Source organism: Danio aesculapii, chromosome 20 (genome assembly GCF_903798145.1).
Source record: "Danio aesculapii chromosome 20, fDanAes4.1, whole genome shotgun sequence".
Lineage (NCBI taxonomy): Eukaryota > Metazoa > Chordata > Actinopteri > Cypriniformes > Danionidae > Danio > Danio aesculapii.
Window position 1 is genome coordinate 17263656 of NC_079454.1, and position 144179 is coordinate 17407834.

Here is a 144179-nt window from a genome sequence, read left to right on the forward strand (position 1 = left end):
TCTCACTGGGCTCAGGCTTTGGATAAGTTTGGCCCATGATGAGAAGACTCACTGGTGATAATTTGTTTTGTCTAGTTTTTATTAGTCTATATTTGTAAGCGCTTTATCACACGGTTTTCAGCTACCGTGTGATCTTCCACATACTGTGCAACCCAAATTTAATCGGGTACAAGAACACAACTATGCAGGATAACCCATCATCTACACACTGTGCAACCCAAATTTAATCGGGTACAAGAACACAATTATGTAGGATAAACCATCATCTACACCGTCGTGGTGTAGGATAACACATCCACACAATCACTGTGTGGGATAACCTCTAAATCTACAAAATTCTACAGATAAAACAGGATATATCTAATCAGGCAGAGTGAATAAAATTCTCTTACCTGACCAGATATATCCCGGACGAGCCCCCAGAACTGTAGGAAAATCCGTTTTTTCCTTAGGTCCCTTCACTCTAGTATTTTGTATCACCAGTGAGTGTCTGCATCAAGACCGTCCAAGCTTGGAAAAGATGAGAAGAAAATCAGCTGAATGGTTCAGTATGACTTTATTCTGACACAAGGGAGGGAAGAGCAATCTTATATACACATTGAGGATCCTCCTGCAACTGAGCACTAACACAAAAGAATATTATCATAGAAGGAGGGAAACAACGATACAAAAACAGCTTACAGCAACCAGAATACGTGAGAATGTGTGCGTGTAGGTATGCGCGCATCTGTGAGCGACTCAGAAAGTTACTTTTGCTCAAGGACGAAAGGTTCCGGCCACACCGAGATAAGATGAACAGAATATGCATACCCACACACATTTCTGCAGTGAAAAGACACAGTAGAGAGAACAGAAAAACAGTCTGTAAAAACAGTAGAATACACACACATAATAATCAAATCCTTCAATTAGCATGATTCTAGCATGAATTAGCATGTTTCTAGCATGAATTAGCATGTAACTAGCATGATTCTAGCATTAATTAGCATGTAACTAGCATGTTACTAGCATGATTCTAGCATGAGTCAGCTTGTTTCTAGCATGAATTAGCATGTTGTTAGCATGATTCTAGCATGAATTATAATGTTACTAGCATGACTAGCATGTCACTATCGTGTTGCTAGCACCTTTCTAGCAAGATTAGCATGTCAGTAGGAAGTTTAAACTGTTAGCATGTGTTAGAATAGCTAGTCACAGTCTCTGGGACAGTTGCTAGGGTGCTGAAATTGGTTGCTAGGGAGTGGCTAGTAAGTTTTAAGGTAATCAGTGATTGGCTGCTGGCTAGACTGAGTTGAATGAGGCCAGACTCTAGTCTGTAGGACAGTCTGATGCAGAGTTATCAGCTCACATAGGTTGATCCAATGTTAAGTAAATGGGAGTCTTTTACAATGGAAGTCTATGGGACAGTTGCTAGGGTGCTGTAAGTGGTTGCTAGGGAGTGGCTAGTAAGTTAAAAAGTCATCAGTTATTGGCTGCTGGCTAGACTGAGTTAAATGAGTCCAGTTAGAAGTCTGTAGGACAGTCTGATGCAGAGTTATGAGCTCACAAAGTTTGACCCAATGTTAAGTCAATGGGACTTTTGGGTTTTTTCTGGGTCGTTTTTTGGAAAACCCAAGGTCGGATCAGTTAGAAAAGATATAGCAACCCGAGTCAGACCAGTTTGAAGGTTTGACGAAAGTTTGAAGTATGTAGCTTGAAAGGCCTAGGAGGAGATACACTTAGAAATTAGTCTCAGAAGAATAAGAAGAAGAAGAAGAAGAAGAATAACTAGATATTAAAGTTTGAAGACAAACTTTATGGTGGCTTGAAAAGCCGAGTCTGAATTAGCATGTTACTAGCATGAATTAGCAAGTAACTAGCATGATTCTAACATAAATTAGCATGTAACTAACATGATTCTAGCATGAATTAGCATGTTACTAGCATGTTTCTAGCATGAATTAGCATGATTCTAGCATGAATTAGCATGTTACTAGCATGTTTCTAGCATGAGTTAGCATGTAACTGGCATGTTTCTAGCATGAGTTAGCATGTTACTAGCATGATTCTAGCATGAATTAGCATGTTACTAGCATGTTTCTAGCATGAATTAGCATGTTACTAGCATGTTTCTAGCATGATTTAGCATGTTATTAGCATGATTCTAGCATGAATTAGCATGTTTCTAGCATGAATTAGCATGTTACTAGCATGTTTCTAGCATGAATTAGCATGTTACTAGCATGTTTCTAGCATGATTTAGCATGTTATTAGCATGATTCTAGCATGAATTAGCATGTTTCTAGCATGAATTAGCATGTTATTAGCATGATTCTAGCATGAATTAGCATGTTACTAGCATGATTCTAGCATGAATTAGCATGTTACTAGCATGTTTCTAGCATGAATTAGCATGTTACTAGCATGTTTCTAGCATGAATTAGCATGTTATTAGCATGATTCTAGCATGAATTAGCATGTTTCTAGCATGAATTAGCATGTTATTAGCATGATTCTAGCATGAATTAGCATGTTACTAGCATGATTCTAGCATGAATTAGCATGTTACTAGCATGTTTCTAGCATGAATTAGCATGTTACTAGCATGATTCTAGCATGAATTAGCATGTTACTAGCATGAATTAGCATGTTACTAGCATGATTCTAGCATGAATTAGCATGTTATTAGCATGATTCTAGCATGAATTAGCATGTTACTAGCATGATTCTAGCATGAATTAGCATGTTACTAGCATGATTCTAGCATGAATTAGCATGTTACTAGCATGTTTTTAGCATGAATTAGCATGTTATTAGCATGATTCTAGCATGAATTAGCATGTTTCTAGCATGAATTAACATGTTATTAGCATGATTCTAGCATGAATTAGCATGTTACTAGCATGATTCTAGCATGAATTAGCATGTTACTAGCATGTTTCTAGCATGAATTAGCATGTTACTAGCATGATTCTAGCATGAATTAGCATGTTACTAGCATGATTCTAGCATGAATTAGCATGTTATTAGCATGATTCTAGCATGAATTAGCATGTTACTAGCATGATTCTAGCATGGATTAGCATGTTACTAGCATGATTCTAGCATGAATTAGCATGTTACTAGCATGTTTCTAGCATGAATTAGCATGTTACTAGCATGATTCTAGCATGAATTAGCATGTTACTAGCATGATTCTAGCATGAATTAGCATGTAACTAGCATGATTCTAGCATGAATTAGCATGTTTCTAGCATGAATTAGCATGTTACTAGCATGATTCTAGCATGAATTAGCATGTTACTAGCATGTTTCTAGCAAAAATTAGCATGTTACTAGCATGTTTCTAGCATGAATTAGCGTGTTATTAGCATGATTCTAGCATGAATTAGCATGTTTCTAGCATGAATTAGCATGTTCCTAGCATGATTCTAGCATGAATTAGCATGTTACTAGCATGATTCTAGCATGAATTAGCATGTTACTAGCATGATTCTAGCATGGATTAGCATGTTACTAGCATGATTCTAGCATGAATTAGCATGTTTCTAGCATGAATTAGCATGTAACTAGCATGATTCTAGCATTAATTAGCATGTAACTAGCATGTTACTAGCATGATTCTAGCATTAATGAGCATGTAACTAGCATGTTACTAGCATGATTCTAGCATGAATCAGCTTGTTTCTAGCATGAATTAGCATGTTGTTAGCATGATTCTAGCATGAATTAGCATGTTACTAGCATGACTAGCATGTCACTATCGTGTTGCTAGCACCTTTCTAGGAAGATTAGCATGTCAGTAGGATGTTAAAACTGTTAGCGTGTGTTAGAATAGCTAGTCACAGTCTCTGGGACAGTTGCTAGGGTGCTGAAATTGGTTGCTAGGGAGTGGCTAGTAAGTTTAAAGGTAATCAGTGATTGGCTGCTGGCTAGACTGAGTTGAATGAGGCCAGACTCTAGTGTGTAGGACAGTCTGATGCAGAGTTATGAGCTCACAAAGGTTGATCCAATGTTAAGTAAATGGGAGTCTTTTACAATTGAAGTCTATGGGACAGTTGCTAGGGTGCTGTAAGTGGTTGCTAGGGAGTGGCTAGTAAGTTAAAAAGTCATCAGTTATTGGCTGCTGGCTAGACTGAGTTAAATGAGTCCAGTTAGAAGTCTGTAGGACAGTCTGATGCAGAGTTATGAGCTCACAAAGTTTGACCCAATGATAAGTCAATGGGACTTTTGGGATTTTTCTGGGTCGTTTTTCGGATAACCCAAGGTCGGATCAGTTAGAAAAGATATAGCAACTCGAGTCAGACCAGTTCGAAGGTTTGACGAAAGTTTGAAGTATGTAGCTTGAAAGGCCTAGGAGGAGATACACTTAGAAATTAGTCTCAGAAGAATAAGAAGAAGAAGAAGAAGAAGAAGAAGAAGAAGAAGAATAATAATAAGTTTAAGATAGATAACAATATGCTGGCTTTTCAAGCCACCATAACTAGATATTAAAGTTTGAGGACAAACTTTATGGTGGCTTGAAAAGCCGAGTCTGAATTAGCATGTTACTAGCATGAATTAGCAAGTAACTAGCATGATTCTAACATAAATTAGCATGTAACTAGCATGATTCTAGCATGAATTAGCATGTTACTAACATGTTTCTAGCATGAATTAGCATGTTACTAGCATGTTTCTAGCATGAATTAGCATGATTCTAGCATGAATTAGCATGTTACTAGCATGTTTCTAGCATGAATTAGCATGTTACTAGCATGATTCTAGCATGAATTAGCATGTTATTAGCATGATTCTAGCATGAATTAGCATGTTATTAGCATGATTCTAGCATGAATTAGCATGTTACTAGCATGATTCTAGCATGAATTAGCATGTTACTAGCATGTTTCTAGCATGAATTAGCATTGTTACTAACATGTTTCTAGCATGAATTAGCATGTTACTAGCATGTTTCTAGCATGAATTAGCATGTTATTAGCATGATTCTACCATGAATTAGCATGTTTCTAGCATGAATTAGCATGTTATTAGCATGATTCTAGCATGAATTAGCATGTTACTAGCATGATTCTAGCATGAATTAGCATGTTACTAGCATGTTTCTAGCATGAATTAGCATGTTACTAGCATGATTCTAGCATGAATTAGCATGTTACTAGCATGATTCTAGCATGGATTAGCATGTTACTAGCATGATTCTAGCATGAATTAGCATGTTACTAGCATGAATTAGCATGTTACTAGCATGATTCTAGCATGTTACTAGCATGTTTCTAGCATGAATTAGCATGTTACTAGCATGTTTCTAGCATGAATTAGCATGTTGTTAGCATGATTCTAGCATGAATTAGCATGTTTCTAGCATGAATTAGCATGTAACTAGCATGATTCTAGCATTAATTAGCATGTAACTAGCATGATTCTAGCATGGATTAGCATGTTACTAGCATGTTTCTAGCATAAATTAGCATGTTATTAGCATGATTCTAGCATGAATTAGCATGTTACTAGCATGATTCAAGCATGAATTAGCATGTTACTAGCATGTTTCTAGCATGAATTAGCATGTTACTAGCATGATTCTAGCATGAATTATCATTGTTAGTAACATGTTTCTAGCATTAATTAGCATGTTACTAGCATGTTTCTAGCATGAATTAGCATGTTATTAGCATGATTCTACCATGAATGAGCATGTTTCTAGCATGAATTAGCATGTTATTAGCATGATTCTAGCATGAATTAGCATGTTACTAGCATGTTTCTAGCATGAATTAGCATGTTACTAGCATGATTCTAGCATGAATTAGCATGTTACTAGCATGATTCTTGCATGAATTAGCATGTTACTAGCATGATTCTAGCATGAATTAGCATGTTACTAGCATGAATTAGCATGTTACTAGCATGAATTAGCATGTTACTAGCATGTTTCTAGCATGAATTAGCATGTTGTTAGCATGATTCTAGCATGAATTAGCATGTTTCTAGCATGAATTAGCATGTAACTAGCATGATTCTAGCATGAATCAGCTTGTTTCTAGCATGAATTAGCATGTTGTTAGCATGATTCTAGCATGAATTAGCATGTTACTAGCATGACTAGCATGTCACTATCGTGTTGCTAGCACCTTTCTAGCAAGATTAGCATGTCAGTAGGATGTTAAAACTGTTAGCGTGTGTTAGAATAGCTAGTCACAGTCTAAGGGACAGTTGCTAGGGTGCTGAAATTGGTTGCTAGGGAGTGGCTAGTAAGTTTAAAGGAAATCAGTGATTGGCTGCTGGCTAGACTGAGTTGAATGAGGCCAGACTCTAGTCTGTAGGACAGTCTGATGCAGAGTTATCAGCTCACAAAGGTTGATCCAATGTTAAGTAAATTGGAGTCTTTTACAATGGAAGTCTATGGGACAGTTGCTAGGGTGCTGTAAGTGGTTGCTAGGGAGTGGCTAGTAAGTTAAAAAGTCATCAGTTATTGGCTGCTGGCTATACTGAGTTAAATGAGTCCAGTTAGAAGTCTGTAGGACAGTCTGATGCAGAGTTATGAGCTCACAAAGTTTGACCCAATGTTAAGTCAATGGGACTATTGGGATTTTTCTGGGTCGTTTTTCGGAAAACCCAAGGTCGGATCAGTTAGAAAAGATATAGCAACCCGAGTCAGACCAGTTTGAAGGTTTGACGAAAGTTTGAAGTATGTAGCTTGAAAGGCCTAGGAGGAGATACACTTAGAAATTAGTCTCAGAAGAATAAGAAGAAGAAGAAGAATAATAACTAGATATTAAAGTTTGAGGACAAACTTTATGGTGGCTTGAAAAGCCGAGTCTGAATTAGCATGTTACTAGCATGAATTAGCAAGTAACTAGCATGATTCTAACATAAATTAGCATGTAACTAGCATGATTCTAGCATGAATTAGCATGATTCTAGCATGAATTAGCATGTTACTAGCATGTTTCTAGCATGAGTTAGCATGTTACTAGCATGTTTCTAGCATGAATTAGCATGTTACTAGCATGATTCTAGCATGAATTGGCATGTTTCTAGCATGAATTAGCATGTTACTAGCATGTTTCTAGCATGATTTAGCATGTTATTAGCATGATTCTAGCATGAATTAGCATGTTTCTAGCATGAATTAGCATGTTATTAGCATGATTCTAGCATGAATTAGCATGTTACTAGCATGATTCTAGCATGAATTAGCATGTTATTAGCATGATTCTAGCATGAATTAGCATGTTACTAGCATGATTCTAGCATGAATTAGCATGTTACTAGCATGTTTCTAGCATGAATTAGCATGTTACTAGCATGATTCTAGCATGAATTAGCATGTTACTAGCATGATTCTAGCATGAATTAGCATGTTACTAGCATGATTCTAGCATGAATTAGCATGTTTCTAGCATGAATTAGCATGTTACTAGCATGATTCTAGCATGAATTAGCATCTTACTAGCATGATTCTAGCATGAATTAGCATGTTACTAGCATGTATCTAGCATGAATTAGCATGTTACTAGCATGTTTCTAGCATGATTTAGCATGTTATTAGCATGATTCTAGCATGAATTATCATGTTTCTAGCATGAATTAGCATGTTACTAGCATGATTCTAGCATGAATTAGCAGGTTACTAGCATGTTTCTAGCATGAATTAGCATGTAACTAGCATGATTCTAGCATGAATTAACATGTTACTAGCATGATTCTAGCATGAATTAGCATGTTACTAGCATGTTTCTAGCATTAATTAGCATGTTACTAGCATGTTTCTAGCATGAATTAGCATGTTATTAGCATGATTCTAGCATGAATTAGCATGTTTCTAGCATGAATTAGCATGTTATTAGCATGATTCTAGCATGAATTAGCATGTTACTAGCATGATTCTAGCATGAATTAGCATGTTACTAGCATGTTTCTAGCATGAATTAGCATGTTACTAGCATGATTCTAGCATGAATTAGCATGTTACTAGCATGATTCTAGCATGAATTAGCATGTTATTAGCATGATTCTAGCATGAATTAGCATGTTTCTAGCATGAATTAGCATGTTACTAGCATGATTCTAGCATGGATTAGCATGTTACTAGCATGATTCTAGCATGAATTAGCATGTTACTAGCATGTTTCTAGCATGAATTAGCATGTTACTAGCATGATTCTAGCATGAATTAGCATGTTACTAGCATGATTCTAGCATGAATTAGCATGTTATTAGCATGATTCTAGCATGAATTAGCATGTTTCTAGCATGAATTAGCATGTTACTAGCATGATTCTAGCATGGATTAGCATGTTACTAGCATGATTCTAGCATGAATTAGCATGTTACTAGCATGATTCTAGCATGAATTAGCATGTTACTAGCATGTTTCTAGCATGAATTAGCATGTTACTAGCATGATTCTAGCATGTTACTAGCATGTTTCTAGCATGAATTAGCATGTTACTAGCATGATTCTAGCATGTTACTAGCATGTTTCTAGCATGAATTAGCATGTTACTAGCATGTTTCTAGCATGAATTAGCATGTTGTTAGCATGTTTCTAGCATGAATTAGCATGTAACTAGCATGATTCTAGCATGAATTAGCATGTTACTAGCATGATTCTAGCATGAATTAGCATGTTACTAGCATGTTTCTCGCATAAATTAGCATGTTGTTAGCATGATTCTAGCATGAATTAGCATGTTTCTAGCATGAATTAGCATGTAACTAGCATGATTCTAGCATTAATTAGCATGTAACTAGCATGTTACTAGCATGATTCTAGCATGAATCAGCTTGTTTCTAGCATGAATTAGCATGTTGTTAGCATGATTCTAGCATGAATTAGCATGTTACTAGCATGACTAGCATGTCACTATCGTGTTGCTAGCACCTTTCTAGCAAGATTAGCATGTCAGTAGGATGTTAAAACTGTTAGCGTGTGTTAGAATACCTAGTCACAGTCTCTGGGATAGTTGCTAGGGTGCTGAAATTGGTTGCTAGGGAGTGGCTAGTAAGTTTAAAGGTAATCAGTGATTGGCTGCTGGCTAGACTGAGTTGAATGAGGCCAGACTCTAGTCTGTAGGACAGTCTGATGTAGAGTTATGAGCTCACAAAGGTTGATCCAATGTTAAGTCAATGGGAGTCTTTTACAATGGAAGTCTATGGGACAGTTGCTAGGGTGCTGTAAGTGGTTGCTAGGAAGTGGCTAGTAAGTTAAAAAGTCATCAGTTATTGGCTGCTGGCTAGACTGAGTTAAATGTGTCCAGTAAGAAGTCTGTAGGACAGTCTGATGCAGAGTTATGAGCTCACAAAGTTTGACCCAATGTTAAGTCAATGGGACTTTTGGGATTTTTCTGGGTCGTTTTTCGGAAAACCCAAGGTCGGATCAGTTAGAAAAGATATAGCAACCCGAGTCAGACCAGTTCGAAGGTTTGACGAAAGTTTGAAGTATGTAGCTTGAAAGGCCTAGGAGGAGATACACTTAGAAATTAGTCTCAGAAGAATAAGAAGAAGAAGAAGAAGAAGAAGAAGAAGAAGAAGAAGAAGAAGAAGAATAAGTTTAAGATAGATAACAGTATGCTGGCTTTTCAAGCCACCATAATAAGTTTAAGATAGATAACAGTATGCTGGCTTTTCAAGCCACCATAATAATATCAAAACTTAAGAGACTATGTTTTTTTAAGATATTTCAGTAATGGTACAACTGAGGCTTTTTCTCTCTCTTGTGTAATGATTCCAACAGTGTTAAAGATAATTTACATGCCTGAGCCCAGCTCGTTATACTGTACAACAAATGTGGAACAATCATAATGTAGTATTTAAATGCATACCAGAGGCCTTATAAGTCATAGAATCTCTGATATGTTTAAAATTTCTTAGATTGAATCTCAGTGTGGTAGCAAGTTTTTTAAAATAAGTTTTAAAATTAAGGTTTGAGTCCAACAAGATGCCTAAACATTTGAATTCAGTGACATTTTTAATATTTTGCCCATTTATAAAAATGTCTAAAACATTTCCAACTTCATACCTATTTGAGAAACACATGGATACAGTTTTTTTCAACATTTAAGGCGAGATTTGAATTTTGCAACCATTTAAAAACATTTAGCATTTCATTTGTTAATTTAGTAGTAACTTCTGTTGGATTTATTTCATAAGTGTAAAGCACAGCATCATCAGTGTACATTAATAAATCAGCATTAATGCTTACAGCTGGTAAATCATTTATATAAATACTAAAAAGTAAAGGTCCTAAAATAGATCCCTGAGGCACTTCTAATTTAATTGGTTTAAAAGTAGGTTTAAAACTGGTAACCTGAACACATTGACTCCAATCACTCAAGTACAATTTTATCCAATTTAGTGTTTGCTTTGAAAGATTGTATGTTTTATTTGTTAATCAAAATATCATGGTTAACAGTATCAAATCCCTTACGTAAATCAAGAAAGACAGCTCCCCCCCCCCCCCCCTGTCCAATTTGTCTTTATCGTTTCTAAAAAGTAACAGCAAGCTGTCTCATTTGAATTTTTTTCTAAAACCAAACTGCATTGGATGTAAGTATTTCTATCTAAATGAGCCATAAGTTGCTCTGTTACAACTTTTTAAAGCACTTTGATACAACTGGTAGGATGCTTATAGGCCGATAACTGCTAGTTTGCTGTTTGTTACCTGATTTATATATTGGTGTTATTATTGCAGATTTTAAAGCAGCGGGTAAAGTACTATCATTTATGGATTTATTTATCATTTCTGAGAGGAAAACCTAAAATATCTTTATATCTCTTTAAAAAGCAGTATCAATGCCTTAAACAGCTTGTGCTTTACTGTTATTCAATGTGGAAATTATTTTTTGAACATTTATTTCATCTGGGGGAATATTGGCTGCCTTTTAGGCTAGAACATGGGTGAACAGCTGGAAAATGTTTGGCAAGTTTCTGAACAGAGTTTAAGAAATATTCATTAAAATTAGTTGCAATTTCTACAGAGTCATAAACAATTTGTCTATTTATTTTAAGCTGTGTATCCTCTACTTTTGACAGTTTTCCATATAGTTTTACTATTTCCTTTTGCATCTTCAATAATTCATTCATTCATTTTCTTTTCGGCTTAGTCTGTTTATTAATCTGGGATCGCCACAGCAGAATGAACCGCCAACTTATCCAGCATATGTGTGAAGCAATGAATGCCCTTCCAGCAACAACCCATCACTGGGAAAATCTTCAATAATTTTAAGAAAGAAATTTGCTTTATCTATTTTTCTTAAACTTGTATAAATTAGTCGATCCGTAGTTAATCCTGATTTAAAAAAACATTTTCAAAGGGGCTTATCACGGTTTTTCCTCATATTCCAAAGAGTACTTGTAAACCATGGTAAATTTTGTTTTCTTGTCTTTTTTGGATATTTCATATATATATATATATATATATATATATATATATATATATATATATATATATATATATATATATATATATATATATATAATACTATATATATAATACTGAGGTAAAATAAACTGTCATATTTTAAAGACATGGCAGAGGGAAATGGAATTTAATGCGGTGTTTAATTAGGATTATGCGGAGACCCACTTGATATCGTATATATAAAAGGCAGTGAAGATCGCTGATTTTTTAAGAAATTAAATCTTAAACGTGACTATTTTGTAATGGAAAGACAGCTGGAAGCCCTTGTGCTGCTTGGCTAAAAATTAAAAGTCTGTGTGCATATAGCAAATACTTGAAGTTAACGCAAAGATGAGCCCTTTTTCTTCTAAATGATTACATGAATGAATGAATGAATTTATTTATTTATTAATTTAACAGGGCCATGCAAAAAAAATAATGTAAATTTAAATGAATCATTTGGTACAGTGTAGGCTACTTTTTTCAAGTATAATTTAAGGAGTTTTACCATTTTTCAATCTATTCAGCCAATCTCCAAATCTGACAATCGCACTTTTAGCTTAGCTTAGGATAGATCATTGAATTGAATTGGACAATTGGTAAAAACAACTAGAAATTCAATTAGTCTCTTATTTAAAACTTGACTCTTCTGTGGTGACATCACATACTAAGACTGACAGAAAATTAAAAGTCATAGCAAGAAGCTAATGGTAAAATCTGATTCAATGATGCTAGGCTAAGCTAAGCTAAATCTGCTCCCGCCAGACTTGGATAGCGGCTGAATGGATTCCAAAATGGTAAAACTCAACAGTAACACACGACACAATTTAGCAAATGCACATTTTTTTTATTATCAGCCTAAAAGAATCAACAGTTAAACACAAACTAGTTAAGCACAGAGAGTCGCTCACCAATCAACTATAAACCAAACTAAGGCACATATGGGAAACTATGAAACCAACATGCCCAATCAATGCACCTGATCTCAGGTCAGTCAAAGATGCCAGAGATGCATCTGAATTACATACTGCTAAGGAAGATTTGTGGGACGTTTTCCCAATCTTGCTAAGGAAATAATAATAACAAGTCTGAAACAAACTAACTAAAAAGTAAGCCAGAGGAACACAAGACTGGGAAAATAACAAACGAACAAAAAACAAACACACTCTAAAGATAAGATAATACAGAATAAACCATATGTACAATGAAGAATTCATAATTCATTCATAGAAAGGTATTTGGAATGCAAGTGGTGATGCGAATGAATTTAAAGGGATGGTTCACCCAAAACTGAAAATGTCTGGTCTGTCATTTACTCACCCTTCACTTAACCGGGTAACCACTGACTTCCATAAGTAAGAGAAATAAATACTATGGAAGTACACAATTTCTAACATCATCTAAATAAATTATTTGGTGTTCAACAGAAGAAAGAAAATCATAGGGGTTTGGAAACACTCGAGAGAGTAAATAGTGACAATTTTATATGCACAGACAATAATTGTAAATAAAGCGGCACATGCTGTCACTATGCAAGCCTTACAAGTCTAACGACCAAAAAAATCTGAATCTTTACCTACTGTCAGATCTATTTATGCATCTACTTGTGCACTCTAATCCAAAAAAACATCCTAGTGTGAGAGCATTTAAAACTGAAAACATCTTAAATTTGATTCACATTGTCTGTGCTATTGTTAGACTTAAAGGGACAGTTCACCCACAAATTTAAATTAATCAACCCTTATGTTAAAAAAGTTACATTCATGGATGAACTGTCCCTTCAGCAGGAGGATGAGTAGATATACAAGACAATTTTTCATTTTAGTGATGAATTATCCTTTTAAATCAGATCAGTGGAGATGAAGTCTACAGATCGGTAAAACCCTGAACCCAAGTGGAAGCCTGTTGTATTTCATAGACTTCCTGACACTCCAATTTAAGCAGAAATGTCTCTACCTTCCTGTAAAACTAGCATCAGAATACATAGAAACCTGACGGTGTAGAGTTCAGATGCTAAAACCTCTAATTGGCATCTAAAATGATCATTTTTCTGAGCTTTCTCTGTTTATCTTCACTTATTTCACTTTCAATACAATAAAAGGAAACTCTTGATTACCATGAAAGTGAAATAATTGAACCAACAGACAGGAGGATGAGAAAAAAATGCTAATTTTAGAACATATCAGTCGGTTTTGGATGTGAACTCTTCGTGTATAGTACACAGGCACGTGTCTTATCTTCTCATCTCATCTCATCTCATCCATGCCCCTCTGTTCATTCCTGTGATGGCGTGGGGCGGCAGCTGAGGCTGGCCAGGCGGGACAGGAGGAGGAGGGTACCCAGCAGGCGGTAAACCCATTCCCGGTGGGGGCACGTTGTGCCCTGGTGGCATGCGCGGGGGTGGAGGTGGATAGCTGGGGTTGTAGCCTGGAGGAGGGTAAGCTGGGGTGGGCGGGGGTAGATTGGGAGGAGGGTAATTGGCAGGAGGCGGAGGACCTGGAGGTGGAGGGTTTGCATGCCCATAGACGTGTGGGTGATACGTTATCCCGTATGAAGGGGGCATGGGTGCATAGGAGGGCCCTTCGGTCTTCATCATAGACTGCAGACTCTGAAACCCCTCCCCCGACATGTAGGAACTAGATGTGGACATGCCCATGATGTAGCTGGAGGGTGGAGGGGGCGGTGGGCGGTGCGGTAGAGGGGGAGGGGCTCCGTGAGGCAGAGGAGGAGCAGGTCCTTGTGCTGGGTCCAGTTCTGATGACGTGGCTGGTTCGGCTTCAGCAGGAGGTGCTGGGATGGCAGATTGAGTCTTGCGTTCTGTGTAGACAGATGTCAAAGTTATTTTTCGATCATTAGCATTCATTACACTTTAAACTGCACAAACCAAAAATATGCCTTTGGACCCTTTTCACAAGATTGTTATGACGTGTTTAATGGTCATCAGCATCTTAAATCTTTGAAAGTTTTTTCTCATTTTAATTTTTAAATAAATGTGGGAACATTTAAATGTATTTATGTATGTATTATTTCATCTTTGCATCAAATTATAAAGACAAATCATCACCTGTTTAATTGTAATGCAGCGTCTATATACATTACAGTAAATTTAACGTTATTCTCTCCTGCCTACTGTTATGAGTCTCACACAATTTTTTTCTCTTTCTGAAAGTCCTGATAACACCATTGCTGAGTTGTTCTTTTATCATTTAAGCAAAAAGGACTGTAACTCTCTCATTCACTGTGCTCTAAGTTTACCCAACTATGAGCTACTGGTAAATCCGTAAATGTGAATAGGGTCCAAAGAAATGTGTGTTTTGCAAAAACACCCATATAACACATACATTTAATACACAAATAACTAGTGGTGTAACAGATCACAAATTTCACGGTTCAGATCACATTATGTTTCAGTCATGGACAGACCCTTTTTTGGATCAGCCAAAAAGGGGAGGAGACAAATGTAATTTGCATTTCGTTTATTACAAAAACAGCACTGCAAGACACTTTTGGTTTTAACAAACAGAACCTAGAACCTGTAATTTATTTACAGATAAAATGAAGAAATAGTCAGCTGAATAAAAATAAACACTGTTACTACTACTACTGCTGAATACGCTAAATGTAGAAATCTAACATTATAATTTGTACAAGCCATATTTATTTCTAGTCTCATTTTCAAAAAATGATTCAGATATTCACTCATTAAACTTCATGTTTTATTGCTAGATGGGTCGTTTTTGAAGAATTATTAAATTGTGTATTTTTGATGGCAGGTTGTCGCCACCTATTGATTAAAGAATGTAATTGCTGCCTACAACTTTCAGTTTGAGCGTCAAGTTACATGCATATGATGGTGATTGTACTCTTTACCATAAACATCAGTGGTTTTATCTAATCTATAAACTGTTATCGCAGAACTTCTGTGTTATTTGACTTTTTAAATACTCCATCTCTATCTTGATTTTTGCATTTTCAGACTTAAATGCAGTGATTCGAAGGATTAATAAACATGTAAATCACCATCCTTTGTAATTAATATTGCGTGGGTGTTGAGATCCTGATCTTTTAATGTTTAATCATGCAGCTTAAACTGATTGCATTCATGCAGGCTAAACAAGTAATGACAGAAAACACCTTTAATAATCTAAGAAAACCACCACACCCCTAATAAACTACCACAACTTCTGTCATCATTATATTTTACAGGATAGTTAAAATGCTTTCATACATATGATTTGTATGACGTGTCTCTGCGATTGTTACAAATTTAGGATTAATCTACCAGTAAAAAAGGAAGGAATTCATCCGCGGGCCACGTGTGTTCCGAACCATGGGTTGTGATCTGTATGAATTACGGATCAACTGTGATCCATTACACCCCTAGCAAATACACTTCATTGAACATCTACACATAGACATCACCTATATAATGTGTAACTTTATAAGTTACAGTTTTTTATAACTAATGAAGTGATTAGTAACTAATACATTTATGGTAACATAAACATAACTAATGATTTTGATTGTAATGTAATGACGTGCACATTTTGTGAAACTGCTTTGGAACAATAGTTATTGTGAGAAGCACTATAAAAGTAATATTTAATTTAACAAAAAAGGTTTTACATTCAGGGTTCATACACATTTTTACTATTAAAATTCCATGACTTTTCCAAGACTTTCAAGTAAATTTTCATGACCTAATGTTTCATGAAATGTCTACATATGCATGGTAATAGAAAAACAATGCATGTTTAAATTTATTATAGCATATCGTAAAACACCCAACAATCTATTCAGTTTCAATTTATATTTATATATATGTAAATTTGATTTAGATAATGCTTACAACGCACTAATTACAGTATGTGGCAGTATGTGATCGGCCAAGGACAGAAAAGAGGTAAATCACCTATATTCAAGTATACAGATATCTGTTTTCCATGACGTTTCCAAAACTTTTATGCAGACACTTAATGTTTAATGATATTAGATGAGCTAAGTGCATTTATAGGTTTTACTTTTAATTTTAAGTTCACATTAAGTTTGAAAAGCAATATAAAAGAAGGTTTTGCCAGCATTTTTGTTGCATAATTTAAATAGTTTTGACCACCAGGTGTCCCTAACAAATGGTGTTTTGAATGCTTCGAAAAAGTGAATCAATTTGTGAAGACATTTCAAATCTTTGTTCCTCCCACCACTTATTTGGGAAGCCAATATGAGATGAAGATCTTTTTAAAACTAATTATGCCAATATTAGACTCAAGGCAACATAAAAAATCTTACCTTATACTAACAATTAGAAGCAGACTTGAATGAGAGGGGGTTTTATCAAATGGAGTGTCTTGCAATTAAGACTAATATGATATGCATAGGCCTCCTGTGAAAAAATAATGAATTAATCTAATACCTGCGAGGACGCGTTTTCATCGTATAACACTAGTTAAGGCAAACATCATATTTTGACATGTTGATAAAAACACTACTTTGAAATAATCTATTTTTGTACATTTTTAATGGGGATGTGCAGGCGAAAAAAAATGGTACTAATATACATGCATAATGTACTGTTATAATATTCAAAGTCATGACTATAACGTTTATATCTAAAGTTAGATTCTATCTAATTTTAAATCATGTACATTTCCTGTACGCCATTTTAAATGTTAGTCATTTGGTCATTTTTTAAAAGTTTTACTTTTTTGTTTTGTTACTTTAGTTCTACTTAAAAATGAGAAATGTTGTGTTGATAACTTGCTAAATAAATGTACATTTTTTAAGTTATTTTTTCTTATCCTTTATTTTTGAAGCAATATTTTGTATGATGAGTAGTGATGTCAGCAAAGATTTATTGTGCTGCTTATTTTAAAACAAAGAAAGTCTCACCAGGGGGTTGAGAAACAGGAAGAGGTGGCATGGGACTCTCCAGACGTGGTATCTTAGAGCCAACTTGTTCTGAAACAATGACAGAGAGTAATTTACACTTAATACAATAGAAAATTCATAATCTCACAAATAGACATTCGTTCTTATGAAACAATAAAATGTCCTTTGCAAGCAAAATTATTTACCTGCTGGAGCTTTAGGTTCATCTTTAGGAGAGACCTACAAAACAACACAAAAAAAGATATGAGTTTTACGATACCTAACGCATACTGAAGCTACGTAACCAATTCTTTCATTTTCTTCTCAAAGAAGCAGTTTGCTTGTTACTTTGTTTTTAACAGTGACGCAAAAAAAAATTGATAAACAAACTGAAACTTAAGGTTTTATTTAGCTGAAATCTGAATCTGATCACATTTACTTCATTACCACTCAAATAAAACATAATACTATAGGTATACATTTGCATTTTAACATTTTGATCCGCTATATTATCATCAAATTATAATATTGTTTTTTTGTTTCTCCAATTCATTGTAGAAAATAAAAATAATAGGAATCAGTGGCTGTAAAAATAACAACAAAGATGACTTTACTTAAATTATTAACCTATTTATGATTATATTTATTCAAGCATGCAATTAATGAGATATTGGCAAAAAAAAAAAAAGAGAAAAAACATTAATTAAATAAAATTAAATTAAATAATTTCTTAACATTAGTTTATGCATTAACTAACATAAACCAGCAATACTACAGTATTTATTACTTTGGTTTATGTCAGTTAATATACATATTCTATTATTTATTAATAAGCTAGTTAACAAACTAATTATAAGACATATCATTTCATCCAAAAAATATATTAGCAAACACTGTTATTAACATTAACCAAGATTAATAACTGTTTGTTCATCGTTTTATTCATGTATTTAACTTATGATAACAAATGAACCATTATTGTGAACTGTTACCCATATATCCCAATTAAAATCTAAAAATCTGGAAATTTGCGGATTTCTGCGTGCGCAGATTATATGTGGGCCAAGGCATAACCTAGCAGAATGCACGCGTATAAGAGTTGCAACTTTATATTTATCTAGCCAACAAGCTATGAGCATTGCTGAACTGAATGCCACCTAAAAGAGCCAAAATTACCCTCATTGTTTGAATTAGGTATAAAACAGACTAAATTCAATAAAATACTTTTTTGTATCAAATATAAAAAACCGACAATTTGAGCTTGTGTCATGGAGGTGACTGCCGAGAATTTGGCTCCCCAAATCAGCCGAAGAAAAAATTATCCAGACATCAGGTACTAGGCATGGGATGATAACCGTTTTCAAGGTATACCATGGTTTGTAAAAGTCAAGGTTTTAAAACCGCCAAAATTTTCTTTAATACCGTTCCTAAGGTATGTAAAAAAATATTTTTATTAGTTTTTTAGGACAACAGTATCTCCAGCAGAAAAGATATCCAAAGATACCGTTTTAAATTGTAAAGAAATCAGTGTTTTTGACACTAATGAAGAGAATTGAAGTCAATGATTCATTTGAATTATGTAGCCTGACATGTTTACTGCTCCAAAATATTATACATTTTTCAAAAAATTAATTTTCAAAAGGGGGAAAAAGGTTTTGTTTTTTACCCAGACATTTAAGAAGAATATAATTTAGAGCAGCAATCATAATACCATGATATTTTTATCCAAGGTTATCATACCGTCAGAATCTTATACCGGCCCATGCCTAGCCATGCTTATGTTTTTACTATCAGGAGCAAAATTGAAGATAACTGTCGCATTATACCCAAAAAATATTCACACAGGAGACTTAAAACTAACAAAAAGTGAAAAAAGAGGCTGCATTGAGTCTGAAAAAATATTATAGATCAGGTTTGATTATGATCAGATTAACAACAGTGACTGCAGGATTTTATTGCAGCCCAACAAAAGTACCAACAGTTATTTCAACGCTGTCACACTAACATTTTTGGCAGATTGTAATCCATTACAAATAGCTCCTTTCTTTCAAAATTATCTGACAATTTCATTGAAAACAACAACACTTAAAAATGATTCTAAACTATAGTAAATATACTGTGATGATGTGAGAAATGTTGCTGGCGTCTAAATAATTTTTGGTTTAACTGGGTATCATAGCCCACAGTAAACACTTTACTTACATGTTGGCGTTTAATCTTGGCAGGAGGGCTGGCCTGGGGGGAGTTTTTCTTGGAGGGAGGTTGAGAGGGTGGGTTCTGCACCCCTGATTGGCTGGGTGGAGCAGCAGGAGGGGGTGGCGGTTTCTCTTTGTCCTGCATCTGAGGCTGCTGGGGGATCGGCTGCTTACCCTGAGAGTACAAATCCAGTATCTGGTGGCAGATATCTATGAACCGCAAGACCAATACCATGAAATACCAAGCAGTGAAATACGTCACAATAAATCATACTTAAGATTTCACCAAACTTCTGAGTTTAGACGTAGAATGTTTGAAATTATTGTTGAATAGTATTGGAAAATAATGGCATTGCAGAATGTTTTTTTTTTTTTTAAGTCTCCTCCACCATGTTGCCTTGTAAATAAAACCTTGTCATGCCAACATGCTACTGTAAACAGAAGCTCAACACTTGTCATGGCATAAGTTCTTATAATTAGTGGTGAGAAAAGGTTACGTGGTCTTGATTATAACTGTTTGAAGGGTCATGAAACACCAAAACATGTTTTTGAGCTGTTGACAGTCATATATGTGTCCCATGCTGCTAAAAACACTTTTAGGACACATATATTTCACAAAAAAAGCTAAAATTAGTTGTTTTTGCGTTACTTCAAGCAATTCCTTCTTCCGGTTTGAAACAAATTTTTGAAGCTGTGTCACGGCAACTAGATCCTTGCATTGTTCTGCCAAAACAAGTGGAAGAAGAATTGTTTGGAGACATGGGTTGTCAGTGTTGCGTTTTTAAATGTGCTGCAACGAAGGTTTTGTTTTCATTTCCCCACTATGAGAGCGCAGTTAGACTCATGTGTGAATTACAATGCACACGACACGCAGCAGAATTACATTTGTAAGGATCATTTTTACAAGAGAGCTTTTTGCATCTGGAAATGGTGAAATCCTGATTTGCGGCTCATCTTCTTTTAATAAAAGACGCTGATCCAGTTGGTGTTGATTGTCCTGTCTCTACAGATTCGGTAAGTAAGCGATCAATGTTCTTTGTTTATGTTTATTCAGATGGTAAAGTTAGTTTTTATCGTCAGCAGTACTCTTTCAGTTTCTAAAGACATACTTTAGTCAAAATGATTTAGTAACTCAGTTTACAGTACGTTAATATCACTACATTATGGACTGAAAGATCCGCTGTAGATGTTGCTCTCCGAGTGTAAACATGTAAACATCGCAATCAAACTAATACCGTCGTGTAGAATTTTTCCGCATTTTGTGACTGGATAGTCTATACGCACATGGCTTTCTGACACTACCTACCGAGTGCATCTAAGTTACAGAGAAATGCGGAGGCTTTTTTCTCTTATATGGTGTGCGGTATCAAACATTCCATTAAAACTTCAGTCTTCCAGCAGTTCCTCGTATTCAATATATTGTTTCTCACAGGGGGCAAGCACAAAATGTTCCTGAATGAAAGTGAAAGTGCCAAACTGCAGTTAAAGTCAATAAAAATAAGGATTTGGCAAATAATTCGATTACTATTATCCATGTAAACATAGTCACTGTTTTTCTCCCCTGCATCTGTGTGTTTGTTTTGCCTCTGTCAGCGCGTGCCCAAACGGCAACTCCCATTTTTATGCAAAACCTTCTCTCTTTCCCTCTCCTGACACTCCCACCTAAACAGAGCTAGACACACCCTCTTTCCTGACTTTTTCCAAACTACAGGTGTGAAAACACCCTGCTAAAACAGGGGGTTTCGTGGCCCTTTAAAATTACTGTTAGGCATGGGATGTTAACTGGTTTCAAGTTTTACCATGGTTTGGAAAAGTCATGGTGAAAAAAGTTGTTGTTTTTTCCCAGACATTTAAAAAGCACATATTTTAGAACAGTAATCACAATACCGTGAAATTTTTATCCAAGGTTATCATACCGTCAGAATCTTACACTGATAAATGCCCAATTACTGTATATGGTACATTTTAAAGCTATGTATTTTATGCTACTGTATGGTATTGTATCTTATTATATGCGCATGATGATGTCTGAAACTATATATTGTGTAGCCTTATAAAAATGCATCCTGTGTCAAACATATTCATGCAGTGTCTTACCTTCCAGTAACTCCACTGGGACGTCCTGTACAAACTGCTCCCACCAGCGGCGAGACGACTGCTTAGAAGTCCACTCCTGAATGTCAAACTTGCAAAGACGGCCAGCAAGGTACATCACCGCTACTGCTATGATCTCTGGCTCCCACTGAAGCGACAGCATTGTGCAGAGGCTGAAAATACACACAAACAAAATCAACACTGTGGTAGTGACGGCAGCTTTCCAAACACTGCTTCATGAAGCCTTGAAACCTTTATGAATCGTTTCAAATTGATGGTCAAGTGATTTCAGTAAACGAGGCTTTGTTACATCATCAGTGTTTCAAAATGTTGTTGTTTCATAACTGATGTTATTTTAAAGAAAGCTGTAACCACTGACTTCCATATAGTAGGAAAAACAAATTCTATGGAAGTCCATGTTACAAGTTTTCAACATTTTTCAAAATATCTTCTTTTGCGCTCCACAGAGAAAAGAAACAATTGAAGGGTGGGTAAATGAAGACAGAATTGTCATTTTGGGTAAAAGTTGTTATTTATGGTTATAGTTCTAGCTAACTACAATAACACAGATATTGATGCCTTATGGTTTATGATAACATATATTTTATGATAAAAAAATGTAAAAATGAATCCTACCTGTCATTGACAAATGTCCACGCCATCTGTACAAGCTTCTGAACTTTGTTCTTGTCACCTACAGAACAGACCATCAGAGTGTCAAACCAAGTAGAATTTTTTTCCAAATTTTCATCATGTTTTAAACTCAAACCTAGTACAGGGTTCCCACATTCCAACAGCAGATTCAAGAACTTTTTAATACACCATTTCATTTTCGTTTGTTAGTCATTTTTAAAAAATAGTTTTAAAAAGTCATGTTCAAAAAAATTTAATAAACTTTGTTGAATTCAATACTGGTGATATTCGAATGTGGTTTCTGAAATATTGATCAAATCTCCATTATTTGTCATTGGTACTGTACAAGATTTAAATTTTAGATTTTTTAATTAAGAATTTCTAAGTTTTTTCATTCTGTTTTTGACAATTGAGTACAATTGTTGAAATAAACATGAACAAATTTACCTAACTTAATTCAAGTACTTTTAATGACCTGTGTTTGTACTTTCCAGGTCTTGAATCCATATATATGAAATATATAAATAAAGTACAACCTAAATAAATTGTATTTTTAATAATACCTTTCAGCTGTTTAGCGTAGCGCAGCAGAAACTGGTAGGGGTGTTCAACTTGTAAATCAAACTTGATTGTCTGGAGTAAAATTCTCTCCAACACCATGACCTCCTCCTGTGATGACATTCCACAAAATCCATTATCTTCAATACAGCCAAAATTAAAAATTTTAAAAAGAAAAATTAATAAACTTAAAAAGAATGTGAATATGTTGAATGTCACAAACCTTTGGGTCATCTCCAAACTGTGCAAACTGCACATCGTTGAGCAGACTGCGAGCAGTTTTAATGATGTCTTTGCACTTCTTGGGGGTTTCTTCCACTTTACCAGCCAGAAAAAGACAACAAGCCCCGGTAACCTGCAGAGATAAAGGTGAGGGAGGAAATTCTAGTTTGCTATTTTTGAAACTAGTTTGTACAAAAAGAGTATTTGTGTATTTTTAACAGTGGAATGACAAAAATGCTTTGCCAGAATAGATCTGTATTTATTTAACACACAATTTATTAAAAATTGATGTGGAAATTTAATGCAGTGCCTTTTTAAAGGGGTAACGCACACAAAAATGATAACTTACTCTAATATTATACTAAATACTCACCCACATGTGGTTCTTTCTTCTGTTGAACCCAAAGTAAGATATTTTGAAGATTTTTAGAAACCTGTAACCACTGACAATGATTACCGGTTTCCGGTTTTATCTTCTTTAGTGTTAAACAGAAGAAAGAAACTCAGATTTGAAACAAGTGAAGTGCAATAATGACAATTTTTGAATGAACTATTAAGTGATTACAAATAAAATATTACATAGTACTTAATAAGCTCTTAGAAGTTTCATAGAAAAGCAACACACAAAATAATTGATTCTCGCACAAATTAATCAAACATTCTAATTTTCTCTACATTTTAGTAATTGATGTTTAGAAGGAGAAACAGAATAATACGGCACTAACCAAAAAACCATCTTGTCAAAAAATGTAATTTAATCTATAACCCATGTAACAAAGACAATAAAATATACTAGAACCTAAAGTTCGTTGATGAACTTTGATATTGGCTTGAGAACGCCAGCCTGACTGCATGCGCTGGGACTCAAAGGCAGTTGGCAGGAAACACAGAAGTTGTTTGATTCTCTGCTTTCAGATCATTTGAACGATAAAATAACTGAATATTTTACGCTATGCCTGTATAAGATTAACCGGAGTTGAAACGCGATCGAGAAAGAAAATATTTCTCCTCCAGAGATCGCGTTTGATCCGCTTCGGTTAACACATTTAGGATGGCATTTTGCCGTAATAAACCAGTCAAATGCGATCTGTGCCTCTAAAAACATGAGAGATTTACTGTCTATTGCGCTTTTCAAACACTGTGAAGTGTTTAAAGTGCATGCATTTGTTTGAAAAAATATATAGATTTAGGAAAAGTCATGGTGTGTGTGTTTTATTTCAACAAAGTTATTTAATTGATGCGCGAGTCTCGATGAAATCTGTATCTGATGAAAACTATCTCTCTAGAAATCATAAAAGACGATCTGTATGATGAAGTAAACATTTTACTGAACTTCTCCATGTAAGCATCAATTTTAGATTTAATTATTGCTTTCACATGCATTGATTAGGTTATTACATCGAGAATAACATAATATCAACACAACATTATGACACGCTGTTCAGTGTAACAGTCCATGACGTTAGTGAACAGTAAGATCAGCCCTTAGTGGTTTATAAAACTTGCCAGTGACAGCTCGTGTGTCTTTATTTCTGAGTGTTGGATACTCTCCTACTTTGTATCAGTCTCGTGTGGTCCTGTACTGCCCTCTCTTGGACACTCTCCCACTTTATATCACTCTCATTTGTGGTCCTGTACTGCCCTCTCTTGGACACTGTCACACATTATATCACTCTCCAGCAGGCAAATTTAATATGAAAAAAATTATTTATAGGAAAAACTGTTATTTATGATTACTCCAACTAAATATAGTAATAATCTGCTATGTTAAACACATCTTTGGCAAAATTTGGGGATTGTATAATTATTTTAAAATGCTAATTAAAAAATTTAGAAAATGCCATATTTACAATTTTTTAATCAAAAACTATAAATCTTATTGGGATGAAGAGTTATAGCAACAATCTTGCATATAGAAGGCACCGTTTGGCAAAATTTGGGCTTTATAGCATGAACGGCCTAAGAGGAGATGCGTTTATTACTTTGCGGAAACGTCATATACATTTTTTTTTAATCAAAAACTGTAAATCGTATCGGCATGAGGAGATACAACAACAATCTTGCATGCAGAAGGCACCTTTAGGCCAAATTTGGGCTTCATAGCATGAACAGCCTAGGAAAAAAAGCGATTTGTTTGTGGAATAATAATAATATGTTTAAGTAAGATAACAGTATGTTGGCTTTCTCAAGCCAACATAATTATTGTTATGAAACTAAAAAAAGTTAAATGAACAGCAGCAGAGTAGTAAAACACTGTTATGGTTAATAATTGCCATATCAGAACAAAAATAAATCTTAAAATTCTCAAAAGAATTTTGAGCCAAAAGAAATACTATGGAAGTCAATGTTATTGTTTTTTTTAAAGTTATTCCAAATATCTCTATTTGCGTTTTACAGAGGAGAGAAAATCTTAAACAAGTGGAGGGCAAGCAATTGCTTTAAAATGTAAACAGTGATGTAAATGTAAACCAAACCTTCAACATCAGCTACTACTTACATATCTGGGGAACTGTTTGAAAGAATGAAACATGTAAAACCGATGAAAGTATGTTATTCCAGTCGCCAGGGTGTCATAATGTCTTAAAAAACGTGATTAAGGACAAAATCTTCAAACTATATAGCCTAAATCAGTAAATAAATAATAAAAACACACAATATCTTAAGTTAAGTCTACAAATAGCAGCATTGAAGGATACAGTCCCAAACGTGTTCCGACATCAAAGATGAACCTGGCTCCCTCTCGTCTGTACCGAGCTTCTGTGGCTGGGTCAAGGCTGTCTGACTGGGACGGCGTATGGGCCAGATCCTTTTTGTCCCAGTACCAGCATGGCTTGGTGTGGTCCAGATTTGTGGTGAAGCTTCCAAAGGTGGCGTTGGAGTTCTCCTTGCCGTCCTTCATTTGGATGAAAGTGACGGCTGATGCCAAACTGCAATCAGTCTGTCGCAGGTCTGTACTGCAAAAGGCTAAAAACAACAGTTAGTTGTTGGATATTTGTTACAAGTGCACTGAGTGAATTTTGCCAAACGATATTGAAATTTTGGACTCTGTTCGACACTGTGGTACTATTTACTCACACTCGAGTGGTTATGAACGTTTATGAGTTTCTTTCGTAATTCTTTTGAACACAAAAGATGATTTTAAGAAAAAAGTTGAAAACAGGTAATCATTGACCTTCATAACAGGGAAAACAAATACTATGAAAGTCAATGGTTACCGGTTTCCAACATTTTTCAAAATATCTCTTTTTGTGTCCAACGAAATTAGAAATTCAAACAGGTTTGTGACACGTGAAGAGTGAGTTAATGATGACAGAATTTTTTTTTTTTTTTTGATGAAGTAGCCTTTTTAAGTCAATTATTTTTAGACAATATTATTGAACTGTTGTCTTTAATAGAATTGCTTTTAAAGTTGCTTTATAGACCATTTTGAGGGATGTGAACAAAAACAATGGTCCCATCGTATTTCCTGTTTTACATTTTTAATGTCTATAGCTTCCGAGAATCCAAAAAGAGCCACATATTGATAAATAATGTTATGATAGCTGTTTTAACATTAAGTTGAAATGAATTGCCTCATTACAGTTATTAAATAGTTTAATAACAAGCAGGAAATGTTTATAGGCCAATCACATGACCACATTGAAATGGTCTATAATTAAGCTACTTAAAAAAACTGATCCTGTTATCAGATGAACTGAACTGAGATGTTCCCCAAGTTGGTTTTATATTCACACATTCAGACTATTACCTTTACAATATAATTTCGGAAAAGTTTTCTTTGCAAATGATACAAAGCGAAATCATATTAGCAGCCAATGACTATCAAAGTACGACATTGTTCACAGTCAAATTAAATAGTGCTAATGTTGTTTTCAAGGCACACTTACATATGATTTCAGACAAAATATTCAAATTACCATGATAAACAATATAGGGAGCGTGTCACAAGTTGTCACTAAACAAATGTGCAATTATAAAACCAACTTTACCTCAATACCTGACACCACATCAAATCTCAATAAAAGTTACATAAGTAGCCTGTATTATTACTATTTCTTGGACAATGCTTCAAATAATGATGTGAAAAGATCAAAAAGTGATATTCATTCAGTACTATTAGGATGAATGGTAAGTATCACCTGCTTAACACTGCATTTCTCATGTCAACATTTTTTTACTTGTTTAGTTATAGCAAAATACATTTTGCAACTAAATCCTCATTTGTAGTGAAGCTTCTGGATTAGGGCTGCACAATATTGGAAAAATATGACATTGTAATATTTAGTTTTTCTGCAATACATATTGCGATATGAATACAATTTCACCAGATACAGGGCTCTAGACTGACTTTTCTAAACTAGTTTTTGCACTGGTGCACTTTTTGTTTAGGTGACAACCCATCAGCACAATCCATATAACCAGTCACAATGACTTTTTTTTTTTTTTTTTGCAGGTCGCACCGGTGTCACACCGTTGAGAAATTAGGGCGAACTCTAAAACCCTGAGAAAGCTTGAACAGCTCCATTTAAAAAAAAATAAAAATTTATTTAGACTGATTTCAGAATATTTTGGATGTGAATCGTGCTTAAAATATAATAAACGATTTTAAGGCATAGATAAATACAAAAGAGCAAAGATAAAAAGTTAAATATACAGTGCTTATAGCTACAAATGGTACAATTTTGTGTTCCTGTGAATGCACAATCATAGGCCTTAAAAACATAGGCGGATGATAAACTCACTATGGTTAAACTAAATAAAATTATGGCTCTTTATCAAACATAATCCCAACACAAACTCAACATTTCATATCCTGCGATGTAGGACTGTACAATTAATTGAAATCGAATCGCAATCGCAACAGGCTGCGATATGAAATATATATGAGCATTTCCAGCGTTATGGATATGACATTTGCAGTAAAATCTCAAAACATAAATTGAAAGAGGAAGTATATGCTAACATCATATTGAAACATCTCTTTATATTTTTCAAAACAACTAGCCACAGAGTTGTGGGAGCACAAAAAAAAAAAATCTGTAAACTTTTTTAATATTTTTGAATGAATGTGACAAAACAAGTCTTCAAGTTTACAGTATTTAACATACTTTGTAGAAATTCTGTGAATTAAACTGCACAACCCAAAAGAAACGATGCTAATCAAAAGGATTAGAGTTAGATCTCTATAGAATAATCATGATTGATTTTATTTGCTTTTTCATTTTTGCATTTATGAGGAAAAAGCTTCATTATGGATGTGACATCTTTCTGTTAAGGATGTGACGGATGCGAAAATGCCACTAGTGTGACTTTGGTAAAACACTGACAGAGACATTTTTGAGTATTTTTAAAGCACTGTAAAATATAAGCCTACACAAAAACGCAGAAATTGTTTTGCTATTTTGGTGAAAACTTAAATTTTTTTCATGGCAAGGTTAACATTTGCGTGGAATCGCTCATATGTATTATTTCATTTCTCCCGCCCAGAACGAATGCGTGACTGCCGGCTGTGTGTGATAGTCTTTCTAGCCAATTGAGTGAGCACACTTTTGTTCTGCCCAATCAGAATTGCGTAACCGAACTATGCAGGACGCCCACAATAAATCTTTAAAAAAAAAAAAAACAACCAAACAGGAAAAAGCAGATGAGTGGAATAATGGCACTTGCTGCTTCAGAAGCATTAATAGACAAATTAACATCAAAGAAAAACAGAACATCAGTAATGTGGGAATATTTTGGTTTCAAAGTCACGGACAGCAAACAAAACCAGGTAATTTTTAAGAACTGTAGAATTGTTGCCACAGCACAAGGAAGTACAGCAACCAGCACCTAAAAAAGCACCACAGGCAGCTATATGAGGAGTGTCTTGCTAAAAAGTCAACTAAAAGTGTTGTCAGTGACACTCAATGTAGTAGCAAGCAACAGCAAAGTAAAATTTTAGAGTTGTTTCAACCATGTTAGTTTGCTGAGTGTTCTGTATTTTTAGAATTATTATTTTTTTTTTGTTTTTATAATAAGCTACACTCCATAATTTGAGTTGTTTTCAACATGTTTACAGAAAGGTAAGGTCATTTTATTTGTGTTTACTGTTTGCTTTAGAGAAAAATGTGTTTCATTTCTGAATATTTAAAAATAAATTTGAATAAACGTTTAAGTAATTAATATCTTTTTAGATTCGTTTTTTAACTAACACTGCATTTTAGCAGTAAGAAGCTACAATACAGATTATTGAACTGAAGCTTGACTACAAAATTAAATCGCAAGTCAAAACGATGTCAAAAAAAAAAAAAAAACACAATTAGATATTTTCCCCAAATAGCACAGCCCTACTGCGATGTGACTATTGCAGATGCGCACATTGCGATATCGATGCTAAAACGATATATTGTTCAGCCCTATTCCCTATATTAAACTAATTACATTTTATTCCAAATCTCATGATTCTTAATAAACATTCCAGTTGGTAGATTCTTAAACATTCAGTAAAATGTGAGTAAAATGTTAATGCAGTAACATTAAAGTAAAACAGATATACAACAAACTTGCCTTATAATTAGTTCCAGGCAAAGATTAATTTTGATTAATCGCATGCAAAATAAAAGTTTGCTTTGGCATAATGTGTGTACCTTTTATGTTTATTAATTAAAGGGACTAATGAAAAGAAAATGAATGAAAAAAAATCATATATATATATACTTTTTTAGATATATATGATATACATATATATTTTATATCTAAATATAAATAAACATTTTCTCAAATATATGCATCCATATATATATATATATATATATATATATATATATATATATATATATATATATATATATATATATATATATATATATATATATATATATATATCCCATTTGTGTACTAATATATACTAATAAACAGTACACACACATATATAATATGTCAAAACAAACTTTTTTTAAACTTACTTGTACAGTCATCAACCGATTTAGTTATAGTCCAATTGTTATTGTTAGGGAATTCACAATAAATAAGAACAAATCGTAATTTGTGTATTAGCAGGGTTAAGGTCACACTCGTCTCTTATTACGTAAAACTATAATCTATTAAAAGTTTAAACATGTCCATCATTTGCTTCGTGAGACGACACAGACCATAAAATACCAAATATATCACAAATCTCAGATCACTCATAATATCACGTGACTAAAATAACCGAATTTTACAGTAAATGTGCTGTTAATGTAAAAGAAGCTGTTTGATCCTGCATTCACCAATTTATGATGACATTAATAAACTGAGAGGAAAGCGATTTCAAAACGATCGGTTTCGAACCAAATTATTACTTACCCTGCAAATTATAAAAAAATTTAACTATAAAGTAATCTTACCTTTGCGATATTTGGCACGTTTACGTCGTCAGTAATTTAGGGAGGCAAATAAAACGTTAATCTTTGTCGGTCTCACATTCATGACATGGAGGCAGCCATTTACGGCACGTCTTCTTCTCTTACTTCTAAGCGGCGCTCGGGCGTCATTCAAACCACTTGAAGCGCCAACTGCAGGCCTGGAGAAGAAACTTATCACCACATTGCGAAATTTTGTTGTTTTTACGATCACGAAGGCTTATTATTATTACATTATTAAAATGTTTATGTAAAATGTGTACATAATAGTTCGCCCAAATCTGAAATGTCTGTCATTTACTCATTCACTTGTCAACCCGTTTGAGTTTTTTTCTTCTGCTGAACACAAAAGCTATTTAGGAAAATGCTGTAACCATTGACTTCCATACAAGTAGTTTTTCCGACTATGGAAGTCAATGGTAGCAGGTTTCAAACATTTTTCAAAAAAAATGTTTTGTGTGTGTGTTCAACAGAAGAAAAACCGAAGAGTAACAGTGATTCATTTGTTATTTTTGGGTGAACATCCCTTAAAGTGATCTCACTATTCCTGCCACTCTATGAAAACTTGGAGAAGCCACGATAGCATAAATGTGAAGTCCTGCTAAACATGTTTCCATATATTTGTTTTACTGTGGGCGGTTCATTCCGATGTGGCGACCCCTGATTATTAATCCGAAAAGAAAATGAATGAATGAATGTTTTACCGTGATGCTGTTCAGTTTGGATAACCACCGAAACATGTTATCTTAGCTTGTAAGCATGATTATTGAACAAAAAAAGAAGATACAATTTTATAATGTAGTTTCGTCCATGATTGGGACATGAACCTGTTCCTGGAACAACATTTCAATCAGCCAATCAGATTTAATGGAACAAGTTGACAGTTTATGTTAAGTTTAGGCTTACTTAGGGTTATGTGCTTCTACATCATTAATCCCCTCAGATTTTAGGAATAATTTACAATTAGATTTAGTTTTAGGGGTAGGGATTAAGTGAGGATTACATGACATCTGACGTACAGATGCTCACTGACATTAGTGGCATTTAGGCCTACTGACATTGGTGGAATGTACTGACATTAGTGGCATGTATTGACATTAGTGGCATGTTCTGACATTAGTGGCATGTTCTGACATTAGTGGCATGTATTGACATCAATGGCATGTACTGACAATAGTGGCATGTATTGACATGGCATTTAGGCCTACTGACATTAGTGGCATGCACTGAAATTAGTGGCATGCACTGACATAAGTGGCATGTACTGACATTAGTGGCATGACATTAGTAGCATGTAGCTGCAGTGACATCAACACAGCTTAATGATGCTTATAAACAAATCATTACGATGCTGTCAAACATCTGATTTATTGCATTGTGAGTTTGTTTATAAGATATAAGGTCTTCTCTATGTCTCTCAAGTAACACTTTACAATAAGGCTGTATTATTTACCCTTAGTTAATGCACTAGTTTACATGAATTAACAACGAGCAACACATCTGTTAAAAGGCACCTATGGTTAAAAATTTACTTTTCAAGCTGTTTGGACAGAAATGTGTGTAAGTATAATGTATAAACTGTCATATTGGGGTGAAATAAACACACCCAGTCCTTTTTTTTTTTCAAATTTAACAACCGGTAGTCACGTGTATAATCATACAATCAAGACAGGACGAGCGCAAAGCAGCCGGGAATAAAAGGTGTGTTCAGTTCGCTAGGATCATCAATCATCTTCAAATGTGATCAAGAGTGAGTTTTACAAGTTTTAAATGTTTTAAAACAGAGCATGTGTGTAATGAATTACAGCGATTCACTTCAGATGCACTTAATTGTTGTGTCAGAACAATTATAAAGGAAGACGCTTCAATCCCGGTTTGTGGACGTTAAATCAGGTTTATTTCGTACATTAATATAAGAGATATCCATACAGCAGTGGAGATTACCAGTATCATGTCACATGCGTGCAAAACAAGTGCAAAGCTTAACGCTCTCTCTCTCTCTCTCTCTCTCTCTCTCTCTCTCTCTCTCTCTCTCTGTGTGTGTGTGTCTTCGTGTCTGAGCTGTGTGTGTGTGTGTGTGTGTGCGCTATGTGTTTGTGTCCTTGCTGTGTGTGTGCGTGAACTTTGTAATGGCATTGTGTGTGACTCATTGTTGCAAATCCACAAAAAAATGCATCAAATAGTGATTGTTAAAGTTCTTACTGTAGTATTTCTCACACACGTTGTGTGAGATCTGCTTCCTGAGGCAGCCGAGGGCGGCGATTGCTGACAGGCACGTGGGAACGGTGGGCGGGGAGGACTAGCCTTAAAGGGCCAGTACAAAAAAAACAGCAAAACCTTTTTTTCCAGCTATAATATAGACACTTCAAACAGCTATAATAAATAATCTGATGTGTGTTTTGAGCTGAAACTTTACAGACACATTCTGGGGACACAAACGACTTATATTAAATATGAAAAAAGGGGTAACCTATGTGCCCTTTAAGCGTTATTTAGTCTTTGTTAATATCTAACTAAACTTATAAAAAGTTAATTCAGTTACGTTATTGGTGAACAATAACTTTATTCATCATCATTACATAATATTTACCATTTTATATGCCTAAGATCTGAAGTAAAAATAAAAAGGAAGGCTTAAGTGTTAACCAGTTCAATGTGTATTTACATTTTTAAAAGTAAATTAAATAAAATACCTCAAAATAATACATGCTATGCAGTGACATGTATTGTACCAATGAAGATCTAAAGTGTCACTACAAATAAATTAAAAAATTATGTAGACCTACATGCCATTAATGTCAGTAGGCCTAAATGCCACTAATGTCAGTGACACATGCCACTAATGTCAGTGATCTTTTGACATGTGCCAGTAGGTGTCAGTATAAGCACGTTATAAGCACATTAATTTTATAAGTTTCTCTTGGCTTTAATATTTAAAAATGATTAGGCAAAATACACCTATTATCTGCATATATGTATTTACAACATGCATTTTATTATAACTTTATAAAGCATATTATTTCAAAAATACCGTAAAATGAAAATAAATCAATTAAATAACACAATAGATTAATGAATTAACAAACATAGAGAAGTCCATATTGTAGCCAACAAAGGAACCGCCGGTGACCTGTTATTGTAAGTTTTTTTTTCCATTTTATACAGTTCCTTTTACAGCATCGATGTTGTAATGTAATTCACATACAACCAGTTAAACAGACTTTGGCGTTTATTTAGTTGCTCAAGTGTAAAACGAGCCAAAAAGCCATTTACTTGCACGCGCCCGTCAGAATCGGCAGGCCAGCGCAGAAGCTCCATTGAATATACTGAGGTAAAATAAATGCTCATACTATAAAGACATGGCGGGGAAAATGTAATTTAATGCAGTGCTCTTGTACAATCTGAGACTCACTTTATATCGGATATCACTAAGCCAGTGGAGGTCACTGATTTTTAAAGAAAACAGACCTTAAACGCGCCGATTTTGCATTGGCATACAATTAACCGGAAACGATTAACCCAGGTTACTGGCAAATTAAAAGTCCCATTTGCATGCATATACCTCATTGACGAGGGGGAGGGCGAAATGACTGAGCCGGGAGGACTGAGGTGTGATCAGAGAGGGACAGGAAGTGAGGTGAATGCAGGAAGTGACATTGAGGTAGACGAGTTGGATGATGAAGATCGATGGGGTAACCATAGCGAGGGAAATTCAAATAATTAAGAATGGAAGACGGTAAATCGGAAAAGCAAGAAAAGAAAGCAGAGAGAATCTGACGAGGAAAAGGGAAAGGAAAAAATAAAAGTTATACTGCGATTTCAATCCCCATGCACACTGAATCCACTAAAGGTTAGTGAAGCTATTCATAAATTAGTTGGTGACGTACTGTTTGTTAAAACATTGAGAGACGGAAACTTAATGATAATATGTAGAGATAAAGATCAGCAACATGGACTAATGAAATGTAAATCACTGCTTGGGAAGGAGGTTAAGCCACAAGTCATATCAGGAGTATCAACAGAGATTAGTGAGGAACAAATCAGAGTAAATGTCAGAGGTGTGCGGGTAACCAAAGTCAAACGCTTACCATATACACGCGACGGAGTTAAGGGACCAAGTTTGTCTGTGCTGTTAACTTTAGATGAAGATAAATTACCCGAAAGAATTAGAATTGGATATGTCAGTTACATAGTTAAACCTTTTGTACCTCCACCAACGAGATGCTTTAAATGTCAGTGTTTTGGTCATATTGCAGCAGCGTGCAAGGGCAAACATCGCTGTGCTAAATGCGGAGGGAACAATGAGTATGGGAAATGTGAAAGTGGAGCAAAAATCAAATGTTGCAATTGCGGAGGAGAGCACAGTGCTGCTTACAAAGGCTGTGAAGCGCATAAAAGAGCAATTCAAATCCAAAATGTGAAGGTAAAAGAAAAGCTTACATACGCTGAAGCAATACAAAAGGTTAAAACTAAGGCTACGACTAACAGAGCAATATCTGTTATTCATCCCCCAGCTCACCCCCCAACTGTACAGACATGCTTTAATGTCACCAAAGACATGCTAGTAGTGGAAAAGTAGTGGTAAATTATTATATAATTAATATAATTATATTTAATATATATTGTAATAAAGTGTAATTTTAAATAACTATGGCCCATAGAGCCTCAAAGCCGCGAGTCACGTGACAACCCACTGAGTGGTCATATTTGAATCTTTGAGGCGACATCCATACCAAAGAGCTTAGAACTATGCTCTTTGTCCATACAGAGTAAAGCTATAGGTCGAAAAGATCTAGAGAGGCAGAAAAGGCAGGCAGCGGCATCATTATCGCAAAATATTGTACATATGTTCAAAAAGACAGGCAAGGCCAAACAGGGTAAGGCTAAAGTCGTACTTCTTAACAGATGAAAATCTGTCCCTATCTATGAGGTTCTAGGCTAACTGGCCGCATTAGCCGGGACTTCCTGTATGTTTATTGACTTGTCCAGTACATGACCTCCCTTTCCCTATTTTTGACACTATTTTTTTAAAATAACTATCCGACGAAGGCTTTAATGGCAAGCGGAGTCCTCAGCCGTCAAATGTCACTTCACAGCAAAAGGCGCTAATCCTGTCACGTCTGTGTTTATGAGGCTGTTTGCTCACTTCATTCGTTTTATTCTGATCAGATATCCAATCGCTCAAACCACTTCAGAAGGTGATCTGTAATGCATTCCAGATGAAACTGGACAGGTATGATCATTTTTTAGACAAAATTCCTATAAATAAATTGAATTATGACCTGGAGAAAGTCTGCCCTGCGCCTGAAACACCTGTAGGTGCGCTTTTACAGCCACAATTCTAATAAAAACATGTTTACTATAAGCATAAAACATGTTCTAACTTTTCAGACCTTTAGCCAGGGGGGGTTCGAAAGACCCACCCTCACTGACAAAGGTCCAAAATTTGTCCCATACATGAGCTTATTTGTCCTATTTTGACTACTATGCCATCATAAGTAATGAAAATAATCCATCGAAAAAGACCAAACGGAATCCTCTGTCGGCTGTTGCTTCAGTGGGACTATAATCTGATGTAAGAGAAGTCTTCTTTCACTACTTTATTGTTTTTAAACAGAGAAAACATTTTACAGGTAACTTTATTCTAAATCTTGGACCTTATTTCTGAAATAAAAATGAGCAATAAAAAGGTGTGAAGCACCAGAAGCTGACCTTATTAAATTAATTTGAATATATTTTGGCTGTTGTTGATATCCAGGAATTTTCAAATGTACTATTTTTTTACCATAGAGACTAAAAAAATTCTGAAGAATTTATTATTGTTTTATTTTATTATTATTATTATTATTATTCATATGTTTTAATTATTATTTTTTTATTGAAATGGCCAAATTGTGACTAAGGACAGTTGAATGTGCTGGCCAGTTTGTTTTTTGTCTAATAAATGATAGTATGCTACAGTTTTTTTTACTTTAAAACTTTAACAGATTGCTATTTTTTCCTAATGATATATGATGTAATAAATTTGTGTTTTGAAAATTAGTCTTGTTTAAATTTTTTTAATTGCCATTTTTTAGGAAATATTTTTAGTACATCAAAAAGTGTGGTCATGATAACATCCGACTAGTTAATCCAGCAAAAAAAATCACTAAAATGCAGTATTTAACTCTCATAGTTAACTAGAAACTGCCTAACTAGAACTGAGGCGTATAACTGCAAGAAGGTTCACTTTTTGAGAAAAAAAGAACCACCCCTTTCACCAGGCTGGCTACGGGCCTGCTGATGAACACTTAAAACACCGTACACAAACTGTTTCCATGCCCCTCACTGCATACCATCAGGATGTAGTATGCACTGCACTTTAACCAAATCCTTACCTAAAACAATATTGCCTACAATAACTTTCCACCAACAGTCAAAGTATGTGTACATCTTTTTGACTGTGTATCTGTGTGTAATGTGTGTTTTCTTAACGTATTTATCGTCTTTCACTTAATGTCTTTTACGTTGTCTACATTGCTAATAGTATATTGTTTTGCTTTTGGAGTATGTTGTTGTATTTTGCACTGTCTGGAGGCAGCACCTAAGCTTTTCACTCATCATAGTGCATGTGCTGCTGAGGATGTGACAATAAATGTGATTTAATTTGATTTGAAGGGTGTCCCAAAATCAACATTGGCAAAAATCAAACCAACCATATGGAAGAATTGCACTGCTATCACAGAAACTTCTTGCAGAAACACTGATAATGTGTGTAGATGACCTGTTTTCTATTTAGTCTGGGCATTGTAAGAAAAAGTTACATAAAATAATCAAAATATTGATTTACAATGTATTTTTACCTGATCATATGGGTGCAGAAAGCATTTCACTCACTTGGCTATTTGTTCCAAATGAAACTTCGTTGCTGATATACTGAATGACTGCTTTTTAAAAACCCATGAATGCTTTTGTGTATTCCAGATAACATTGCACGATTCAGAGGATTAATATCTCCTGGGCCCGTTTTTTCAAAAGGTTTAATCTGGAAAAAATGTATCTGGATCTTTTTTTGCAATCCGTGATCACGTAATCCATCTTACTTTTTAAGCCAGTTTTTCAAAGCAACATCGGATTGGATCAATCTGATCCGCATAGGAACTTTTCAGGATCACTAAATCTTGATAACTACTGCTCAAACAGGATAAAAAATAAATCCGTAAAATTTACGGTGTTTTACTGTTAAAAATACGGTACAAACCCATAAAAGTAATTCCTCATTTTTACAGTAAACTACCGTATTTCATTAATTTAAAGATGTAATATGTCTGTATTTTGAATTACCAACATTTTCACATCTTTTGCTACCCAGTTAGACACGTTAGCACAGCCATATGCAGATGGTGTTGAGAAAGTTACATAATGAGCCAGTGCTCATCACAAACAACTTTACCCACACACAGAAAAATGTATCAGTGTATAGAAGGTGCTCAGTGTCATTCCCACAGCTACTAAACACCAGTATGGTGTAAGGATGGCTATATCTCTCCATAATATTAAACCCTGAAAATGGTTATGGAACTCGACACGAGACAAGACCACGAGAATGGTCAAGCACTAAAACAATAAACTTTCTAATCTGAGAAGAAGATCAGCTAGACAACCAGTTGTTCAGGTTGTCTTGATCATGCATCCTGAGCCCCCCTCTTTGCCCTGGACTTTACCTTCTCTACCAGAACAGCTCACTCACATTCCACACAGAATGTTTAAGTGTTTAGTATGGTGTATCTTGTGGCTTTATATTCATGTTTGGTGTCATTTTAAATGTCTCTATGTGATTGGTAAAGTGGTCCTAATTTCACTGTAATATTTTACAATCTCCCTTATATCAGTTAATTTGGGTTTTGACATTTGATAAGATCTTTGCCAGATGCTCCACTCCAGGGAAAATGGTCTTCACATCAACTCATGATCAGGCAAGAGGCTTGGTGAAGCTTTTGTTGTCTTGAATTTATGATGATTTGAGTATTTAGGTAAAGGGTGCAGAAGTGTCTGTGGGATTCTGTAGACAGGATACCCCATTGCAGTTTGTAAGTCTCTGAGCTCTGCATCAGGACTCAAATGCTGCAATGTATTTCTACACGGTCAGATATTAATCCCTAACTCTTAAATGTATCTTTGAATAAGTGATGTTGTACAATCTTGATTGGCTTATTTTGCTTAGTTATGTGAATTGAAATAGAAAATCTTTGCCTGACAAATAAATGTAAAATTCTTGTTTAACTATAATAACTCCTGAAATCATTTAAATTAAAGATTGTTTAGGCTGATGTTTCTGCAGCCTACAACCAGGATTAGTCATACAATCAGGCTCAATGGATGGAGCATGGGCACAGCATTAGAGACCTGTTGATTTCTGACAATCACTGACTTAGTATGATATAATCTAGGAGCTAAATCAAACTTTCTTTAAGTATGTGCAAGCATGGGGTGGCCTATTATTACTTAAAGAAAATTAGCTTCCAGTTATATTCTCTGACTAAGCTAAATTAAACTTTCTTTAAGTATGAGCAAGCATGGGGTGGCCAATTTTTTATTTTTTAAGGAAATTAGATTATCTGCTAAGAATCAGAACTGGCGAGGATGTGTCCGTGAGCAGATGAAACTGGCCAACATATTGACTCTAAGCGACTTCAGCTAAACGATGAACCATTAATTGAAAATAAGGATTTATTAGGTTAACCAATCTAAATTAGACCTAATCATGAACTATGAAGTAATCAGCTTGAATTAGATGAATCTAAATCTAAAATTATTATTAATTGGAGTCAGATTAAAATTCGGAGTTGGAAACAAATTAAAATAAATTTTAACGAATAAAAATATTTCTTTTCACGTGTGCTAAAAGGCTTACACGCATTTAACCTTCACCCATGCTGTTAGTTCCGTCATAGGAAAAATAGATGGACCCTTACAATGGTAGCACGAGTAAAATTAAAGTTATGAAATACACATTGTTTATAAACATGAGATGTTTTTAATGTGCATAACTGATGGGGTAACAACTAAAAAGATCCATAGTAATGTCAACAAAAAGCATAAAAAGTGATGTGCCATGCAGGGAATTCTGGGAAAGTCAATTTACAATTTACTGAAAGTCGCTGTATATATTAAGGAAACATACTGTTAACCAGGTAACAGATTTTTACTGTAGCATTTTTACAGTTTTTTTACAGTTGAAATCACGGCCATTTTTACAGTATGTAAAGAGCAACAAGTAGAATACCCAGTGTGGGGTCAATATAATTTTATTTTTATTTGAAATAAAAACACACCTTAAAAAAAAACTAAAAACAAGAAAAACCCCACCTCATCCTCCTCCAGCAGTCTGCTCATCTGAGACCTACAACACAAAAACTGTACATTGAGGATATTTATAACAAGTTTCAAATTTAGATGTATTAAATAAAAAAAGACAATGTCAAAAACACCACAATAATTTCAGACTTCCTCATCTGATGTGGAGAGACCAGCTTGTCTGAGCGTAGCCTTTAGGAGGCAGATCTCAAGTCTGGCCTTGGTTTGCTGCAGTTTCGTCAGAGTCAGTTGTTCTTCTGCCAGATGAAGCTGTGCTTCTGCCCTTTGCAATTGTTGAAAGGGATTTCAAAAATCAGTGATTGCCATTCTTTGCATTTTTTTGGTTATTCTGTAATCATTGCATGCATCACTAATAAATATTCTAAATATTTTCCATTGTGATGAATATATATATATATATATATAAATATATATATATATATATATATATATATATATATATATATATATATATATATATATATATCAATTAGTGACAGAATAAAATTTATTGTTTTTGATCAATTTTGACAGCAGTTTGGGGGATTATTTTATGAGGCCAAACTCTTTCTACTTTGCTGTAGGCCTATACTGAAAGGCTGAATACGTTAACCTACCTACCTAATTACTGTAGCTTGACGGATGAACAAATAAAATTAAAACCTTATAAAGAAATAGGATATCTTGTAAGATACTGCATGATCCAAATATAGTATTATTTGATACATTTTTACATTTTTATTACATTTTGGCCATGAAATCCACACTGAATTCAGATTTTTTGTCTCAAAGTGATCCAAATCCTACAACAAAAGGTCTGAAAAACCCAAACTAAAGGTTTGATCCGGATCAAAACCAAGATTGGATTACGTGATCTAATCCAATTATGTAATCCATTTTTTCTTTTGAAAAACCCATTTTCAAGATTTGATCCAATCCATTATCCAAAATCCTAGTGTATTACTTTTGAAAAACCGGGCCCTGCTCTCGTTTGGCTGAGAGGGTGATCAGGCTGTTACGCTGAATGTGGAATGATAGATCCAAAGTGACATAAATCACAATCAACGGTTTGGATATTTTCAACATGTGGCACAATGTTTAGAGATTATTTAGCTATTAACTTTATTTTTCAAACACCAACATAATCCTTTCTGTAATGTAAACGTGTGAGATATACAGTTCTTCAGTCATGAAAAACAAAGTTCAGTAAATGACAGAACTGTTTGCACTGCAAACCAGTGTGTAAATATTTGTGTTCTGAAGATAAACAAAAGTCTTCTGGTTTTAAAATAACTTATGGGTGAGTAACGATAGAATTATTATTTTTGTGCAATAATCCTTCTAAAATAATGTGATCTAATGTATATAGAGTGAAGCCAGAATTATTAGCTCCCCTGAATTATTAGCCCCTGTTTTTTCCCCCAATTTCTGTTTAACAGAGAGAAGATTTTTTTCAACACATTACTAAACCTAATAGTTTTAATAACTAATTTCTAATAACTGATTTATTTTATCTTTGCCATGATGACAGTAAATAATATTTTACTGGATATTATTCAGGACACTTCTATACAACTTTAAGTGACATTTAAAAGCTTAACAAGGTTAATTAGGTTAACTAGGCAGGTTAGGGTAATTAGGCAAGTTATTGTATAACCATAGTTTGTTCTGTAGACTACCAAAAAATATATAGCTTAAAGGGACTAATAATTCTGACTTAAACTGTAGAGTGAACCCCGGACAAATTGATGTCATGGTAGTCACGAAGCCCAAACCAAGGTTTCTTATAATCAATGACTTCAGACCTTATTCATTTTGTAATTGAGGCGGCGAGAATCAAGGATGATTCCTTGTGAGTCATTAGTGAGGATCCACAGGTGTATCCTTTTTGCAGTGTAGACTTTGTAAATTCTCAAAATCAGTGGTGAATTCATAACTGACGACACTCTAAAGCGACCCTTAAGGAAGTGAGGATATAAAATGTCGCTTGATTCAGTTCCTCTGTCCTGTCATCTTTCCTTGCATCCTTCTCTCTCATCCTTAGGGGGTGGAGTTAAGATGCAAAGAACAGAAATGATGCTGCAAAACAAGAAACCGAGAAGCCACCCATAGGTGTTACTTCAGCAATTGGAATCAAAGTCTGTGTAAACAGGTTTGCTATACTAAGCTGTGTATTTACCACAAATGATTTGATTTCTTGATCCAGATCTGCGCTATACAAGGCCTACAATGGTGAGATGCCAGTCCCATTAAACCTCAAAACTATAATCAAAATAGACTTCAAATCAGACTTTCTTCCCCTTATGTGAATGAATATATCACCTGACAAGTCACTTGTGGACTCACTCTTTAGTAAAGTGCAAGTTGACAGTATATCCCGTCGTTTCAGCATCCACCAGCTACACCCGATGGCGTAATCAACCATATAATGATGCACCCCCGTTCCCAAAAAAGTAACAGCAGAGGGTTACAAGTTTAAGAAACACTCCGCTTTTTAAAAAAACAGGCTTAATTTACAACTGTCCTAGAGTTAAACTGTAGAGTTGTACCATTTTTGAATCCCATTTTGTAGCACTTTTAGCTTAGCTTAGCATAAATCATTGAACTGGATTAGACCATTAGCATCTCATTGAACATTCATTCATTCATTCATTTCCGGCTTAGTCCCTTTATTAATCTGGGGTCGCCACAGCCGAATGAACCGCCCTCATTGAACATTTTTAATAATTTTCCTGTTATTCCATCATGTTCTAAGAGTGACGGAAAATTAAAAGTTGCTAATATCTAGGCCAATATGACTATATGAACTATACTCTTAGTTCGGTATAAAAATCCAGGACTTTTTTATCATGAGAGACTGAAAATCTTGTAACCATGGAGACATTTGAGAGACGCTTCAGGCACTGCATAATATTATTGTGCCTGCTGCAGCTGTGGTACAGCAGCAAAGTTCTTTGATTATTAGGAGGTGTGTGTGAATTGTTTCTATACTAAACAAGCCTATTTTTCTTTTAAACTCAACTTCTTTTAAAACCAACCAATCAGGAACACCTCACATGAACAGATGACATGTATATAATGAAATAATAAAAAACAAATACTAAAATATAAAATGCTTTTCAATAGACTTAATCTGATCTCTGGGTCCGATGGAAGCAGCTTTAGCTTAGCTTAGCATTATTCATTGAATCGGATTAGACCATTAGCATCTCACAGAAAAATGTTTGATCAAAAATTTAGAAAGATGCAATAAATAATACTAAAACATAAAATGCTTTTAAAAAACTAATGATAGTAAAAATAAAATGCTAAATGTAAACATTGTGTTTTCAAGATTGCAACTTTCTCACAAGGGTCTTATTCAAGTTCTTGTCTTAGTGGCCATAATGGCATGTAATATTGTGGTCATAAAAATTATTAAGTTGAGTTTTAACATTTTTTAATTGATTCATCTGATCGCAGGGTCTGATGGAAACACTTTTAGCTTAGCATAAATCATTGAATCGGATTAGACCATTAGCATCTCACTGAAAAATGACCAATGAGTTTTGATAATTTTACTATTTAGAACTTGACTTGATATCACAATATAGTATGATTTCTGTAAATCCAATTAATTAATAAGTTTACATATACTGACCATATAAAGGACTATTTCTTTTTAAAATTTATACTTATTCATATGTGATCATATTTCTAACTTTATTTAGAATCTCAGAGCAAATGTTTCATCAAAAATATAGAAATATTAAATAAATAATACTAAAATATAAAACGCTTTTCAAAAAACTATTGATTAATAATAATATATAGCTAAATAAAATGCTAAATGTAAACATTGTGCTTTCAAGATTGCAACTTTCTCACAAAATTCTTATTTAAGTTTCTATTATTGAGTTTTTACCATTTTTGAAGCAGTTTTAGCTTATCTTAGCATAGATCATTGAATCGGATTAGACCATTAGCATCTCACAGAAAAATTTTAAAGTTTCAATAATTTTCCTATTTAAAACTTGACTTGATATCACAATATAGTATGATTTCTGTAAATCCAATTAATTATTAAGTTTACATATATTGACCACATATAAAGGACTATTTATTTACACTTAAAGTACATGTGAAATCAGAATTATTAAACCCCCTTTGAATTTTTTTTCTTTTTTTAAATATTTCCCAAATGAAGTTTAACAGAGCAAGGAAATTTTCACATCATGTCTGATAATATTTTTTTCTTTTGGAGAAAGTCTTATTTGTTTTTATTTCGGCTAGACTAAAAGCAGTTTTTAGTTTTTTAAAAACCATTTTAAGGTCAAAGTTATTAGCCCCTTTAAGCTATTTTTTTTTGATAGTCTACAGAACAAACCATCATTATGCAATAACTTGCCTAATTACCCTAACCTGCCTAGTTAACCTAATTAACATAGTTTAGCCTTTAAATGTCACTTTAAGCTGTATAGAAGTGTTTTGAAAAATATCTAGTAAAATATTATTTACTGTCATCATAGCAAAGATAAAATAAATCAGTTATTAGAAATGAGTTATGAAAACTATTATGTTTAGAAACGTGTTGAAAAAATCTTCTCTCCGTTAAACAGAAATTGGGGGAAAAATAAACGGGGCTAATAATTCAGGGGGTTTAATAAGGTGTTTAATTCTGACTTCAACTGTATATACTTATTCATATGTGATCATATTTCTCACTTTATTTAAAATCTCAGAGCAAATGTTTGATCAAAAATGTAAAAACATAAAATAAATATGAATAAAATTTCAAACATATCAAATAACATTTTATAAAACGTAAACATTGTGCTTTCAAGATCTCACAAGGGTCTTACTCAGGTTTTTGTCTGCGTCCCCTGAATCCCTTCATCTGATCTCCTGGTCTAATGGGAGCACTTTTAGCTTAGTTTAGCATAAGTCATTGAATCAGATTAGACCATTAGCATTTCACTGAAAAATGATCAGATCTCTTTTTTTTACATTTTATATACTCATTCATATGTGATAATATTTCTCACTTTATTTAGAATCTCAGGACAAATGTTTAATCAAAAATGTAGAAACGTAAAATAAATACAAATAAAATATAACATTTTATAAAAATGTAACAAGCTTTCAAGATTGCAGGCTCTTAATTCAAGTTTCTGCCTGCGTACCCATAATGGCCTGTAATATTGCGGACATATAAATTATGGCAAAGTATTATTGTGATCAATGTATTTTGAACGTTGTCCAGGAAATAATCGACAGAGCATAATATGAAACAACTGAGTTTTTTTTTATTTTGTCCATGCAATATCGTCATATTGCAAAGCCCTCACGAACGATGACACAAACATGGATTTTTAATTCAGGTCATCTAAATAAAGTCTTTTTTCAGAATTTTTACACAATTTATAAGTGAAAATTGTCAAATTATGTACAGTGAAAAATGAAAAAGGCTTTTTCTGAACTGAAAAAACAAAAACTGGTTAATTTCAAGTGATGAGAGTAGCTTAATACACTTATAGACCATCCATTTCTATAATTCATCTAGTCAGTGTCTGGCCAGTTCTTAACTAAGGATCCGTTTTGGTAGTTGACCAAATGACAGGCAACAGAGTACAGTTGATTGACGCTGCCAGTAAGTGAAAGAGGGATTACCGTGCTAAATATCTTGTTCTCCTTCACCCTTCCAATTAGATGTTCAACATGGCGTCTCAGTCTTGCAAGAGACTGCATTTTCCAGATCTCTGACCCAGATAATTGGGCTCTCTTTGACAGGACGCTAGGTATGTGGACTTTGCAGGACACACAGTTTTCAACCAGGAAACCTTCATCTACCATTATTGCCATTTTTGGTTTCACAAAAGCCTCGATACCTGAGTGCTTTAGAATCTCTCGATCGCTGATGGTGCCCTTGTAAAGGGATGAAACGAATGTTACAGCACCGTGAGGAGCCATCCCAATCAACCCTTTGAAAGTCCACTGAGGTTTGTAGGTAGAGAATGCATCACTCTGATAAGGGTTTGGTATCTGGCAACGCAGTTCAGCACAGTACAAAATCACCTGGGTATCAGAGTAATGCTGAAAAACCTCCGGCATGTGAGCTTTGACTGTCTTCTTGTCCAGCCAGATTTCCACAGCTCTGAGTACCATATCCAGAAATTTAGCCCATGTGTTGATGATGCGGCTTACAGCGGATTGGTGGATTCTGAATCTGTGGGCCAAATCCCTCTGCATCAGGCCCAATGACAGATATGTCATGAACAGGAAAAACTCATCAATGGGTTGAAGAGACTGTGAAAATAAGACAAATCAATTACAAAATCATAACTGGCACAATAGGTTTAACTGCAAAACAAAAATGCATTATCTTAATTAGGGCTCCAAGATATTGGGATAAAATTCATCAGATGGCTGAATCGCTCTATTTGGCATTTTTCCAGGGAGTCGAACAGTATTCAGGAACAATTAAAAAATAATCAAATGCAAAAGAATGCTGTATAGTAGAGCTGCACAACATATTGTTTCAGCATCAACATCGCAATGTGTGTGTCAGCAATAGTCACATCGCAAGACATGCAATGCTGAGGGATTATAGTTCAACCGCACAACAATTGAGAATCCATGAGATTTGTGAAGCCTTTGCAAAGTATAACCATAACTGAGTGAAACATTATCCTTTGCATGTTTGATAAAGGTGGGGTCCAGGGTGTATTTTCAAGGCTTGGTTGTGTTTATGGGGTGCAAAGCAATGTGTGCTCATGCTTCATTTGTAGAAAATCATGTTATTTTTTCATATATCTAACTTTGATTATATACAACTACTCTGCTAACATGAAAACGACTGTCATATTTCCTAGTTCCTCCGAAGACCCGCGCTCAAGAGGCTCTGATTGGTCAGCTAACATAATGTGCTATGATTCGCAGATCAGCTCCACATCAGTCTCTGTTATAACATTACATCGCCTCTGGCCACGCCCCTTCGCTGTGCGGGGTGTATGAGCGTACCCTAAAGAATTTATGACATCCTTAACCCGGATGTATTTTTTTATAGTGCCCAAACTTTGTTCGCTGTAGGCTTCGCTAAGCTAACTCTGTAAAAGCCAATGTCTCCCTTTGCATTGAACTTTGAGCGTCTTAGATTAAGAGATGTTGTTCATGTTCACACAGCTTAATTACACATCAACTAAAGTTTCAAATATGACATCGTAGTGGACCACCCCTTTAGATGCATTTCAAGAGAGTTTAAAGCATTTGGGTATAAAAAAGTTGAACATTTGTAACCTTAAAAGATAACTAAATGAATTATTACAATGACAACCATACAGTGTTTTTACATTTCATTATTTAATTTCTGTACCTGAATAATGTTTGACTCTCCAGAAAACCATAAAGCACTGTTTAATTGACTTTCTTTGCTTTATTGTAATTATTCTCACTTGCAATTTGTTTACTATGTTTTATACATGATTCACACTCTTACAAAATCAAACCTGTATGATGGCCGTGTAAACAGAAAAAAAAAACGCATGCATTCGGATATTCAGCGATCGGTTTCAGGTCTCCTTCATATGTGGAAATACATCAGATATAAATTGGATATGTGACAATGCGACTGTCATGTAAACAGGCAGATCGGATTTATTGAGGCGTTCTGTTCTGATCATCATTAAACAATATAATGTAGAAGAAATAATGTATAGAGAAAAAAATCTGGAAAATGTACTGGCAGCTGATTACAAGGTTTTTGTAGTGTAATATACACCAACCCATAAAATATATCACTTTAAACTATTACAACGTTCATAAAAGTCTCTTTTTCCAACTTTTTAAGGTTAAGAGTTGTCAGAGTCTTATAGTGGTCTTATAGTGCGAGTCTAAAGCATAAATAATAATTAAAAAAACATAAATCACAAAATATGGAAAATTGCTGATTTTTTGTGTAGTCAAAGGCCCTAAAACACATGCAAATAATTAACTTTCACTCTATTAAACTTTACAGTGACTGTACAAAAAATGTTGTTTCTTTTTCACTTAGGGTTTCTGTTATGTTTGTAGTGCAAATTTATTTAAAAAAATCTAAAATGAAGGGACAAGTAAAAAAAAGTTTTGTTTTTCAGAAAAAAAAAAAAGTTAACATTAAGTGAGTTTTTTTTAAACAAGCTAAATGTTCTGCCAGTAAGGCAAGCAAAATAATCTTTTTTTGGTTTGAAATAAGAACGTTTTATTTCTCCCACTGGCAGATTATTTAGCTTGATTTAAGAAAAAGATCTCTTAATTTTGCCTTTTTTTTTTTTTTTTTGAAAAAAGTAGCTCCTGATCAACTATAATTCAGACACTATCTGACAAAAAAGACTTATCATGGATCCCAGTTGTAAGAGCAACAAATAATAACTTGACTTCTAGTTGATCATTTGGAAAAGTGGCAGAAGGTAGATTTTGCTGATGAATCATCTGTTTAAAGTCATCCCAATCATCGCAAATACTGCAGAAGATCTATTGGAACCCACATTCACTCAAAGAAATCAGTCAAGCTTGGTGAAGGAAAAATCATGGTTTGGGGTTACATTCAGTATGGGTGCTTGTGAGAGATCTGCAAAGTGGATGGTAACATCAACAGCCTGAGGTATGATATGAGACATTTGTGCTGCCCATTACATTACAAACCACAGGAGAGGTCAAATTCTTCAGCGGGATGGCACTCCTTCTCATACTTCGGCCTCCACATCAAAGTTCCTGAAAGCAAAGGTGGTCAAGGTGCTCCAGGATTGGCCAGCCCAGTCACCAGACATGAACATTTTTGAGCATATCTGGGCTAAGATGAAGGAGGATGCATTGAAGATCCGAAAGAGTCTTGATGAACTCTGGAAGCCCTAGAATGTTTTCTTTGTAATTGTAGTTGACTTTATTGATAAGTTATTGGAGTCATTGCAGAGATGTATGGATGCAGTGCTTCAAGCTCATGGGTGTCATACACAATATTTATTCTTTTTCCACTGCACCATGACTTTATATTCGATACTGTACATTATTTCTGTTAAGTGACAAGACTTTTGCCTAAGAAAAGTCAGACCTTACTGTCCTAATGAAATAATTAAAAATGAAGGCATGATTATGTTTTAATTTGGTAAATTAAGCATAATCTAGATGCCTTTGCCTTTCATATAAGCCACTTCTGATACCAAATAATCAACTAGAAGTCAATTTATTATTTGTTGTTACTAAAACTTGGATAGGCGACAAGACTTTTGTCAGGTAATATACATTGCAGATCCTGCAATGTAACGTGGATGGGCACATAGCTATATCGATGCTGAAACGATAAATTGTGCAGCCCTAATATCAATTGATTTAAATGCAGATTAATAGATTTACCATTGCACCGGCAGTGTCAAAGAGATCATCTGTGTTGGCTGCAGCCTGTGCTCTGCTCATTGTCACAACCTTGCCAGCTGCTGGCTCTACCAACCTCCAAAAGGCCATGAGGTGGGCATGAGTCGCAAACCTGTGGAACATATTTATTTTGACAGTCTTGAGAAAGCTGAGTGAAATCTAAATTTACCATGTTTATTTGCTAGCGCACATTGTTATGGTAAACAGTTAATCCATACAAGTTAATCCACAAAAAAAGGTTTGATTTATTAATCTGCAATTGAAGTCTGACCATATGCATTTACATCTGGAGTGGCAGACCTTCTCTGTTGACTTCAGTTTGACAACTTCAACCACAATATTCTTAACCACGCCCCTCTTACTGTTAGTTTTGCTACAAGGGAATGATGCACAAAAAGAAAGTGGAATGAACCACAGTGGAATGAACTGCCAACTTATCCAGCATATGTTTTATGCAGCGCATGCCCATCACTGGGAAACATCCACACACACACACACACACACACACACACAACTATTTACAATTTAGCCTACCCAATTTACCTCTGGGGGAAACCAGAGCACCCGGAGGAAACCCACGCGAACACGGGGAGAACATGCAAACTCCACACAGAAACGCCAACTGACCCAGCCAAGGCTTAAACCAGTGACCTTCTTGCTGTGAGGCAAATGTGCTACCCACTGTACCACCTTGCATCCCCACTATACACTCTCAGAAATACAGGTACGTGGGTTGTCACTGGGGTGGTATCTTTTCAAAAGGTATACATTTTTACTTGAAGGTTCCATATTGGTACCTCAGAAGTATATTAGTACCTACAAATTTTAAGAACACTTTTGCACTTTTTAGGTACTAATATGTACCCTTGAGGTTTTTATGGAAACCCGTTCCCGCCACTGAATAAAAAATAATAATAATAATTGGAAAAAAATATATAACAACTAAAAAAAAAACGTAAAAAAAAATAAGTCAGAATTCTGAGTTATAAAGTTAGAATTGCGAGTTATTACGTCAGAATTCTGAGTTAAGTCATAATTCTGAGTTATAAAGTCACAATTCGGAGTTATAAAGTCAGAATTCTGAGTTATAAAGTCAGAATTGCGAGTTTTAAAGGAGTTTCCTGTTATGGCGATTGGCCATAAATAAAGTGTTAAAAACTCTTTTATTAGGTTCTCTGCTTGTGATGTGGTATGGATTCGCAGCCCAGTTTACCAATAAAGGTCAGGAATACACAGTATTTGGTTGACACTTTTACTGAACTGAAATATAAACTAATACAACTCTTTTAGTTTTAGCCAATTATAATGTCTATGTACGATATGTCTGCAGCACCCAAGTACACCACACGAGGGTACTCTTGCAATATGAAACAAATAACAGATGCGACAAAATGTAAATCATATAATTGTTACACATTTAATAGATAAATAATATAGAAATCCCAATTTTAGACTTTTGGAGGAATCACACAACCTATAGCTAGTTTCAGGCGCTCTGTCTAATGCTTTATAATTGCTATTTAGACCAAATGGTAATAATTAAAAAAGAACAAATCCATCCAAATAAATAGACATCCTAGTTCAACAATATATTTCTTTTTTGAAAGCGTGCTAAACAATAAAAAGTCAGATATAGGCTTTATGTTGTGATTATAAGCTAATGTGCATGCATCTTTAAACCTCCATTTATGGCCAGTCGGCATAACAGGAAACTCATTTGTAACTCGCAATTCTTAATAACTCAGAATTGCGACTTTATAACTCAGAATTGCAACTTTATAACTCAGAATTCTGACTTAACTCAGAATTCTGACTTAGTAACTCAGAAATCTGATTTAGTAACTCAGAATTGCGACTTTATAACTCAGAATTCTGACTTTATACATTTTTTTTTATTATACATTTTTTTATCATTCAGTGGTGGGAACGGGCTTCCATTGGTTTTAATATGGATCTTTTAGGTAAAAATTTGTACCTTTTGAAAATGTACCACCCCAGTGACCGCTTGCGTACCTTTATTTCTGAGAGGGTAGGAAATTACTTGGATTAAACTGTTGCATTAGTCGTTTGGTTGCATTTCTGTGGTACAATAGTAATAAACGTATTATCCAATAGGCTACTGTACTTTATGCACTATATAAAAATTACACACCTTCACAATACACTACAGTTTACACTACAGTATTTATTACAATTTGCTATAATCCTACAGTATGCTGTTGCATTCATTAACAAAGAGTTGCATTATACACTTTACCACAGTATGGTTCCCAAACACTGAAATTCGTATTATTAAATTACTATTGTATTTTTTCATACAAGTAACGTTGTTTTTCTAGGCATTCTTATACACAAAAACAGATGAAAGCATACAAAAGTGTGCATGTATAATTTATTCACGTTCTTCTGCTTTCCGTTCAAGTGTGGTGTTTGTAGTATTTGTTTTTATACACTACAGTAACATATTATAAATATTTATTATTTTTCAAATGAAAAGAATTTTAAAAATAAATAAATAAACAAATAAATAAAAAAATCGCACTTGTACATTGAGAAAATGTTTGTTACAAAGCTACATTTCCTGCCTTATTTCAGTCAGTTTCTTTAACTTTACCCCTTTATGAGCAAAATCTTTTGGAACTCTATCCGCTTGTTAAGTCATGATGTATCGCTGACGTATGGAATACTGTTTCCGGGTCTAAGCCGCTACTCATTTGAATTGAGAAAATATTCGTTTATGACCCCTTTGTAGTCATATCACACAAATAAAGTGAATTTTATATAAAATCATGGAGCACACAACAGTCTCTGGACTTGCTGCATCACAGACACCAATATTTTAATCTATTCAATCTGCTCAAATAAGGAATTCCAAAAAGTTTGCATTTAGGCATCAAATACTGTTGCAAATTCTTAAGTAGTTATTGGGATCTTGTAATAATTGAGAATTTCACAATAATTAAAAAGTTGTCCTTTACTTCTGAACAACCGTCTCACCAATATAATATTATTATTGTACCAATTTCTATAAAACAATTATTTACTTTTAAAGGTTATACATTTGTTGTTCCATATATAAATAAGCATCCATAGTAAATATACCCATTTATAAACCTTTATAAGAATTACTTGCTCTTCACTTGAATTTTCAGCACCAGCATTGCAGTCATGTCCAAACAACCTAATCTCATCCTAGTTTCAATAGGGTATATGCAGAAGCATGCAGAAGGACTTTTAATTTGTCAGTAACCTGGGTCAAATTTTTCCGGTGAAAAAAAGGCATGTTTAAGGGTTTGTTTGATTTAAAAATCAAAAATCTTCACTGACTAAATGATATACACTATAAAGTGTGTCTCGGAATGTACAAAAATCACTGCATTAAATTACATATTTCTGCGCCATGAAAATATTTACATTTAGGCACCGTTTACACTAGTACGTTTAGTTTTAAAACGGCGTTTTAGAATGAAAACGATCCGCGTCCACACTAGCATTTCACCAAGCGTTTCTGAACAACTCTCCATCTACACTAAACCGCTGAAAACGCACATCACGTGACCGCACACACACACACACACACACACACACACACACACACACACACAGAGGCATGTGCTGCAGCATATCTAGCCCGATGAGAGCTGTGCTCGTCGGACTGTTCATCAAGGATCTACCGCTGGATCCAATCTCACTATACTTGTTAAACGTGATATTTAATTCATTTTGTTGTCTAGATCTAACAACATATTCCCTGACTTTGGACTTTTGAATCTATTACTTGTTCTTACTGTGAACTATCCCTTTAAGATGTACTTAAAAGCACAACGCGTTGATAGCTCTGATGACTTTAGACTAGATTAATAGAAAAACAATGTTGACATATGTCAGCCTACCTTGTGTAAAACCTAATGTCATCATCGGATGCGGCGAACCTCTCCAAACAAAACCTGCTGCTCAGGGAAATCTCCTCAATCTGTTTTTGGAGACTGGCAATTTCCACAAGTAGATCCTCAGTGTGGTCCCGAGCAGCAGATGTGTGGATGTAATCATGGTGATAATGGTCAGCAATCGCATCCATAGAGGGGTCATCATCATGCAGTTGGTCTGTTTTTATCCCTTTCAAAACTCCAGGCTGTTCGGCTGGAACGGTAAAGTTGTTCCAGTGAAAAAGCACCGGGATGGCTTCTTTCTCCAAACGTCTGCGTCCGCCTAAATTTAGAGGCTCGATGAGGTCGCTGCATCGGAAATGTCGGCTACACACCCTTTTCTTTTGAGTAACTTTAAAATTGTCCCGTCGAATATTAACCACCCACTTCTTCTGTACATCTTTGTCTTTAGGAAACGCGTGGAAACTGAGGACGGAGTTGAACTTGGAAGATGCTGTACATTGCGGGACACAGCAGTGGAACCTAACAGAACTGTTCTCCCGTCTTTGAAACGTCACTTTCGAACGCTTACACGTCATAATTATGTAATCGATGCAAACCTAAACACGCTTTAACTATATAAAGCATTAACACATCCATCAGTATATGTACGATCGGCCGAAGTAAACTAGTGTTTTGATTTCCCCGGAAATACGTCTTGCGCATTCTTCTTCTTGTTTAATGGCGACTTAACCATTGGAAGCATTACCGCCATCTATTGTATCGGATTTCATTTTAAACTTGCATTAAAACAGACAGAAAGAGGGGTTTGGGAAGAAGGGTTAAATACGCTCCAATATGAGACACTCAGAGCACATGTGTATGTCAGTGCTGCATGATGCACAGGATTAAGTAGCGTACTTCCACCCGTAAATATTAAAGCCTAAACACCTGATTATTGCTTCGTATACTTGTTTGTCCATTAAATCTTTTCCTAAAATAGGCTAACATACAGTTGAAGTCAGAATTATTAGCCCCCCTGTTTATTTTTATTTTTTTTACCCAATGTCGGTGTAATGGATAAGTTTTTTTTAACACAATTCTAATAGTTTTATCAACTCATTTCTAGTAATTGATTCATTTTTATCTTTGCCATGATGACAGTAAATAATATTTTACTAGATGTTTTTCAAGACACTTCTATACAACTTAAAGTGACATTGAAATTAAGTAAGTTAATTAGATTAACTAGGCAGGTTATGGTAATTAGGAAAGTTACTGTGTAACGATGGTTTGTTCTGTAGACAGAAAAAAATAGCTTAAAGGAGCTAATAATTTTGACCATAAAATGGTTAATAAAAAACTTAAAACTGCTTTTATTCTAGCAGAAATAAAACAAATAAGACTTTCTCCAGAAGAAAACAATATTATCAGACAAACTGTTAAAATTTCCTTGCTCTGTTAAACATAATTTTGGAAATATTTAAAAAAGAAAAAAAAATTCAAAGGGGCGCTAATAATTCTGACTTCAACTGTATGTCATTGTATCCTCCCCACACTCCCACTACATAATCACAATATGTTTATTTATATTTATTTCATCTAAAAGTGGATGATCCACATTTTCAGCTACACCATAAACATCATAAAAACCCATTTTCAACCAGAGCCAGTGTTGCTTTAAATGGGTCAAGCATAAACCCTATTCATTCAGATTATAAGCAAACTAACTCATAACTGATTACGGAGCTCCTAGAACGGAGCTGTAAAATTAGTCAATTCACTGTATAATCGCTATTTTCAATTGTAAATGTTATGAGGGATATAATAAAATCCACTGAATACAACTTTCCCCTTCAACAGAACCTATTTCATCGTTAAATCAAATGTGTGGCACTCACCAAATCGTCCAGAGAGGGATCCAGTCATTATATGCAACTTCAATTTATTAATGAACATACTTTATAAAGATAACATATCTCATAAACCAAGGTTGTTTTTAATGACACGTGTGCCCATTTTATGCCAACACTGTCAGACTTTTAATAAATGTCCTAATAGCAGGGATAGCTGTCACTCTAAAGTGGCCCCTTAACACAGTCCCCCTCAGTGTGAAGTATATTTGATAGTTTTAGATTTTTTTTTACATACATCTAGTTTAAAAACAATCTTGATATGTGAATAACATCATCCATTTTTTTTTTGAAAATTATTATTATTATTATTATTTGTAAAGTGGTTCTTTCTCTGAACCAGGCTATTAGCATCAACAGAAAAAAACAAAATGGCTACAATACACAAACTTGAACATATAAACACCATCAATGTCAACACTGATATTGAGGTAAAGTTGGTTTTATGTTTGCACATTCATTCACTGATAACTTGTGACACGCTTCCTATATTGTTTACCATGGTTCTTTGAATATTTAGCCTGAAATCACATGCAAGTATGACTTCAAAACAACATTAGCACTATTTATTTGATTGTGAACAATGCCCTTGATAGTCATTATCTGCTAATATGATTTCAATATTTAGATTTTGCAAAGAATACTTTTCTGAAATTTTATTATAGGGAGAAAGTCAATATGTGTGAATATAAAACCCACTTTAGCTCAATAACACTATACCAGATCTCTCAGACTCTTGAAAAAAAAAACTTAAATGTGAATCTTTTGAAACAACAACATGTTCACTGTTTGTTTTGATTATTTTAATACAGTAACTGATGGATTCGGAATATTTGATAGTTAAAATTATTACAAATTCAGGTTTTGTCATCACTGTCAGATGTTTTCAGATGTAGCATTCAGTAGTACACTCTCAGAACCAAAGGTACGTGATTTGTCACTGGTGTGGTACCTTTTCGAAAGGTACAGATTTGTACCTAAAAGGTCCATATTAATACCTTAAGGGTACATATTAGTACCTAAAAAATACAAAAGTGTTCCTCTGAAAATTTGTAGGTATATACTTTTGAGGTACGTATATGGACCCTTCAAGTACAAATGTGTACCTTTTGAAAAGGTTCCACTCCAGTGACAGCTCGTGTACCTTTATTTCTCAAGGTGCACAATACAAATATATAGTTGCATTTGTCTCAGTACAAGTTTTATTTTTCAAAATCTACACCTTGTTTTGTCCTACTTCTCAACAATCGGGGTAATACAGTTTCATCAGTTACAGTCACAGTGGTCACCTGAATATAATCCATAAATTATATGATAAAAATTTCTGATGGTTCAGCTAATGTCTTAAAGAGTCCAGATTAGTTCAGTATAACACTCATCATGCATCTTCAGAGCTGTACGTTGCCTTGAGTTTAGGGGTCAATATTTTTACACCATGATACTAAATTTAAATAAGACATTAAACCAAAAATATATTAGCATATGAATAAACAAATCAACAGCTTCATTTATTAAGTTAAAATGGCAAAATGCCTTTTATACATCAGCAGAAAAGTATCAGGAAATAATAATATATATAATTGATTGCAAAATTTTGAACATTTACAACTTTTATTAAAGCTTAATGTAGATTAAGAAGTAATTTATGTATTAAACATTTTAAATTAGCATATAATAAACCAAGCAAAAATAGGAAAAGCGAGCTTACAAGCAACATTAATGCTTCCAATTTCATAATATAAATATGTACTAAATCAAATAGTGGCATAATATTGCAGTATAATAAGGGCACATAATTCAGAAGACAACAGTGTCAATCTAAATTGCCTTCATAATGAACTGTTTTTTACATTTGAAAATTATTGGGGTGGAAGGCAATCAGCAAATGAAACTATCGGGAAATTGAAGGATTTGACCCATGAACCAGGACGTAACTCCAATGACTGTTTTCCTTTATGTTTAATTTCTCTGCATGTTGAGAAATTTTAGTGTCACAGATGAAGGTTGCTGTGCTCTGCACGCCTCGGCTCTGACATCAACCCCCTCACACATGAGAGAACTAGATCTGTCATTTATTAAACTAAAGGATTCAGGAGTGAAGCTGCTCTCTGGTCTATCGGAAATTCCTCATTGTAAATAAAGGTAATGTGATAAGACCTCTCCTGTCTGATGGTTTTTCTAATTAAACTCATATTGATGAAAGGCATTCAAGTAAATTCAAAGTAATTTCAAGTAAATTCAAAGTAAACACGTTAAATAAATTCTACATATAAAAATAAACATGTAAATACACTAAATCTTGTTTTGGCAGTTCTTCTTTCATTCCTCCACCACATTTACATCTCTATTTATTTTATTGTACTACATTCAAAGAATCTTTATCACAGCCTACATCATGTAAATCTACATCACAGTAATCATGCAATAACAAAACCATTAAAAATAATTAAATAATTAAAAAAAATATTATTGCACAGTCGTTACTATTGACTTAAGTCGTGACTTCTGATGTCCAAACATTAGTCTTTCTGTGGTTTGCCACTAGAGGGCATTAATACCAAGTTAACGCATAAAAATGGGTCGTTGACGTAATGTTGCATTTCACTGTCACACGGCGAAAAAATTAATATTAGTATTTTTTACTTAAAATGCAATAAACGGTCTTTCAGGGACCACTTGTTATAAGACCACAGAACAATCACATTTTGAGCCAAATCTCAAAACAAGTAAAGTGATAAATAACGCATCATTCATTCATTTTCTTTTCAGCAGCTTAGTCCCTTTATTAATCTTGGTTCACCACAGCGGAAAGAACCACCAAATTATCCAGCATATGCTTTACGCAGCGGATGCCCTTCCAGCTGCAACCCATCACTGGGAAAAATCCATACACACTCATTCACTATGGACAAAAATTTTTATGGAAAAATAATAAACACTTTATTAGAAAATCTGTAGTTTTGAATAATTATGAAAACAGCGATCTTAATAATCAGTTTTGCTAATCTTATACATTCAAAATAAATCTTAAAAATTCAAACCAAATTTATTTTTCCCTAAATTAGGGGGTTTAAATTTTTTGCTCTTGTGTAATTATAATCCTGAGAAAATTCCTTCCAAATGATCTTCTGTTATCATGGTCTTTAATCTACAAACACATAACTTTTCCTCACACAATTATATAATTTGGCACAACATAGATTTACTGTACAAAAATAAGTCCATTTACTTTGCTAATTGGGCAAAAATAATATCATTTATGATAGACAATTAACAGAGGAGTGCCTTTTAAATATGAGGAATTATTGTCCCATTATAAACATCCAATTACAGCTAAAGAATTTGCTATTGTTTTTGGAGGAATCCCCTCTGGGATTATTATGCTTATAAAGGGATGGGATAATCAGTCTCCCCCAGGTTGTGCCACATCTAAATGTGCTAAAAACATCACTTTACTATTAACCACAAAGCCAAATAACAAAAATATCCGCTCACTATTTCAGCGTGAGATAACCTCTTGTCCTATTGCTGTCTATTATTGGAACAGACAGGTAATACTAACTGGAAAAGAGTATGGACTTTATCTCAGAAATTCCTAATGTACAATAAAATCTGTGAAGTGTCTTATAAAATAATACATATGTGCGTGTTATCCTAAAAAAAAAAATGTTCTTTTTTTTTTATTTATTTATTTTTTACAAAGGTTTATTTCTGAAGATTTTGATGCAAATTGTTCCTTCTGTGATCAGCAAACAGAAGATCTGTTTCACCTTTTTTGGAATTGTGAGTATACCAAAATGTTTTGGAAAAATGTATTAGGTATAATTAGTGGTATAATCCCTGATTTAAAATTTAAAAATGTTATTTTAGGATATATAACCATTAGAATAAACATCCAGATGTTTTTTTTCATTTATTTATTCTTATTATATTTTTGGCCAAATATTTTATACACAAGTGTAAATTTTTTAAGCATAACCCTTTCTTTCAGATTTTTCTTAAAGATCTAAATCTTTATGTCTTTGATTTCTGAATCTACTAATAAGAAACATGTAAAAACAGTGAATCTGTTACAGATACATTTCTGTTTTGCTCCCTGGCATGTAAATGTGATATAATGTAATGTAAATGTTTTATTTTGGTATAATATTTTTTTTTTATAAAAAAAAAAAAAAACTAGGGACAATTTAGCCTACCCATTTCACCTATACCACGTCTTTGAACTTGTGGGGGCAAGCAGAGCGCCTGGAAGAAAACCACGCAAACACGGGGAGAACATGCAAACTTCACACAGAAATGGCAACTGACCCAGCCGAGGCTCGAACCAGTGACCTTCTTGCTGTGAGGCGATCGTGCTATTACTGCCCTAAATAACATTTATAAACTATAAAAGAAAAATTGTAGGAGTAATTTTAGACTATAGATCATGGTCAATGTCTGTGGTGCATTAAAAGGAAGTCAGTAATAGTAATATTTTTTATATCAAAGCATTGTTCATTGTTCATATTATCATGTTAATAATATTACTGTACCCTGACCATGAGGGTGAAAACATTTATGAAAAATTCATTCACATCAAATGTCGAGCAGAAGTTTCACCTTGATTTTTTAAAGGGACTGGTCTAAAAATGGACCCTCAATAGGATGTATCCTAACATTTAAGAAGAACTATACTTTTACAAACCTTTATTATACTTTTGGCTCAGAAGGAATTTTCATAAATTTTCATTCATCATTTTGATTTCATATGTCATGGAGAATACAAATTCAAATAAATAAATATATTACATTATTGTAAAGTGACCAAAACCATTAGTTGCATCTAAGTCAATAAGAAACTTCATCCAAGTGTCTGTCAGACATGCAGAAATCCCACCAGCTATAGACCATTTCAATGTGGTGATCTCATTGGCCCATGAATATTTCCTGCTTGTTATCAAGCTATTTCATAACTGTAATAAGAGGTAATTCAGTCATAACTTAAAGTTAACAGCTTATAACATTGATTAACAATATGTGGGTCTTTTTGGATTCTCTGAAGCTATTGAAATTAAAAATTAAAAACAGGAAATACATACGGACCACTGATTTTGTTTACATCCTTCAAAATGGTCTATTGTTGGATCATTCGATTAGATTGACTATAGAAGTGATATAAAAGCCATAGCCATATAGGTAGTGAAAAAAAGTCGTCCGAGAACTGAAACCTGAAGCACCCCTGTATTGACATTTTGCAACATAGGCTGTTGTCCTGCAGGGTTTAGCTCAAACTTGCCTCAACACCTACCTGGAAGTTTCTAGTACACTGTACCAAAGTACCTTTAAGGCGAGTAATTTCACTCGGCAGCCATCTTTGAAACGCCTCTCGGGCAGTATGCTCGGGCATTCTGTTTGAATGGGGAAACATCAAATTCTCCAAAACTACTTGCCAAGCTTACAATTACATTTCATATTACGAATAACCAATAAAATTAAAAAACATCTGTCTATTTAGTTCCATTTCTAAATGTTCGAAACACACAAAATCTGTAACTAATGTCTGGTTATTGTCATTCTATAGCAATCACTGATTTTCTCCTGTACTAGTAGGCGGGCTTTGTTCACCATATAGCAATCGATGATTGGCTCCTGTACTAGAAGGCGGGGCTTCAATCTGCATATTGACACTTTTCCCTATTGAAAAGTGTACGAGTGACAGGTCTTGTGTATTCTACCCATATAGCATATGAATGTGGGCCACTTTAGGCAGTTTTGCGGCACTGGTGGTATACCTTCGGCCCAGACAAAATGAATGTGAGCCTGAAGTGGCCCACCTGTACAATGGCAAAGGGAGCCCAAAGATTCAAATTCATATATGGGCCATTTAAGGCAAAGATTGGGCACTTATGGAAAAATGTAATCTGAAGGTGAACCTAATGTGGTCGGCAAAAATGTGGCATAGTCATTTAAGGGTAATCTGGGTCTAAACCTAAAGTGGCTCACACGTGTAAGTGCAAATGTGGCCCAGTTATCTTAAAACATGTGTGGGCCACTTTTGGTAAATACTCGGCACAGTAAACTCTGGCTAATGCAGCCGTTAGCCTATAGTGGCCCAGAGAAGACATGGCAAATGGGGCCCAGTTATCCTAAAACAAATGTGGGCCACTTTTAGGAAATAATTGGCACAGTTAGCTCTGGCTAATGTGGCTGTGAGCCTAAAGCGGCCCAGAGAACATATGGCAAATGTGGCCCAGTTATCTTAAAACATCATAGCCCTGAACCTCTTAATATAATTTTTCTTTTGAGCTGCTGTAACTTTGCTTGAAAAGTTTATTCATTACAGCAAACAAGCCAGGTAAAAAAACACAATAAAACTAAATGAGGAACAACCTCTGATGAAATAATATAATTCACTGATGTTAACCAATGTTTAATCCATTATTAGAAGTAACATAATAACACGCTTGCACATGCCACAGAATTATGAAGGTTTATAAGCTAAAATAATTTTATGGTTCCACATGTGCTCACAGAGACATCAATAATCAGTGTATGAACCTCAACAACGGTGACATTTAACAAAATTAACAAAACTCACAAACATCACAAACGGGATACTAAAAGTGACAAAATCAACCACGTCAACATAAACAGCAGAATCAAAAGCAAATAATGAAAACTGTAGCATCAACAAGCTATATAATGTATTCATACTGCAATGCATGCTGGGATTTTTGTACTTTGCCACACCTAGCAAGTGTAAGGTGTAGGCCAGATCTGGGCCAGAATAAAAGCAAACTGTGGCCCAGAATAGGGTCAGTTCTGGTTCATTTGGTTGAATTCTGGCTGCCATGTGGCATGGCTATGGCTTAATTGTAGCCCATATCTGGCAAACAGGAGTGGCTCGCCCAATTGCCATCATTCCATGTGGTATGTGGGTTGGATTTAAGTGTCTGGTGTGGGCCACGTGAATTTTGCTAGCTGAGTATAGTTTTTGACTGTACTTAAATTCAGGTGTTAACGGAATTGGAGCTAAACTCTGCAGGACATTGGCCCTTCAGGACCACTCCTTTGGGCACTCCTGAGGGTTAACATATTTGTAACTGGTTCAAAACATGACCGATCCAGGAGGATGAAAAATGCTTTAGCAAACAAGAGCAGTGCAGTCCCTGTGTGTGTTATTGATTTGTGGGAGTGTAGGTAAATGAACATTGAAACTAACTGGACATACATACATTTATAGATCATGCATATATGCACTCTAAAAAATGTTGGGTTATTTATTTCACCCAATGGTTGAGCTAATAATATTTGGTGCTTTGTTGGGTTATTTTTAACCTTTATAGGGTTATTTATTAATAATTCAACCAGTTGGGTTAAATATTTGGTGCTTTGTTGGGTTATTTATTTAACTCAACCAGTTGGGTTAAAATGTTGTAATTTTAACAGTCAACTGATTTAGCTGACAGAGAACAGCTGTATTAATATGTGTGCGTAATGTTGTTTTTGCATTATAAAGTTTCATTCATATTCAAGCTCTAATGCAATAATATTGTTTTTTTATTAGATTACCTCTCCTTGTCTTGTTTTTATATCTATTTCACCAGCACTCTTAATTTTATGATACAAACATACGCTTCATAGGAGATCTATATACAGATAAAAACGCTTTCTACCTCAGTGTTCATTTCCACAGTTTTATTTGAGATATTCAGCAGTCTCATTCTCGCCTTTAGCACCCAGCAGAGACATCAACCCAATAATAATAATAATTTATTGTTATATAGTGGTTAAGCCACTTGTAGGCAAAATAACCCAACACATTTGTTATTTTTGTAACCCAAATTGTTGGGTTAACCTTAACAACTCAATGGATTGGGTTTTTAATAGACCAAGAATTCTTTTGAGATTTGAGTCAAATTTGGCAACAGCATCAACAAAACCACAATTGAGATTTTTTTTTTCACAATTGGTTAATTTGAGAGATTTTACTGTGCCCTGTTCACATTATTCTGCAATGTGGTGGTAAGCTATAAAAAATTTAAGTTAGGAGGTAAGTTTTAGGACTGCTGATTAATTTGCCTATGGGGGAAATAGGCAATAAAGGGTCAGATTACTTACTCTACAAATAAGTGTGTTTAAGACTAACATAAAAAATTATATAATAAAAAAATATCAGTTGGAAAAATCAATCAGCAAACCAAGCTGCTTTTTTGTGGCTAAAAATCAATGAAAGTGATTGTAAATGAGTAAATGAGCTATTACATCAAAGATTAGAAGGTCAACAGGCAATCTACCAGCAAACAAAATAACGTTCCTAGCACATTCCTATTTGGTTTCTTCCAAGTAATCAACCAAACAAACCTTACACTAACCGGCCACTTTATTAGGTACACCTTACTAGTACCGGGTTGGACCCCCTTTTGCCTTCAGATCTGCCTTAATCTTTTATGGTATAGATTCAACAAGGTACTGTAATATTCCTCAGAGATTTTTGCCATATTAGCATCACGATAGCATCACGCAGTTGCTGCAGATTTCTCGGCTGCACATCCATGATGCAAATCTCCCGTTCCACAACATCCCAAAGGTGCTCTATTTGACTGAGCTCTGGTGACTGGGAGGCCATTTGAGTACAGTGAACTCATTGTCATGTTCAAGAAACCAGTCTGAGATGATTCATGCTTTATGATATTTTTATAACATTTTCCTGCAGGAAGTAGCCATCAGAAGATAGCATACGAAAGTGGGCCACTTTAGGCAGTTATGAGGCACTGGTGGTTTTCCTTCGGCCCAGACAAAATGAATGTGAGCTGTGAAAAATGGTAAATTTGGCCCAAATGATGAAGGTCAAATGTGGGTCACAGTTGGTAAAAATGTGGCATAGTCATTTAAGGGTAATTTGGGTCTAAACCTAAAGTGCCTCACATGTGTAGGTGCAAATGCTATCTTAAAACATAGGCTGGGTTATCTTTAAAATTCTGCAGCGAAACGCCACAAGATGGCAGTACTGCTATAAAAGTTTGCATTGTGTTGGTCTGCGTTACACAAAAACAGCAGGCTGATTTTCACCAATATCTCTAACCGTTTTTGAACAGCAAAGAAAAGAAAATTGTCAAGTCATGTTTATTTCCGTAGCACGTGTGTCTAGCAGTTGTGTCAAAGCAGCTTTGGAGAGATAGGCAGAAAAAATTGTACAATAAGCAAGACAATGGAGACAGTGGCAACGAACTCGAAAACAGAAAATAAAACATGGAAGAAACCGGGTTCATTCGGGAGACCAGTTCTCCTCTGCCCTGCTCAAATGTTACATTGTTCAAGTATCGGGTCCGTATTATATTTTCAACTTTCTTTAATGTTCCACAATTTATGTCGGTCAAATTAAGTATTTTTGTAGTAATTTATACAGTACATATTGCGTCAAAGCAGCTTTACAAAGAAAATAGGCTATAATAATAAAAAAAAAAAATCAGGTATGAAAATTCATCTTAATGAACAGGTTCAGTTTATTAGACACATTCAGTGCCACAGAATGCTGGTTTTGTTCTAGTTAGTTCAATGATGATTCAGTCAAATCAGAGAATGTCAAAGAATGCGATTCACTGTATGGCAGCTTTACCAACACCAGCTAAGCAAGTCAGGTCTGAATTGCTTTTTTCTTGATTTTGTTTTCTTGAAACGTAGTCAATCAATCTGCCTATGCATTCATAGTTTAATTAATTTATTTTTTTTAGTAATAAGGGTCATAAAACAAGCAAAAATAAGGGGGGAAAAGGGAAAGAAAAAAAAAAAACAGCCCTCAAGATGAATTACATTTGAGACCATCCTCACAGAATCAAGATTCATTTTAATGGGAAATTAACAGATAATTTCCAGAACAGTACATGTTTTTGATGGACTTTTTTTAAACAGTGCACCAATAATATACACAAACATTAATAAACGTCTTGTTACCATTCACAATGAACTTAATATGTTGTTGTAGTTATGCTTTTGTAATCTAAAATATGTCTGGTTATAGAATAAGGCATTAAAGAAACAGTCCACCCTGAAATAAAAATCTTGTCTTTGTTTACTCACCCTCAAAAATTATTTTGTTGCTACAATGGATGTCAATGGCAGATTTTTCCAACCTTCATCAAGATATCATGTTTTGTGTCGACAGCAGAAAAAACCAACTGAGTGTGAGTAAATGGCCCATTAATAACTACCAAGCAGGCACAGGACGTCAATATAACAGATTAATGTTGTACCCAAACGTCACGGGGACGTTGCATTTTATTTGGAAATAAAAATCTGGTTGACGTCAGAACCCAACATCAGGCCGACATCAATGTCCAACCTAAAATCCACCAAATATTAATATCCATGATGTTACAGGTTAACATTATGTGGACGTTACCACTATGACATCAATCAGACACTGGATTTTGGTTGCCGTACCTGACGAACAAATGTCAGTATTTTACGTTAAAATGATGTTGGTTTAAGACGTTGGCTCGACGTTGGATTTTGGTCACTTTCCAACACAAAGTAAAATCAACCAAATATCTACGTCATTTGATGTCGTTATTGGACATCAAAATAACATTGTCCATAGATACTGATTAGACGTGATTATGGTCACCTGATGTTGCAACCTTAATCTAACCTAATATTAACGTCTTATGATGTTGTTGTGTGTCTGCTGAGTATTCACCCACCTTATGTAGTCCTTTTTTGTTTTGTTTTTTTACTGATGAACACAATTCAGTCATTTTGAAAATTGTTCCAAATCAGTAACCAATATCTTTCTTTTTTGTTCAGGAAAAAAAAAGAAACTCCAACAGGTTTGTAATAAATAAAGTGTGAGTAAATGATGACAGAATTGTCAGATTAGGGTGAACTGTCACTTTAAAGACAGTATGAAATTGTGAGCAGTTTTCAGTTAATACATTTCACATTTAAAAACAAGGATGGGCTGGACAAATTTAAGAGCTCTTTTAAAATTGTCAATAATTATGTCACAAGCTTGAACTGTGACTTGATGTTTACAAGCAGATCTAGGTGCTATTGGTGGGAGAAATATATTACATAAAAACTTATTTCTGTGTATATACTTTCATTTTTTAATTTGCTCTGAGTGAAAATATCATCAAAGGGACATTTGCCTGTTTTTTTCCTGATGTGCATTTTATTAGACTTTTGGGATATCCCATAAAAAGATACAAATAATGAGACTAGATTTACATAAATTACTGCATGCTAACCACAAGATCATGATAATATTTCTAAAATTATAAACATTCACTTTAGATGTATACATTTGTACTTATATAGAATAATCCACACATAATCTCCACAAATAAAAATGTTTTACAGTTTTTCCTCAATGGGCTAAATGCACAGCTAGTGTTTTTTTTTTTTTTTGCCAGTGATGAACTTCCGGTGAAGGCTTTATGAGACTATTTTCTATTTCATAAGGTTCCTTTTACAGCATAGATGTTGTAAAAGTAATTAAAATATAATCAGTTAAATAGACTTAAGCTTCCATTTCGTTGTTAAAGAGTAAAAAGAGACTAAAGACATTTAAACGCAGGCGCCGTCATTAGCTGCAGGCAAGTGCTGAAACTCCATTGAAAATACTGGGGTAAAATTAATTTCCATATTTTAAAGACATGGTGTGGAAAAATAAAATTTAATGCATTAAATTAAGGTTTTATTTAAAAAACAATTTGGTCATTTGACAATTTAGCAGACATCACATATGTCAGTGATATTTATGGACTATAAATGCATGTATATTGATTTTTCATAACTGGATTGATTGTTTTGGTGTCATATCTTACACAATGAAAAATTATTGAGAAGTTGTGAAAAGTGAAGAGTTTGGCAGTTTATTTGAGAATCAACTCATCATTTCTTTCATTTTATTTTCATCTTAGTCCCTTTATTAATCTGGGGTCGCCACAGCAGAATGAACCGCCAACTTATCCAGCATATGTTTTACGCAACGAATGCCCATTAACTTGTGCAATTTGTTTTTGTCCAAACTATACCCAGCTAGCAAAATTCATGTGGCTCAAATCCGGCCCACACCAGACACTTACATCCGGCCCACACACCGCATGGAATGATGGCACTTGGTGGTCCGCACTTGTTTGCCAGATCTGGGTCACAAATAAACCATTGCAATATCACATATCAGCCAGAATTCAACCAAATGAACCAGAACTGACCCTATTCTGGGCCACAGTTTGCTTTAATTCTGGCCCAGATCTGGCCTACACCAGACACTTACATCTGGATCACATACTTAATGGAATGATAGCTCTAGGGCGGTCCACTCCTGTTTGTCAGATCTGGGCCACAAATAAGCCAAAGCAATACCACATATTAGCCAGAATTCCACCAAATGAACCAGAACTGACCCTATTCTGGGCCACAACTTCTGGCCCAGATCTGGCCTACACCTTACACTTGCTGGGTGTGGCAAAGTACAAAAATCCCAGCATGCATTGCAGTATGAATACATTATATAGCTTGTTGTTGCTACAGTTTTCATTATTTGCTTTTGATTCTGCTGTTTATGTTGACGTTGTTGATTTTGTCACTTTTAGTCCCCTGTTTGTGATGTTTGTGAGTTTTGTTCGTTTTGTTAATTGTCACCATTGTTGAGGTTCATACACTGATTATTGATGTCTGTGAGCAGAAGGTTAATATAGAATTTTTTTTTAGCTTATAAACCTTCATAATTCTGTGGGATGTGCAAGTATGTTACTATGTTACTTCTTATAATGGAGTAAAACATTGGTTACCATCAGTAAATTATATTATTTTATCACAGGTTGTGCCTCACTTAATTTTATTGATTTTTTGTTTGTTTGTTTTTTCTTTCTTGGCTTGTTTGCTGTAGTGAATAAACTTTTCAAGTAAAGTTCTTACAAGTTACAGCAGCCCAAAAGAAAATTTATATCAAGAGGTTCAGGGCTATGAGCCCAACTAAAGCAAACACTTTTCTCCATGATGGTGACTTTAGTCTATGTGGTCCACAATTGCCATATCTTCTCTGGGCCGCTTTAGGCTCACAACCACATTAGCCAGAGATAACTGTGCCAAAAATTTGCCAAAAGTGGCCCACATTTGTTTTAGGATGACTGGGCCACATTTGCCATATGTTCTCTGGGCCACTATAGGCTCAAATCCACATTAGCCAAAGCTTACTGTGCATATTCGCCAAAAGTGGCCCACATACGTTTTAAGATAACTGGGCCACTATAGGCTAACGGCTGCATTAGCCAGAGTTTACTGTGCCGAATATTTGCCAAACTGGCCCACATACGTTTTAAAATATCTGGGCCACATTAGGCTCGCAGCTGCAATAGCCAGAGCTTACTTTGCCAAATATTTGACTAAAGTGGCACACGTATGTCTTAAGATAACTGGGCCACATTTGCACTTACACATGTGAGAAACTTTAGGTTTAGACCCAGATTACCCTTAAATTACTATGCCACATTTTTACCAACTGTGGCCCACATTTGTCCTCCATCATTTGGGCCAAATTTATCATTTTCCACATGGGTCACATTAGGCTCATATTCAGATTACATTTTGCCGTAAGTGCCAAATCTTTGTCTTAAATGGCCCATATATGGATTTGAATCTTTGGCCCCCCCTTTGCCATTATACAGATGGGTCACTTCAGTCTCTCATTCATTTTGTCTGGGCCGAAGGAAGACCACCAGTGCCACATAACTGCCTAAAGTGGCCCACATTCGTATGCTATCTGGGTAGACTTACTGTTTGCACACATGTGCCAAAGGATTTGCAATATGCTCAAATCAATAAGAAATTTCAATCTGATGTGAATAATAAACTAACTTTGATACTAACAGAAATCTTAACTTGTTGTCTCAAAAGAAAAAGCATTTTCATCTGAGAATTAAGCCAAAGCAATGAGAAAACCTGAAATATGTACATTTATTCACACATATTAAAGCAAATGTCTTGCAAATTTCATGTTCAGAATTTTAAACACCAAATACAGTAAATAAAACTTCCATTTTATTTCTACAGAAATAGTTTCCCCGAAAGTGACGTTTTTAAATAAAATGGTAAAAAGTTTTAACCTCTTTGTGAAATTCTTCATGTTTGCATATATTCATACCATGAGAGGTAGCAGGCGTTATTACTGTAGACAATCTTGTATACACACCTGAGAATGGCAACATTCATTAAGATTTTTAAGTGTTCTGAAAGACTGTACATTTATAATAGAGTTAAAAGTGTTAGCCTAAAATATTTCCCAAGTGATGTTTTTTCCACAGTATTTCCAATTATGTTTTTCTTTTGGAGAAAGTCTTGTTTTATAATGTTTGGGTGAAACTCTGGCTTCAAAAAACAAAACATGTCCAGTGACTTGACTAACTAATCTAACTTAGTTAACCTGTAGTTAAACCTTTAAATTGCACTTTAAAGGGCACCTATGATGAAAAGCAACTTTTGTAAGCTGTTTGGACAGAACTGTATGAAGTTACTGTATAATCTGTCCACTGACATATTGGAGTGATAGAAACACAAGTCTCTTTTAAAATTTCCTGACGTTAAAATAAGACACAAATCCCAGGGATTTTGAGGCCCAACATGACGTAGGAGCGCAGTTTTTCTCACCCACCGAATTGATTGACAGGCACCATGTTTCTATAATAACATGTATAAACGTCTATTCCAACTCAGATTGATTTTTATAAGTTGTGTAAGTTTAAAACGTTTTAAAAACAGAGCATGTTTGTAATAAAGAAAGTAAAATCTCTATGTAAATATTAACCGCTATAATCACCACGGCCACATGGTGTCAGTAAACGCTAAAATGTATGTGTGTACTGTAAACGGCATTTGTGTGAGACTCATCATTTCAGAAAGGCTTGAATAAACTCCAGCACAAGTGTATATCACATAAACTTACTTGGTATTTTTGACTAATGAGCTGTATTTCAGCTTCATCCAACAGTGGGCAGGGAGAAGCAGCTTACATTACATTTACATTTAAAGCCATAGGCTACAAAAACAGTTACACCGTACTAAGCCACCAAAATGGGCATATTCTTGAGGCTATAATAAAGTATCTGTAGTTTGAGCTTAAATGTTACAGACACATTCTGGAAACACCAATCTTGTCTTACATCTTGTAAAAGGGGTAAAATAGGTGCCCTTTAAGCTAAATATCTTGCAAAATAACTAGTAAAATATTATGTCATCGTGGGAAAGCTAAAGTAAATGACTTATTAAACCTATAATGTTTTAAAAAGTGTTGGAAAAATCTTCTATCTGTTGAAAAGCACTTGGGAAATATTTGAAAAAGAATGTAAGTTTCACTGGAGGGCTAAACATTTTATCTTCGTCTTAACAGCTGCTATATAAAAACTTCAGAAGAACTCTTTTTACATACAGTATGTTCAGAATAAATCAGTCGTAAATATTCTGAACGGTTATGCAATTTGAAAAATGCAATACTTTCAAACACTCCGGTTTTAGCTCCACGCAGATCTTGATTCTATAATTAAACAACTCTCCTCTTCTGTGTGAATTTCCGCAATGTCAGAAAACAGTTTCAGATTTGCTTTTCAATTAAGGTTAAAACAGATCCTTGCCTTGAATAGTTGCTTGCATGGGTAACATTGGCTGCTAGGCAACCACTCATTAGCACAACTAAGGAAAATCAAGTTATTACCAAATTAATAATGATCAGGTAATTCCATGATTATGCTATCGTTATTCGCCATCCTATGCAGAAACCGGACAACATACATCTGAAAAACAAATGCTTATGGAAAAATTACAGTCAAAGCATTTCTGTTCTGCTAACATACACTGTGGGCCTAAATTAGAGAGTCATTTATGCCATCATATCCACCAACACAATTACTTACGCTTGCTATAACGTCGAGTCCTTCTTGTAAACAAGAAAATTAAGAAGAGCTTAAAGACTGCTCCAGTGCCGTCAGAGACCCAGTGGAATATAACCGCTGCGGTGTGATTATTAAAATGAGAATCTAATGATTTGCCTCTGCCAAGGTCAGACGAGGCTTAATTAGGAAAAATGCAATCAGCGACACCGTGCCTTGTTCTAAATGCAGTTTGGGCCTGTGCCAGCTTCAGCTCGAGACACGTTTTGTTATTAAAGGATGGCTGCCATCTTGAGCTGCTGTTTGAAATGTGGCCATGATGGGGAAACTCCTGGGGTTAACAAGAAGTTGAATATTATACAAATCAACAGAAAATACATCACAAAACGTTACAGGAAATACATCAACAGATTGGAAAAAATATATATATATTGCACAAAGCTCAATCAACACTCTCCCCTCCAATGTGTATAATGCAGTGTGGCTATCAGACTTTGAGAATCTAGTTAGGCTATATGCAGTACCTATATTACAAATGCGCCACAAAATTTTCAAACTATAAATAAATTTTATGGTAAAAAAAGTGGTATGCGGTAAGGAGAGTAATTTGTAGTGGCAAGTAGCGTAATGTGAGGATCTAGCAGAAGCTGTGTTTATTTGAGCAGACTAGCAAAACTAAACGAGTGACAGTAAGGGCATTAAATACACTGAGACAACAAGAAACTAAACAAGGAACAGGTGAACATAATAATCAAATGTTTAATTCTTTTTTCCTTACAGAAATTAATAACAATGAGGGATGCAGACATCATTATTATAGATAAACACACATACACACACACCTGTGAATTACGGGATCCTTCATCAAATTTTCCAACGTCATTCTGAAAACATATCCCTATATACATTTTTGGAGATTGCAAATTATGTAGCCAGAGGAATGTATGGCTGCATTTTATCTTTAAAGCGAATGCTACGGGGTGGTATGATGCCATTCCTTTTTGCTCTTAACAGCTGACAGTTTACCTCAGTGTGGACGACTTTTCGGCTGTTACCAGGTACCATACATCGGAGGATTTGATGCGCAGAGCGGAGTTGACCGTGACGACGGGGTTTAAGTCTGGCAAAGAATGGTTCCAGAAAGCAGGTAAGAAAAAACAAAAGTCAAAAAATTTAATTAACAAGTAAACAATAGGGTGAGAATGTGGTAAAATCTGAAAATGTGGTAAAAACCAGGCTTTTCATTTTCTGGATTGCTTTTCAAAACACTGTCGGTTGGGTTTAGGGAAGTGGGTGGCTGCTGGTCAATCGGTCATTCAGTCAGTCAGTCAGTCAGTCGACAGCAGCCTCTGGTGGATTTACACAAGAAGAGCAGGCACGAATGGCACTCGATCTGAAAAAGCGCACACAGCGGCCTCCGGTGGATTTGCGAAATCAAAAACTGCACAAAAAAAACTTATTTGCCGCTCTCCAGAAATGTATACAGGGGTACGTAATCAGAATAAACCTGGGTTGAGATACAATCAACAATTGTAACTCAGGACATTAAATAGACTGAGTAAGGTGAACGTAATTAATAAATCAGTGAATAGCAAAAGTAACTAAGGTTCTGTTTACACTAATGCATTTTTGCTTTAAAAAATATGTGTACAGTTATACACCTGGAGAAAGCAGGGTAAGTCAAGCCTGTTTCTGAAAGAGAGGTAACTTTAGCTCAGAGTCAGTTACTGTGGTAACTTGCTCTGGAACCTAACCTGAGATCCTAACCTAAACTCTAAGTTTCTGTCGGTCTCCTCCCCTTTTTTAAAGACGAAGGGGTATTTCACGCCTTAGCCTTATGTTTCCACCCACCTATTTTAATGCTCATTTTGGAGATGCGCATAAAAATGATTAATTGAATCATCATGATGCACATAACTTTTTAAAAATATGCATAAAAAACACGCGCATACATAACTGAGTAGGATAAATTTTTATTCGATAGAAAAGATGCCCATAAACTACGATGGAAACACTTTTACTGAACAAATTACAGTATGTGCAAAAGGTTTGTTATAAGAGATGATGATGTAAATATGTGTGAATGGATAAACCAGCAGGCTGAGCACACTGTAACACATCTTAAATGTTGTTTTGGTCATTCTTTCTAAAACGCCTTAACCATTTCAGTATTAATATTATATTATTAATGACCTCCAGAGCGTCTGGAGCGTGTTAAGAGCGTCTGTTCTCCGCGTCTCATGGCATTAAACGCCCCCACGTGTTCATTGTGTGTCAGCATTGTCTTCTGAGCTGCAAGTAGCCTACATTTATTAAATAAAGATAAGATTGACGCAGCTTCTTCTACCACAGTAAATTCTGTTTTTACTATTGATATTTGGCGCCTGTTTAATCAGGAAGTGATGATTTTGTTCTCTTTGACTCGCTGGATGGAAACGCTGCTTTATTCGTACATCTTTTATGCGATATTCCAGTATTGCACATAAATTTAATTAATATATTTGGATGGAAACATAGCTATTACCTACATTTCAGTCACACAAAGAACAAAGTCACATATGAGAATGGCTTGTCCTTTTTTAATAAATAATTTGCTTAAATTCACTGACCTTCGACAGGGCCATGTACTGTAACTAGATTAATTGGATTATTACTTGTTCTAATAACTATTGTTCTGCTTACATTCTAAATGTCATATCAACCTCTATTACTTGATCAATAAAAAAGGCAGACACACACAAAGGCACTTTTAAATCTATTAAAACATGTATAAAAGTGGGAACGTCTGTAAAAAAATTATAAACGTCACACATAACATTCATTCATTCATTTATTTATTTGTCGTCTTAGTACCTTTATTAAGCCGGGGTCGCCACAGCGGAATGGTCCGCCAACTTATCCAGCATTTGTTTTATGCAGCGGATGCCCTTCCAGCCGCAACCCATCTCTGGGAAGCATCCACACACACTCATACACTACGAACAATTTAGCCTACCCAATTCATTGTACCACATGTCATTGGACTGTGGGGGAAACCGGAGCACCCGGAGGAAACCCACGCGAATGCAGGGAGAACATACAAACTCCACACAGAAACGCCAACTGACCCAGCCGAGGCTCGAACCAGTGCCCTTCTTGCTGTGAGGCGACAGCACTACCTACTGCACCACTGCGTCGCCCAAAGTTTTTTATACTTAAATATTTTAATACTTTAAATGTAAAAATACGCATTAACTTGAGCAGCTGTTTTCCCACACTGTCTCTGTTTCCCTGATGCAGTGGTGTTGCTTTTTAAAATATATGGTCATATTTGCTATAACTCTGCACGAGCACATCAAGTTCAGCTGGAGAAAGAAATGCTGATCTCTTTTTTAAGATGCCAGTGACTCGTAATATCTGCGCTCCATTGATAATGCCTTTTATAGTTGCGGTGTGCACGCTTAACTCTGAGTTGGTCTACTCAAAGTTGATTGACTTAATTCAGATCTGCTATTCTGAAACCGAAAACTCACAGTTTTAATCTCTCAGTAAATCAACTCAGAGTTCATTTTTAAACTCCGAGTTGGTTAAACCTCCTTACTGAAACAGGCCCCTGGTGTCCACACTACTCTGGCATTTTAGACTTGCATAATTGGTGCATTTTGAAAACGCTAAAGACCCCAGATTAGTTTGGAAGTGCTAGTGTTGTGTTTCAGTACACAGAAAACAGAGGTACAACTATCTACAACAGCTCTATGATTGGTCTTCTGGAATATTGTGTACATTCCTTAATTTGTCAAGTACCTTTCATATGACCATTATACAACAGGTAAAAGGCAAGTACGAATGCTAGCAAATATGAGTGTGAATGGACACGTATTATGCATTTTAGGGTGTATAAGAGGGAGACACCCTTTTTTCTGGACAGGAAGTGTTCTAGTGTAAACACAGCCTAAGGGCTTAGTTGGACAGTACTATGTTTTCAAGACGGAATTTAAAATTTTTATATATTTCTTTAACTGATATAATAATAATGTTAATACCCTAACCAAGTGAAGTACTAAAGTCGGTACCTTAATACAATGTCAATCACCAAAAAACATAGCTGTTAAAGAGAAAGCACATGTCAAGTGAAGTATGTTTTCCACATGTGATGTAATATACAGAGCCTGCACATCAGGCACAAAAATACAGAATAAATAAAAGCTAATTTATTACAGTTAGCTGTAAACAAATGTCAATTTGTTTACAGCTAACTGGTTCCATTTAGGTTTGTTGAACTCTTGTCTAGAATAAAGCCTGAAGCCATTCTGTGAGTATCAAACCTAAAAAATCAATGATGGCTGCAACAGATGCAGTGATATCCCCTTGTTAAGTCATGACGTATGGAATACTGTTTCTAGTCCGAGTTTTCTGAGATTTCTGTTTTCTGAGTCCAAGCCGCAACTCATTTGAGTTGGAAAAATATTTGTTTATGACATTAAAATGTATTTAATATAAAATCATGGTGTACACAACAGTATATATATATATATATATATATATATATATATATATATATATATATATATATATATATATATATATATATATATATATATATATATATATTGCGATTGTGATTTTCGAAAATTTTACATCGCTTTGTAAATGTTTATTATTATCATTTGTTAAGTCTCACCATACAGTCTGATAGAGCGTGTGGACTCAGATGCCGCTTCGCATGACGTCACACTTAACAAGCGGACTACGCTGCGCTGTTACTATTTTCAGGTGCTGCATAACATTATCATATCATTGTGCATGCTGCAGCCATGGTACTGCAGAAAACTTTCTTGATTATTACGCCAGAATGAGAATATAGTTCTAGTTATATAAGCCTAGAATATAGCAACATCAGTCTTAGTATACGATGTAACTACAGAGAGTCAAGCTTTAAATAGCAAAATGATCAAAACTCTTAAAAACAACAACAAAAAAATTTATGCTAATGGTCTAATCCAATTCAATGAATTATGCTAAGCTAAGCTAAAGGTGCTCCTGCCAGACCGTACACTATAAAAAATTATATGATCAAATAGTCCTGACAGCATATGTTTTAGGTCATTGTAACTTATTAAACTAAGTGTAAGATTGACTGAATGGTTTCAAAAATGGTAAAAACCAACTGCATAACTCTTGGAAAGTTGTCAAAAAACTGATTTCCTAATAAAAGTGGAGTGTTTCTTTAAGTTTCATGGGTATATATAAAAAAAAAAAACTTTGCATGAGCTGGCTGGTACGGACCCTATGACAACATTCTGTATGTCCAAAATATTTACATGCATTGACCCAGAGACTATTTAGAAGCGTGTCACTGATGAGAAGATGACGAATGTTTACTGTATGATGACCAAAATGGCCTTAAACACCCAGCAGGTACAAGACGTCAACATGACGTTAGATTGACGTTGAAAAATAAACATTTAAATTTAGATTTCAAGCAGACTTTAAATAGCAACTAATTGGTAGAGGATGGCTGTCTTCAGAATTTCATTCCATCAAACGTGTGTCCTTGAAATGGTAAGACTTTCCATCACTTACTTTTTGTATTAGAATGTGTTGCCTTTCTATTGTGAAGAAAACCCAGCAGTGTCACAGCATCACTCTGGAGCTCAGCCTGACTGCCTGAATATGTGTGTGTGTTTTTTCCTCGTCTGACCCAGTTTCTGAGCTTGAGCTGCTGCCACTGGTGCTGGGGGAGGTCCTTTCACATCCTGCTCATGCTGAACAGGCCGATCCATCCCCAGAGTCGATCTGCCTCTCCGGCATGCACATATCACACTATTAACAGCTGTCATTTCACAAATATAACAGTTTAAGCAACATTCCGGGAATATACTGCTTGAGGGCAAAGCTGTAGGTTTGTAATGTTGACGGTGAGATTCAAACCTGCAAGTGACAGGGTTTGGTGTTGCATATATATTCGCTGTTGGTGTTGTTGAACTAAAATACTGTAAAAGTTCATTACCAAATGCATAATAAAGTGATCTTACACAGTGTAAGATCTGTCTAGAGGACAGAATTATTTATCCTGTGATTCAGTCCGTATCTGTGTGATGTGCTGGGTTGCAGAGAAATGGATTGAGACCAATTCTGCGGCGCTTGGGAAAATCCGGCATGGATCTGCTGTTATCTGAGATGGGTAGATGTTTTAAAAAATTAGAAATGTGAAAAAAATTCATGAATACTGTTGAAAGATAAGCAATCCTGAAAGAAAAAAATGGACTTTAAATGCATAGTTTATCAAAAAATGTAAATTAACTAATCATTTACTCTCCTTTGTGTGATTTTAAACCTTGATGAGTTTCTTTCTTCTGTCGAACAAAGAAGGATATATTTTGAAGAATGCTGGCTGATGGAACTCAATAATACACACTCAGAAATAAATGTATGAGATCTGTCACTGTGGCAGAACCTTTTCAAAAGGTACACATTGGTACCCAAAGGATATTGAAATTTTCAAGGAAATTTTCACAGTATGTCTAATAATATTTTTTCTTTTGGAGAAAGTCTTATTTGTTTTATTTCAGCTAAAATAAAAGCAGTTTTTAATTTTTAAAAGCCATTTTTAGGTAAAAATTATTAGTCCCTTTAAGCTGTCAATTTTTCCGATAATCTACAGAACAAACCATTGTTATACAATAACTTGCCTAATTACCCTATCCTGACTAATTAACCTAATTAACCTAGTTAAGCCTTTACATGTCAATTTAAGCTTTAGTGTCTTGAAAAATATTAAATAAAATATTATTTACGGTCATCATGGCAAAAATAAAATAAATCAGTTATTACAAATGAGTTATTAAAACTTTTATGTTTAGAAATGTGTTGAAAATAATCTTCTCTCCGTTAAACAGAAATTGGGGAAAAATAAATAGGGGGGCTAATAATTCTGACTTCAACTGTACACTGTAAAACCCAACAGTTAACTTTATCAAATGAAATGAGTGTAGTTAACTCAAAATTTACTGAAAGTTAATTCTACTCATTTGAAAATAGTTTTGAACTCAGCATTGAAAGTAATGAGTTAATTAAATACCTCATTACTATACAACTTAAATGGAGTAAGTTCACAGTACTAGTATAGATTAGTTTTTTAACTCAAATGGTTTGTAGCAATCGATTTCCTCAAATGGTTTGAGTTGCCTTAACTTATTGGGTTTTACAGTGTAGCTATTTAAATAAACACCATTTTATTACTGTAATTGCAACTATTAAATTTTATATAGCCATAAATGACTTGAATTAATGGCAATAACCATGGTTTAATGGTTTTATTTAATGAAACCGCAGTGTAGGAAGCAATTAGTTAACCTTACTTAATAAAAGGTGAGTAAACATGTTGCTTTTAAAACAATTAGTTGACTTTATTTTAAAAAGTGAATAAACCTCTTGCCATACAATTAAATTAAGTCAACTGAAAGCCTATTAAAATGGGTTTAATCTCTCTCTTTTTTTTTTAAGTAAAATAATGCTTTTTACTGTGCATTTACCAGGTAACATTCATCAGGGAACCTTATTTGATCAAGACAGAATTTTAATTTTTAAATTCCATAAATATATTTGCACTTTATTCATGATTCTGTATTCATAATTTAATAACATTAAACATTTCTGAAGAATATGTGTTAGGGCTAAGCCACATCAGATTCTGTTTCTGTGCTGCAGTTTCAGTGTAAAGGACACAATTTTGAGCCTGGATGATAAAACATTTTAAATCTTATGCTGCGTGCAAACTGTGAATATGGGTATTCAACTACAGCAGCCTCCACATAATGGAATTTTTCTGGAGAATCCAGAATTAATCAAAACTCTAAATTGAATTATGAATGACAAATGTGATCTCTCCCTAATTAGAAATACAGTCTAGATTTGATGCTCACTTAAAATTGGAGTCAGATTAAACAGAGCTGGAGACAAATTTACAGTGCTCAGCATATACAAGTACACCCCTCACAGTCTATCTTTCACATTCATATTTTAGTTCGGAAGCTATACAATATTATATTTGTGCATATACATTAGTTTAGTCAGTACTGAAGCCAAATCTGGAGCTCATCTGACAAAATAACTTACGATAACAGTCCAAAAACTAGTACACCCAAATCTATGTAAAATATAAAAAAATTTAATGTAATTTCATTTTCAAAATAGGGTGCATTCCATTATGCTGAGCACTGTAAATACATTCTCATAAATATGACTTTCTTTTCAGAATTCTTTTCAGAAGCATTAGAAAAAGCTTACATCCATTTAACCTTTGACCAAGGAGGTGGTTCGAGCCCCGGCTGGGCCAAGAGGTGTTTGCCTGTTCTCCCTGTGTTTGTGTGGGTTTTCTCAGGGTGCTCTGGTTTCTGGTTTCAAGCGGTAATTAGTTTTTTTTGTAATTTGAAGCAAAGATGATATACTACATACATGAATACATATAAATATTCATAAGGTTTTTTTAATCTAAATATTAAAAACTTTCAAGGATTTAATCCTTAATCCTATGAAAAGGGTCCATAACTTTGTGACTTTTCAGAACTAAGTTAAAGACTTATTCAGTCAGTAAATTTACTACAGCAGTTATAAACGATCATTCATTCATTTTCCTTCGGCTTAGTCCCTTATCTATCAGGGGTCACCACAGCAGAATAAACCACCAACTATATTTATAAACTAAAGAACAATTTTCTTAGTGTCGTCCTAACCCAAGGTAAACATAAGAATTCTCAATGCATCATGCAGTGATCTGTTAAATGAAACTCCTCCACAAGAGCGAGCGGCACATGAGAAATTTTAATTAAAAAATAAAAATAACATTTTTTAAAACAAAAATAAACCAATTTTGACGAGTTTATTACAAAATTGGGGCAAATAAAGCACACAATTGTGGTGTAGTGCTGCTTTGTTGAAGCGGCACCATAATATCTCTCCTAGTTTTAATAAAAAACTGGAGGACCTCCCCATATGATTATTTTTTTCCACTTTATGGGGAGTCCCTTATGTCCAAACACTGGTCCACAGTCACATGATTTCCGGCTATACAGTTTAATAGAGCTAAGATTGAAATGTGCAAATGAGAAATTCCAAAATTGTGAACCACAAGTGCCGTGTTTTCCAGCAGACTCTGCGCAGAGCGCTAGAGGAGATGCTTGATAATGCCATGCTGGAGCAAAGGGGCTCCGGCAGGGGTCTTAAATGGACATTTGTACACGCTCACATTTGCCTCTGTGGGAATGGTGAAGTTTGATAGTGGAAATAAACTTTCCAGCTTGCGAAAATGCGTTGTCTCCGGTCGCCTCAAAGCATTACCAGTTAAACGCATATTGGTGTTATTTGTCTTCGTCTCAAATGCACCAGTAATTGTTTTCACAGCTCGTGCCCAGCACACATTCACCCACTGACAGGACAGCGGTGGCGAACGCTCCATCCTCGTCCGCAAGCCCACATATATAGATCTAACAGCGTGAATGAGGAGAAAACTGTGATATGGGGCAGACGATGGTACAGCGCTACCTCAATGAATAATGTAGATGGGCATCAGCAGCGTGCGCCTATAGAGTCTGCGAAAACACAGACGCTGGAAGAACTATACCTACAGACTTTAATACTCATTTAAACGCGACTTCGAGTATGGAAACGGGTCTGGTCGCGAATCATCAAGTGAAAAATGTTGGAAGCGGAGATCCCCCTCCTTCGCCTCATCATCGCACACCTCCACAGCAACAGTCGCGAGCATTCCATCAGCAGCCACAGCACCAGCAGCGAGCCGCGCACAACAACAACATCACCATCCACAATAGCAGCAGCAACCGCACAGATCCGCAGCATGGAGGAAAAGAAGACGCTCTGGAGGCGCAGGTCGATCGCCATCCGCGTTTGCTGAACACAGGCGACGAGGAGGATCGCTCGTCTAAAACCGGTGGGGATCGAATGGGCAGCAGGTACGAGCACTCCAACTTTGGACCAGCGAGCAACAATAACAACAACAACAACAGCGGCGGAGGCAGCGCGTCCCAAAGCGGGAGCAGCTCAGTTTCTGAGTTTAATAATTATTACGGGAATGGAAGAGGAGGGCCTTGCTTTGATCAACATGGCGGACAACAAAGCCCTAGGACGGCTTTAATACATCAGGCACCGGGCAACATGGATCAAGTGCAGAACTCCCACGAAGGGTACCATAATAATCCGTACAACCACTATCCCAACTACCGGCCGGGGTACGGCGGCGCTGGATACGGTATGATGAGCCCGTCGCGGCAGGGGAACATGATGGGCCCAGGTACCAATTCGCCTACTGCTGCTGCTGCTAGCCATGGCAAGGCTGCTATGGCCTCGACCACCCCGGCTCCTGGTGCCAATGTTGGGGGCTTTCAGAGGTTTCCCGGACAAAACCAACAGCACCCTTCTGGAGCTACACCCACCCTGAACCAGCTCCTGACATCCCCGAGTCCGATGATGCGGGGATACGGTGGCGGCTATCAAGATTACAGCAACCAGCCGTCGCAGCAGCAGCAGTCCGGTATGGGTTTGGGCAAAGACATGAGCTCCCCGTACAGCCCAGCTGCCAGCCACAGCTGGGCGGCACAACAAAGAAACCACCCGGCAATGAGCCCCGGGAATAACGGCAACAGCAGAGCCCAGGTGAACACTTTAGCTTTCCGTATGTGTGTGTGTGTTCAAGTTTCGCATGCAGGTCTAGCTGTGGCCTGATGCTGCCCATAATATCAGTTTAGAATGTACTAGTTTGCATTCATTGAATGCACGTAATGTGCAAGAACAGTTAAATGACATGCCGATGTTGATTGGGCTTCAGGTTATTCCCCAGTCATGGGCTTGTCTGTGGATTGACAGGCAGCAGAACATGTCAAGTTCTGCCCAAGGTGACTGTGCTAACGGTGTTAGCATGAGTTAGCCTGCATCGAGACTTCATTTATGCTCAGAAAGATTCCTATTTCAACAACCGGATACGCTGTGCTGTCTATAGTCGTACACAGTAAAATAGTAAAGCATAATTACTATTAAATCGATGTCATGTTATTTAACAAATTATCGGCTGCGGTTCCGCTAAAGACCTCGATCGGTGCAGTTCAATGATGGAACATTCTAGCATTGCGTTGCTACTATGTGAAAACCTATTGCCAGCGCGTTTTATTAACTCGATTGAAGCGATTATGCTAATTAACGATTCTTTCCATATAAATATTAGTTTTCGTTTTTGACGTATGATTATCGGTTAGCACTGTCTGTCTGAAACCATGGGCTAGACGGCGTTTCAGAGCACAGGGCTATTGATTAGCATTGCTAGCTTGTATTAGCGCCATTGCGCCCGTCTGGCTTCACTTCATTATGCAGTAATTAATGTTTTCACATTCACCTCACACTCACTTGCTGCTATTTTTTAAGGTTATCTGTAGATGGTTTCCATATACGAAAAGCTTTTAATTTATAAGACATCATAAGGCGGGATGGTGACTAATGTTGTATTCCAAAACCTAGGCAGCTCACTAGGTTTTGTGACAGTATTAAACAAATATTTGTTTAGGTAGGTGACTCACTAGACTTCAGCATTCTGAAGCTAAAAATGCTGTATAATGTATAATGTCTTAACACCCTATCTTTGTTTTGAGTCAAATATGTAAACAAGCATAAGCAACTTCAATAGTTTATCACATACAACCTGGGATTATACATTCAAGCTATTCAGGTTACATGTTTTCAGGTTCGATTTTAGTGATAAATTGATTTCGCTGCTTAAATGTTTTTATGCATATCTAGAGGAAAAGCTGATGAATCTATTGGAATAGTTTAGCATAAATTAATATTTATTCAGTTAAATGCTGTAGGCACTTTCTTTGTGAAACAATAAATGCTGGCAATGTTTGGTTTGCTTTAACTATTAATGGAGTCATTCAGTGCTTTAAAATCTTATATTTCGTATATTCCTAATCATATGTATTTTCTATTTTGAGTTATTCCATAATTCAAAATCTGTGTTGCCAAGTACTCAAGTGATTCTGATTTCCTCAAATAGTTTTTCCACAAGAGGTTAAAGCGGCCTGCTTTCAGTTCTTCAGTTCTGCATCTTATGCGATCAGATGCTGTTTGGCCGCAGGCGCTTCTCTGTATGGATGAGCAGTTCTAACCTTCACACATGCAGATTAGCCATGCTTTCATAGTGGCACATGAAGAACATTTGCGCTGGATTGCCCAGGGTAATCCCAAAGTCTGCCCAGACTGGAAGAGATGCCAAGAAACATGATAGCCTTTAAGCCTTCCATTCATTATTGACAGATTTTGTATGACACTTTAAGCGCCTTGACACCTTGGCAAGTTATACAGTTTGAAATAAAGGTTAATAAAGTAAACATATATTTGCCTGTTTATACATACAAATAATTTTTGTCAAGAAAAAAATGGTCCTGTGGGCTTCTCTTTTCACTTTTGTTCTGTTATTTTCTTTCCTAACAGATACGTTTCCTCCGATTCTCACTTATAAATGCGTTTAATTTGAGTTAAAATATAAAATATAATAACATTATAATGACATAAATATATTGCACCAAGGGCTAGTTATTGATTCAGATGCCCAGATTAGATTCAGATTTACAAGCTGTCATTTCGATTTAGAAATCTTGATCCGAGTCGCTTCAGTGACTATAGATTAATACTGATATTTCTAAAAAGTAAACAATGAGCATTACTGTATTATGGTGGCAGAGAAAGCTCAGATGCACTAAGTTAAAAAACACATCCATATAGATAAACACTAACACACTGACATAACATTTTCATCAAGTTGACAGCGCACATTTTCACAACACATGCAAATACAGAAATGCACTACAAGCGCAGACCACAACAAAAATGTGCCAGGAGACTCCAAAAAGTGAAGTGACCTGGCCTCTTCCTGTTTACATTTAACAGTTAATTAAAGTTAATTGTGCTATTTTTCAGATTAAAATATACAAACAAGAAAGTACCGCATGACCAGGATATCAAAATAAACATTATTATTATTCTTTTTTTAACAGATATTGCGATTTCGGTTTGATTTGCGATTTCATTTTGTAGTCAAGCTTCAGCTCAATATTCTGTATCGTAGCATCTTACTTGTAAAATAAGTGTTAGTTAAAATAAGGAACTGAAAAGATTAACTAATTCCAACTTTTATTCAAATTTGCTCATAAATATCCAAAAATCAAACACAATTTTTTTTCTAGAGCAAACAGTAGTGATTAATGGCGTTAGTTATCTCCCGGTGCCTTCATGATGTTATTTCATATGGTGTAACAGCTGCAAACAACTCTGAAATTGTACTTTGCTGTTGCTAGCTACTAGGTTGAGTGTCACTGACAGTACGTTCAGTTGACTTTTTAGCAAGATACACCTCATATAGCCTGTGGTGCTTTTTAAGGTGCTGGTGGTTGTTTTTCTTCATGTGTGGCAACTATTCTGCAACAGCTTTTACAAATTATCTGTTTTTATTCGGTGTCTGTGACTTTGAAACCAAAATATTCCAATATAACCGATATGCTGTTTTTCTTTGATATGAATTCGTCTGTTAATGCTTCTGAAGCAGCAAATGCCATCATCCCACTTGTCCACCCTTGCCTGTTTGTTTGTTTTATTGTGGTCTTTCCACATTGTTCAGTTGCGCAATTCTGATTGGGCAGAACGAAAGTGTCAATTGGCTAGTAAGACTATCACACACAGACGATTGTCACACATTTGCTCTTGGTGGGGGAAATTATATAAAGTATATAATATATATTTCATATCGCAGCCTCTTGTGATTAGCTAATTGCAATGTTTCAAATCACGATAATAGCACAGGCCTACGACACACCACTTACTCTAATCAGAGTACTCTAAACAAACTCTAACGTACTCTAAACAAAGTTAAAAGCTATTTCTTTGCCACATATTTTATTTAATGTGTCAAAAATAACGTCTGTCAATCTACAATTTAAATATTTATTTATTTTTTAAATATTTAGCAGTAAAATATAAAGCAGTTTAGAAAATATGCAGGTATTTTATTGCAAAAAAAAGGTAACTGACTTGCCAAACTGATGGTTAACTACAAAACATCACTTCATTTTTTTCGTTGTGTTGTGCTAGGGCTGGGTGATATTGCTAAATAAATTATCACGATATCATAAAAACGTAAAAAGCACTGCAATGCTTGAATGCACTGTGTTTGTCTGAGGAAATTAGTTTGCCGTTATTACAGAAATGTGTATATTCCATACAAAGTGTGAAGCAGATTGGTTAGTTCTACTTGCATGAATTGTGGTGCCCTCGCAACATTCAAAAAAGATGAGATGTTTTCAATTAGGTGCACCTGGAAAATGCACGCATCAGTCCCATATGCTTCCATTGGAAGTTACAAACTTACACCCTAAGCTTATTGGCATTGCTTCCAAGACGAGCACTCAGCAGCCTCATTTTAAAAAAACTATAGTGCTACATACTGAATCTTTTTTCTAATCGATATTGACAATGGTGTTCGGTCAATAAATATCGATACTGATTTTATCGCTCAGCCCACGTTGTACATGTTGTACCCATGTAAATGTCTGTTTCCAAGGCGTTAGAAACAGACGTAATCTTATAGCTCCCTAATTTGATGTTGCCGTCATGTTGCTATCTTTTTGATTTACTGGTTTTTACCAGGTTACAGAAAAAATTCACATCCTCACAATTAGGGCTGCACGATTAATCGAAAAAAGATTTCGATCTCTATTCTGCCCTACACGCGATCTTAATTCAGCTTTTGTACGATTCAGCCAATTATATTCACGGTCAGGAGAGAAGCGTGTGGCAGACGCACAAGTCTTCACAGCAACATTGACACGACACCTCCAGATGTCGTTAAAAGTGTCACATACTGTATTTATATGGTATAATTCACCAAAAAATGTAATTTCTGTCTTAATGTAATGATGTATTTGTGGCCGCAAAATCACACACATCAGCTGACCGCAAGCTGTTTGTTTACTAGCGAGAGCACGTGCGCGTGCCTGCCAATGATGCCTAGTAAACAGAACCTGCATAGGATGTGAATACCATCTGATAAAGTTGTGAATAACGTTCAGTTTGAGGAACCGAAAAGCATTATGGTGTTTATGACTTCACAAGGTAGCGTACATAGGCTTAAAAGCACAAACCGTTTCTCGATTCTAAGACTGTATTTGCACACAATTGACAAATAGTCGCAGACAATTTAAAATTTAGTGACAAAGCATCCAGATTGGGGCAGTAACGATTCTGTCTACTGTCCTGAGCGTCTCTCAAGCTGGCCCCGGATAATTGGGCAGTCCTTATTGTTGACTCCTGATGTGCTTTCTTAACATTTGAGCTCTCGTCCATTAGTTTCAAAAATGTAAATGAATGAAAATTAATTAAGAGCCACAGATTTGTAATTGAAACACTCTTTATTTTAGGTACACTTGGGTACAATAAAATATAACCCTTTTCTGTGTTAAAAGGCATATGTGTAATGATATTATGGAAGATATAGGATATTGAAAACGATTAACAGGCTAGCACTTAATCTAGAATGGACCATGTTAAAAGATGATCTATCCCAAGATACACAATTTTTTTCAGATGAAACTCCACTTTAATTACTTATTTTTCTGAAATGTCTTTAATCAGGAATAATGATGAAATACTAAAATAGTCTGGTGGAAATGCGAGTGTGTGTTTTATGTGACAGATTTCAATTCTTCAGACATGCATCAGGAGGATGATGGTGGCATTTATGCTCATTTGCATTTTAAGAGAAAGGGCATTATGAGAATAACTTGACTTGTTAATGGCTTATCTTCAGCATGAAGCCCATTTAAGCAGTGCACTTTCCCCAGGCCTCCAAGTGTGCGTTGCTCTGCCACAGGATTCATGCAAAATGTAATTAGTGACAGAAATGAACCAATCCACGCTTTATTTTTATATTAGCTAGCTAGTGTAAACCTGATTTCACCATAAATTTTTTTTTAATAGAATTTTTATTCCAGCTATTTAGTGCATTTGATTTATTTTACATATTTATCCAAATAAATTTTGGATTAATATTAATAATTTGTAATTAAATTAAATTTATATGTAATTTTATATTAGTTTTATATTGAGTTTTATATTGATTTTAGATTAGATTTAGATTACTATAACATTATTATAATGTTGCAAACATTATGAACATAATAAAGGTCTTTGCTTTCACTTTTGATCTAATATATTCTTTTTAATACATTTAGAATAAAAGTTAAAAAAATTACTGACCCTAATAACATGAATAGGATTTGACATATTTAACAGGTCTACTTTATGATAATTTACAGTATATTGTGTATTTACACCGAGTGAATATTTTGTATACTAAAACAATAGCAAAAAATAATTTTAGATTTTAAATAATTTAATACCAGATGTTCAAATAAAAGGTGCAAAATGCTCAATTTTAAATTGTTAACCATAAGGAGAACCTAACAGTTTTAGCAAATAGTTTATATACCAATAGTTTCATAGCTTAAAGTCTGAGTTGAGAAAAATTGTGCAACAAATGTTCTCAATTAGTTACAAATTAAGTAGAAATTAAGCACCTAGTCTGAGCATTACATCACAATTAATGTGCAGCTTTATGAATCGAGAAACCTTGCAGTAATCACCTACCTGTGTAATAAAAACACCAGATAATTGGCTGTTTTTTTTCCCCCATCGGAATGATGAAATAACTTCATAAAATATCTTTCTGAAAATTGTGTCCTTAATATTTGTATTCTCATTTTGTAAAGCAAGAATGTACTCTTCTAATTCACGAATAACATCCCTCCTCTGCACATTATGTCAACAAAATCATTTACCGGTGACTTATTGTTTTTTACAGTATAGCATGACCTCGCATAGCTAATTGCTAATTGAATTATGGACTTTAGCATAGTGCAAGACAGAAGTGTGTTAGAAATACATTAGGGGTGAAAATAGCTTATGGTTATAATATATTAGGCGCATCATTGATGACGAAAATGTCTTCCGTATCATGAGTAAGAACCTGGAGACTTCTTACAATGTTTACTACAGATTCACCATGTATGATCTAATGGTGCACATGGTGGAATGCTATTGTTGTGATTGCCAGTGTAGTCTTCATGAAATCGCTGGAGAACACTCCCTGTCATTCACTTGAACTACATATCCCAACACGCCCTGCAGTCACACACCTGCTTCTGTTTACTTTCTGATTACACACAACCAGAGATGTATAGTAACGAAGTAGAACTACTTCACTACTGTACTTAGTTACTAAAAGGTTGTATCTGTACTCTACTGGAGTATTGTTTTTTTCTCCTACTTCCACTTTTACTTCAGTACATGTTTTCGATGAGTTTAGTACTTCTACTCCGATAGATTTGTGAATGTGCTGCATCGTTACCCGTTACTAGGGGTGTTTATTGTTACTAGGGAAATTATTGATATCGGTTCAGTAATAGATCACAACCTGTTATTACGTACTGACATCATTTATGTCCTATGCGCGGTCACAGCAGAATACTATGGCGAAGGAGGCGAGGGCGAGTAAATAACGCTCTTACTACAATGAAGGCAGCACAGCACACAAGCCCCTATTTCACTACTTCGGAGAAATGCTGTAAAATACCATCTCTGTCTCTCTCTCTCTCTCTCTCACTTTGGACGTTTGACCCGCTGGCGTTTGTGAAGTAACTTTTCCTCTCCTCTTGGCTGTTAAAGCGATAATTGTGGATCCTGACACGAGCGCACCTGAGGTGCAAGTTTTCTTTACTGTGTCTATTATGGATTACCTGTGATAATCGTGTATTATGCGCATATAGACTGTAACCCTTAGAAATTCCAGTATCATCCACTCATGACTCAACACTATCGAAACTAACTATTAAGATAGCACTATACTGTAGAGATAGCACCATATAAACAATAATCAGCACTGTATATGTGTGTGAGGGGTGTATATATCGAAAATGGTATCGGATATTGATATTCTTAAATGGTATCATAACACAGTTAGAAATTCCAGTGTTGTCGACTTGTGAAAACACTATTTGAAACTAACTTAATAGTTAATATTATAGAGATAGCTCTATAGAGATGGCACTACACTATAGTGATAGCACCATATAAATAATACTCAGCACTGGGTGTGTGTGTGTGTGTGTGTGTGTGTGTGTGTGTGTGTGTGAGAGGTGTATATATCAAAAATGGCATCGGATATCGATATTTTTCAAAGTATCATTATCAAAGTTAGAAATTCCAGTATCGTTGTTGACTCGTGACAACACTTGAAACTAATTACCATAGAAACAATACTCAGCACTGGATGTGTGTGTGTTAGGGGTGTATATATTGAAAATTGTATCGGATATCAATATTTTTCAAGGTATCATATCAAAGTTAGTATCAAGTGTTGTCGACTTGTGACAACACTATAGAAACAATCTATTTAAATAACACTTTAGAGATAGCACCATATAAACAATACTCAGCACTGGATGTGTGTATGTGAGGGGTGTATATATATATCAAAAATGGTAACAGATATCGATATTTTTCAAGATATCATATCAAAGTTAGAAATTCCAGTATCCTGTGTATGTGTATGACAACACTGTAGAACTATATAGATAGCACTGTATAGACAACACTATATAGATAAACATTCAGCGATTAATAACCATTAACCATATCTTTTGAGACTGACAGAAACCTCCTTTTCTTTTAACTAGAGCATTTTGACAATATAGTTGTTTAGTCAGAGTAAATGTGTGTGTGTGTGTGTGTGTGTGTGTGTGTGTGTGTGTGCGTTACTGCAGAGCACTCTGGCATGACTGCTGACGCTTAAAATGTTCATTTATAGTGGCCTCCCAGGCTTTCTCAAATTGGTCACATTTTCTGTAAGTGCTGCTTCAATTGGCCTGAATTTGGCAGTGACATGAGAAGATTAGCTTGGATGGCTCTCAGTCTTTTCTGGCAAAGATGAGACACTTGAGAGAAAACCTGAACCCACTCCCCACTCACCCCCCCAATATCAGTCGATGGCACATTGCCCTGAATCTCTCCATTTACCGAAGCGCTCAACCTTATGATTACTATTTGTATTCCAGTCTGCTCAGCCATAATAGTCATATAAATGCGTTCACACAGACTGCCTTACATTGGAAATCACTGTCGATGTTACTCATGCTAAAGTGTTGACATCACTCTTAACAGGTGGCAACTATGGACCCTATGACCATGAAGCGTTCTCAGATGTATGGTATGGGGAACAGTCCCTACTCTCAGCAAGGTGGAACTTATGCCGGACAGCCATACGGATCACCCACTGCTCACCGATATCCAATGGGAATGCAGGGCCGTGGGCAAGTTGGCATCGGAGGAATGCAGTACCCTCAGCAACAGGTAGAACTAATGATTGTTATTGAAGATTACTATGAAAACAAAGCTCTTTTCAAAGTTTTACAGTAGGGCTGCATGAAACTGGGAGGTTTCATCAGTTAATTTTGAGCACTTTTTGGAAACAATTCATAATTTTATATTGATTGGGATGATTTTGTAGGGGAGCGTATCTGTATAAATTAAAATAAACAAAATGCAAGCATAGATAAACACAATAGAGCAAAGATACAAATAAAATAAAGCACTTTATTGTTTTCTAGATATTAATCATGTTTAGACTGAAATTGAAAAATCAAATGTAAAATAAAACTGTATCATCATTGTGTAGATAATTATATTAACTAATCTTTAAGCTACAAATAGGGCTGTGCGCTTAATCAAAATCAAATCGCAATTGCAATTTGAACTGTTGTGATTAGCTAATCGCAAGAGGCTGCGATATAAAGTGTATATGTATTATATAATTTCCCCTACCCAGAGCAAATGCGTGACAGCCATCTGTGTATGATAGTCTTACTATCCAATTGAGTGAGCAGACTTTTGTTCTGCCCAATTAGAATTGCGCGACCGAACTATGCGGAAAGCCCACAATAAAACAAACAAACAGGAAAGCGCGAACAAATAGGATGGTGGCGTCTACCGCTTCAGAAGCATTAATAGATCAATTAATATCAAAGAAATATTATATATTATATGGGAATATTTTGGTTTGTTTATATGGGAATATATGAGGAGCATCTTGCTAAAAAGTAAACTAAAAGTATTGCCAGTGACACTAAATCTAGTAGCTAGCAACAGCAAAGTACAATTTCAGAGTTGTTTGCAGCTGTTACACCATATGAAAAAACATTACGAAGGCACCAGGAGATAACTAACGCCAAAAATAACTACTGTTTGCTCTAGAGAAAAATTTTTTAAATTTCTGAATATTTATAAACAAATTTGAATAAAAGTTTAAGTAAGTTAATGTTTTTTCACTTCGTTTTTAACTAACACTCACTACATTTCAACAGTAAGAAGCTACGACACAGAATATTGAGCTGAAGCTTGACTACAAAATGAAATCGCAAATCAAATCGAAATCGCAATTTCTGTTAAAAAAATCGCAATTAGATATTTTCCCCAAATCGCACAGCCCTAGCTACAAACATTACAAGCTTCAACAATTAAACTGCAGAGACTCCACAATGCTGTTGTAAGTATGTGGTCAACTATAATTCCAACTTTACAGATATAACACCGTGCAATATAACTAAATGCAATATGGTGCCGCTGCATGTGATAAAAGGTATCTTTTTCATGTTAAAACAACTTTTTGTCCTAAACATATGTGACAGCGATGCATGAAGTTTCTATTTCCGCGATGTCGTTGCAAAACAACAGCATAAACCAATATAGTCCTGTTCCCAATGAGTGGTACAGTAAAGTTCGTTACTATAGCCGTTTCCATTGTCAAAAGGTACCAAAAAGTGAACCGTACCATACCACTTTTTGTGTACCCTTTCCAAAGGGTACCTAGCACAACAAAAGGGAACCAAAAGGCGGAGCCAGATGCGCATTTGAACACTGATGGTTTACAGAGGAATGTGACTAGTGCGTGCACAAGCCAGGAGAATAAAAAAAACAAAGGAAGTGTCATTTTTAAATATGCAGCGGAGACATTACACCGTAATAATATATACACATAATAGCGAGTCATGGTCGACCTGAGCTCAAACAAACCTTGTCACAAGTGGTAACAAACTTCTTAAGCTTATAGTAATAACATGCTGCTGATTATTAAAGCGCTTTTGACGTCCGATACTTTCAGAAACGAACAAATGCGAGAGTAAAGCGCGAAAAAACAAAGGAGCAAATGATTCTTTCAGCAACCTAAAACATAAACTGCCATGCTTAATTATTAGCATCGCCTTTTGGACTATTATGAACTCAGAAAGATGGAATTACTTTCTAACAATATGTTAACGTTACATGTGCTGGTGAAGATTAAAGATACAGACGAAAGGTGTATGTTTGACTGTACTGTATGTTTTATGTTGTTTTAGAACTCAAATAAGGACTAAATGTATGCTGTGTGTAGTTTTTCTGTAATTGGTAACATTTCGGAGACTGTAAGGGTCTGTATGTGTTGATTTGTTGCATTTATTTATTTTTTTTATATAATTGCAGATGTTACAGTAAGCTATTTCACAATGTTTTCATTGATCTGCAGTTGCAATCAAAACCTGTTCATAGAAAGGTTAGTAATGGACATTTATACAGAAGTATTTATGTGTATAAAGCATCTGCTTTGTGAGAAGTGCTTCCCATATGATGTGTGAACGACATGTACTGCTTAAATTTACATTTTCTTGACTGCAATTTTCTGTCACAAACCACGCCTACCAAAAGGGAACTGTATCGAACTGCACCGTACCGTACTGTACCACTCAGTGAAAACAAGGCATATGACAATTATCACCTCAGGTACATATTATGTGCTTTATTCAGTGTTAAATGCTTTGAATATCTTTTTACGTGGCAGCGGCAGATGGTTTACCTCAGATCTTGAAAATAAAGTAGCTAGCAAACGGTTTGAAAATCAAAGTCAGAACTGAGGGAAACCAATAACAGCCAATGTATTCTTAATAATGTTAAAAATAGGCTTTAATTGTTAGTAATTACATTATAACCCTTACCATGTCGCTGGTATTTAAATGTTTCTGTCATGTCATGTATATAGTGCAAACAGCCAAATTGCTTGTTGCTGGAATCTTGTCACATCGCGTGTAGCTAGATACTATCATGAAAAGGCAATTTCACATGGTTGATAATTAGCAGGAAAGCAGCATGTTTTGGTTCTCGGGCTGACATCGTTTAGGTAATATCATGTGATTGGTGCTTTGGTCCCTAGAGAAAAGTATTAGGAAATGTTGACAAATCATGTGAAAGGGTCTTTGTTATTATTTTTAAAGAAAACCTCTGGCCTCTCAGATTCGACTGAAAGAGTTGTGAATTTCACAGAAAAACACTTGTAATGTGCAAGTTGGATAATCATTTATTAAAGACCTTAAATTGCTTGACGGGTGCAGTTTTTATTCAGCTCTGTGTTGATAGCTTTCTGTTGAAACAGTACTTGAAGTATCTTTTACTTTTATTTAAATAGCCAGTAGGTTTTTTAGTTTATGTCACAGTCTTGATATTGTGATTTTCTGTTTCTAGTCAGAGATGTTTGGTATCAGTGGGATGGATGTTCTTATTATAGACTACAACAGTCTTGATCTGAGGAATATGTGACATTCATTTTATCTGTAGGGGAACTGATTTTTGAAGGTAACTTATAAATGTTTAAAGACAGTCCTACTGTGTGCTAAATGGTTGTAAATCAGTAGTATATCTGCTTTTCTTAAAACCTTCAGCTTATTCCAGTTTATTTATTTTCAAGTTATCATTGTTTACATTATAATTCTTGGGAAATCTACCTTACCCATTCATTCATTCATTTTCCTTCAGCTTAGTCTCTATTTCAGAGGTTACCACAGCAGAATGAAACGCCAACTATTCCAGCATATGTTTTACACAGCAGATGCCATTCCAGTCGCAATCCAGGATTGAGAAACACCCATACATACTCATTTACACACATACACTACGGCCTCTTTATTGGACTGCATATCTTTGAACTGTAGGGGAAACCCACGCAAACACAGGGAGAACATGCAAACTCATAGAACTGCCAACTGGCCCAGTCGGGACTTGAACCAGTGACCTTTTTGCTGTGAGGCGACAGAGCTAACCACTGAGCCACTGTGCCATCCTTATCTTACTCATAATTCAACAAATAATTCTCCATCAGAGATTTGAAACAAATTATCTCATAAGAACTCTTTAGCTTTTCTATTAATAGAATAATTTTCCTTTAAATTACTTCTAAATTACCAGTAAAATATAAGAAATACACTATATTTACATGATAAATATGCTCATAGTTTCTGTTACATAAAATAAATCTTTAAATCAGTAGTTTTATATTCATATGCCCTTTTATTTTAAATTAGGGCTCCATGGTATTGGAAAAATCTGACTGTGATATTTAGTTTGTCTGCTAAATATTTGTTGTTTTCACATGACGTCATTGATGATAATAATTCAGATGGAGGGCAGGAAGTGATTCTTCTACATAAAAATCGCTATCAGAACATCAAAATGTTTCTGTTTTATGTTGTTTATAATTGTTTAAATCGACCAAAATAAGAAATGCCGAACAGCTTTTGTGGACTTATAAAAGGTTTTGCTCATAAGGGGGAAAAAGTTCAAGAAACTGGCTGAAAACTGGAAGAAAAGGCAGCATGTAACAAACATTTATTCAATACATCCACGTGTAAAAACTGTTTTTGAACACGATAATGCATTTGACAACACCAATAAAAAGTATATACAGCAGGCCTAGCTATGTGTATAAATATGTTAAAATGTTAAAATATAAAAATCAGATACAAACACCACCTCACTTATACAAAATCCAGGAGAACAGAAATAACATACCCTGCCATGTAATCGCTGCAATGAAATATCCGTCTTGTTTTGCAATAATTCATGTCTTTACTGGCGTTTTGGTGGAATAAACACGCGTAACATTAACATCAAGATGCGTAGCCTTGAATGTTTGTTGATGGTAAGTTCACTGACCAAACAAACAAAAAATGCAACCCTTGCGACCAAACTAGACAGTTATTATTGTGGAGCACTTTTCCTCATCACAAAAATAAATAAATAATAATAATGTACACCATGCGTCCATGCTTCTGTATGCTTTTGTGATGTCTGGAAGATATCCAAGTGTGGACACAACTATAGTAATTTATAATAAACATGTTTTGAAGCACGTAGTAAAATGTAAAACGTGTACAACTCATTGTTAATGAATGCTACAGAATACTGTTGCATAGTAAACTGATAAACTGTAATAAATACTGTGACGTTGGTGTTGTGATGGTGTGTTGTGATGGTGTGTAATTATAGTGTAGAAAACTGAAGCCCATTGATTAATTTGTTTGTTTTACTACAGTTGTGTTGTACCGCAGCAACAATATAATTACTGCGGCAGTTCAATTCAAGTAATTATCTATAGTTTACTTCCAAACACTATAGTATTAACTATGGTATTTTTCATGTAACGTAATAGCTTATACAGTATCTACCGCTTCGATGACAGGCAAATATATTTGAGTTCAGTAGAAAACTAGGCCCTCTTCATCATATAAGGATCCTGCCCAACATATGTGGTTATTTTCTATTTACATTTCCTTTGAAATATGGTATAAATTGTGAAAATACAGACTTTCCTCTATGTCTTCCATTTAGTTTTTTACTTATTACTCTCCATTTGAATTTTGCATGCCACCAGAACCACGTGATTGAAAACAACCTATACTGTACATACAGTTTTACCAGATGACTTGAATAGCTTTATTTGGAAAGAATTGACTCATTTAGATTGATTTGGATGGCTCTTTAGGGGAGTAAATCAAGCATAAAATATAATAAGTAAATTACAAGCAAAAATAATCAGTGTCGATTGCAGATGCAATATCAATGCTGAAGCGATATATTGCACAGCCATCATTCAAATACAGTTAAAGTCAGAATTATTAGCCCCCTTTTAATTTTTGTTTCCTTTTTTAAATATTTCCCAAATTATATTTAACAGAGCAAGGAATTTTTACAGTATGTCTGATAATATTTTTTCTTCTGGAGAAAGTCTTATTTGTTTTATTTTGGCTAGAATAAAAGCAGTTTTAAATTTTTTATGAACCATTTAAGGTTAAAATTATTAGCCTCTTTAAGCTATATATTTTTTCAATAGTCTACAGAACAAACCATCGATATACAATAACTTGCCTAATGACACTATCCTGCCCAGTTAACCTAATTAACCTAGTTAAGCCTTTAAATGTTACTTTAAGCTTTATAGAAGTGTCTTGAAAAATATCTAGTAAAATACTATTTACTGTCATTATAGCAAAGATAAAATAAATCAGTTATTAGAAATGAGTTATTAAAACTGTTGTTTAGAAATGTGTTGAAAAATCTTCTCTCCGTTAAACAGAAATTGGGGAAAAAATAAACAGGGGGGCTAATAATTCAGGGAGGCTAATAATTCCGTTTTCAACTGTATGTAATATGTAGTGTCATTGGATTGCATTTGTTTTGCTTATTAAACTTCATCACTGTCATTAGTGTTCATATCATACTTTGATATAATGAGCTCTATAATTATAATTTATGTATAATTTGTACTAGGCTTGCACGATGTTGGAAATATCTAACGTTGCGATATTTATTTATTTTGCGATAATTATTGCGATATGAATACAATTTCACCAGATGACTTAATATCTCTATTTGGAAAGAAATTATAATTCAGATTGAATGGGATGATTCTGCAGTGGTAGTGCATCTCTATAAAATCTAATAAACAATCTATAATACTTTTGGGGTCTCCCCGACACATTTTTATTGTGGTCTGTGCTATGTGCACTGCATTTCTGTATTTGCATGTGAGTTGTGAGTATTTTCATACTCTTGTTTAGTCAGAGATTGATGAATTAATGTTTACTTTTAGCATGTCCATACAATATAATAAACAATCTATAAATGTTTTGGGGTCCCCCGACACATTTTCATTGTGGTCTGTGCTATTTGCAGTGCATTTCTGTATTTGCATGTGTTGTGAGTATTTTCATGCATAACGATCTATAAGTACAATTAAAAATATTGAAATAAAGTGTTTTATGATGTCCCAAGTCTAACAGTTTTCAGGTACAGTAACTTAATGATGAAAATATAAATAATTAAATAAAATTAATCATAGTTAACGTCACAAATGGTACAAATTCTTGTACTTGAATGTTTTTAAAGTCATTATTCAATACAGGTACTAAAAAGCGCATGCAAATGATAAATTATAATACTTTAATACTAATATAAGACTATTACAAATGATCACACCGCGATATCAATGCTGAAACGATATATTGTGCAGCCCTAATTTGTACATTGAGATATTTTTAAAATAGTTATACTCCAACTTCCATTTTACACCTTTCAACACGTTTAAATCCATTTATCAAATTTCCACACAATCTACAAAAGGATCAGGGGAAAAAGTGTGTGGATCTAGTTTCTTTTCTGATGGCAGCACTTCACTTTTTTTTCTTAACCATAGCAGAGTTTTTACCCACCCCAGCTGGCTGCCACATGGGGGACTATCCTTCTACGATATTCGCTTTCTATGCACAGCCACCTTAGACTTTCAGAATTAGCAACACTGACTCATAGCTCTCAAACAGAGACAGCAACGGTGCTCTTCATGCTGTTGAGTCCACAGGAAACTGAAATGTCCCACAGGCCGGCGGTCTGAACAGTGACAGCCCAAGGGGAAACACAGAGTGTGGTGCAGAAGGAACGACTCTGTTGTGCCTGTCAGCGTGGAGCGACAGTACTCCCAGTGTACCAGAGATGTTGACAGTCTAATGCGCCGTGAGTCTGTCAGAAAAGCTTGGCAGGCAGTCTGGTTGGGCTGGGCCGTCCTATTCTGGGTACAGACTGCCCTACTAAATTTAGACTGGAAAACTGGACTGTGTTAAGTTTGACACCACTGCCTCTAAAATGTTCTGCTGAGGTAACCAAGGCAAGATGGGTGGAGCAATTCAAATTAAACCTCTAGTTTTGTAACTGAAAATATTTGACTCACTTCGTTATTATGATTAAAGAATCTCTGTGAATGTCTGTTTCACATTTTGTTGAACTGTAAGAAAACACAATAGAAAAACAAATAAACAAAAACAAATAGAAAAAAAATGTTTTTGTCCAGCTGAGCGTTTGTTTTCTGTTGTTGTCAGTGGTAGCACTGCATTTTTTGAGCACTTGCATTGTAGTGAGACACTAAGCGGGTGTTTTTTATGGTCAGCGCTAGTTTTGGGCGATGTCGATTGTTGTGAATTTCTCTATCTGGCTCACGGCACCGAAACTGTTGTGAAATTCTAAGACGAGCCAAAAACCAGGGAGAACTTTCGGGTATCTTCAAAGCAGAATCCTTTAATAAGAAGAACTTGGCGTCACTGTGGCGTCATCGAAATAACTCTGAACTAATACAGCAGACACTAAGTTTTTATACATTTTACAGAGAGGTGGGGACAGACCTAAGCAAAGCATGCAAATGAATTGTTGTTTGTCAGCAGGGTAAATTGCCTTTTCAGCCCCGATTTCATCAGCATACAAGAAATTCACGATACATTTTAGAATGAAAACAAAGTGTGCAAATGATGTTCTGGTGACAGAACCCATCCGGCCAGTTGACCAGCCTGAAAGTGTTACTTTGCTATTTGTTAGACAATAGACACAGCTGTGTAGTGAAACTGACAATTTGCATTACTTGGAGACTGTCAGTGCTCAGGAAACCAAGAGATTTTAAGGTCTGTCACACCCTAGTTAGAATTTTGAATGACTTGAGCTAATTAAAAACCAAAGAATATAACTTTTCAGTTTCGGTTCAGTTCAGTTTTTCTGCTCAAAGCACCCGCTGACTGCCTGGAGCTCAGACGAGCACATGAAAATGTGTGTTTCTGTGTTTGTGTGTGTGGTCATGTGATGTGCATTTTTAGCGTATTGTGTGTGTAGTTCACATAGTACAGTGTGGACGAAGGCTGTTCAGAAATGCTAGATGAAACGCCAGTGTGGTTGCAGATTGTTTTCGTTCTAAAAAAAATAGCATTTTAAAAATAAGACATATTAGTGTAGTGTGTATTTTTCGTGAACGAGATCGCAACAGGGTTGAGCGGAGGATCGCGATGCTGGCTCAGCATCATGATGTCTATCGGCCATCAGCGATAGGCATTGTCTATCGACCCAACTCAAGGTCAAGACCACTCTAGTAAAGACAATATGATTAAGAGTCTTCCATGTAAACAGCGATTTTGATGACCTTAAACCGACTAAAGTCATAATCGAACTAAACTGAAATCGAATGAGGACATGTGAAGTATTTCTATTTTAGACCCCGTTTACACTAATACATTTTTGTTTTAAAACGGTGTTTTAGTACGAAACGATCCACGTCCACACTGGCGTTTCAATTAACGTTTCTGATAAGCTCTCCATCGACACTACACCATTGAAAATGCACATAACGTGACCATACAAACACTCTGGTATGCGCTGAAAGCTGCTTCCGTGTATTCTCGCGTCTGAGCTTAAGGCAGTCAGGGAGAGCTCTCACCACACCTGCCCAACTGTGAACAGTTGAATGTCGCCCAGTCCATCCTGAATCTGCCGCTGGTGATCTATAATTCATCTTGTGTAGACCTATATCTAATGACTCAATCTTTTGAATCTAGTAGCTTACTTGTTCTCAGGTAACGTGTTTTGACTGAGTACAAAGATTTATGTAATCATGTACACTTATTCCTCACATTTAAACGATTACTTGCCTTTATTTCCTGTGTTGTATAATATTTTTTCTTTTGGAGAAAGTCTTATTTATTTTATTTCCGGTAGAATTAAAGCAGTTTTTAATTTTTATGAACCGTTTTAAGGTCAAAAGTATCAGCCCCTTTAAGCTAATTTTTTTAATAGTCTACAGAACAAACCATCGTTATACAATGACTTGCCTAATTACCCTAACCTGCCTAGTTAACCTAATTAACCTAGTTAAGGTTAAGGTTTAAATGTCACTTTAAGCTGTATAGAAGTGTCTTGAAAAACTTAGAGATGAGTTATTAAAACTATTATGTTTAGAAATGTGTTGAAAAAATCTCTCTATTAAACAGAAATTGGGGAAAAAGGGATGGGCAAAAATACATTGAAATGTATTTTTAAAATAAAATACAAAATACCTCAGTTTTATGAATATCAAAATAAATGACAAAATACTGCAACCACAAATGTATCAAAATAAAATACTGTATTTTGAAAATACTACAAAATACTTTTGCAAAGGAGCATGACATTTCTTTGCAAACCTTCTATCGACAGGCCTATTGGATCAATCACTTCACCATTAAACTGACTTACTCTTTCATTTTAGCATAGATTTTGCATAAATTTCATACAAAAAGAATCCTGTCTTGAAGATGATCTCTTTAATCACTGTAAAAACCATGTGATGCAGATAATAAATGGAATAAAAAATTGGAATAAAGTACAATATCTCTTTATTGTGTTTCCAACTATTGCGTAGCCAGTGAAACTGCACCAATCTCTTAACAGTCTTATATTTTAAAGGGTGATATATGAAGAGGTTATTTAACTTTTTTGTTCAATAAATGTACATTTTTTGCAATTGAAATCTTGAGTACTAATTTCTGAAAACGACTCAAATCTCCAGTTTTAGTCATTTCCTTAAATCATGTTTTTACAATTGTACTCTTCAATACACAACATAAAACATGATATCTCTATAAAATGAAGTTATCTTTTATTTTGCAAATAAATTCTTCATATACAGTTGAAGTCAGAATTATTAGCCCCCCTGAATTATTAGCCCCCCTGTTTATTCCCCCCCAATTCCTGTTTAACGGAGAGATTTTTTTTCAACTCATTTTTTAAACATAATAGTTTTAATAACTCATTTCTAATAACTGATTTCTTTTATCTTTGCCATGATGACAGTAAATAATATTTGACTAGATATTTTTCAAGACACTTTTATACAGCTTAAAGTGACATTTAAAGGCTTAACTAGGTTCATTAGGTTAACTAGGCAGGTTAGGGTAATTAGGCAAGTTACTGTAAAATGATGTTCTGTAGACTATTGAAAAAAAACATAGCTTAAAGGGGCTAATATTTTGACCTTTAATTAATCCTTAAAAAATTAAAACTGCTTTTATTCCAGCCGAAATAAAACAAACATGACTTTATCCTGAAGAAAAAATATTATCAGACATACTGTGGTAATTTCCTTGCTCTATTAAACATAATTTGGGAAATACTTAAAAAAAATAAAATAAATACAATTCAAACGGGGGCTAATAATTCTAATTTCAACTGTACACCCTGCTGCTGCCGTATAGATTGGAGTGTTATTAAATATTTGTGTCTCATTTGACATCTCTTCATTAACTGTACACTGCACCTGCAGCTACTGGCATTTGAAACAGCCTATGAAGTATTGTAGGTATCGCCACAGTAGGACTTATTTGTATGTTGTTTGTCTTAAACTGGAAAAGTCTTGGTTAACCCCCATAGTGTACACCAGTAAACCGTCTTTAGGTGTTTTATTATTCTAAAGTTCCTCTGCATTTCCACCTGCAGCACTGACGCTGAGAATGATTATGTGCTGAAGGCTCAACATCCTGTTTGTAAAGACTAATATTTTATTCCATCTCATTTCTTAAGCAAAGATGCTGATGCCAAATTGTACACTAAACTACCATTACATATTACTGGTCTTAACACTGTGCAGTATACTATTTTCAGTGATTGTTGACTTGCTCTCAAATCTAACCATGCCATTTGTCAGTTATTTTCTTTGGGCCCTATCATACACCCGGGGCAATAAGGCGCAAGATGTGTTTGGCGCGATTTTCAGACCAATGCAACCCTAATTTTCCCATTTTGTGCCACGTTGTGTAAATAGTAAATCCATTTGCGCCACTTTGTGGACTCATGGGTGTTTCAGTCTAGACAGGAGGTGTTCATTTTTGGAGCGTTGCTGTTTTGAGGAACTAAAATAGACTGCGACAGTCAAGTGCAGAGCGCGTTAGTTATGCGCCTTAAAAGCACACACATTGCTTAATACACACAGGATGTACAGCAATACGGAAATATCTTTACAAATAAAAAAGAATTAAAGGATTAAAATATGACGAAAATGATTATTGTCTACATAAATATAAAACCATTGCCTCCATGCCTTCATCTCGGGGGGCTTTTTTCAGTTTATTCATGACAATTTGTTTTTGTATAATGTTATTAATAATATCGATATTATTTGTTACATGCATATTTATGTTTGCTTTAATAAAAAAAAGTTTAGATTTGTCCACCTGTTGGATTTTGGAGATGTCTGCATCACCTATAAAAACAGGACATGTGTTTGGATAAAACTCGCTTATATATCATATAACACACTTCATTATTATTGTTCATTTATTTGTTTGCTGGAAATTAGAACTGAATTTAGAAATAGTTTTGAAACAAATCTAACAAACTTAACAAACGAAATATATAGGCTAATGGATGTCTTCAGTGGAGTGTGTTATGAACACCGTTTCCTTATTCACAAAAGTAAAGAAGTAAAGAGAAAGTAAAGAGGCTGAATAAAGGAGGCTCATTCTTTATTCTCACTACTGATGGTCTCTTCAACTGTTTTCTCGCTAGTGAAGCATTCAGTTTTTCCGTTCAGTTAATCCACTTACAAAGTCACCATATAAATAGCAAATGCGCCATGGTGCCACACAACTGACTCTTAAAGGGAATGGGAGATGACACTCTGATTGGTTTAATGCATGTTATGCTCAAAACACACCCATAACTCATTAAGAGAATAAGTACAACCCTGTTAGACCATGCACTGGGGCACAGAGCGTATTTTTCCATACTTAAAATAGCAAAAGTTATTCAGACACGCCCTTAATGCTTTAGACTCTGCACCTAGATCGTTAAAATAGAGCCTGTGTTGCATAATTTCCATCCATACTCCAAGCATTGATGACCTTCTTAATCAGTTTTCTGTTCAGATTTCAAACCTGAGAAAGCATCTGAAGCCCCATTTTGATGAACGTATTTTACAAAGTATTTTGCAGTATTTTAAAATACAAAAATGCAAGACACAAGATATTTTAATACAAAACCCATTTTCATAAACCCCATAAAATACAAATGACAAAATACTATTTTGTATTTCAAATACGTATTTCAAATACATGTATCATAAATACTGCTCAGTGCCCATCCCTGAGCACAAGCAATGTCCTTGAATTGGGTCACGTTCAGAGGCCGTCATCCTTGAACCAATCATCCTTGAGCGGCCGTCATCCTTGAACCAATCATCCTTGAGCGGCCGTCATCCATCCATTGTAAGCTGCTTGCTGTTCTGTTTGTTCCATTGCTCCCATTGTTAGATGTTTGCTCCAATTTTCTTCAACCGTCTAAAGCGCGTCAAACGCACAAAACACCCAGTTCACGCCATGCTATTCACTCGATTTGCGCCACAGGATGTCTAATCGCATCTTTGCATTGGCTTCACATGTAAATCACTCACGCTTCATCCGCGTCTGCTTACTGAACAGGCTTCCATGTAGTGTTAATTGTGAGGGTGCAGGTGAGATGTCATTTTTCGAGAGACACTCAAATACATCACGTACGCTGCATATGCAATGTCTATAAGTCATGTAAAACAATTCATTGCAAACTGAAATAAATATAATTTGATTATATGGTTTGGAATTAGGTGTTTTATGAGATTATTAACGTTTTTTGCGATTATTTTGCATTTAAATTAAGAATTTGCAGGATCGCAAAAATGTTCGACTTTATTCACATAAAAACTCATGCATTCCCACAAACAAATCAATGTAAGGAAAACACTGTCACTGTTTTGAAGGAGAATATAATGAGTGAATTGCTGCTAATTCTAGTACTCACTAGCCTGCAGAAATTGTTTTATTTTCTCCTGGTAGACTTTCGATGACACATTATAAAGGCAAACATACTGACCTTCTTTCTTCACGTCTGTTTTACGTCCACCTAGCAGCACAGCCCTCACATTTTGGCTATTTAAAATCTGTGTACGTAAGAAATTCTGTTCTTTTATTGGTCAAAGTCTCTCATATAACAAAAAGTTGTGCTGGATGACAGGGAAAAAATTAAACATACCAGACTTTCTGTGTTAACTTGCAATGAATCTTCATTCCCAATACCTATCAGTCTTTTATACATTCTCATATCATTCCTACGTCAAGCAAATAGTGCCAAAATTGGGTGAAAAAAAACAAGTAGTCTGATCAGGGCTTTTGGGGAAGATCTTTGAATAATTAGTCCAAAAATGATTATTGTGGTGGACAATAGGCAGTCATATCTATACAATTGACACAATCTAGTAGTTTGTGTGAAAGTAAAAGATTTCACAATGCAAATTTCGCAACATAGTGTGGTCATCCTGATTTGACCAACAGTAAAGCTGCTTGGTTGAAAGATTCCTTCTGTATAAGCTGTGCATCATATGTTTCTGTGTAATTGACAACAGGCAACGGTTGTGAAATTTCACTGGAATTTCTTAATCTTACAGAAAAAGTAACAAATCATTTTCTGAATCACTCACAATTGTGAGCGAAATGGACATGGTGTGATTATTACTTCTGATATTCTGAATTGTGGCTTAAATCAGTTGTCAGTATTGCTCAATATTAGTTATAGTAATTACATATACACAAAGTTTTTCATTAATCAATATTATTTAAATATGAAAGAAAACAATGTACTTTTATGCACGTAACTAGGGCTAGGCGCTAAGTAATCTCATAATCTGATAACAATAAATAACACGATATCAATTAATAGTTTATATTGACCACATGTAAAGGACTTATTACTTTTTACATTCTAAAGTATACACTCAGAAATGTACTCATTCATACAGTGCGTCCGGAAAGTATTCATAGCTTCTTTTTCCACATTTTTTTTGTTACAGCCTTATTTATTTATTTCCTCAAAATTCAACACACAATACCCCATAATGACAATGTGAAAAAGATTTTTTTAAATTGTTGCAATTTTTTTTTTAAATAAAAAACTTAAAAAATTACATGTACAGAAGTATTCACAGCCTTTTGCCATGAAGCTCTAAATTGAACTCAGGTACACTCTGTTTCCACTGATCATTCTTGAGATGTTTCAGCAGCTTAATTGGATTTCATATCTGGTAAATTCAGTTGATTGGACATGATTTGAAAAGGCATACACCTGTCTATATAAGGTGCCAAGGTTGACAGTGCATGTCAAAGCACAAATCAAGCATAAAGTCAAATGAATTGTCTGTAAAACTTTTAGACAGGATTGTCTAAAGGCACAAGGCTGGGGAAGGTTACAGAAAAATTTCTGCTGCTCTGAAAGTTCCAATGAGCACAGTGACCGATACATCCATTAGTGGAAGATGTTTGTAACCACCAGGACTCTTCCTAGAGCTGGCCAGCCATCTAAGCTGAGTAATCGGGGGAGAAGGGCCTTAGTCAGGGAGGTGATCAATAACCTGATGGTCACTCTGTCTGAGCTCCAGCGTTCTTCTGTGGAGAGAGGAGAACCTTACAGAAGGACAACCATCTGTGCAGCAATCCACCAATCAGGCTTGTATGGTAGAGTGGCCAGACGGAAGCCATTCTCCGCCTGGAATTTGCCAAAAGGCATGTGAAGGACTCTCAGACCATAAGAAACTAAACTCTCTGGTCTGATGAGACTAAAATTTAACTCTTTGGAGTGAATGCCAGGCATTATGTTTGGAGAAAACCAGGCACCGCTCATCACCTAATACCATCCCTACAGTGAAGCATGGTGATGGCAGCATCATGCTGTGAGGATGGTTTTTAGCAGCAGGAACTAGAAGACTAGTCAGGATAGAGGGAAAGATGAATGCAGCAATGTACAGAGACATCCTGAATGAAAACCTGTTTCAGGGTGCTCTTGACCTCAGACTGGGGCGACGGTTCATTTTCCAGCAGGACAATGACCCAAAGCACACCGCCAAAATATCAATGGCCTGACTTCACAACAACTCTGCGAATGGCCTTGAGTGGCCCAGCCACTATTGAACACCTCTGGAGAGAGACCTGAAAATGGCTGTACACCGTCGCACCCCATCCAACCTGATAGAGCTTGAGAGGTATGCCAAGTGTGCCAAGCTTGTGGCATCATATTCAAAAAGACTTGAGGCTGTAATTGCTGCCAAAGGTGCATCAACAAAGTATTGAGCAAAGGATGTGAATACTTATGTACATGTGATTTTTCAGGTTTTTTATTTTAAAAATGTTTTCTGCAATTTCCAAAAATCTTCTTTCACATTGTCATTATGGGGTGTGTAGAGTTTTGAGGAATTTAATTAATTTAATCCATTTTGGAATAAGGCTATAACATAAAATGTGGAAAAAGTGAAGCGCTATGAATACTTTCCGGATGCACTGTATATGATCATATTTCTCACATTATTTAGGTCTTCAGTGAAAATGTCTTATTAAAAATGTACAATCATGAAATAAATATTACTAAAAAATGAAATACTTTCAAACTAAAGATTACAGGTTTGCATTATAAAAATAAAAAACATACCTAAATAAAATACAAAATGTGAACACCGTACACTGTAAAAAAAACTACACGGTTCGACACAATTCATTCAGGTTGTTTCAACACAAATTGATTAAGTTAACTTAATATGTTTAATTAGATTGAACATAAAACAATTAAGTTGTCCCAGAAAATCTGAAGAGTTCTTTTGTTTCAGCTCATTTTACATAAGTAGTTTGAACAAGCAGCAAAATCATTTTTTGTGTACTTTCAAGATTACAACTTTCTCACCAGGGTGTTTTTTCATGTTTCCCCATAATGGCAAATACATTTCAAAATGTATTACCGTAAACAGTGTATTTTGTGACTCTACAAATGAAACTATAGAGCTAAACTTGAAACATTAGATTTTTTATTTTGTCCATAAGATATATATAGTCATATCAGCTAGGGCTGTGTGATAGGGGCAAAAAATGAAGATTTTCTTGAACAATATTGCGATTTTGATTTTAATCATGATTTTGTTACAGACAGACAGAATCTGTGTTTACAGTGTGAATCTGAAACATATTTCAAAAGAAAAAACAATTAGATCTTTATCAAAGACCTGCAAGATGTCTCTAAAACAGACAAAAAATAAAATAAAAATCACCTAGTAAAGCTGTAACAAATTGTCTCTAGAACAGACCTATGGCAAAACAAATGTGTGTGTGTATGTGTGTGTATGTTCTGCTTGACCAAATATCAGAAGTTGTTGCGTGTGTGTTCACAGATTTGTTTTGTCATGCATAGGTCATGGACCTCTTTGTGACGCTGTCGTGAAATTGGCCATTCACATATCTTATCTTTTGCGTGCACAAGTGAGAGCAGCCCGCACACGTAGGCCAGGTGCGCCCAGCTGAAAACATCTACTTTCAGACAAACTTTAAATTTTACTTTTCAGAATGCCTCATCGCAAGTCACGTAACAAGACCTGAATGATTAGCTTCATACTTTGAATGGAATATACATATTTCGGTTACCTCAGACAAACACAAGACACCTAAACACCAAGTGCTTCTTAACATACAAAACATACATAAAACTTGTATCAGAACTGCAGCAATGTTTTGTTGGGTTGTTGTCCTCTGAGAAAACGGTTGATGGTTACCGAGCAACGACAAAGGAGCGACTGCAAAGCACGTTGAAAATGTTGAGGGAAGTGACATGCTCGCGCTTTCCATGCGCTTTTAGACGTAATATATGACTGGCTTACAAATCACCTGGTTCTGCTATACATCAGCCTTCCTGTATTCAAAGTAACTTAATCACATACCACAGATGTTAACTTTTTTGGCACCAAGTCCTGTGCTGAACTCACCATCCCTGTATACGCAGACTATTCAGTCTCCTGTTCTCGTGCTCTGTTTAGGTGCGCTGTGTTACAATTGGTTCAGACAGCATACTGTGGGAAAATCAAGCTGTAAGGCAATTTGGAAATCGCGCATCTTCAGATCACAATTTCGATATGATTTCAATTAATCACACAGCCATAGCTATTAACTAGCTATTAGCATGTTGTAGGGCTGCACGATTTTGGAAAAATTGAACATTGCGCTATTTTTTATTCTGCGATTGATATATTATGATATGAATACAATTTCACTAGATGTGTCGAATAACTATTTGGTAAACATTTTTAATTTTAGATTGATTGGGATGATTCTATAGGGGAGTGCATATGCATGAAATATAAGAAACAATCTACAAGCATAGATAAATTCAAAAATAGAATATAGAAAATATATAAACAGTGTTTGATTGTTTTTCGCGGAGTGGGACTGGATTCATGTATACAGTAATTGACTAATCAAATGTAAAATAATACTGCATAATCTTCATTTTCTAAAGAATTCAATAGAACTTTTTGTTATTAATTTGTCAAAGTTAACAGTAAAATTTCTTAGGCCTGAATGCTTTTTAAACCCTCACATCCACAGGCCTCAAAAAACATTTGCGAAACATGAAGTATAATCCAGACTCAACATTGCGTATACCTGCAATTTAAACAATTGCGAATGTTAACATTGCGATTTTAATGCTGAAACGATATATTGTGCAGCCCTACTGCTGCATAGTTGAGCAGATGCCATTGAAATGAATGGGAATACTAACAGACAGACTTGTATAGCCATTGTAGACATCTTCGCTCAGACATATTTTAGAAAACAGCGACGCGTGTAATCGAGACTGTGTGTAGTGAAGTGCTTGGGTTCACGTACCCGAGTGCGTTTTGGACCTTAGAAACACAAACTGCTATTTCAGCTATCAGCCACTTTCTTTTCATTACCTCCAGATCCATTACACTGATCTTTGGTCAGCTATACTGACACGAGATCAGCAGGACAGCAGTCGTGTGCAGTTTCTTCCTGTGATTGCCCCTGGGTACGGACGTGACCTTTTTAGAACGAAAGATCAGAATCAGCAATCTCCTCCTGGCACGGTGGAATGTCGGGAGAGGCACTAATCAAGAAAGACATCACCGAACACGGCCAGCACATAATGAGATCATTACAGGAGAGAGTTTTGGGGTAATCTCTAACCCGAGGGGTGCACGATGCATTCGTGCAGCTGTTAGTTGTCTGCGTTCTTGTCCAAGAGGGACCCTATAATGACTTTTATCTGACGGCAGACCCTAGATGACCAGAGGATGGTGTTTTTTTTAAACACAACTCTACCTGAAATTGGATGTTTCGTCTGGCCTGATACCAAGGGGACCCTGCTGTTATTTGTGATTTATTTATATTGATCTTCTGGTTACTTCTGTTTTGGACAGATAACTTACTTACAAAAAAGTACACAGCCTAAGGGAAACGCCATTTTTAGTAAGAGCAAAATGCAGACATAATGTCAGACATACTTATAAAGGATTGTTTTGTGTATTGTAACTACAAACTCGTAACATTTCACTGTTGTGTCATTGAAGTAAACATTCGTGTGAGTATTATTTGAAATAAAATGCTGCATTTACACTGCATGGTTCAAGTGATTGTATTCTAGGGACGCAAGGATTATAGATTTTGATTGTACAATTATAGTTTGAGAAATAATCACGGTTTAATGGTTATCATGATGATTATCAGTTCATTAATTACCACTAATAACTACTAATTTAGAAAATCACATGAAAACTCCTTATATATTTAAAGTGTTATTTATTGCTGCTCAGTAGCCAATTAAAATAGCACCGTATAATAATAAAAATATAATAATAATAAAAACAAGCAATAGCAAAGGTTTGTGGCATTTAAACATAAGTCATAATTTTACACTGAAAATAAATTAATTAATAAATACAAATAAGAATAAATAAAAATATGTGTTTGTCTAATTTGAATCTAAGCTACATATTAGCTCAGTATTTCCCTTTTAAATAGTACAAATGTAGTTAACGGCTGCTGAGCCTTGGTCTGAAAGACAATTTTGATCAACTACATTACAAAATTGTTCGATATTTTTCATTTTGTATTTTTTTTTCTCTTTAGTAGTAGAAATGTGTATGTTCCAAACAAAGTATGAAGGTGATCAGTCTAGTTCTTGTCATGTGACTCGCGGTGCACTCATGGCAGTCTTTCAACTAGGTGTGCCTGGAAAGCGTGAGCGTCTCCCACAATATGTGCACGCAAGGCGCGCCTCTATTGGAAATAACAAACTTGCATGCGCAAAAGATGCAATATGTGAACAGCCCTTAGTTAATAGCCTCAGCCATAGTTAATCCAGTAGGATTATAGATTTTGCTTGTACTATTATAGTTTGAGGAATGATCACGGTTTCTCGGTTATCACGATTATTATCAATTCATTAATTACATGAATTAATTACAAAACTAATAGTTTAGAAAATCACATGAAACTCCTTATATTTTAAAGTGGTATTTATTGCTGCTCAGTAACCAAATAAAATAGCACAAAATAATAAAAAAACTAGCAATAGTCCATTTCTCTTTGGACTTTGAAAATACGTGAAAAAAGGTTTGTGGCATTTAAACACAGGTAATAATTTTACACTGAAAATAAATGAATAAATAAATAAATACAAATAAGAATAAATAAATAAATTGTATTTGTCTAATTTGAATCTAAGCTACATATTAGCTTAGTATTTCCCTTTTAAATAGAACAATGTAGTTCAACGGCTGCTTGAACCTCGGTCTGAAAGACACTTTTGATCAAACTACATTACAAAATTGTTTGTTATTTTTCATTTTGTATTTTTTTTGTAAATGTGTATGTTCCATACAAAGTATGAAGGTGATCAGTCTAGTTCTTGTCAATGTGGACTCGCGGTGCACTCATGGCAGTCTTTCAACTAGGCGCGCCTGGAAAGCGTGAGCGTCTCTCACAATATGTGCACGCAAGATGCCACCATTGGAAATAATAAACTTGCATGCGCAAAAGACGCAATATGTGAACGGCCCTTAGTTAATAGCCTCAGCCATAGTTAATCCATTGTGCATGGTTATTAGCCTCTGTGTACAGCTCAGAACTTAAAACTCACGCACAGTTGCCATAACGTAGAAATGCGATGTTGAGAAGCCTACTCGTTGCATCCCTACTCAATTCTAATTGTTTTTTCTCCCATGGGGCACAGATCTGACATGGCCCATGTACAAGTAAGCAAGAAAAAAAACACATTCAGATTCAGGCCTTGTTCATATGTGGAAACTTATCCAATATGAACTGGGTCAGTACCCTCATGTCTGCAGTGTAAGGGACCGATCACACCAAATGTGCTTTTTTGGTGCATATTTTGAACTGTTTACTAATGGCCGCGAGCGTTTTGGGTGCATTTTAACTGTTTGCTGTGCCTTGAATTTTTCTGTTCCGTGCTGTGCACTTACAGTTGAAGAAAGTAAACTGAGCGGAAAAAAACGTGTTACGTCAGTCTTGTCTTTTTCATTCTCCAATCAAATGAAAGCAGAGGCGGGGTTTCCGTTGAGGTGACTGCCGTATTTGTGTTGTCAAGACAACTATACAGACTTTTAAAGATGGAGGAGAGACTCGTGGTCGCTGTTTCAAGTTATCCAGGGCTGGATGACTTTACAAATCTTGAATATCACAATATTATTAAATACTACAATTATATAACATAATATAACAATATCAACAGTAACACTCTTGCAAAATATGTAGCTGATTCAGTCGTTGCCTAGTGACATAAAAAAGCACACTGCACTGCTTTTCTTGCCTCGCATTTTTGGAACGTAAAAAGCACGTTCGGTGTGATCGGCTCCTAAAGACTGATTTATACTTTTGCATCGAGTGATCTGCGTGACCCACGGTGCCTGCCTTGCGTGTAGCTGTGCATTTATACTTCTGCGCGCTGTTTGTGCAATAACACTTTCGAACGCTAGCTGGCAGTAGGTTTTTATGTTTCTCTGTGTTGTTTCTTCGTGGGTGTAGTTTAAAGTAGCTCAAACATGCTCATTCAGAGGCGGGAACCAGCGGACATGTGACAACTTTAATCATAAGGTAAACACAAAACAAAAGTTTTCATCTGGATGCATCATTGCGACGTGTAGTCTCAAAAGTCATTTTTTGAGAGGTGCATGTCAGCCTTGGTGTCCGGAGGCTGCACCGGACCCATTGCGCAAGTGCTTGACGCAGAAGTATAAATCAGCCTTAAGAAAGTAGATTGATTTTTCACCTGTCAATGCGAGCTGCGCATCATAAAAACCTCAGTGAATGACATCAACTCTGACGCTTTCATTTCGGAACAGATTTAAGCAGTATTTCAAATCTTATATCTCATACACAAGGAATTAAAAAAGCTTTTATATTGTGTAGTAAACAAGTATTTAAGCATGCTAACAAGAGAGAGCAAGAGATCGCAACATCCGCCATGTAACCAATATAAACTAATATAAAACTGTTGCATTCATCGCATGCATAAATCACACCATGGAAATTACATTAAGATGCCCATTGGTTTAAAAAGGCCTAGAATTAAAGATGGCCACTTTTCTGTAATAACTATATTACAACAACTTGTCAAAAAGAATTTTAAAAACTAACCCTCGAACAGATTAAATACAGGAATGGAGAAAAGAGCGCTCTTATTATCAGCTGTCTGTCAGCACCCAATCTTTTTTTTTCCTGGTCATTACACCTTTGCCATGTGCTGTGTAAATGCAGACAATGGATATGAGTCACTTTTAAAAGATAATGTAAGCGGGTCATCATAAAAAAAAGAGACCAGCAAATTTGAATTCAGTTCAGTCCCTTTAGGCTGCATTTACACTGCAGATCTTGATGGTCATTTCTGATTTGTGACTGTATCCAATTTTTTTATGATGGTTTCTTTTGTTCAGTCAACTGATATTTAGCTAAATATCATTTTTGTTATCAAAATGTGCAAAAACTCGATTCACCATTTCTGATTTTCCACCCAAACACTTATCAGTGGGTCTTGGTCTTCCTTCGTGAACACAATATACTGTTATTTTCTGTTATTTTTTAGCCTGAGAGAGATTGACAGCTCTAACATTAGTGAATGACAGCAAAGAATACTCCGCTAAATGCTCATATCAGGCAACAGAAAGGTAGTTGTCAACTAAATAAGTTGTTGATACAGCTCATAGGAACCAAATATGCCCTCAAATTTCAGTTTTAAAGTAGGGCTGCAATATCAATTTTTTTAAACCAATAATAGATAAATAAAGAACACCACTATCTAAAAACATGTAGTTCTGTTTAAATATGAAAAGTTACTGACACCAATATTATTTTTTTGATAATTTCATCTGTCAATTTACCCCCCCCCCCACTCCCACAAACAGTAATGGTAAACACCATAAAATCAAAACTCATCGTGCTTAATGAGCCTATGGAATGAAGAGCAGGTGCGTGGCTGGGGGCCGCAGGTCCTGACAGGTGTTTTGAATGTTCCGTAAGAGGACCATTTTGATAGGTCCTATCAAAACACAATCATCAGAAGCCATCAACCCCTGCGAGGCACTGACCATCTGACCGACCACTCACCTGCCCTGCTGTCCATGGGTCTGACAAGCACAGTACATGGCAAAGAAACAGATTAAATGTGCTGTTTGTTATTGCACACAATCTCTTTGTGGGATTTCAGAGCAATTGCTCGCAGTCCTTTTAAATCCGCTTTTTTTTTCTTTATTCAGTGATGGAAAGACTGGAAGTGCACAGTTATTATTTATTGTCCCCTCAAATGCTGTATGGACAAATAACGAATTCTAAAGAATGAGGTTTAAGTCCATTTCAATCTAACTTTTTTTATGTTCTTATCGAAACCAAAACCATTTTATTTAATGATCAATGAAAACAATGACCACATTTATTTAATAACCAACACTCAGATAACAGAATTCTATTACAATTTGTGGTTGATTTATAAACCTTTAAAGGCTGTGCCTGATATAAAACTTTGTTTTTTTCAAACATTTAATATTAACGATGCAAACAAGTTATGTAATGCGTAATGGATATCTGAGGTATCCTGACACATTCTTTAGCTGACCTGTTGAAGTTTTAGAAGTTATTCATTTTCCTGCTATAACTAGTTTGTAGAGAGGAAGAGATGACTGTCTCACATGTGTTATGTTTAGTTATTAGTTTAATGCTTCAAGAATTCGTACTGTCATGTATGATGTTTTGGACATATGACTTAGTTTTGTTAGTCCCTCTCCATTGTTCACACAGCTGATGACCATATTAAGGTCTTTCATGTTGTGGTTCAGCCTGCCTTAAAGTTGTAGTTAGTAATGTTGTCAAAATTATGAGTTTGGTACTGAACTAATTTATCAGTTTACATATTTTGACCTGATTTTGTTATCGTACCAATATCGACAACATTATATATAGCATATATGCGACCGATACTAATATGGCTGCCTAATCCCTAACTATTAGTGTCAAAAGTATCGACTTCGTGTACTAATTGGCACTGAATTTTTAAAAACGTCCATTTGCTGTAAACATTTGAGCGTGTTCTTAAACATCGCTGATTGGCCATTGTGTTTACCTGCTCAGTAGAAATGACTGTAATTGAAAGTCATCAGTTCACCACTCCATCAATGTCCACCAAGTAAAAACACAGATACACGGACACTGGAAAATTTCAAAATTACGTTGATCAGCCGGTCTGTCTAAAAGCTGGCATATCAGCAATTCGTTGATGGATCAACTGATCTAAACTGCTTTGAAACGCTTCATGTCCCTGTATCTGTTTTTTCACTTAGTGAACAGGGGGAAGAGTGGTAGGGATAACATTTATGGCCAATCACAGACATTTCTATGAGCATGTGAACATAATGGCCAACTAGCGGTGTTTAAGAAATAAAAAAGTTTAAGAAATGTTAGCAGTAATGGACGTTTAAAAAAATTTCAGTTCCAATTGGTGCCTGAAGTCGATACTTTTGACAACACTTATAGTTAGGGATTAGACCGCAATATCAATATCGGTTGATACATGTTATATTTAATGTTATCGCTATTGGTCCAGTTAGAAAAAACAGGTTGATAAAATGTAAACTCAGAATTTATGTATTATTTCTAGTGGTTGAACAATTTCATGTGTTTGCTGCTGCCAGAATTCATGATATATCAGCTATATTTATTATTAACACTTTCAGTCCGATAACAAATTCAAAGTTATTTCTAATTGTTAAACAATTTTGTGTGCTTGGTACTGCCACTGGGGTTTTTATTGTCATCTCTAATAATAATCCACCTCTATTCGCTTGTTGCATTGACTTTGTATGTAATTAACTCATGCAAATTCTACATGTCTGTTGTGAATCAGCATTACATTCACAGATAAAGTAGCCAGACTTTTCTGTACATTTCTAGTTGGCCTTTTGTTAAAAATGAACACAGTCACGTTGTATCAGAAAATATACTTTATTCATGTACTGCTCATTTTTATTTTTTTATTTGTATTTTGATTTTGGTTAAAGTTCATTGTCTTTGTTTTTATTTATGCATTATTGTTTGTCAGGATTTAATGATTTAACTTATCAGGGTGTCCGTGGGTTCTTAAATAGTCCTTAAATATCTTAAATTTTAAAAATAAAATTTTAGGAGTTAAAAAGTCTTAAATTCACTAAAATGTAGTGTTGTAGGTCTGAAATCAATTTTGACAGGTCTTAATTTTTCTAAATGGAAGTAAAGCTACCCAATCGGGCTGAAACCCATTAACCAATAATTCATGTCAAAACCTTTTTGAATCATTTTTTACTGCAAAGAGATACAAAACAGCTGTTAGACATTTTACAGCCAATTCTCCAAATGAAATTCCCTAATCAGGGAAAGAAAACTAAAGCAACACATCCCTTTACACAATCTTTCATTAATACAGAACCTATTACAGAAGTAACTGGGCCATTAGAAAAAATCCTTAGAGTTAAGCCCTATATAAGTCTAAAATTTCATTAATAATTGTCTTAAAGGGTCTTAAAAAGTCTTAAATTTACTTGAAGAAACCTGTAGAAAGAAAGTTGGCCATAGAAGTGATTAGTTAATTCATAAAGTTCAGATATTTTTCTAGTTGTTTACTGTACGTGTTTACATTCTGTTTTTAGAGTCATACTGAAAAATGAGAAAAAATTATATTTATATATATTTATCAGCATGTAAATCCGCTATCGGCCTCAAAATCTGAAGGGTTTTGTATACAGTAAGTAAAAAATTCCATATCGATGCATCCTGAGTTATACTGTAACAGATAATTTAGAAGCTCAAGGTTAATCCTGCTTCTATTTTACAATTTTACTATGAAACCCTGCTCCAAAGTAAGGCTTTTAAGAATAAAGTTTTCTTTTTATCACCATTGATTGTTCTATGAAGAACTTTTAATACCCTAACTTTTAATATAATTGTCAAATGCAGACTGAAAACGTGTCAAATTAGGGTGAAGAAGAGACAGGTTCATTATTTTCCTTTCACAGCCCAAAAGGTCTATTTGGAAAAATAACTTGATTTGCAGCCAACAATATATAATGTTGAGGATGCGCAATATAGACTTTAACAGGTCATTCAACCACTAACAAACAAGCAAACAAATTATGAGGGAAAACATGAAGCAATATAACTTAACAATATAACAAAATAAACTGTAGTATGTGCGAAATATAGACAATGACATTCAATAGCACAATTAAAAAATGGTAACATCAATCTGTGAATTTTTATTTTTTTTTCTCCAACTTATTTTGGACAAACTAATATTTAAGCTACTTTTTAACTTCGTTTCCTTTTTAAGTAATAATGAAAAAAGACACCAGAAACAAAAGGATTATAAAAAAGGAAGAGGAAAAGGAAAGGGTCACCCGAGGCATTGTTGCCCAGAAGACTATGGTTTCGACTTACTTTCTAATGGAAAACGTGACGAAAAAAAAAGTGATTGAGAAATTATTTTTGCAGTGTAGATTAGGGTTTGTCCTTGCTTGACTTACATTTCCTCATTAAAGAAGCTCTGAGAACGCGGCTCTCAATACAATTCCCATCTGAGCCTCGTGAGTGTATGTGCACGTACCGTCGCTGACATACTTCTGCATGTATTAGAGAGATGAGCGGGAAAAAAAAACACATCATCATGGTTCGTGGATTTGTTTTCTGTTTGGTATGAATGACAAATGAGAATTACAGCGGATGAAGAGAGCGGGTAACGTGGGGCTCAGATGGGAGGACAGCGTGCCAATGGCAGCTGTTGCCTTGAAAAGCTCTTACATAAGAGCGTCACAATAACAGCTTGTCGTGAATCAAAAGAGGAGGGGGAACAGTTGTGGATTACTAAAGCACAAACACACCCACGGGGACCCTCTGTGTTCAGATGTATCCCATCATCCCTTGCTGGCTACGTTCACATAGTACCCGAGTACGGTCATCAGTGCTGTTCGGAGTCCTAAATATGATTGTTCATAGACAATTTAATTTAAAAAATTTAAAAAATACAACTGCTGCAAGAGAAACGATGTGATTATATGATGGTTCCCAGTGATATGGAGATTTACATTTAGACATAGACATACAGTTGAGGTCAGAATTATAAGACCCCCTAAATTATTAGCCCCCTTGCTTATTTTTTCCCCAATTTCTGTTTAACGGAGAGAAAATTTTTTTCAATACATTTCTAAACATAATAATTTTTGCCATGATGACAGTAAATAATATTTGACTAGATATTTTTCAAGACACATCTATACAGCTTAAAGTGACATTTAAAGGCTTAACGAGGTTCATTAGGCTAACTAGGTGAGGGTAATTAGGCAAGTTATTGTATACCGATGGTTTGTTGTATAGACAGTCGAAAAAAAAAATGCTTAAAGGGGCTAATAATTTTTACCTTAAAATGGTTCATAAAAAAATTAAAACTGCTTTTATTGTAGCTGAAATTAAACAAATAAGACTTTCACCAGGAGAAAAAATATTTTCAGACATAATGTAAAAATTTCCTTGCTCTGTTAAACATCATTTAGGAAATATTTAAAAAAGAAATAAAATATAAAGGGGGGCTAATGATTCTGACTTCAACTGTAGATGTACAGGGGTGGAACAATGAAACTGAAACACTGACCAATTTAGTGTTGGAGGTTTCATGGCTAAATTTGACCAGCCTGTTGGCCAATTTTCATTGATTGCACATTCCAACAGTAAGAACAGAGTGTAGGTTTAATTAGCAAAGTAATAGCACAGTTTTGCTTAAAATATTTAAAAGAGGACAAATTGTTGGTGCGCGTCTCGCTGGCGCATCTGTGACCAAGACAGCAAATCTTTGTGATCTATCAAGAGCCATGGTATCGAGGGTAATATCAACAAACCACTAATGCTGTGTTCACACCAGATGCAGGACGCGCGAATTAATCGCACTTTTTTGGTTTAATCGCTTCATTCGCGCATCAAATTCGCTTAATTCGCTTGTCAAATTCACTTCACACGGACGCGGATTTGCATCATGGGCAGGGATTCTGTCTGCCGCTAACATGGAATTTATTGAGATAGCAGCGTTTTTTATGTACTTTAGAAAGGCTGAAAAACAGCATATATTCATCAACTCCTCCAGAAACTATACCTGGATGATGGAGGCTTTCAGCAGTGCTTCAGACTGAACCGAGCCCAGTTTGATTTACTGTTGTCCGGTGTCAGCAAGAGTTTTTCCCCTCGGGACACCAACAACAGACACTACGTCAAAATCACACCCCTACAAGAGTAAGCTCCTGATTGGTTAACGCATCGTGAATGTGTGATAATATTCAAACTCGCGCAGCTTCATTCGCGCAATTCACGTCATTCTTGCCACCTCATTCGTGTGAAACTTGCCGCAGAATGTCTGTTCTCGTCTTTGCATTGACTTAACATGCAAATCACTTGCGCTTGACACTTCATCTGTGTCTGGTGTGAATGTAGCATAAACAGGACAAACCACATCCAACAGGAGTTACTGTGGTTCAAGAGGAAGTTGTCTGAAAGGGATGTCTGGGTGATAAAACAAAAACAAAGTACCAAAAAACATAAAATCACAGCTGCCCTAACTTACTGCAGAAAATAAATGTGCTCATCAACCCTCATGTTTCCATCAAAAACTCCACGGGGTCACTGTACATGGCTAGGCTACTATAGCCAAACATTTGGCCACTCATGCCAGTGCCAAACGTGAGTTGCAGTGGTACCATTAGTGAAAATATTGGGCTGTGGACAATGTAAAACATGTATTGTTCTCTGATGAGGATACCTTTACTGTCTTTCCCACATCTCAGAGAGTTATGGTGTGGAGAAGCCCCAAAAAAGCTTACAACCCAGACTGTTGTATGCCCAGAGTGAAGCATGGGGGGTGCATCAGTGATGGTTTGGGCTGCAAAATCATGCCATTACCTAGGCCCAATGCTTGAGCTAGATGGGCTGCCAAGGACCACCCAATGGTTTCCACATTGTATCCTGAAGGGGGTTTCGTATATCAGGATGATAATGCACCTAAACTCAAAGCAAGCCTGCTGACAGAGTGGCTTATGAACATGAAAGTGAAGTTGAACATCTCCCATGGCCTACAGAGTCACCAGAACTTAATATTATTGAGCCACTTTGGTGTGTTTTGGAGGAGCAAGTCAGGAAACTTTTTCCTCCACCAACATCACGTAATGACCTGACCACTATTTTTATAAACACAAAATGAATACTTGAATCAAAGTACTATAATGACAAATTTTTTAAATATCTGCTTAACAGCAATACATTATCAGTGTTTAGGACTGGAGTTTGTTGTTATATCATTAATTTTCAGATACATTCTATTGTAATATTCATAATTTTTGTAGTTAATTTATTGCTGTTTTTTTAGGACACACAGAGACAATTCATTAACAATTATATAGATTTTGTTTATTTCTATTATGTCTATTATTGTTTAAAAAAATAGATATTGCAGCCCTACTTTAAAACTGAACTTGAGGGCATATTTGGTTCCTATGAGCTGTATCAACAACTTATTTAGTTTGACAACTACCTTTCTGTTGCCTGATATGAGCATTTAGCAGAGTTCTTTTGCTGTCATTCACTAATGTTAGAGCTGTCAACCTCTCTCAAGGCTGAAAAAATAACAGAAAATAACAGTATATTGTGTTCAGGAAGGAAGACAAAGACCCACTGATAAGTGTTTGGGTGGAAAATCAGAAATGGTGAATCGAGTTTTTGCACATTTGTGATAACAAAAATGATATTTAGCATCTAATGTCTTTAAATTTAATAATTAAATCCTCAAAAGTAGATGTTGAAAACAAACTGACATTGTGGTATTGTTGGAAATGTTGGATTTTTTAAGAGATTACTTGATTTTTTCCCCATCATTTAACCATATCATGTGACTTGAGATTTTAATTGCACATCCAGAACATCAGAAGTAAAAGTAATTTATTTCTGTGAATCACTCCAAACTTTCATTTTCAGTGGATTGATTTAAATTTCTGATTCATCAGTTTGCCAGCGTCATCACTCAGAGGTTGTCATGAGAGTCCCTGAGAGATGGCCTAAATTTATTTTTAATTAGATTTTTTTACTATCATAATTAATGTTTTGTGGTTAAAATAATAGGTGAATTGGCTCCAGTAGCCTTTTTATCATAATGATAATTCCTCTTTTATGAAAGTAATTAATTAGCTTATATGTTTGAGAAATATATTGAAAATCAACAAAAAGGCACAATTGTTTTTATTAAAGCTACATTTTCCTGTTCATAAAAGTGCAAAACATTCAGCCTTTGTCCTTTACATGGTACAGGGAAATTTGAGAGTCACACCTGTTAGTAAATATAGTTGTCAACTCGGAACACCGCCTGTTTCTGCACTGTGAGAATCTTTTATTCCTGCCTCCAGACGTCACGCCCCAGATGCAGAAGTTTCAGATCGGATTAGAATTGTTAAGTAGTCAGTTAATGTTCCGGGGCGGATCACCATTTAAAATACTTCTCAGATTAATAGTAATAGTCTTTCTTGCCGTGACTTGCCATTCGAAGCGCCTGACAGGTTTGTCTGTGTTTTTCTGCTTTTCTCTATTAGCAGATGCCAGCTCAGTATGGGCCACAGGGAATGGGTGGCTACTGTCAGCAGGGGCAACCTCCGTATTTCAGCCCCCCCCCAACAACAGTCTGCGGCCCCCTCTCAACCCCCATGCCGCAGCGAGCTCCAACACAACAGGTAAGCATTGAGGCTACTTAAGAGCAAAGAAACCCAACTCATCTGTCCTTAAAAATTGTATTTTGGATTTTCACAACACAATTTTGAAATAAAAGTCGGATGTTGTTTCCTTTGTTGTTGCAAAAAAAAAATCCAAGCCTGTTCTTGGCAGCTAAAAAGGACACAACTGCAGCCAGAAGCTATCAGTACAAATTATTATTATTATTTCTACAAATTCTGTTTTGTTAATGTTTACACTTACCCCAATCCTAAACCTACCCCTGAAATTAAAGGCCAAAGAATCGAAGAACAAACTGAAATCATGCCATTTCAAGCAAAATCCAGCTAAAACAAATTGTTTATGAGTTTGTTTCGACAGTTTGAAACAGTTCACCACTTATGGCATATTTTTAGCACAGAAAAAAAGCCTAAACAGTGAAACCTTTAAAAAAAATCTGCTCTTTTCAGTAAATGATTGTCCTTACTAAAATATAAAAAAATAAAACAAACAAAAAGTCAGACTACAAAAAAACAAAACCAAAAAAAAAAAACAGTAATTAAAAGCCTAAATTAGACATTAAGACCCAATCCCAATTCTACCCCTTAGCCCTTCCCCTACCTTTCATTTTGTGCGTTCACGTGAAGGGGTACGGGTGTCTTGATGCTCTTTAGCGTTAAGGGGAAGGGCTAGATAGCCTTTGAAACTGAGATTTTTTTAGGACCACACTCGAATCCAAGGGGTTATGAATATTTCCCAGAATACACCAGCTACAACGGCAGCATGGCTGCACATGGAAGTCAGGAGATGCACAAATTAATTTTTTTTTTTTTTGTCATTATTGCAAATTTTTAACAACAAACAAGCATATCTTTTAATACATTCATGACAGCATTCATGTTTTGGTTTAAAAAAACAAACTAAAAAAAACAAACAAAATTTTGCTATCTATAATCCATAATAATAACTCTTGAATAGTAATCTCACAACATACTGTCACATCTGTCACTTGATGACACTGGAATACCCTGTCAGAAAAGTCTAGTGGCTGGGAATGAGCTTTTTACAGTGTCTGCTATAATGTTAATGTTGTTTTGTATAGATGAATATGGCCATGGTGTAATGCACAGTATAGTTACAAGCTTATTGCCACATTATATTGTTATGATTACATGATATTGTTAAATTCAGTGATTCCCAAAAATAAATACTAAACAATAACGTAACTGGAATAACTAGAGCAGTCGCCATTGTCAGTTTCAGATGAAGTAGGCCTCGCAATGAAATATGATGACGTGTGCAGGTGCTTTAGTGGTGTCCCAATTCTTAGGGGTAAAATTTGAAGACCTTCGCTTTCACACTCTGTTTTAAGGCCAAGGTAAAGGAGTAGGGGTAAAAATAGAATAGGGATTGGGCCTAAAACACTGCAATATGTATGTGTGGATAATTTTAACTTTTGGTCATTTTTCCTGTATCTTAGTACTGAGAATTTATGCTATTTATATTTTCTCCAAGTTCCATAATACAATTATCTCTCAACAATAATCAGCACTGTATATGTGTGTGAGGGGTGTATATCGAAATGGTATCGGATATTGATATTCTTCAAGGTATCATAACACAGTTAGAAATTCCAGTGTTGTCGACTTGTGAAAACACTATTTGAAACTAACTTAATAGTTAATATTATAGAGATAGCTCTATAGAGATGGCACTACACTATAGTGATAGCACCATATAAATAATACTCAGCACTGGGTGTGTGTGTGTGGTGTGTGTGTGTGTGTTGTGGGTGTGTGTGAGTGAGAGGTGTATATATCAAAAATGGCATCGGAAATCGATATTTTTCAAAGTATCATTATCAAAGTTAGAAATTCCAGTATCGTTGTCGACTCGTGACAACACTTGAAACTAATTACCATAGAAACAATACTCAGCACTGGATGTGTGTGTGTTAGGGGTGTATATATTGAAAATTGTATCGGATATCAATATTTTTCAAGGTATCATATCAAAGTTAGTATCAAGTATTGTCTACTTGTGACAACACTATAGAAACAATCTATTTAAATAACACTTTAGAGATAGCACCATATAAACAATACTCAGCACTGGATGTGTGTATGTGAGGGTGTATATATATCAAAAATGGTAACAGATATCGATATTTTTCAAGATATCATATCAAAGTTAGAAATTCCAGTATCCTGTGTATGTGTATGACAACACTGTAGAACTATATAGATAGCACTATATAGACAACACTATAGATAAACATTCAGCGATTAATAACCATTAACAAAATATCTTTTGAGGCCGACAGAAACCTCCTTTTCTTTTAACTAGAGCATTTTGACAATATAGTTGTTTAGTCAGAGTAAATGTGTGTGTGTGTGTGTGGTGTGTGTGTGTGTGCGTGCGTGACTGCAGAGCACTCTGGCATGACTGCTGACGCTTAAAATGTTCATTTATAGTGGCCTCCCAGGCTTTCTCAAATTGGTCACATTTTCTGTAAGTGCTGCTTCAATTGGCCTGAATTTGGCAGTGACATGAGAAGATTAGCTTGGATGGCTCTCAGTCTTTTCTGGCAAAGATGAGACACTTGAGAGAAAACCTGAACCCACTCCCCACTCACCCCCCCAATATCAGTCGATGGCACATTGCCCTGAATCTCTCCATTTACCGAAGCGCTCAACCTTATGATTACTATTTGTATTCCAGTCTGCTCAGCCATAATAGTCATATAAATGCGTTCACACAGACTGCCTTACATTGGAAATCACTGTCGATGTTACTCATGCTAAAGTGTTGACATCACTCTTAACAGGTGGCAACTATGGACCCTATGACCATGAAGCGTTCTCAGATGTATGGTATGGGGAACAGTCCCTACTCTCAGCAAGGTGGAACTTATGCCGGACAGCCATACGGATCACCCACTGCTCACCGATATCCAATGGGAATGCAGGGCCGTGGGCAAGTTGGCATCGGAGGAATGCAGTACCCTCAGCAACAGGTAGAACTAATGATTGTTATTGAAGATTACTATGAAAACAAAGCTCTTTTCAAAGTTTTACAGTAGGGCTGCATGAAACTGGGAGGTTTCATCAGTTAATTTTGAGCACTTTTGGAAACAATTCATAATTTTATATTGATTGGGATGATTTTGTGGGGAGCGTATCTGTATAAATTAAATAAACAAAATGCAAGCATAGATAAACACAATAGAGCAAAGATACAAATAAAATAAAGCACTTTATTGTTTTCTAGATATTAATCATGTTTAGACTGAAATTGAAAAATCAAATGTAAAATAAAACTGTATCATCATTGTGTAGATAATTATATTAACTAATCTTTAAGCTACAAATAGGGCTGTGCGCTTAATCAAAATCAAATCGCAATTGCAATTTGAACTGTTGTGATTAGCTAATCGCAAGAGGCTGCGATATAAAGTGTATATGTATTATATAATTTCCCCTACCCAGAGCAAATGCGTGACAGCCATCTGTGTATGATAGTCTTACTATCCAATTGAGTGAGCAGACTTTTGTTCTGCCCAATTAGAATTGCGCGACCGAACTATGCGGAAAGCCCACAATAAAACAAACAAACAGGAAAGCGCGAACAAATAGGATGGTGGCGTCTACCGCTTCAGAAGCATTAATAGATAATTAATATCAAAGAAATATTATATATTATATGGGAATATTTTGGTTTGTTTATATGGGAATATATGAGGAGCATCTTGCTAAAAAGTAAACTAAAAGTATTGCCAGTGACACTAAATCTAGTAGCTAGCAACAGCAAAGTACAATTTCAGAGTTGTTTGCAGCTGTTAACCATATGAAAAAACATTACGAAGGCACCAGGAGATAACTAACGCCAAAAATAACTACTGTTTGCTCTAGAGAAAATTTTTTAAATTTCTGAATATTTATAAACAAATTTGAATAAAAGTTTAAGTAAGTTAATGTTTTTTCACTTCGTTTTTAACTAACACTCACTACATTTCAACAGTAAGAAGCTACGACACAGAATATTGAGCTGAAGCTTGACTACAAAATGAAATCGCAAATCAAATCGAAATCGCAATTTCTGTTAAAAAAATCGCAATTAGATATTTTCCCCAAATCGCACAGCCCTGCTACAAACATTACAAGCTTCAACAATTAAACTGCAGAGACTCCACAATGCTGTTGTAAGTATGTGGTCAACTATAATTCCAACTTTACAGATATAACACCGTGCAATATAACTAAATGCAATATGGTGCCGCTGCATGTGATAAAAGGTATCTTTTTCATGTTAAAACAACTTTTTGTCCTAAACATATGTGACAGCGATGCATGAAGTTTCTATTTCCGCGATGTCGTTGCAAAACAACAGCATAAACCAATATAGTCCTGTTCCCAATGAGTGGTACAGTAAAGTTCGTTACTATAGCCGTTTCCATTGTCAAAAGGTACCAAAAGTGAACCGTACCATACCACTTTTTGTGTACCCTTTCCAAAGGGTACCTAGCACAACAAAAGGGAACCAAAAGGCGGAGCCAGATGCGCATTTGAACACTGATCGTTTACAGAGGAATGTCACTAGTGCGTGCACAAGCCAGGAGAATAAAAAAAACAAAGGAAGTGTCATTTTTAAATATGCAGCGGAGACATTACACCGTAATAATATATACACATAATAGCGAGTCATGGTCGACCTGAGCTCAAACAAACCTTGTCACAAGTGGTAACAAACTTCTTAAGCTTATAGTAATAACATGCTGCTGATTATTAAAGCGCTTTTGACGTCCGATACTTTCAGAAACGAACAAATGCGAGAGTAAAGCGCGAAAAAACAAAGGAGCAAATGATTCTTTCAGCAACCTAAAACATAAACTGCCATGCTTAATTATTAGCATCGCCTTTTGGACTATTATGAACTCAGAAAGACGGAATTACTTTCTAACAATATGTTAACGTTACATGTGCTGGTGAAGATTAAAGATACAGACGAAAGGTGTATGTTTGACTGTACTGTATGTTTTATGTGTTTTAGAACTCAAATAAGGACTAAATGTATGCTGTGTGTAGTTTTTCTGTAATTGGTAACATTTCGGAGACTGTAAGGGTCTGTATGTGTTGATTTGTTGCATTTATTTATTTTTTTTATATAATTGCAGATGTTACAGTAAGCTATTTCACAATGTTTTCATTGATCTGCAGTTGCAATCAAAACCTGTTCATAGAAAGGTTAGTAATGGACATTTATACAGAAGTATTTATGTGTATAAAGCATCTGCTTTGTGAGAAGTGCTTCCCATATGATGTGTGAACGACATGTACTGCTTAAATTTACATTTTCTTGACTGCAATTTTCTGTCACAAACCACGCCTACCAAAAGGGAACTGTATCGAACTGCACCGTACCGTACTGTACCACTCAGTGAAAACAAGGCATATGACAATTATCACCTCAGGTACATATTATGTGCTTTATTCAGTGTTAAATGCTTTGAATATCTTTTTACGTGGCAGCGGCAGATGGTTTACCTCAGATCTTGAAAATAAAGTAGCTAGCAAACGGTTTGAAAATCAAAGTCAGAACTGAGGGAAACCAATAACAGCCAATGTATTCTTAATAATGTTAAAAATAGGCTTTAATTGTTAGTAATTACATTATAACCCTTACCATGTCGCTGGTATTTAAATGTTTCTGTCATGTCATGTATATAGTGCAAACAGCCAAATTGCTTGTTGCTGGAATCTTGTCACATCGCGTGTAGCTAGATACTATCATGAAAAGGCAATTTCACATGGTTGATAATTAGCAGGAAAGCAGCATGTTTTGGTTCTCGGGCTGACATCGTTTAGGTAATATCATGTGATTGGTGCTTTGGTCCCTAGAGAAAAGTATTAGGAAATGTTGACAAATCATGTGAAAGGGTCTTTGTTATTATTTTTAAAGAAAACCTCTGGCCTCTCAGATTCGACTGAAAGAGTTGTGAATTTCACAGAAAAACACTTGTAATGTGCAAGTTGGATAATCATTTATTAAAGACCTTAAATTGCTTGACGGGTGCAGTTTTTATTCAGCTCTGTGTTGATAGCTTTCTGTTGAAACAGTACTTGAAGTATCTTTTACTTTTATTTAAATAGCCAGTAGGTTTTTTAGTTTATGTCACAGTCTTGATATTGTGATTTTCTGTTTCTAGTCAGAGATGTTTGGTATCAGTGGGATGGATGTTCTTATTATAGACTACAACAGTCTTGATCTGAGGAATATGTGACATTCATTTTATCTGTAGGGGAACTGATTTTTGAAGGTAACTTATAAATGTTTAAAGACAGTCCTACTGTGTGCTAAATGGTTGTAAATCAGTAGTATATCTGCTTTTCTTAAAACCTTCAGCTTATTCCAGTTTATTTATTTTCAAGTTATCATTGTTTACATTAATTCTTGGGAAATCTACCTTACCCATTCATTCATTCATTTTCCTTCAGCTTAGTCTCTATTTCAGAGGTTACCACAGCAGAATGAAACGCCAACTATTCCAGCATATGTTTTACACAGCAGATGCCATTCCAGTCGCAATCCAGGATTGAGAAACACCCATACATACTCATTTACACACATACACTACGGCCTCTTTATTGGACTGCATATCTTTGAACTGTAGGGGAAACCCACGCAAACACAGGGAGAACATGCAAACTCATAGAACTGCCAACTGGCCCAGTCGGGACTTGAACCAGTGACCTTTTTGCTGTGAGGCGACAGAGCTAACCACTGAGCCACTGTGCCATCCTTATCTTACTCATAATTCAACAAATAATTCTCCATCAGAGATTTGAAACAAATTATCTCATAAGAACTCTTTAGCTTTTCTATTAATAGAATAATTTTCCTTTAAATTACTTCTAAATTACCAGTAAAATATAAGAAATACACTATATTTACATGATAAATATGCTCATAGTTTCTGTTACATAAAATAAATCTTTAAATCAGTAGTTTATATTCATATGCCCTTTTATTTTAAATTAGGGCTCCATGGTATTGGAAAAATCTGACTGTGATATTTAGTTTGTCTGCTAAATATTTGTTGTTTTCACATGACGTCATTGATGATAATAATTCAGATGGAGGGCAGGAAGTGATTCTTCTACATAAAAATCGCTATCAGAACATCAAAATGTTTCTGTTTTATGTTGTTTATAATTGTTTAAATCGACCAAAATAAGAAATGCCGAACAGCTTTTGTGGACTTATAAAAGGTTTTGCTCATAAGGGGAAAAAGTTCAAGAAACTGGCTGAAAACTGGAAGAAAAGGCAGCATGTAACAACATTTATTCAATACATCCACGTGTAAAAACTGTTTTTGAACACGATAATGCATTTGACAACACCAATAAAAGTATATACAGCAGGCCTAGCTATGTGTATAAATATGTTAAAATGTTAAAATATAAAAATCAGATACAAACACCACCTCACTTATACAAAATCCAGGAGAACAGAAATAACATACCCTGCCATGTAATCGCTGCAATGAAATATCCGTCTTGTTTTGCAATAATTCATGTCTTTACTGGCGTTTTGGTGGAATAAACACGCGTAACATTAACATCAAGATGCGTAGCCTTGAATGTTTGTTGATGGTAAGTTCACTGACCAAACAAACAAAAAATGCAACCCTTGCGACCAAACTAGACAGTTATTATTGTGGAGCACTTTTCCTCATCACAAAAATAAATAAATAATAATAATGTACACCATGCGTCCATGCTTCTGTATGCTTTTGTGATGTCTGGAAGATATCCAAGTGTGGACACAACTATAGTAATTTATAATAAACATGTTTTGAAGCACGTAGTAAAATGTAAAACGTGTACAACTCATTGTTAATGAATGCTACAGAATACTGTTGCATAGTAAACTGATAAACTGTAATAAATACTGTGACGTTGGTGTTGTGATGGTGTGTTGTGATGGTGTGTAATTATAGTGTAGAAAACTGAAGCCCATTGATTAATTTGTTTGTTTTACTACAGTTTGTTGTACCGCAGCAACAATATAATTACTGCGGTAGTTCAATTCAAGTAATTATCTATAGTTTACTTCCAAACACTATAGTATTAACTATGGTATTTTTCATGTAACGTAATAGCTTATACAGTATCTACCGCTTCGATGACAGGCAAATATATTTGAGTTCAGTAGAAAACTAGGCCCTCTTCATCATATAAGGATCCTGCCCAACATATGTGGTTATTTTCTATTTACATTTCCTTTGAAATATGGTATAAATTGTGAAAATACAGACTTTCCTCTATGTCTTCCATTTAGTTTTTTACTTATTACTCTCCATTTGAATTTTGCATGCCACCAGAACCACGTGATTGAAAACAACCTATACTGTACATACAGTTTTACCAGATGACTTGAATAGCTTTATTTGGAAAGAATTGACTCATTTAGATTGATTTGGATGGCTCTTTAGGGGAGTAAATCAAGCATAAAAATAATAAGTAAATTACAAGCAAAAATAATCAGTGTCGATTGCAGATGCAATATCAATGCTGAAGCGATATATTGCACAGCCATCATTCAAATACAGTTAAAGTCAGAATTATTAGCCCCCTTTTAATTTTTGTTTCCTTTTTTAAATATTTCCCAAATTATATTTAACAGAGCAAGGAATTTTTTACAGTATGTCTGATAATATTTTTTCTTCTGGAGAAAGTCTTATTTGTTTTATTTTGGCTAGAATAAAAGCAGTTTTAAATTTTTTATGAACCATTTAAGGTTAAAATTATTAGCCTCTTTAAGCTATATATTTTTTCAATAGTCTACAGAACAAACCATCGATATACAATAACTTGCCTAATGACACTATCCTGCCCAGTTAACCTAATTAACCTAGTTAAGCCTTTAAATGTTACTTTAAGCTTTATAGAAGTGTCTTGAAAAATATCTAGTAAAATACTATTTACTGTCATTATAGCAAAGATAAAATAAATCAGTTATTAGAAATGAGTTATTAAAACTGTTGTTTAGAAATGTGTTGAAAAATCTTCTCTCCGTTAAACAGAAATTGGGGAAAAAATAAACAGGGGGGCTAATTTCAGGAGGCTAATAATTCCGTTTTCAACTGTATGTAATATGTAGTGTCATTGGATTGCATTTGTTTTGCTTATTAAACTTCATCACTGTCATTAGTGTTCATATCATACTTTGATATAATGAGCTCTATAATTATAATTTATGTATAATTTGTACTAGGCTTGCACGATGTTGGAAATATCTAACGTTGCGATATTTATTTATTTTGCGATAATTATTGCGATATGAATACAATTTCACCAGATGACTTAATATCTCTATTTGGAAAGAAATTATAATTCAGATTGAATGGGATGATTCTGCAGTGGTAGTGCATCTCTATAAAATCTAATAAACAATCTATAATACTTTTGGGGTCTCCCCGACACATTTTTATTGTGGTCTGTGCTATGTGCACTGCATTTCTGTATTTGCATGTGAGTTGTGAGTATTTTCATACTCTTGTTTAGTCAGAGATTGATGAATTAATGTTTACTTTTAGCATGTCCATACAATATAATAAACAATCTATAAATGTTTTGGGGTCCCCCGACACATTTTCATTGTGGTCTGTGCTATTTGCAGTGCATTTCTGTATTTGCATGTGTTGTGAGTATTTTCATGCATAACGATCTATAAGTACAATTAAAAATATTGAATAAAGTGTTTTATGATGTCCCAAGTCTAACAGTTTTCAGGTACAGTAACTTAATGATGAAAAATAAATAATTAAATAAAATTAATCATAGTTAACGTCACAAATGGTACAAATTCTTGTACTTGAATGTTTTTAAAGTCATTATTCAATACAGGTACTAAAAAGCGCATGCAAATGATAAATTATAATACTTAATACTAATATAAGACTATTACAAATGATCACACCGGCGATATCAATGCTGAAACGATATATTGTGCAGCCCTAATTTGTACATTGAGATATTTTTAAAATAGTTATACTCCAACTTCCATTTTACACCTTTCAACACGTTTAAATCCATTTATCAAATTTCCACACAATCTACAAAAGGATCAGGGGAAAAAAGTGTGTGGATCTAGTTTCTTTTCTGATGGCAGCACTTCACTTTTTTTTCTTAACCATAGCAGAGTTTTTACCCACCCCAGCTGGCTGCCACATGGGGGACTATCCTTCTACGATATTCGCTTTCTATGCACAGCCACCTTAGACTTTCAGAATTAGCAACACTGACTCATAGCTCTCAAACAGAGACAGCAACGGTGCTCTTCATGCTGTTGAGTCCACAGGAAACTGAAATGTCCCACAGGCCGGCGGTCCTGAACAGTGACAGCCCAAGGGGAAACACAGAGTGTGGTGCAGAAGGAACGACTCTGTTGTGCTGTCAGCGTGGAGCGACAGTACTCCCAGTGTACCAGAGATGTTGACAGTCTAATGCGCCGTGAGTCTGTCAGAAAAGCTTGGCAGGCAGTCTGGTTGGGCTGGCCGTCCTATTCTGGGTACAGACTGCCCTACTAAATTTAGACTGGAAAACTGGACTGTGTTAAGTTTGACACCACTGCCTCTAAAATGTTCTGCTGAGGTACACCAAGGCAAGATGGGTTGAGCAATTCAAATTAAACCTCTAGTTTTGTAACTGAAAATATTTGACTCACTTCGTTATTATGATTAAAGAATCTCTGTGAATGTCTGTTTCACATTTTGTTGAACTGTAAGAAAACACAATAGAAAAACAAATAAACAAAAACAAATAGAAAAAAAATGTTTTTGTCCAGCTGAGCGTTTGTTTTCTGTTGTTGTCAGTGGTAGCACTGCATTTTTTGAGCACTTGCATTGTAGTGAGACACTAAGCGGGTGTTTTTATGGTCAGCGCTAGTTTTGGGCGATGTCGATTGTTGTGAATTTTCTCTATCTGGCTCACGGCACCGAAACTGTTGTGAAATTCTAAGACGAGCCAAAACCAGGGGAGAACTTTCGGGTATCTTCAAAGCAGAATCCTTTAATAAGAAGAACTTGGCGTCACTGTGGCGTCATCGAAATAACTCTGAACTAATACAGCAGACACTAAGTTTTATACATTTTACAGAGAGGTGGGGACAGACCTAAGCAAAGCATGCAAATGAATTGTTGTTTGTCAGCAGGGTAAATTGCCTTTTCAGCCCGATTTCATCAGCATACAAGAAATTCACGATACATTTTAGAATGAAAACAAAGTGTGCAAATGATGTTCTGGTGACAGAACCCATCCGGCCAGTTGACCAGCCTGAAAGTGTTACTTTGCTATTTGTTAGACAATAGACACAGCTGTGTAGTGAAACTGACAATTTGCATTACTTGGAGACTGTCAGTGCTCAGGAAACCAAGAGATTTTAAGGTCTGTCACACCCTAGTTAGAATTTTGAATGACTTGAGCTAATTAAAAACCAAAGAATATAACTTTTCAGTTTCGGTTCAGTTCAGTTTTTCTGCTCAAAGCAACCCGCTGACTGCCTGGAGCTCAGACGAGCACATGAAAATGTGTGTTTCTGTGTTTGTGTGTGTGGTCATGTGATGTGCATTTTTAGCGTATTGTGTGTGTAGTTCACATAGTACAGTGTGGACGAAGGCTGTTCAGAAATGCTAGATGAAACGCCAGTGTGGTTGCAGATTGTTTTCGTTCTAAAAAAAATAGCATTTTAAAAATAAGACATATTAGTGTAGTGTGTATTTTTCGTGAACGAGATCGCAACAGGGTTGAGCGGAGGATCGCGATGCTGGCTCAGCATCATGATGTCTATCGGCCATCAGCGATAGGCATTGTCTATCGACCCAACTCAAGGTCAAGACCACTCTAGTAAAGACAATATGATTAAGAGTCTTCCATGTAAACAGCGATTTTGATGACCTTAAACCGACTAAAGTCATAATCGAACTAAACTGAAATCGAATGAGGACATGTGAAGTATTTCTATTTTAGACCCCGTTTACACTAATACATTTTGTTTTAAAAACGGTGTTTTAGTACGAAACGATCCACGTCCACACTGGCGTTTCAATTAACGTTTCTGATAAGCTCTCCATCGACACTACACCATTGAAAATGCACATAACGTGACCATACAAACACTCTGGTATGCGCTGAAAGCTGCTTCCGTGTATTCTCGCGTCTGAGCTTAAGGCAGTCAGGGAGAGCTCTCACCACACCTGCCCAACTGTGAACAGTTGAATGTCGCCCAGTCCATCCTGAATCTGCCGCTGGTGATCTATAATTCATCTTGTGTAGACCTATATCTAATGACTCAATCTTTGAATCTAGTAGCTTACTTGTTCTCAGGTAACGTGTTTTGACTGAGTACAAAGATTTATGTAATCATGTACACTTATTCCTCACATTTAAACGATTACTTGCCTTTATTTCCTGTGTTGTATAATATTTTTTCTTTTGGAGAAAGTCTTATTTATTTATTTCCGGTAGAATTAAAGCAGTTTTTAATTTTTATGAACCGTTTTAAGGTCAAAAAGTATCAGCCCCTTTAAGCTAATTTTTTTAATAGTCTACAGAACAAACCATCGTTATACAATGACTTGCCTAATTACCCTAACCTGCCTAGTTAACCTAATTAACCTAGTTAAGGTTAAGGTTTAAATGTCACTTTAAGCTGTATAGAAGTGTCTTGAAAAACTTAGAGATGAGTTATTAAAACTATTATGTTTAGAAATGTGTTGAAAAAATCTCTCTATTAAACAGAAATTGGGGAAAAAGGGATGGGCAAAAATACATTGAAATGTATTTTTAAAATAAAATACAAAATACCTCAGTTTTATGAATATCAAAATAAATGACAAAATACTGCAACCACAAATGTATCAAAATAAAATACTGTATTTTGAAAATACTACAAAATACTTTTGCAAAGGAAGCATGACATTTCTTTGCAAACCTTCTATCGACAGGCCTATTGGATCAATCACTTCACCATTAAACTGACTTACTCTTTCATTTTAGCATAGATTTTGCATAAATTTCATACAAAAAGAATCCTGTCTTGAAGATGATCTCTTTAATCACTGTAAAAACCATGTGATGCAGATAATAAATGGAATAAAAAATTGGAATAAAGTACAATATCTCTTTATTGTGTTTCCAACTATTGCGTAGCCAGTGAAACTGCACCAATCTCTTAACAGTCTTATATTTTAAAGGGTGATATATGAAGAGGTTATTTAACTTTTTGTTCAATAAATGTACATTTTTTGCAATTGAAATCTTGAGTACTAATTTCTGAAAACGACTCAAATCTCCAGTTTTAGTCATTTCCTTAAATCATGTTTTTACAATTGTACTCTTCAATACACAACATAAAACATGATATCTCTATAAAATGAAGTTATCTTTTATTTTGCAAATAAATTCTTCATATACAGTTGAAGTCAGAATTATTAGCCCCCCTGAATTATTAGCCCCCCTGTTTATTCCCCCCCAATTCCTGTTTAACGGAGAGATTTTTTTTCAACTCATTTTTTAAACATAATAGTTTTAATAACTCATTTCTAATAACTGATTTCTTTTATCTTTGCCATGATGACAGTAAATAATATTTGACTAGATATTTTTCAAGACACTTTTATACAGCTTAAAGTGACATTTAAAGGCTTAACTAGGTTCATTAGGTTAACTAGGCAGGTTAGGGTAATTAGGCAAGTTACTGTAAAATGATGTTCTGTAGACTATTGAAAAAAAACATAGCTTAAAGGGGCTAATATTTTGACCTTTAATTAATCCTTAAAAATTAAAACTGCTTTTATTCCAGCCGAAATAAAACAAACATGACTTTATCCTGAAGAAAAAATATTATCAGACATACTGTGGTAATTTCCTTGCTCTATTAAACATAATTTGGGAAATACTTAAAAAAAATAAAATAAATACAATTCAAACGGGGGCTAATAATTCTAATTTCAACTGTACACCCTGCTGCTGCCGTATAGATTGGAGTGTTATTAAATATTTGTGTCTCATTTGACATCTCTTCATTAACTGTACACTGCACCTGCAGCTACTGGCATTTGAAACAGCCTATGAAGTATTGTAGGTATCGCCACAGTAGGACTTATTTGTATGTTGTTTGTCTTAAACTGGAAAAGTCTTGGTTAACCCCCATAGTGTACACCAGTAAACCGTCTTTAGGTGTTTTATTATTCTAAAGTTCCTCTGCATTTCCACCTGCAGCACTGACGCTGAGAATGATTATGTGCTGAAGGCTCAACATCCTGTTTGTAAAGACTAATATTTTATTCCATCTCATTTCTTAAGCAAAGATGCTGATGCCAAATTGTACACTAAACTACCATTACATATTACTGGTCTTAACACTGTGCAGTATACTATTTTCAGTGATTGTTGACTTGCTCTCAAATCTAACCATGCCATTTGTCAGTTATTTTCTTTGGGCCCTATCATACACCCGGGGCAATAAGGCGCAAGATGTGTTTGGCGCGATTTTCAGACCAATGCAACCCTAATTTTCCCATTTTGTGCCACGTTGTGTAAATAGTAAATCCATTTGCGCCACTTTGTGGACTCATGGGTGTTTCAGTCTAGACAGGAGGTGTTCATTTTTGGAGCGTTGCTGTTTTGAGGAACTAAAATAGACTGCGACAGTCAAGTGCAGAGCGCGTTAGTTATGCGCCTTAAAAGCACACACATTGCTTAATACACACAGGATGTACAGCAATACGGAAATATCTTTACAAATAAAAAAGAATTAAAGGATTAAAATATGACGAAAATGATTATTGTCTACATAAATATAAAACCATTGCCTCCATGCCTTCATCTCGGGGGGCTTTTTTCAGTTTATTCATGACAATTTGTTTTTGTATAATGTTATTAATAATATCGATATTATTTGTTACATGCATATTTATGTTTGCTTTAATAAAAAAAAGTTTAGATTTGTCCACCTGTTGGATTTTGGAGATGTCTGCATCACCTATAAGAACAGGACATGTGTTTGGATAAAACTCGCTTATATATCATATAACACACTTCATTATTATTGTTCATTTATTTGTTTGCTGGAAATTAGAACTGAATTTAGAAATAGTTTTGAAACAAATCTAACAAACTTAACAAACGAAATATATAGGCTAATGGATGTCTTCAGTGGAGTGTGTTATGAACACCGTTTCCTTATTCACAAAAGTAAAGAAGTAAAGAGAAAGTAAAGAGGCTGAATAAAGGAGGCTCATTCTTTATTCTCACTACTGATGGTCTCTTCAACTGTTTTCTCGCTAGTGAAGCATTCAGTTTTTTCCGTTCAGTTAATCCACTTACAAAGTCACCATATAAATAGCAAATGCGCCATGGTGCCACACAACTGACTCTTAAAGGGAATGGGAGATGACACTCTGATTGGTTTAATGCATGTTATGCTCAAAACACACCCATAACTCATTAAGAGAATAAGTACAACCCTGTTAGACCATGCACTGGGGCACAGAGCGTATTTTTCCATACTTAAAATAGCAAAAGTTATTCAGACACGCCCTTAATGCTTTAGACTCTGCACCTAGATCGTTAAAATAGAGCCTGTGTTGCATAATTTCCATCCATACTCCAAGCATTGATGACCTTCTTAATCAGTTTTCTGTTCAGATTTCAAACCTGAGAAAGCATCTGAAGCCCCATTTTGATGAACGTATTTTACAAAGTATTTTGCAGTATTTTAAAATACAAAAATGCAAGACACAAGATATTTTAATACAAAACCCATTTCATAAACCCCATAAAATACAAATGACAAAATACTATTTTGTATTTCAAATACGTATTTCAAATACATGTATCATAAATACTGCTCAGTGCCCATCCCTGAGCACAAGCAATGTCCTTGAATTGGGTCACGTTCAGAGGCCGTCATCCTTGAACCAATCATCCTTGAGCGGCCGTCATCCTTGAACCAATCATCCTTGAGCGGCCGTCATCCATCCATTGTAAGCTGCTTGCTGTTCTGTTTGTTCCATTGCTCCCATTGTTAGATGTTTGCTCCAATTTTCTTCAACCGTCTAAAGCGCGTCAAACGCACAAAACACCCAGTTCACGCCATGCTATTCACTCGATTTGCGCCACAGGATGTCTAATCGCATCTTTGCATTGGCTTCACATGTAAATCACTCACGCTTCATCCGCGTCTGCTTACTGAACAGGCTTCCATGTAGTGTTAATTGTGAGGGTGCAGGTGAGATGTCATTTTTCGAGAGACACTCAAATACATCACGTACGCTGCATATGCAATGTCTATAAGTCATGTAAAACAATTCATTGCAAACTGAAATAAATATAATTTGATTATATGGTTTGGAATTAGGTGTTTTATGAGATTATTAACGTTTTTTGCGATTATTTTGCATTTAAATTAAGAATTTTGCAGGATCGCAAAAATGTTCGACTTTATTCACATAAAAACTCATGCATTCCCACAAACAAATCAATGTAAGGAAAACACTGTCACTGTTTTGAAGGAGAATATAATGAGTGAATTGCTGCTAATTCTAGTACTCACTAGCCTGCAGAAATTGTTTTATTTTCTCCTGGTAGACTTTCGATGACACATTATAAAGGCAAACATACTGACCTTCTTTCTTCACGTCTGTTTTACGTCCACCTAGCAGCACAGCCCTCACATTTTGGCTATTTAAAATCTGTGTACGTAAGAAATTCTGTTCTTTTATTGGTCAAAGTCTCTCATATAACAAAAAGTTGTGCTGGATGACAGGGAAAAAATTAAACATACCAGACTTTCTGTGTTAACTTGCAATGAATCTTCATTCCCAATACCTATCAGTCTTTTATACATTCTCATATCATTCCTACGTCAAGCAAATAGTGCCAAAATTGGGTGAAAAAAAACAAGTAGTCTGATCAGGGCTTTTGGGGAAGATCTTTGAATAATTAGTCCAAAAATGATTATTGTGGTGGACAATAGGCAGTCATATCTATACAATTGACACAATCTAGTAGTTTGTGTGAAAGTAAAAGATTTCACAATGCAAATTTCGCAACATAGTGTGGTCATCCTGATTTGACCAACAGTAAAGCTGCTTGGTTGAAAGATTCCTTCTGTATAAGCTGTGCATCATATGTTTCTGTGTAATTGACAACAGGCAACGGTTGTGAAATTTCACTGGAATTTCTTAATCTTACAGAAAAAGTAACAAATCATTTTCTGAATCACTCACAATTGTGAGCGAAATGGACATGGTGTGATTATTACTTCTGATATTCTGAATTGTGGCTTAAATCAGTTGTCAGTATTGCTCAATATTAGTTATAGTAATTACATATACACAAAGTTTTTCATTAATCAATATTATTTAAATATGAAAGAAAACAATGTACTTTTATGCACGTAACTAGGGCTAGGCGCTAAGTAATCTCATAATCTGATAACAATAAATAACACGATATCAATTAATAGTTTATATTGACCACATGTAAAGGACTTATTACTTTTTACATTCTAAAGTATACACTCAGAAATGTACTCATTCATACAGTGCGTCCGGAAAGTATTCATAGCTTCTTTTTCCACATTTTTTTTGTTACAGCCTTATTTATTTATTTCCTCAAAATTCAACACACAATACCCCATAATGACAATGTGAAAAAGATTTTTTTAAATTGTTGCAATTTTTTTTTTAAATAAAAAACTTAAAAAATTACATGTACAGAAGTATTCACAGCCTTTTGCCATGAAGCTCTAAATTGAACTCAGGTACACTCTGTTTCCACTGATCATTCTTGAGATGTTTCAGCAGCTTAATTGGATTTCATATCTGGTAAATTCAGTTGATTGGACATGATTTGAAAAGGCATACACCTGTCTATATAAGGTGCCAAGGTTGACAGTGCATGTCAAAGCACAAATCAAGCATAAAGTCAAATGAATTGTCTGTAAAACTTTTAGACAGGATTGTCTAAAGGCACAAGGCTGGGGAAGGTTACAGAAAAATTTCTGCTGCTCTGAAAGTTCCAATGAGCACAGTGACCGATACATCCATTAGTGGAAGATGTTTGTAACCACCAGGACTCTTCCTAGAGCTGGCCAGCCATCTAAGCTGAGTAATCGGGGGAGAAGGGCCTTAGTCAGGGAGGTGATCAATAACCTGATGGTCACTCTGTCTGAGCTCCAGCGTTCTTCTGTGGAGAGAGGAGAACCTTACAGAAGGACAACCATCTGTGCAGCAATCCACCAATCAGGCTTGTATGGTAGAGTGGCCAGACGGAAGCCATTCTCCGCCTGGAATTTGCCAAAAGGCATGTGAAGGACTCTCAGACCATAAGAAACTAAACTCTCTGGTCTGATGAGACTAAAATTTAACTCTTTGGAGTGAATGCCAGGCATTATGTTTGGAGAAAACCAGGCACCGCTCATCACCTAATACCATCCCTACAGTGAAGCATGGTGATGGCAGCATCATGCTGTGAGGATGGTTTTTAGCAGCAGGAACTAGAAGACTAGTCAGGATAGAGGGAAAGATGAATGCAGCAATGTACAGAGACATCCTGAATGAAAACCTGTTTCAGGGTGCTCTTGACCTCAGACTGGGGCGACGGTTCATTTTCCAGCAGGACAATGACCCAAAGCACACCGCCAAAATATCAATGGCCTGACTTCACAACAACTCTGCGAATGGCCTTGAGTGGCCCAGCCACTATTGAACACCTCTGGAGAGAGACCTGAAAATGGCTGTACACCGTCGCACCCCATCCAACCTGATAGAGCTTGAGAGGTATGCCAAGTGTGCCAAGCTTGTGGCATCATATTCAAAAAGACTTGAGGCTGTAATTGCTGCCAAAGGTGCATCAACAAAGTATTGAGCAAAGGATGTGAATACTTATGTACATGTGATTTTTCAGGTTTTTTATTTTAAAAATGTTTTCTGCAATTTCCAAAAATCTTCTTTCACATTGTCATTATGGGGTGTGTAGAGTTTTGAGGAATTTAATTAATTTAATCCATTTTGGAATAAGGCTATAACATAAAATGTGGAAAAAGTGAAGCGCTATGAATACTTTCCGGATGCACTGTATATGATCATATTTCTCACATTATTTAGGTCTTCAGTGAAAATGTCTTATTAAAAATGTACAATCATGAAATAAATATTACTAAAAAATGAAATACTTTCAAACTAAAGATTACAGGTTTGCATTATAAAAATAAAAAACATACCTAAATAAAATACAAAATGTGAACACCGTACACTGTAAAAAAAACTACACGGTTCGACACAATTCATTCAGGTTGTTTCAACACAAATTGATTAAGTTAACTTAATATGTTTAATTAGATTGAACATAAAACAATTAAGTTGTCCCAGAAAATCTGAAGAGTTCTTTTGTTTCAGCTCATTTTACATAAGTAGTTTGAACAAGCAGCAAAATCATTTTTTGTGTACTTTCAAGATTACAACTTTCTCACCAGGGTGTTTTTTCATGTTTCCCCATAATGGCAAATACATTTCAAAAATGTATTACCGTAAACAGTGTATTTTGTGACTCTACAAATGAAACTATAGAGCTAAACTTGAAACATTAGATTTTTTATTTTGTCCATAAGATATATATAGTCATATCAGCTAGGGCTGTGTGATAGGGGCAAAAAATGAAGATTTTCTTGAACAATATTGCGATTTTGATTTTAATCATGATTTTGTTACAGACAGACAGAATCTGTGTTTACAGTGTGAATCTGAAACATATTTCAAAAGAAAAAACAATTAGATCTTTATCAAAGACCTGCAAGATGTCTCTAAAACAGACAAAAAATAAAATAAAAATCACCTAGTAAAGCTGTAACAAATTGTCTCTAGAACAGACCTATGGCAAAACAAATGTGTGTGTGTATGTGTGTGTATGTTCTGCTTGACCAAATATCAGAAGTTGTTGCGTGTGTGTTCACAGATTTGTTTTGTCATGCATAGGTCATAGGACCTCTTTGTGACGCTGTCGTGAAATTGGCCATTCACATATCTTATCTTTTGCGTGCACAAGTGAGAGCAGCCCGCACACGTAGGCCAGGTGCGCCCAGCTGAAAACATCTACTTTCAGACAAACTTTAAATTTTACTTTTCAGAATGCCTCATCGCAAGTCACGTAACAAGACCTGAATGATTAGCTTCATACTTTGAATGGAATATACATATTTCGGTTACCTCAGACAAACACAAGACACCTAAACACCAAGTGCTTCTTAACATACAAAACATACATAAAACTTGTATCAGAACTGCAGCAATGTTTTGTTGGGTTGTTGTCCTCTGAGAAAACGGTTGATGGTTACCGAGCAACGACAAAGGAGCGACTGCAAAGCACGTTGAAAATGTTGAGGGAAGTGACATGCTCGCGCTTTCCATGCGCTTTTAGACGTAATATATGACTGGCTTACAAATCACCTGGTTCTGCTATACATCAGCCTTCCTGTATTCAAAGTAACTTAATCACATACCACAGATGTTAACTTTTTTGGCACCAAGTCCTGTGCTGAACTCACCATCCCTGTATACGCAGACTATTCAGTCTCCTGTTCTCGTGCTCTGTTTAGGTGCGCTGTGTTACAATTGGTTCAGACAGCATACTGTGGGAAAATCAAGCTGTAAGGCAATTTGGAAATCACGCATCTCCAGATCACAATTTCGATATGATATCAATTAATCACACAGCCCTAGCTATTAACTAGCTATTAGCATGTTGTAAGGCTGCACGATTTTGGAAAAATCGAACATTGTGCTATTTTTTTATTCTGCGATTGATATATTATGATATGAATACAATTTCACTAGATGTGTCGAATAACTATTTGGTAACATTTTAATTTTAGATTGATTGGGATGATTCTATAGGGGAGTGCATATGCATGAAATATAAGAAACAATCTACAAGCATAGATAAATTCAAAAATAGAATATAGAAAATATATAAACAGTGTTTGATTGTTTTCGCGGAGTGGGACTGGATTCATGTATACAGTAATTGACTAATCAAATGTAAAATAATACTGCATAATCTTCATTTTCTAAAGAATTCAATAGAACTTTTTGTTATTAATTTGTCAAAGTTAACAGTAAAATTTCTTAGGCCTGAATGCTTTTTAAACCCTCACATCCACAGGCCTCAAAAAACATTTGCGAAACATGAAGTATAATCCAGACTCAACATTGCGTATACCTGCAATTTAACAATTGCGAATGTTAACATTGCGATTTTAATGCTGAAACGATATATTGTGCAGCCCTACTGCTGCATAGTTGAGCAGATGCCATTGAAATGAATGGGAATACTAACAGACAGACTTGTATAGCCATTGTAGACATCTTCGCTCAGACATATTTTAGAAAACAGCGACGCGTGTAATCGAGACTGTGTGTAGTGAAGTGCTTGGGTTCACGTACCCGAGTGCGTTTTGGACCTTAGAAACACAAACTGCTATTTCAGCTATCAGCCACTTTCTTTTCATTACCTCCAGATCCATTACACTGATCTTTGGTCAGCTATACTGACACGAGATCAGCAGGACAGCAGTCGTGTGCAGTTTCTTCCTGTGATTGCCCCTGGGTACGGACGTGACCTTTTTAGAACGAAAGATCAGAATCAGCAATCTCCTCCTGGCACGGTGGAATGTCGGGAGAGGCACTAATCAAGAAAGACATCACCGAACACGGCCAGCACATAATGAGATCATTACAGGAGAGAGTTTTGGGGTAATCTCTAACCCGAGGGGTGCACGATGCATTCGTGCAGCTGTTAGTTGTCTGCGTTCTTGTCCAAGAGGGACCCTATAATGACTTTTATCTGACGGTAGACCCTAGATGACCAGAGGATGGTGTTTTTTTTAAACACAACTCTACCTGAAATTGGATGTTTCGTCTGGCCTGATACCAAAGGGACCCTGCTGTTATTTGTGATTTATTTATATTGATCTTCTGGTTACTTCTGTTTTGGACAGATAACTTACTTACAAAAAAGTAGACAGCCTAAGGGAAACGCCATTTTTAGTAAGAGCAAAATGCAGACATAATGTCAGACATTGTTTTGTGTATTGTAACTACAAACTCGTAACATTTCACTGTTGTGTCATTGAAGTAAACATTAGTGTGAGTATTTATTTGAAATAAAATGCTGCATTTACACTGCATGGTTCAAGTGATTGTATTCTAGGGACGCAAGGATTATAGATTTTGATTGTACAATTATAGTTTGAGAAATAATCACGGTTTAATGGTTATCATGATGATTATCAGTTCATTAATTACCACTAATAACTACTAGTTTAGAAAATCACATGAAAACTCCTTATATATTTAAAGTGTTATTTATTGCTGCTCAGTAGCCAATTAAAATAGCACCGTATAATAATAAAAATATAATAATAATAAAAACAAGCAATAGCAAAGGTTTGTGGCATTTAAACATAAGTGATAATTTTACACTGAAAATAAATTAATTAATAAATACAAATAAGAATAAATAAAAATATGTGTTTGTCTAATTTGAATCTAAGCTACATATTAGCTCAGTATTTCCCTTTTAAATAGAACAAATGTAGTTAACGGCTGCTGAGCCTTGGTCTGAAAGACACTTTTGATCAACTACATTACAAAATTGTTCGATATTTTTCATTTTGTATTTTTTTTTCTCTTTAGTAGTAGAAATGTGTATGTTCCATACAAAGTATGAAGGTGATCAGTCTAGTTCTTGTCATGTGACTCGCGGTGCACTCATGGCAGTCTTTCAACTAGGTGTGCCTGGAAAGCGTGAGCGTCTCTCACAATATGTGCACGCAAGGCGCGCCTCTATTGGAAATAACAAATTTGCATGCGCAAAAGATGCAATATGTGAACGGCTCTTAGTTAATAGCCTCAGCCATAGTTAATCCAGTAGGATTATAGATTTTGATTGTACCATTATAGTTTGAGGAATGATCACGGTTTCTCGGTTATCATGATTATTATCAATTCATTAATTACAAAACTACTAGTTTAGAAAATCACATGAAAACT

General features: G+C 35.3%; 4 protein-coding genes across 7 annotated transcripts in view; 2 read left to right on the plus strand and 2 right to left on the minus strand.

Annotated features, from left to right (window-relative positions):
• Nucleotides 1-12077: 12077 nt before the first annotated feature.
• On the minus strand, nt 12078-32583 carry ccnk (cyclin K). 2 transcript variants are annotated; one of them, XM_056445291.1, is made up of 11 exons: nt 32538-32583; nt 25650-25917; nt 25451-25532; nt 22955-23086; nt 22737-22842; nt 22177-22234; nt 21544-21713; nt 19454-19656; nt 17458-17491; nt 17273-17341; nt 12078-14203 (listed from the first exon to the last, which is right to left on the minus strand). In XM_056445291.1, the coding sequence occupies exons 2-11, from the start codon at nt 25850-25852 to the stop codon at nt 13638-13640; spliced, it is 1623 nt and encodes a 540-aa protein (XP_056301266.1). In that variant the 5' UTR covers nt 25853-25917; nt 32538-32583; the 3' UTR covers nt 12078-13637. The 2 variants fall into 2 exon arrangements, with proteins under 2 accessions (XP_056301266.1, XP_056301265.1); XM_056445290.1 differs by lacking the exon at nt 32538-32583 and adding an exon at nt 30321-30430.
• Nucleotides 32584-44934: 12351 nt separating this feature from the next.
• si:dkey-60a16.1 (uncharacterized) lies at nt 44935-53633 on the minus strand. The gene is made up of 3 exons (XM_056481377.1): nt 52949-53633; nt 49038-49167; nt 44935-45956 (listed from the first exon to the last, which is right to left on the minus strand). The coding sequence occupies exons 1-3, from the start codon at nt 53518-53520 to the stop codon at nt 45210-45212; spliced, it is 1449 nt and encodes a 482-aa protein (XP_056337352.1). The 5' UTR covers nt 53521-53633; the 3' UTR covers nt 44935-45209.
• Nucleotides 53634-80429: 26796 nt separating this feature from the next.
• LOC130247965 (AT-rich interactive domain-containing protein 1B-like) lies at nt 80430-121107 on the plus strand. Its single transcript, XM_056481482.1, has 3 exons — nt 80430-81350; nt 89955-90143; nt 120952-121107. The coding sequence occupies exons 1-3, from the start codon at nt 80640-80642 to the stop codon at nt 121105-121107; spliced, it is 1056 nt and encodes a 351-aa protein (XP_056337457.1). The 5' UTR covers nt 80430-80639.
• A 2786-nt stretch (nt 121108-123893) lies between these two features.
• arid1b (AT rich interactive domain 1B (SWI1-like)) overlaps nt 123894-144179 on the plus strand; it is a 160423-nt gene continuing 140137 nt past the window's right edge. For all 3 annotated transcript variants that reach the window (XM_056445302.1, XM_056445304.1, XM_056445303.1), the window contains exon 1: nt 123894-124079. In XM_056445302.1, the coding sequence (XP_056301277.1) occupies nt 123900-124079 (180 nt within the window). In that variant the 5' untranslated portion in view covers nt 123894-123899. The remainder of the gene's footprint in view (nt 124080-144179) is intronic.

Coding starts and splice junctions, on each gene's coding strand:
- ccnk (XM_056445291.1), bottom strand. CDS start 25,852: ATGAAGGACGGCAAGGAGAACTCCAACGCCACCTTTGGAAGCTTCACC. Junction 22,843..22,954: donor AGTTTGGAGATGACCCAAAG/GTTTGTGACATT, acceptor ATGTCATCACAG/GAGGAGGTCATGGTGTTGGA. Junction 19,657..21,543: donor CCCAGTGGAGTTACTGGAAG/GTAAGACACTGC, acceptor TGCGGTTCATAG/ATATCTGCCACCAGATACTG.
- LOC130247965 (XM_056481482.1), top strand. CDS start 80,640: ATGGGCAGCAGGTACGAGCACTCCAACTTTGGACCAGCGAGCAACAAT. Junction 81,351..89,954: donor ACGGCAACAGCAGAGCCCAG/GTGAACACTTTA, acceptor CACTCTTAACAG/GTGGCAACTATGGACCCTAT. Junction 90,144..120,951: donor TGCAGTACCCTCAGCAACAG/GTAGAACTAATG, acceptor CTCTATTAGCAG/ATGCCAGCTCAGTATGGGCC.
- si:dkey-60a16.1 (XM_056481377.1), bottom strand. CDS start 53,520: ATGACGTGTAAGCGTTCGAAAGTGACGTTTCAAAGACGGGAGAACAGT. Junction 49,168..52,948: donor GACATTAGGTTTTACACAAG/GTAGGCTGACAT, acceptor TATGTTCCACAG/GTTTGCGACTCATGCCCACC. Junction 45,957..49,037: donor TTGACACTGCCGGTGCAATG/GTAAATCTATTA, acceptor TTATTTTCACAG/TCTCTTCAACCCATTGATGA.